The sequence below is a fragment of the Xenopus laevis genome, chromosome 3S, assembly GCF_017654675.1.
Source record: "Xenopus laevis strain J_2021 chromosome 3S, Xenopus_laevis_v10.1, whole genome shotgun sequence".
NCBI lineage: Eukaryota > Metazoa > Chordata > Amphibia > Anura > Pipidae > Xenopus > Xenopus laevis.
The window spans coordinates 22,079,242-22,223,420 of NC_054376.1; the positions used below are offsets into that span (position 1 = coordinate 22,079,242).

General features: G+C 40.7%; 3 protein-coding genes across 11 annotated transcripts; 1 reads left to right on the forward strand and 2 right to left on the reverse strand.

The window, feature by feature from the left end:
* Window positions 1–19,860: 19,860 nt before the first annotated feature.
* On the reverse strand, window positions 19,861–77,686 carry vps41.S (VPS41, HOPS complex subunit S homeolog). Of its 3 annotated transcripts, XM_041588078.1 has the most exons (29): window positions 77,550–77,686; window positions 76,010–76,048; window positions 73,231–73,338; window positions 68,097–68,174; window positions 66,868–66,942; window positions 60,236–60,298; window positions 57,800–57,865; window positions 56,512–56,631; window positions 55,915–56,061; window positions 53,833–53,899; window positions 51,448–51,536; window positions 47,995–48,124; window positions 46,387–46,502; window positions 46,220–46,276; window positions 43,613–43,674; window positions 42,623–42,704; window positions 40,916–41,008; window positions 34,333–34,460; window positions 32,931–33,075; window positions 31,924–31,965; window positions 31,142–31,192; window positions 30,792–30,929; window positions 26,556–26,610; window positions 25,754–25,894; window positions 25,074–25,210; window positions 23,968–24,067; window positions 22,752–22,796; window positions 22,397–22,476; window positions 19,861–20,140 (listed from the first exon to the last, which is right to left on the reverse strand). In XM_041588078.1, exons 1-29 carry the CDS (start codon window positions 77,589–77,591, stop codon window positions 20,060–20,062), a joined length of 2,577 nt encoding a protein of 858 aa, XP_041444012.1. In that variant the 5' UTR covers window positions 77,592–77,686; the 3' UTR covers window positions 19,861–20,059. The 3 variants fall into 3 exon arrangements, with proteins under 3 accessions (XP_041444012.1, XP_041444013.1, XP_018110016.2); XM_041588079.1 differs by lacking the exon at window positions 66,868–66,942; XM_018254527.2 differs by lacking the exon at window positions 60,236–60,298.
* A 5,670-nt stretch (window positions 77,687–83,356) lies between these two features.
* Window positions 83,357–91,151, reverse strand: LOC108712684 (oocyte zinc finger protein XlCOF6-like). 5 transcript variants are annotated; one of them, XM_018255014.2, is made up of 4 exons: window positions 91,057–91,150; window positions 88,333–88,416; window positions 87,746–87,848; window positions 83,357–85,743 (listed from the first exon to the last, which is right to left on the reverse strand). In XM_018255014.2, exons 2-4 carry the CDS (start codon window positions 88,399–88,401, stop codon window positions 84,092–84,094), a joined length of 1,824 nt encoding a protein of 607 aa, XP_018110503.1. In that variant the 5' UTR covers window positions 88,402–88,416; window positions 91,057–91,150; the 3' UTR covers window positions 83,357–84,091. The 5 variants fall into 5 exon arrangements, with proteins under 5 accessions (XP_018110503.1, XP_018110504.1, XP_018110502.2 ...); XM_018255015.2 differs by lacking the exon at window positions 88,333–88,416 and having other exon boundaries at window positions 91,057–91,151; XM_018255013.2 differs by lacking the exon at window positions 91,057–91,150 and having other exon boundaries at window positions 88,333–88,635.
* A 119-nt stretch (window positions 91,152–91,270) lies between these two features.
* On the forward strand, window positions 91,271–103,169 carry LOC108712687 (zinc finger protein 501). Of its 3 annotated transcripts, none has more exons than XM_018255020.2 (6): window positions 91,271–91,552; window positions 92,678–92,799; window positions 93,035–93,112; window positions 93,410–93,536; window positions 100,688–100,765; window positions 101,841–103,169. In XM_018255020.2, exons 3-6 carry the CDS (start codon window positions 93,086–93,088, stop codon window positions 103,094–103,096), a joined length of 1,488 nt encoding a protein of 495 aa, XP_018110509.1. In that variant the 5' UTR covers window positions 91,271–91,552; window positions 92,678–92,799; window positions 93,035–93,085; the 3' UTR covers window positions 103,097–103,169. The 3 variants fall into 3 exon arrangements, with proteins under 3 accessions (XP_018110509.1, XP_041444017.1, XP_018110508.1); XM_041588083.1 differs by having other exon boundaries at window positions 91,271–91,413; window positions 101,838–103,169; XM_018255019.2 differs by having other exon boundaries at window positions 91,272–91,552; window positions 101,838–103,169.
* The last annotated feature ends 41,010 nt before the right edge of the window (window positions 103,170–144,179 follow it).

Below are 144,179 nucleotides of genomic sequence, written 5' to 3' on the forward strand. Positions count from 1 at the left end.
TATTTGAGAAAATGTATTAATAAATAAGGGGAAATAACCCATGCGGATTCTGGATAAGAAATTCCATACCTGCATATTATTTTAAAAAAATTATAATGTTTTTGCAATGTATTTTTTATTTCTCTTTGTAAATGAAGTAGAACTGAAAGCTTGGAGAAAAATCAAAGTAAACAGTCACCCATTAACAATTTCCTTTAAAATAGTAGCCTTTTGCATAGGGAACCCCACCCTTCCACCACTGTGAGTTCAATGTGATGTCATATCTGCATATCTAGTCCAGGGACACAGTACTGGCATGGGGTGTGGGATCTGCAGTTTGTGGGAATGGCCAGTGTTTGGTGCAGTTTTGCCATATGGGGAGTAGCCGGGGCTGATCAGTTGCATGGCATTTATTTTCTAATGGGGCTAGGGTTGTCACCTTTTTTGGAAAAGTTTACCGGCCAGGGTAGGGGGCAGGTTCATGAGGGGGAGGAACGTGATGTAAATGGGTGGGACAGTGATGCCACAGGGACGGGGCCATGACATTGAGGAGGCAGAGCCGAGTCATGGAGTGTGGAATCGGTAAGTATTATAGCTAGAAAGGGGTGGGCTGGGGGTTAATCGTAGGCAGGCTGGGAGCAGTTTCATTGGTGATCACAAATTTACCAGTAGTTAATTTGCCGGTAAATTTGTAATACCGGCCCCGTCCTTGGCTGGTATTTTAAGTGGGGCTCACATTTTACTTGTTGGCAGGTCTAAACAATGCTATTTAAACATTCATTCCTGCATATAACAATTAGAAACAAGGAAAGATGAAGCAAAGAAAAACCTCTAGGATTTAATACAAATGTTAACATAAATTGAATCAGAGAAAGGTAAACAACTTAAAGGGGTTGTTCACCTTTGTAACAAAATGACAAATCTAACAGTTCACTTGAATAGAACAAACTTTTCCATAGAAATAGTTAACAGAAAAAGTACAGTTCAAGAGATATTCACCTCAGAAGTGTCCCTGTACTAATCCTTCAGTTCCACACAGACCCTGTGCTGGGAGGGGGTCACTGACCCCCAAAAACACTACAGTGTTCACTTCCTCTTCCTTATATGACATCACACATTGTACTGGCAGCTAACTTAACTCCTATTGGCTATGTCTGCTGTCAATCTGCCACTGCTTCCTGTGCTGGGCTGTACTGGGGAATTTGAGCAGCATTCAGGTACTGAAGAGAAACTGTTACAAGTTTGTGAGAGGGAGGGGGAGTGTGGGCTGTGTACTGCAGAGACTTCAACTGTGCAGATGGGGGGGATCGAGGTGCTTGGGACCTGGAGTTTTACGGATAATGGATCTTTCCATAATTTGGATCTTCATACCTTAAGTCTACTAGAAAGTCATGTAAACATGAAATAAACCCAATAGGCTGGTTTTGCTTCCAATAAAGATTAATTATATCTTAGTTGGGCTCAAGTACAAGCGACTATTTTATTATTACAGAGAAAAAAGAAATCATTTTTAAAATGGATACTATGGGAGATGACACTTGTACTTTCCAGAAATATATTATTTGGGGGGGGGCATGTATTATTTTGTGTATTTACCTCATAAAAAATCATTATTCAGCAGCTGACTATTTGTATGAGCTTGAGGCTTTCCAAATAAGTTGAATTTTTGTGCATGAAGTAAAATATTTTTCTGGTATAGATCCCTATATCATGAAAAATATAACTTTTTAATTTTTTGGTATTTAGAGCTCTAAATCTTGTTCCAGAAGTGGAACACTTAAACACTTAAAAAAGATATCGTTTTCCTAGGTAAATTTCCGCCCCCCCCCCCCCCCCCGGAGAGCGCACAAAATCACTTAGGGTTTCCACCTCACCCTTTTAAAACCAAACACATATGAAATCCACAGCCTGCATGGCTAATTAGTAATTCATTTAGATGCATGATACATGGCTGCACAGAAATCAGTTCAGTCTGCAGCATCTAAATTAGCCATGCAGGCTGTGGATTTCATATGTGTTTGGTTTTAAAAGGGTGAGGTGGCAGCCCTACTGTCCCTGCTAGATGTGTAAGTTACATACGTTTCTAAGCAAGTCAGTTCTGGTTTTGTTGCAATTTTGTAAATAACTGACATTATGCTTAATGCCAAAGGTATTAAAAGATAAAAATATAGAAAAGCCAGTATTTATTCCCAGAAAAGGTTGCACCCCTTTGGCACTCCATTCAGTTTTAGTCTAGGCAGAAGGAGAGTGCCAGAATTAGGAGAACAATGTTGCTCCTTCCTTTTCTGCAGTATTTGTCTGCATGGCTGTGTGATTGTTTGTTGCAAGGCAGGTTTGTTTATATGCTGCGTCTGTTAACTTCTGCCATTACAATTGAGTGATCAACCAATGATCATTCAAATTATGTGACTAGTTAAAGTTCACAAGCACCCAATAAATTACTAGGAGGAGGGCAGTATCAACATCCAATAGGAAACAAGTAAGGGCAAAGCCTGGGCATGATGATGTCATCATATAGGAAGTTCTTGGTGTGTCAGGTTCAAAATAGGCCACTCCCATCACTTCAGAAAACTGGTCAGAGAGACAGGAGAAGGGCTGAGTTAATAGGTATAGAAATTAGCTTTTACAATGGCATTTTTACTTTTTGTTATGAAAAATGGATTTTCTAACACATTGAGAGCATTGTTAGTGGTTTCATAAGATTTGTACATTGAAGGTGAACAACCCCTTTAATGAGAGCAAGGAAAAAGCAGATATTCTGAGCTGTTATTTTGTCTGTTCACAGGAACTAGCTAATGACAGTTTCCTTTTCAAGAAGCCAATTTTAATGAAATAACTATTGATGGATAAGTGACTCAGGAGAAAATTCAAAAGAAATAAGAACATGTAAAAGTAAACAAAGGTCCGGGATCAGATGGTTATCATTCCAGGGTACTAAACGAGCTTAGCTCTGTGATTGCCAAACCTCTTTACTTCATTTTTCAGAATTTCTAGATGACTGGCATAATGCCAAGAGATTTAGGGCCATGATTCAAAAAGAGATCTTGTTCTCAGTCTAAAATCTATAAGCCTCTTGACATCAGCAGCATGAGGTAGGGGAGGTAAATAAGGGCTAAGATTTTGACTCTTTCCAGCTTTCAAATGAGAGTCACTCCATCTAAAACACAAATGCTCTGTAAGGCTACAAATGTATTGTTATTGCTACTTTTTATTAAAACCAGAGAGTTGCTGAAAAAAAGCTAAATAACTAAAAAAACACAAATTGTCTCAGAATATCACTCTTTACATCATACTAAAAGTTAATTTAAAGGATGTGCATAGATAGTGCATAGACACTTGGGGGCCTATATATCATACTGTTAAAAAGTGGTAAAAGATCATAGAAATGTACTGTGAATAATTTTTACACCAATTCATTTTTTCGGGGGTTTCATTCAGTTACAGCCAGGCCGCTTTTTCTAATTTTCTCAGAGGAAAGCTGGTGTAATTTCAGTATTTAAAAAGGGATTACGGTCTCAGTCTGGCAATTACAGGCCTGCAATTTGACATCTGTGGTGGGAAAATTGTTTGCTAAGGGATCACACGGAAGATTATGTTTTTGGGAATGGTATTATGAGTAATAATCAGCGTGGCTTGATGAATGACAAACTTAATTGCTTTTTATGATGAGGGTAAGTAGGAAGCTTGCAGTCGGGGTGCAGGAGATGAAGGATAGGCTGAAAAAAAAGGACAATTTTAGCTGTGACGAAAGCCATTTCTGGCAGTACGTGTTTACACTGATGAATGGGGTATAATGATCACTGTGTATAAATATAAAAGTGGCATACAATAAACTCTTTATTTGCCAGGGGGATCTTTTGCGATTAAAAGAAGGGATGGACTGAACAGCGCCTCTTAATGGACAATAATATTACTGTGGAAGAAACTTTATTGGCAATTAAATTACTCCCTAATTCTAAAACCCCAGGACCAGATGGCTTTTCAATTATGTACTATAAAAAATTTGCCCCAATATTGGCTCCGCATCTTACAAATTTATTTAATAAATTGATGCAAGGAGGTAAGCTACACTCGGACTCTATATTGGCACAGATTGCTTTGATCCCCAAACCTCATAAGGACTCGTTAGATTGTGGCAATTATCGTCCCATTTCCATATTAAACAATGATGTCAAAATTTTAGGGAAAATACTAGCTACGCGCTTGAACTCATTCTTAGCTACCCTAATCCACCCAGATCAAGTGGGATTTGTCCCTAATAGGGATGACGGGGATAACATTAGACGCTTGTTACAATTGCTATACACCCTTAACACCTCCCGAACCTCAGCTGTATTATTAGCGCTGGATATTCAAAAGGCCTTTGATTCAGTCTCCTGTGAATATTTATATTATATTTTGCGCAAATGGAACTTTGGGTATAATTTTCTTTCATCGATTCAGGCACTATATAACACTCCACAAGCCTTTCTTAAATGGGGTCCTTTTGCTTCTGATAAGATTACCCTCTACAGAGGGACGAGACAGGGATGCCCCCTCTCCCCACTCTTATTTATTCTGGCGATTGAACCCCTAGCAATATTGATTAGGCAAGACTCAAGGATTACTGGTACGACAATAGCCCACCAAACTCACAAACAAATGCTCTTTGCTGATGACTTATTGTTGACGCTAACGAAACCGCTGACATCTCTCCCACATTTGTTTAATACCCTCCATCACTTTGGGCGGGTATCTGGACTGGTGATTAATTCGACTAAATCTGAAGCCCTTCCTTTGAATATTACTTCACCGCAAGAAAAATTGCTTAAGATTAATTTTGATCTGCAGTGGAAAGTTAAACAGTTAAGTTACTTAGGGGTGAAAATTACTCCAACCCTCGAAGGCTTATATCAAGCTAACTATCCTCCACTCTGGATAGATATTACTAAGTCTCTTGTGGCCTGGTCTAAATTACATATATCATGGTTTTGGAGAATAAATGCAATTAAGATGGTTCTTTTACCTAAACTATTATATTTTTTCCGCGTTCTGCCTATTGAAATTGCAAAGTCGCAACTACATAAAATACAACAAAAATTTGCGAATTTTATTTGGGCTGGAAAAAAATCACGTTTGGCCCGAAATTCGTCTTTTTTACCCAGGAACAGGGGTGGCCTGAGTGTCCCTAACATTTTTTTCTATTATCAAGCAGCGCAAATTGCGCCATTAATTCATTTCTATAGACCTATCCTTCCATTATGGGCACAAATAGAAGTCGCGCAACTCAAGCCGATTAATCCTGCAGTGTTACCTTGGATTTCTAAATGTAAGAGGCCCATCGCTTCCACCCCAATATTAAAAATGGCACTAGCTGTATGGGACCAGGTTGTATTAAAAACCCCTTTGAAATCGCCTCATTGTCCGGCTATGCCTATTATTGGCAACCCTGTTTTTCGACCAGGTCTACAGGATACTGATTTTCGTTGGTGGTACTCCCACAACATGTTATATGTAACTCAGTTTTTTGGCTTGCAAGGCCTCAAGAAATGGTCCACTATAGTTGAACAGTGTAATCCTCCAAGAGCGGAATGCTTTCGATATATTCAGATCCAACACTTTCTGACTGAAGTGACTAAAGGGTGTGCTGATATCCTATCCTCTTCCGCTTGGGAACAAATGTGTGTTAAGTAGTAGGAAGTTGTAGTGGGGGTATAATATCTATGTTATACAAGGACATTTTAAATTCAGCGATTACTTCCCCTCCGACATATACTACTCATTGGGAACGGGATTTGGGTAATATATTAGATGACGCTTCCTGGCAACAAACGTGGGTGAATACAGCCAAATCCTCCATAAATACGTTGGCACAGGAAACTCTATACAAGGTGATCTCTAGATGGTACTTGGTTCCTGCCAAGTTGCATAAATATTATCCCGCTGTCAGTCCCCTCTGTTTCCGAAATTGTGGAACGGAAGGTACTATGATACATGTTTGGTGGCAGTGCAGACAGGCGTTCAGATTTTGGTCCAGGATATTCACATTAATAGATTCAATAATGGGAGTTAGACTCCGAAAAGACCCTAAGATAGCTTTACTCAATACCACTATTCCAATTTCGGACAAGTATCATCGCAAATTGATACAGTTTGTTTTTGTAGCAGCGAAACAGACTATTGCCGCCTCATGGAAGAAAACTTCTATTCCTATGGTTATGTTTCGTTTAAAAATGAAAGATTATTGAGTATATCTACTGATACCTATTCTACCTTTACTAAGGTCTGGACTCCCTGGATGCATTACACCAGACTACGCTAAAAATTGTCTGGTGCCGGTTTTACAATCTTCCAATTTCCCTGCACCACTCTGTACCTGGCTTATCCACTGGTTTCTACTGAATTGAAACCTATATGATGGAATTTAAGGTAGTTTCAAAACCTGTATTAAGAGCTAATGGTTGACAATATAATGACCACGGACACGGTTGATTTGGTTTATTGTTCAGTTTTCTTTTTATTTTGTTTTCTTCAATATGTATTCTTTGCTTATGCTACATGATGTTTCCCGATGTGTCACTATGTAGAGTGTCCGGAGCCGCTGCTCTTCCTTCACTCTCAAGACATTTGTATGTTATGCCTATAATCCCCTCTGCGTAGGAGGATACACATTTTCTACATGTACGAATACATAAAAAACTTTGTTATGAGAAAAGTATATGCTGTTTTTCCATCTAATAAAAAGATTTGAAAGAAAAGAAGGGATGGAAAGTGGCTTTTCACAGTGAGAGCAGTGAAGTTGTGCTTGTAATGGCAGAAACATTCGATAGATTTAAAGGGGTGGTTCTCCTTTAAGTTAACTTTTATTATGTTATAGAATCGCCAATTCTAAGCACCTTTTCATTTGGCCTTCATTATTTATTTGTTAAGAGTTTTTTTTTAATTATTTGCTAATTAGTTTTGACTCTTTCCAGTTTTCAAAAGGGGTCACTGACCCCATATAAAAAAACAAAGGCTCTGTATTATGTATTATTACTGTTATTTTGTATTACTCTTCTTTCTATTCAGGCCTCTCAAATTCATATTCAGTCTCTTATTCAAATAACTGCATGGTTGCTAGGGTAATATGGACCCTAGCAACCAGATTGCTGAAACTGCAAACTGGAGAGCTGCTAAATAAAAAGCTACAGTAAATAACTAAAAACAAACAAATAATAAAAAATGGAAGCCAATTGCAAACTGTCTCAGATTACCACCCTCTACATCATACTAAGGGGCATATTTATCAAGGGTCGAATTTCGAATTTGAAAAACTTTGAAATTGTAATTCAAAAAGACCAACCGAAATTAAGTTGAATTTTTTTTTTGACCGAATAGGTCAGTTTTTGATCAAATAGGCTGATTTCGAATCGAAAGTAATAGCTCATTTGATCGAATTCGAATTGAAGTTTTTCCCCATAAAAACTTAGCAATTTGGCAGGTTTTAGATGGTGAATGGTCGAAGTCAAATTTTTAAAGAGACAGTACATGATAAATTTCGATATTCGAATTTTTGAATTTTTTTCAAATCGAATTGGACTATTCCCTAGTCGAAGTACACAAAAAATTGCTTGAAATTCTGCCCCTAAATGTTAATTTAAAGGTGAACAACCCCTTAAAGAAGTGGTTGGATTGCTGTCTTTCAGGAGAGGAAATAAGGGATTAATGAAATGAACTTTAGCATATACCAGATCCAACTGTCCAACTGCCCTTCTGAGATAAATTGCTGAGGCTTCAGATGAGCTAGAGGAAGTGACATTTACAAAGGTTTGAACCTTGTGGGCTTTTTTCCCCCCTCCTCATCTACTCTGTAATATTCCTCTCATTTATAATAACATGTCAGGATCACTTTAAATCTAACCTGAAATCCCTAAATGTTAGTTTATCTCATGTTTTCCCCAAAGGGACTCTATTGTTGCATTACACGTTCAGCAACGGAGTGTGTAACCTTTGTAATTAGAGGCAGTGATCCCCAACCAGTAGCTTGTGAGCAACATGTTGCTCTGCAACCTCTTGGATGTTGCTCTCAGTGGCCTCAAAGCAGGTGCTTATTTTTGAATTCCACGCTTGGAAGCAAATTTTAATTGCATAAAAACTAAGTATAGTGCCAAATAGAGCCTCTTGAGGCTGCCAGTCCACATAAGGGCTACCAAATAGCCAATCACATCCCAAGGGACTTTTTCATGCTAGTGTTGCTCTCCGACTCTTTTTATATTTGAATGTGGATCACAGGAGCAACATTCTGCTTGTAGTACTACACTTCCAATTTTTCCAGATAATTTTATTTAAAAAAGTCTGAGCAAACTAGAATCCACGATTTTGACCTTATTTATTAATTAAAAAAAAATCTCTATTTAATCGGATCTGGGGAAAAACCCGCTAAAATCAAGCGAAAATCCGAATCTTATGATTTTTTTTATTATTATTTTTCCCCCCGAATCACTTGATTTTTTCTTTTTCCCTAAAAGTCCGAAATTTTCCAGCACAGACCATAGAAACTTCCAAAAAGGATAGCGACCACTCCCATTGAGTTTTATACAACTTCGGCAAGACGGAGGTTTTTCGATCTGACTTTTTCCATTCTCTAGGTATAATAAAATCTAGTTTATAGTTTAAAAAAAAACTCGAATTTTTCGAGTACTTTGCATTCGGACTTTAATAAATAACCCCATTAATGATAGAGATTTAGGGGCAGAGTTATCAAAGGTCGCAGTGAATTTTCGATTCAAAAAACGTCGAATTTCGAAGTAATTTTTGGGTACTTCGACCATCGAATAGGCCAAATTCGACTTCCACTCGAATTGAAAAACCTTCGAAAATTCAACCACTCGAAAATCAAAGTACTGTCTCTTTAAGAAACTTCGACACCTTAAACCTGCCGAATTGCTGTTTAGCCTATGGGGGACCTCCTAGAACCCATCTGAGGCTTTTGGGCAAGTTTTGAGAAGTCTAAGTTTTTTTTCCGTTCGATTCGAAGGGTTAAATAATTTGATTGTACGATTTTACTTCAATCGTACTTCGATCGAATACAGCCATGTTCGCTGGAAAAAATACTTCGACTATTCGATGGTTGAATTTCTTAGTTTTTTTACTTTGAAATTCGATCCTTGATAAATCTGCCCCTTAATGCAGCCATGATCTGTTCTATTGCTCCCATTGGATCAGGGTTCTAAATGGGACACTTACCTTTCCCCAGCGAGGACTTACTGCAGCGATACCACCGCCTCCTCCAAGCGCTGACAGAATTCTACTGGTGCGACAGACGGTGCCCTGTAGTAAGTTTCCCTCAGGATGGCACCTCCGCTGCCCAATCACCATTGAGTCGGTGCCAGTGCTGCAGAGTACAGGGCAGTGCGTGAGTCCGTGCCCATTATTATTAAGGAAAGGAGCCCAGTGCTGCGACCGCTGCCCGCAACCTTTTCCCAATCTGAGGAAGCCTGTGCCTTTGTGATGGCAGCAGCAGGAAGGAATCGCGCTGTTCATTGGCTGACGGCTAATCCGGCCCGGGGCATGCTGGGAACTGTAGTGCTGGCATCATCCTCCTCAGCACTGGGAAGCTTTGCCGCCGGGTGGGAAGAGGGAGCACTGTGTCCTGCTGAGATTTCTACTCACACACGAGTTCTCTGTTTTCTCAAAGTTCTGCTTATTGTTAACACTTGCCTCAGTCTAACATATGGGAGTGTCTCTACCCATTCCTGTAAATAAATTACCAAACTGCGACCAAAACATTTGTATTCTTATAAAGAGAAAAAAAAATCTCATGGCTGTCTGTCCCCTCACTCCACAGGGAAAGGAAATCTTGGCAATGTATGAGAATGATTACCAAGAATTTGTTTTTGGGGGGGAAGGGGACAGTAGACAGTGTGACAGTAGAATTGCCACTTTTTGTGGGAAGAAAAATCCGGCTTTTCTGTATATTAATGTTTAAAAACAGTGGCATTAAGCAACATTTACATTGGACTGGTCAGTAAAATACCGGGCAGGTGGCAAGGCCAAGGAACGTAGGCACCCATGTATGAAATTCCATGTATGAAATTATGAAGACACAACATAAACTGCAATGAAAGATTTCAGCAACCCCTCCACAAACTTTTTCCATCTGTTACCCATAGCAACCTATCTCCACTATTATTTTTGTTCACTAACTAAATTTCATCATATAATTCACCAAGAACGAAGCACTGGTCCTTTTGAAAGTTTATTTTATGCTTTCATCGTGCACCCAAGATTGCAGCACCTGAGTGCAGACACTATACTTTACAGCTGGTATGGGATCCTTTATTCAAATTTAAAAACATTATTTACTTTTTCTCTGTAATAATAAAACATTACCTTGTACTAGATCCAAAACTAAGATATAATTAATTCTTATTGGAAGCAAAACCAGCCAATTAAGTTTTTTTGTTTGTTTACTTGATTCTGTAGTAGATTTAGTGTAGGGGCACACTGGGCTATTCGGGGAGATTTAATCACCGGGTGACTAATCGCCTCGTCTTTGCGGCGACCAATCTCCCAGAACGCCTTCCCTCACTCTTGCGCTGGCTAAAATAAAAAACGGTTGATTTTTAACCGACAGACCCGTCGGAGCCCCTTGGCGCATCGTAATTCGATCGTTCGTAATTCGATCGAATTACCCCCGATATAGCCATGCTGTTAGTGGCATATCGGGGAAAGATCTTTGAGTCTATGGCCACCTTAAGGGAAGGCGTTCGGGGAGATTGGTCACCGCAAAGATGAGGCGATAAGTCGCCAGGTGACTAAATCTCCCCAAATCACCCAGTGTGCCCTTACCCTTAAAGCCATTATTCAGAAAGGAATGCTGTGCTAAACCTATTACAAACCCTGTTTGTTTTGTTACCGGAAAGTTTTTGTAGGGTTTAATATGGGTATAGACCTTAGTAAACATTAGCTCGCATGTTGGAGTCCTCTAGTGACCAAATAGAGGTATAACGTCATTCAATACTATGAGTGCCTGCATGGTTTTGTGCCTAATAGATCTTGCTATACTAATTTGCATGTCTTCTATGAGGAGGTAAACAGGAATCTAGATTATATCAAATTAAGGGCATATTAAAGAATCTTACCAAACTGCTATATACATATATATTTAGGTTAACATTGCCCTTTTACATCTCTTGCCTTGAGCTCCCATCTTGTGTTATTTTCTGTGTTGCCTCAGAGATCACCTGACCAAAATGACTGCAACAGTTAGAAGTGTGGGAGCAAAAGACAGAACGTTGTCTGTTAATTGGCTCATGTGACCTAACAAGTATGGTTTGTTTGTGTGCACCATGAATCGGATCCCTTATCTTTTTAAATGACAATTTTCTATTTATGATTACCCAATGAATGAAGCAGAGTTTTACATATGAGCTGTTTTATGCAAAATATTTATATAGAGACCTACATTGTTCTGGGGGTATAGTTTTCCTTTAAGAATGGTTACAGAGAACCATGTATTTGGTTTCTGCTGAAAAAGGCAGAATTCCAAATCAAATTCTGGATTTGGTGCATCCATAAAAGAGAGAGATTAGCAAAACAAAACAAAATACTTGCAAAGAGACTTTGTTTATTTATAATTAGTGCATAAGAACCAATGTTGTGGCTCCACTAGTGGAAAGGTTTCAGTATAACAGACCACTGAGCAATTTGAACCACAAAAATAGTCTTCTGAAATTAGGCACGCCCACCATAACAGAACACCTCCCCTTTGGTGCAAACCGTAATCTCTGGTAATACTGAGTGATGATCAAAGAAACAATTGGTGTGAAAAGAAACCATGTAATTGCATTGGTGCAAACCTTAATCCCTGCTATATGCTGGTATCTTTATTCCACAGGTATTATACTGTTTTATTTACATCTATTGTTACTTTGAATAGCATTTGTGTTTTACTATGAATTAGGGTCTGCACCAGTGTAATTACTTAGTTTCTTTTCACACCTATTGTTTCCATGAACATCACTCTGTATTACCAGGGATTTTGGTTTATACCAAAGGGGAGGTGTTTTTTTTTTACTGTGGCTTGGCCTAATTTTGGTGCCAATTTTAATGTTATATATATATATATGCGATCTGTGGAGTAAAAAAACTTTGTGATTGTGCTTGAAATTGCATTTGCACTTGTAAATAACCCCTAGTGTTTCCTTCTCTTAAGCAGTGACACTGCCTAGAATTACAGTGTGTTAGCCACATAAATCCCCACTTGGATACCCCCAACACACTACCATTTAGTGTATAAGTCACATTTATGGTATTTGCACCAAAGTGCATAACTGAATCTTATTTACCAATTTGCTGCCAACTTTTCTAATTTACAACACTGTTTTCAAATCACTCTGCAAAGGTTTTTAGTTACAGAGTTATGATCAGTTAGGATATAGCCACCATAACACATCAAGGAAACCAATTTTATGATCATAACTTTGTAACTTAAAGCCCCTGTTTTTGTAAATATAGTACATGCACTTGTATAAATACTAAATTACTTATGAGACAGGGGACCAGTGAATGTGCATTGATTAGGCCCCCTCTTTTTTTTGTATGCTTGAATTTATTTGGCCAGATCAGCAGCACTTATATTGTATTTATATATTTTACTTCACTTTGGGGTGTTCCTACAACTGCCGGAAGTTTAGCAGATATGATGCAGGTCAAGCTTTCATGAAATATAGCTTTCAAGAAATGTTGTACATTATGTTTTGGGCTTCTGTACCAGCACGAGGCAACCACAGCCCTTTAGCAGTGAAGATCTGTGTCTCCAAAGATGCCCCACCTTCTTTTCTGCTGATTCACTGCACATGTACTTTGCTGCTGTCACTTACCTGAGTTTAGGGACCCACTCACAATATACAGTACACATAAAAGAGAAATGTCACAATATAACGCTGATTAGTAATTAATACAGATAATTACTACATGGCAGCACATAAATCAGTGCAATTAGCATGAGAATTTAATAATCAGCATCAGCACATATTACAGGCCAACCTCATTTTCTGCTTGATAATTTGAGACGACCCCTAAGCTCAGCTTCTCATCAGCTGCTCAGAGCCCACTGAGCATGTGAGTGTCGCAGACACTTTCCAAGATGGTGACTCACTGTGACAAGTTGGAAGTCCTGGATCATTGCTGCTATTGAGAAGCTTAGACTTTAGGCTAGTGCAATAAATTCAGTATATAAATTATGGCATTTTAACCATATTCATTACTTGGGTTTAGTTCTCCGCAAGTCTTGGCAATTTCTCTCTTCTAAAAGCTAATGGTGGGGGGGGGCTAAGCCCTCTGACTAAAACCAATGACTAGGTCAGGAGACACTTATCCCAAGAAATGCTACCATGCAGGGAGGTGGCAGCCTTTGAATACTATGACCAGAGGTAAATAGTTAGGGACTACCATATGGGGGTTTACCATGACGTGGTATGTTGTCTTACCAATTTTATGATCATAACTTTGTAACTAAAGACCCCTGTTTTTGTAAATACATGCATTTGCATAGATACTAGATTACAGCGTACCAGGGAATGTGCATTGATCAATCTCCCTCTTTTTTGTATGCCTTTAGTTAACCAGTCACACAGTCACACCATTGTATTTATATATTTTACTTAGCCTTGGAGTGCTCCCATAATCCCCCTTTTGCATTTTGTAATCCATCCTTCTGGATTAATACAGTGTGCTACTGTATCACATGCTTTTAGCAAAGTCTAAGTAGAGCTTTAAGTAGATCACATCCACTGCCATCCCAGAGTCTAGATTCCTGCTTACCTCCTCATAGAAGATATGTAAATTAGTATAGCAAGATCTATTATGCACAAAACCATGCAGGCACAAACTCACAGTATTGTGATTGGCAATGTATTCAAATGTCTTATCCCATATAAACCCCTACAAAAACGTTCCCGTAACAAAACAAACAGGCTTATAGTTTTTAATAGGCTCAGCACAGCATTCCTTTCTGAATAATGGCACTACATTAGCAGTTCTCAAGTCTCTCTGCACCACTCCAGACATCAAAGCATCCTGAAATGATTTAGTACAGTGGTTTGGCAATCACAGAACCAAGCTTGTACATCATTTAGACATTCCATCCGGTCCTGGACCTTTGTTTATTTTTACATGTTCTCCTCTCTTTTAAATTTTCTCCAGAGTCACCATCTATCAATAGTTATAATATTAGAATTGGAAGCCTTCCTTAGCCGGTTCCTCACTTGTGTAAACAGGACACAAAAGACTTTAGATCTCTGCTTATTCCCTTCTTTCATAACCAATTACCTCCCTCTTATACTAGGGGGTAATTTTAAAAAAAAGTTTTTTTTCACTAGACAACTCAAATTATTAGAGGAAAAAAATAGAATTTTCGAGATTTATTATACCCCGATGCTGCACATAGCCAGAATCCAAAAATCTGCCATCTCAGACCTGTCAAGGTCCAGTATAAGGAAAAGGCACCTATCCCAAATTTAAGTTATCAGGGTCTTTGGTGGGTTTAGCCTGAAAATCAGACTTTTTGTGGGTTTCCGCTTGATTTTATCAAGTTTTTCCGCAATATCATTAATTTGAATAATTTTATTAATAAATAAATCGAGCATAGGAATTTTTTTTTAAATAAAATATGAGATCAATTTGGATTTTAGTAAACAACCCTTTAGGGTACTGACCACTGCCCTTTTAATGTTGGTTTTTACTGTTAATATATTTAAAAATAATTTAGCCTTTGTTTTACTTTTCTCATTTGTCACTTTACTGATATATATTACAAAGATGCCAAAGTTTGCATTTTAAGATGTAATGTCATAGTTACTCCCTTCCAGAGTTGTCTCTGCAACATACTCTCAAAGGAGACCATGTTATGATCACTATTCCCTAAATACTTGCCCACACTCGTACTGGGGGTTAAATTCTGTATTACTAGTTGTACTGAAATTCTTGAGACCTGAAATCTCTTTAGCTACATTACATTAATAAACACCCCGACATTCAGAGAGTGAGATAATGGTAGATATTCCTTGCTTGAGCTAGAAAGTAAACTGCTAACACAGAACTGTTCCATGGTATAGAGCTGTGCAATATGTTGGCACTCTAAAAATACATAGTTACATAGTTAAATTGGGTTGAAAAAAGACAAAGTCCATCAAGTTCAACCCCTCCAAATGAAAACCCAGCATCCATACACACACCCCTCCCTACTTTTAATTAAATTCTATATACCCATACCTATACTAACTATAGAGCTTAGTATCACAATAGCCTTTGATATTACGTCTGTCCAAAAAATCATCCAAGCCACTCTTAAAGGCATTAACTGAATCAGCCATCACAACATCACCTGGCAGTGCATTATACAACCTCACTGTCCTGACTGTTAAGAACCCCCTACGTTGCTTCAAATGAAAGTTCTTTTCTTCTAGTCTAAAGGGGAGGCCTCTGGTATGGTGATCCACTTTATGGGTAAAAAGGTCCCCTGCAATTTGTCTATAATGTCCTCTAATGTACTTGCAAAGTGTAATCATGTCCCCTCACAAGCGCCTTTTTTCCAGAGAAAACAACCCCAACCTTGACAGTCTACCCTCATAATTGAAGTCTTCCATCCCTCTAACCAATTTGGTTGCACATCTCTGCACTCTCTCCAGCTCATTTATATCCCTCTTAAGGACTGGAGTGCAAAACTGCACTGCATACTCCAGATGAGGTCTTACCAGGGACCTATAAAGAGGCATAATTATGTTTTCATCCCTTCAGTTAATGCCCTTTTTTATGCAAGACAGAACTTTATTTGCTTTAGTAGCCACAGAATGACACTGCCCAGAATTAGACAACTTCTACAAAAAACCCTAGATCTTTCTCATTTAAGGAAACTCCCAACACACTGCCATTTAGTGTATAACTTGCATTTATATTATTTTTGCCAAAGTGCATAACCTTGCATTTATCAACATTGAACCTCATTTTCCAGTTTGCTGCCCAGTTTTCCAACTTAGACAAATCACTCTGCAAAGTGGCTTTAGTATCATCTGCAAAAATAGAAACAGTACTTTCAATGCCCACCTCCAGGTCATTAATAAACAAGTTGAAAAGCAAGGGATCTAGTACAGAGCCCTGCAGTACTCCACTAACTACACTGGTCCAATTAGTAAATGTTCCATTTACCACCACTCTTTGTAGTCTATCTTTTAGCCAGTTCTCTATCCAGGTACAAATACTATGTTCCAGGCCAGCATTCCTTAATTTAACCAGTAACCTTTTGTGTGGCACTGTATCAAATGCTTTAGCAAAGTCTAAGTAAATCACATCCACTGCCATCCCAGAATCGAGGTCTCTACTTACCTTCTCATAAAAAGAAATTAAGTTAGTCTGGCAAGATCTATTACGCATAAAACCATGCTGGCACAAACTCATAGTATTATGATTTACTATGAAGTCCAGTATCTTATCCTTTATTAACCCTTCGAAAAGCTTTCCTACCACTGACGTCAGACTAACTGGCCTATAGTTTTGAGGCTGAGAACGGGATCCTTTTTTGAATAGAGTCACCACATTAGCAATTTGCCAGTTCTTCTGCACTATGCCAGATCTCAATGAATCCTGAAAAATTAAGTAAAGAGGTTTGGCAATCACAGAGCTAAGATCGCTAAGTACCCTGGGATGAATACCATCTGGCCCCGGACCTTTGTTAATCTTAACATGTTCTAATCTCTTTTGAATTTCCCCATGTGTGAACCATGCATCATTAGTTGTATTACTAGAATTGGTACTATTAAGAAGGAAACCTTCACTTACTGGTACCTCATTTGTGTAGACAGATGAAAAATATGAGTTCTTTATCTGCGCTTTTATTTTGTTTTCATCAACCAGCTGACCCCCCTCTGATAGTAAGGGTCCCACCCCTTCCTGCTTCATTTTTTTACTATTAACATATTTAAAAAATAATTTTGGATTTTTTTTTACTGCTTGCTGCAATATCCTTTTCTATAGCAATTTTAGCTTGCCTTATAGCTTCTTTGCATGATTTATTGGCCTCCTTGTACCTTATAAATGATTTGGCTGTCCCAGCTAACTTGAAAGCCTTAAAAGCACGTCTTTTCTTACCCACCTCAACACCAACGCTTCTACTGAACCAAAAAGGTTTTGCTTTGCAACGACGTTCCTTGCTTACAAGTGGAATATACTGACAAGTTTATTTATTAAACAGCATTTTAAAGACTTCCCATTTTTGTTCTGTGTTTAACCCTGTGAAAAGCATTTCCCACTTAATATGTTGCAGAGATGCCCTTATACTGTCAAAGTTTGCACGTCTGAAATTTTGTGTTTTAGTTACTCCCTTATAGAATTGCTTCTGCAACAGAATCTCAAAGGAGACCATGTTCTGATCACTATTCCCTAAATGCTCACCCACACAAATGTTAGAGATGAGTTCAGTATTATTAGTTATTACGAGGTCCAAAAGAAAGTTATTCCTAGTAGGTTCTTGAACGAGCTGGAATAAAAAGTTGTCATTCAGCATATTTACAAACCTACTAGCTTTTTCTGTCTTAGCAACCCCATTACCCCAGTCAATGTCTGGATAATTGAAGTCACCCATAGCAACAACTTGACCCAGCTGTGAAGCCGCTTGTATCTGCAAGAGTAGCTGGGCTTCATACTTGACACTTATACGAGGTGGTTTATAGAATACACAAATGATAATTCTTTTTGTAACCTTTTACCCAGTCAAAATCTCTACCCAGAAGGATTCTACACCCTCACCAGTGCCAGCTATTGTTAATAATAATAATAAGAGGCAGTTTAGGGCAATGGCAAACATGGAGATTTGTTGCCAAGTGAAATTGCCTTGTGCTGGGGTGAACTCCCAAAATATCTGGAAAACAGTGCAAAACATGCGTGTTATTACGCTGGCAGAGGAAACACATTGCATACCATTAGCCTTAGTCTACTGAATGGGTAACAGATTACTGGGCTTTTTTTTTTTTTTTTACTTAATCCTTTCTTTTTCTCTTGCTTTTTCTTTCACTGCATCTCGCCTCCCCCTCTCCAAATTACTTTTGATGGAGGGAGTTTCTATTTTTGTGGGACTATTTAATCCAGCCAGTTAGTAAAATCTGGATTTTGTGGCATTTAAGAGGTCAACATTATAAGAGGAAGAGAATAAAAAGTGGCAGTTAAAGCAGAGGGATTAAAGCAAGGGATTATGTATATAGTATATGTCTTCTTGGAACAGGAGAACCATTGTGGATTCTTTAGGGGAAAATGTACTAATGGGTGAATTGTTGATGTTTATCAAGAATTCACCAAGACATTGCCTATTTACTATATGGTGAAGAGGACAATTTGCTAGTGAAAAACCTCAGTGCTAAAGATCTTTCGCACAGTTTAACCAAATTTTCACTTTGGCCAATGATCATTAATCAGCAAATTTATGAATTTCCAATAAGTTAACCTTTTTGCCAAAATCTATTTCTCCTGGTTCTACATAAAGTTTTCCTTTAATAATAGACCAACAGGCCACCAAACTAGTATAAGGTATGGAAGAATTAAACTTTAAAGCAGAAGTAACTCCTCCTAAAGAGAGTCCCCATTCACTCTTCCTCACTGCATAGTCCACTATGTGTTGAAGAAAGTCTGATAGACCTCCTCATGCAGAGTAGCATAGCAGAGCTCACAGGTTCCATCTTGGGATCCTCTTCTTCCCTTGTAATTCCACGCCCATGGCCCAGCTCCTCTAAATTAATTCCTGGAGGGTTTAACTTTGATTCAGGTGCAAAGACTGGTAGTAGTTAACTGGTAGATGTGTGGCCACAAATGTTTTACTGGTCATTCAAATCACTTCTTTAAAAAAAAAAAAAAAAAAATAACTACAGCTAAAACACTAATCCATGCCCTTAACACATCCCTCTATTACAGCCTCTTACTAAGCAGTACCCCAGACTCCCACTTTTGTCCCCCGCTATTAATCCTAAACTCGGTTGCTAGGATCCTTCTGTTGAAGAGGGAACCTGTTCAGCCCCAGGTAAATCCCAATCATGGCTGCCTATTAAGCAAAGGGTAGTATACAAAAGCTTTCTGCTACAATTCTAAGCCCTTCACTCCTCTGCTCTTCACTACATTTCAGGTCCAGTATGTTTATGGCCATTTCATCCATTCCTCTAAGAACCACCATTGTTTTAATTGTGGTTCTATGAGTTTCTCGGAAATAATTGAAACACACCAGCTATGTATAAGCAAAGGTTTATTACAGACGATCAACCCCTCTCTGCCTCCACGACTGGGAGATCCACAAAACAGTCCGCAGATCGAGACTAAAGTGGCTTCAAAGATCCGATGGCTATACCGCAGGCCCTGTTGTTGCACGCGTAAACCCCACAAGCGAATCTCAACTGACCAAATGGTGACCCCCAGTTTATATATGCTCTAAAACACTAAGCTCATTTAGAGGCTTTAGTCAATAACTCATAAAAAAGCTAATTTAGTGATTTAGTGATTTAGTCAATACATAATGATTTCAATAATAACAGATCTTGCTTGCATTGCGCTCATCAGAAGCTGTTCTCCCCTCCCTTCTGTCACCCTCCCCAGTGTATTTATATGTATTCATTATAATTGTCTTCTCTGGGTGTTCTTTATTAGTATATTGCAATATTGTACAGTACTGTGTACCTTAGTAGCTTTTTATAAATAACGTTATAGATGCTTACAATTGTTGCTTAATAAAGGTGTTAACTATTTCGATTACTGGAGATGAGCTGAGCTCCTTATTGGGCATTCTGTCCCCTGATGATTAGTGTGTTTTTTTTTCATTTCTACTAATTAGATAATGACATCACAATAAAAATACATCACAATAAAAAATGAAGTGCAAAATAAACATCAATTGTAAGTGCTTTATTCTTTTCCCAGCCGAGCAGCTTACATTCCAAGCACCAAGGTCTGTATAAACTGTTGAGGAAGCAGCTTTTAAGGAAAAGTCTTTACAGGCTGTTAAGAGACTGGCATTTGAAGACATTGAGTATTATTCATAGTATACGGTAACCACAAACAAACCGACGATGACATAAAGAACATTTCATTACTTCTTCATCTCATGCATCGCACTCCCAGGTCCTCGTTTTTTCGCAGAGCAAATGTTACAGAAATAAACAGTAGACATCTATAAGAAGAAGACAAAATAATAACTTTGTGATCACAGATTAACAAATGCTCCAGCAGCTTTGTACTATCTAAGCAATAACATACAGTAGAGCTCACACGTAAAAGCAAGCACAAATTGTGTACCTATATACTCTCCATCCAACTAGTAACCAACAACACCAGTCCAGCCTTGTTTAATAAACTGCATTCAAGGTATTCTCTGATGAATGAACATTGAATCACAGTTTACAGAACACAATGATTAAAGGGATACTGTCATGGGAAAAAACATTTTTTTCAAAATGAATCAGTTAATAGTGCTGCTCCAGCAGAATTCTGCACTGAAATCCATTTCTCAAAAGAGCAAACAGATTTTTTTATATTCAATTTTGAAATCTGGCATGGGGCTAGACTTTTTGTCAATTTCCCAGCTGCCCCATGTCATGTGACTTGTGCCTGCACTTCAGGAGAGAAATGCTTTCTGGCAGGCTGCTGTTTTTCCTTCTCAATGTAACTGAATGTGTCCCAGTGGGACATGGGTTTTTACTATTGAGTGTTGTTCTTAGATCTACCAGGCAGCTGTTATCTTGTGTTAGGGAGCTGTTATCTGGTTACCTTCCCATTGTTCTGTTGTTAGGCTGCTGGGGGGAAAAAGGGAGGGGGTGATATCACTCCAACTTGCAGTACAGCAGTAAAGAGTGATTGAAGTTTATCAGAGCACAAGTCACATGACATGGGGCAGCTGGGAAATTGACAAAATGTCTAGCCCATGTCAGATTTCAAATTTGAATATAAAAAAATCTGTTTGCTCTTTTGAGAAATGGATTTCAGTGCAGAATTCTGCTGGAGCAGCACTATTAACTGATTCATTTTGAAAAATGTTTTTTTCCCATGACAGTATCCCTTTAAAGATGGCGATACACATTCAGATCTTTGGCCAAATTGGCACCAACATTCTGGGTCAAATAGGGTTTATATGATTGTTTGGACCCTGGGCCAACAACTGGATCATAATGAGCAACTATGGAGGTTTGTCAGGAGAGTCTGATGGGATTTTTAAACCTGCCTAATAGACATCTGGTAATATCTGTCGATGAGGGCCATTACACAGGCAGATAAGATGGCAACTTCATCTGAAGTGGCCAAATTGCAGCTTAAATTAAATTGGTAAATAATGTGCAATTAGTGACCCCCAGTACTTTTGCAATTAAGCTGGAATTCTGTGGGTGCTTTTAGCACTTTGCATTTGTAAATGAACTGTAATTATCACCATAATTATAAACATTTCCTAAATACCCTAGTCTAGCTGTCCAAATGACGCTAATGGTGTGCAGTTCCTTAGTTGCTTTCTTTTACTGATGATCTCACATAGCTTGTTCACTAAAGTGTCAAACTATTTGGGTACTGAACACGTTTTGAAAATCCATATTTTATTTTGGCGCTCTGTTTGTGCTCCAAAATCATAAAATAACAGAGAGCAAAAAAAATTTGAATTTGTTATCCATAATATGCATCCCCCCTCACTGTAAGTCATAAAAATATAAATCTATCACAGAGAATTTACATCACTATATAAAAGCAACAGGGTCGCAGGGTGCTTTTTTACAGGTTATGTAACTCTAAGGTAACTTTTAATATCTATCTATGTTTCTCTTTATCTCTCTCGATCTATCTTTCTTCTCCCTCTCACTATCTATCTATCTATCTATCTATCTATCTATCTATCTATCTATCTGTCTATCTGTCTATCTGTCTATCTGTCTATCTGTCTTTCTCTTACTATCTATCTTTCTGTCTCTATCTCACAATCTATCTATCCATCCGTCTGTCTATCGATCTACCGCAGCTATCTATCTGTCTCTATCTATCTGTCTCTATCTATCTATCTATCTATCTATCGATCTGTCTTTCTCTATCTATCGATCTGTCTTTCTCTTACTATCTATCTTTCTGTCTCTATCTCACAATCTATCTATCCATTCGTCTATCTATCGATCTACCGCAGCTATCTATCTGTCTCTGTCTATCTGTCTCTGTCTATCTGTCTCTATCTATCTGTCTCTATCTATCTGTCTCTATCTATCTGTCTCTATCTATCTGTCTCTATCTATCTGTCTCTATCTATCTGTCTCTATCTATCTGTCTCTATCTATCTGTCTCTATCTATCTGTCTCTATCTATCTGTCTCTATCTATCTATCTATCTGTCTCTATCTATCTATCTATCTATCTGTCTCCTTTAGATATTCAATATATTTGTAGACGGTTGTCCTTACAGTGCTGGCAACAGGTACGCAGTCTCTGTGAAATGTATGCCGACAGTGGAACGCCACCACACCAAGAGGCTTAGAAACATCTGAAACGCAAAGTAAGTAAGTAATTTATCAGAATAAACAAAGTTGTTATTTTTATTCAGTATTAGACAAAATAGAAGATTAGACATTAGGTGTTTATTGTGTGAGTGACACAATATCGATGTTTGTAAAGTTATAATAAAACATAGCGAATTGCCCTCATCCTATTCTTTTTAATGATAAACTATACAATGGAAAAATCATTATCTGCTTATATCCTGGTACAGGAAGTAATGTAAAATATATAATATAATATACAAAATAAACAACACTTTACCTGAGGAAAGTAAGGGAGAGAGGCAGGCTTCGCAAATACTTTCATCTATGGCAAAATCAATGTTATATTAATAAATATTGCAGGAAGAAAATAAAAACATCAATGCCACTTATGATCCATAAGCACAACAAAAAGTAGTTCCTACACACATGCAGTGCTGTACTGGGTTATTATTTCATTATATAATGTGATATAAACCAGGGATGCACCGAATTCAGGATTCTGCCTTTTTCAACAGAATTTGGATTCAGCCGAATCCTCATGCCTATATATTGAAATTGCAGTGCACTTATGAGACTTTGTATTTTTCTGAGAAAAAAAGAGAACTAGATTGTGTATTACCCCTTAGTTATTGTTAACCGTATTTGTAAAGAAACAACTCACATTCTATTAGGGACAGAATTAGCGTGTAGAGAGCTTACTCCCTTAGGTTATAGAACGGATCCTGTACCTGTCGGCAAAAAGGGCTACTATAGTGAAGTACCACAAATGACCCCTTCCGATGGCCCCAATAATTTTATAATCGCAGGATCGCGGTTGTCACTGGCATATTCAAGCTATTGCGGATGTTCACTCAAGCCGGTCTTAGAGAGCAGATGCTGTTTCTGAGCGGAACTTACCTTCTCAGTATTGACTTTTGAATTCTCATGCCTGGCCAAACCGAATCCGAATTTGCATATGCAAATTAGGGGTGGGAAGAGAAATCATGTAACTTTTTGTCACCAAATGTTTTTCCTCTTTTCTTCTTCCAGTCCTTAATTTGCATATGCAAATTAGGATTAGGTTCGGTATTCAGCCGAATCTTTCAGGAAGGATTTGGGGATCTTCAAATAGTGGATTCTGTCAGGGTCGGACTGGGCCGACGGGACACTGGGAAAAAACCCAGTGAGCCCCCGACTCTTGCGGGCACCGTCGGCCCAGATCCTAACCCAGATTCGTGATTTTCACGTTCCTTCTTGGCCCAAAGAGTGTGTGCGCTCACGCATGCATGCTGTGGCACGGCGCAACAGTGCATCAGGGGGGCAGGGGGGGGGGTCTGGAGGGGGCCCTGAACAGCAGCCCCAGTGGGCCCCGGGCCCCCCAGTCCGACCCTGGATTCGGTGCATTCCTAATATAAACAGCCAGACATTTAATATATCCTGGGCACCTTATGTGTATGTGTGTATTTTTATAAATAAATTCTTCATCAATGTTACAATGTTAGATTATAACCTACCATCCACCAGCATGGCCTTGGCTTGAGTTCTGTGTAGTTTCTTTAGCAATGACAAAGAGTCTGATACTAGGATTTTTTTGCATCCCTCTCTCAATAAGATCTGAAAAAAATGAAAAAAGGTAAGCTATGTGAAGGGTTTTCAAGGTATATGGTAACTGATGTATTTGAAATCAAAACATAAGCATAAAAAACTGCACCCAAATGGATCTCTGTATTATACTTTTTTTTTTTCTTAGACTTTTTATTTTTATTTTTAGGACCAGTGAGGCTTCCCTTAATACTGTTTATTGTTTTTATGTTTTTGTAGAACAGTTATGAGGGGGGTCGAACAAATGCTGAAACCCCGCAAAGGATTCAGGGGTTTGCCTGAATCCAAAATAATGGATTCGGTGCATCCCTAGTTTCAATAGATAATGCTACTATCCCATTTGATAAAAAATGTCTGAAAGGCTTTATGTCAAAAATATATTCCCAGTCAATTCTCAAAGTTAAAAAATCACTTTTTATTCATCATAAATATTAAAAAGTAGGCATACAGACCAATTTATGCTCCGCCTTAAGCGTTTCGCACCCACAGGCACTTATTCATAGGCATTACGGTAATTGATTTTTAACTTTGATTTTTTAATCAAAGTGATTTTTTAACTTTGAGAATTGACTGGGAATATATTTTTGAATTTTTGATTTGAGTGCCCTTTGGAGTTGGGGGCTATATTCCAGCATTTTTGGCCCTTTTCGACAGGCCTGTATAGATTGCAGCAGTTGAGTAGTAAGTTTTTTGAAAGGCTTTATGGTCAGATAATGCAGAAAGCAAGGCAGGGAAGACCAAATATTAGCACTGGCAACACATAGGGGGTTGTTTTTCAAAATTCGAATTTATCTTTTTTTCTGAAATATACTCCGACAAAATCCGCACAGGTTATTTCCCCTTATTTATTAATACGTTTTCCCGAAAAATTTGTGTGGGGGGAACAAAACTCGAAAAAAAGTATGAAAATTCGCAAAACTGGTACTATCCCTCGGTGCTGATGTTTCTCTGATTCTATTATTTTGTCTACTTGTCATCACTGATAATTACCCAATATAATGAATTGCTTTCACTGTACCTGGAGGTTGTAATCCTGCAATATTTTAACAAGCGAGTCTCTTAGATTGGGAATTTCCATCCCTTCTTTTATACGATGAATCAAAAGTATGGGGTCGACATGTGTCCCGATATTGTTCAGTAAACCAGTTATAAATGCTGTTGATAAAACAGATAGGATTTTATGAACCCTAAACAAATCATTAGTTGCAAACATCAACATCTTAAAGAAGGTAAAGATATTCAAATACACCCAATTCAAGGCTTGTATGATAGGATAAATATAGTTACATCGTTAGCCCAATGTGTATGTAGATATACAGATCTATCTATGCTCTCACATAAAATATATATACCAATATTAATACAAATTGTAGGTTATAGTATCACAATAGCCTTTGAAATAATGCTTGTTCAAGAAATCATCCAAGCCCCTCTTAAAGGAACATTTCAGATAAAAGCAAAACTAGGTAAATGAATAGGCTGTGCAAAATACAAAAATATTTCCAATATAGTAATTTAGCCAAAAATGTGATATGTAAATGCTGGAGTGAAAAAATTTGTAACATAATAGCCAAAACACACCTTTATCAAACTTTTACTGCTGTGCTTGTGGCTCAAAATCAGACATGAATAGTAATTTGCAACATTTTGTTAGAGAGACATGAAACGTAAGCCAAATGGCTGGTATACTCCACTTACGTGGTTTATCAATAGAATACAAGATCAGGTCATCCCACAATTCTGCATCATCCTGTTCTTTAGCAAACTCGATGGCTTTGTCCACATCTTTTAATTCCTCCATAATCATTTGCAGAGCCCTCCGGCTGTTGCCCATTCGGCCTGTAGGACACAAGCAAAAAGATGGATTGTAAACAGCAATCACAAGAACAAGCAGTGCACTTTTGTATCTGAAATCCATCAATGTTAATTATAAAAAAAACCCACAATTATGCAGCTAATGATAAAGGTCAAAGTCATAAAAAAAATAAAAAACACATGCAGATGATGTCATAGGCAGTTATGCACCCGTGATAGCTCTAACATGCACAGATTGTCCTTTCTATTTAGACCCATGTCCTGTGGGCTTCCTCCGTTAGATATTAGTTCACATATTAGTTCACAGATTAGTAGTTGTGCTCCATTCCAATGCCTCAGCTATACTTGTGTAAATTGTTATGTTTTGGTAGCCGAGGATGAGTAGAGTATAACAGTGCTTTATTAGCAGGCTCATGCAGCCATTAAACAACAGTAAGCAACTCTAACACCACACGCTGTATAGAAAATATGCACAGTAAAAGTCTTGAGCACAGTGACATCTGTATAAACACCACAAAAATGTTTACCATACTAGAGACAATTACTGCAAATGAAAGCTCAGTATGTGCGTAGGAATTATAAATAAAACCTGAAGAAGGATGGGTTAAATACTACATGAAGGTATTAATAAACTTACTTAGAACCTCAATAAAAAGGTACAAAAAAAAAAAAAAGATATACTTACTGAGAAGAAATACAGTTTCCTCTACAAAATTTCTCTGGTGGCAGATTTCAAGAGCCTATAAAAGAAAATACATTTTCAGCCATTAATACTAGAAAATCTGACTGCAATCAAGAATGCATTAAAAACCATTTTGTGCTGTGTACTGAAAGCTGCTCTGCTATACAAACAAGATTGTTCCCATACATACACTAATATGGTGTAGATAAACAAGCTGGCATGTAGCCATGAAGTCAGCTGAAATAGGGCTCAGGTTAAATATCAGATAACAATAAGCTCTCTAGAACACCATTATATTCTACAGAGCATATCTGGTATTTGCTGTGTAAATTGATTCTTTTATCAGACTGAATGGCTGTCTGTATTGCTACACAGCAGCTTATTTATATAAACTGGTAAATGTGCCCGCACTGTAATGTATTTATGTATATGCCATCTGCCTCTAGTAGAAACAAATCTAAAGCAATGGGACTTTTTGTGTATTCTTTAAGCACTCATCCAAGTAGCATTTTCAGTGGCAGGGAAAAGCCTTAATACAAAAGTAGACAAGTAGACAGTAAGAAAAAAAATGGAAATGTTTTAAAGTAATTCATATATAATTTGCAGTTTCCCTGCACTGGTAAAATTGGCCTACTTTAAAAACACTAATATATTGTAGATAAACAAGCTGCTGTGTAGCAATGAAGGCAGCTGAAAAATGGCTAAATGGCTCAGATTAAATAGCAGATAACATATACACTCTGTTGAACACCGTTTTATTCTACAGAGCATATCTGCTATGTAACCTGATCCTTTTTTTAGACTGAATGGCTGTCCTCATTGCTACACATCTGCTTATTTATATAAACTATTATAGTGATTCTGAAGCAAACACACAACTTTTACCAGTGTGGCCAATGTTATGTTATTTTTTTATACCTTTAAACCCCATTTTATTTTTTTGTGTTACTGATACTTTTATGAAAATACAGCAACCAACATCCAAATACAATGGTTCCATTGAACTTCACTGAAACTCACAGAGGTGTGAAAGTGTGATTCAGTCATGTACAAGCATAAATGGCCTTCTTCACACCTCTTTCAAACCAGCAGTCTTTTCAGTCCAAAATATGGTGTCTTTAAAGCATTCCTTCAAAAGTAGATGGACTACTGAATATTGTCCTGAGAAGTTAGCCTTCCTATGCTGGGACTTAGCTCAATGAGCAGTTGATGGCTGGATGTATTTCCCTTAAAGGAGAACTAAAGCTTATCTAAAGAAGCAGGCTAGAAATGTTGTACATTATGTTTTGGATTTGTGTTCCAGCAACCACAGCCTTTTAGCAGGGAAGATCTGTGTCTCCGAAGATGCCCCAGTAGCTCCCCATCTTCTTTTCTGCTGATTCACTGCACACAGGGGCGCTCGGCCAATGAGGCAGCCTGAGGCGCTAGCCTCTGGCGGCAGCACCAGATACATTTCCAGGGGCGGCAAAAAGCTGTTCCTGTACTTTGAAGAGCCGAATTTCTGGTTTTGAAACTGTAAATTCAGCTTTACTAGTGCGAGAGAGCGCAGTTGCGCTCTCCGCACTAGTGTTCCTGCCTCGGATGCATTCCCTACAGATGGGTAAGCCGGCAAGGGGGGGTGGCATTTTGAGGAGCCGCCTCAGACGGCTACTTCACCGGAATCGCTCCTGACTGCACATGCTCTGTGCTGCTGTCACTTACTGAGTTAGGGGACCAGTAGCGTCACTAGAGAGGGGGCGGGCCCTGGTGCGTGACGCGCAGCCAGGCCCCGCCCCCTCCATACGCCCGCATTTGTCAGTGGCGCGTGAGCTGCCGGGGGGCCCTGAGGGGTTCCGCGCCCTGGCCCACTCGCACCCCCTGCTCCCCCGGTAGTTCCGCCACTGTAAGGGACCCACTGACAATATACAGTACACATAGAATATAAATGTCACAATATAAGGCTGATTAGTAATTAATACAGAAAATTACTACATGTCAGCACAGCAACCAGTGCAACTAGCATGAAAATCGAATAATCAGCCATATCGTCATCTTATATTACAGGCCAACTTCATTATCTGCTTGATAATTTGCAACAACCCCTAAGCTAAGCTTCTCAACAGCTGCTCAAAGCCCACTGAGCATGTGAGTACTTTCCAATATGGTGACCCCCTGTGAAAAGTTTGAAGTCCTGGATCATTGCTGCTTTTGAGAATCTGAAATAAGAACTGTATATAAAATATGGCATTTTAGCCATATTCATTTTTATGGTTTACTTATCCTTTAAAGGTTTAAATGCCAGGAAAATCCCTACCGCTCAGTTGAACTAGCAGCTCAAGTGGTAAAACATTTCAAGAATGCTCAGAATATTAAACTCTAAACTTTCTGTGCTACAATGCTGACATGGGGAATCACACCTTGCTGCTTACACCTGGATTCTTCAGTAAACTGTCATAGAGTCAATCTCGTCCTAAAATATGTGAGACAGGCGATCTGATCCCTTGAGACCTCAAGGGCAGATAGCTGATCAGGTTTATACAGTCATATGAAAAAGTTTGGGAACCTCCCTCAGCCTGCATAATAATTTACTCTACTTTCAACATAAAACATAACAGTGGTATGTCTTTCATTTCCCAGGAACATCTGAGTACTGGGTGTTTTCTGAACAAAGATTTTAAGTGAAAGTATTCGGTTGTATGACATTAAATCAAATGTGAAAAACTGGCTTTGCAAAAATTTGGGTAAACCTGTAATTTTGCTAATTTTAGAATGCATGTAACTGCTCAATACTGATTACTGGCAACATCAAATTGGTTGGATTAGCTTGTTAAGGCTTGAACTTCATAGGCAGGTGTGACCAATCTTGAGAAAAGATATTTAAGATGGCCAATTGCAAGTTGTGCTTCTGTTTGACTCTCCTCTGAATAGTGATAGCATGTGATCCTCAAAGCAACTCTCAAAAGATCTGAAAACAAAGATTGTTTATATCATGGTTTAGGCGGGGAAGGCTACAAAAAGCTATCACAGAGGTTTAAACTGTCAGTTTCAACTGTAAGGAATGGAATCAGGAAATGGAAGGCCACAGACACAGTTGCGGTAAAACCCAGGTCTGGCAGGCCAAGAAAAAATCCAGGAGTAGCATATGCGGAGGGTTATGAAAATGGTTACAGACAACCCAAAGATCACCTCGAAAGACCTGAACATCTTGCTGCAGATGGTGTATCTATACATCGTTCTACTATTCAGCGCAATTTGCACAAAGAACATCTGTATGGCAGGGTGATGAGAAGAAGCCCTTTCTGGACGCTTTTGTTGTATGCAAAGCTCATTTAGACAAGCCACAGTCATTTTGGAACAAAGTGCTTTGGACTGATCAGACAAACATTAAATTATTTGGTCATAACAAAAAGCACTTTGCATGGTGGAAGACAAAAACCGCATTCCAAGAAAAACACCTGCTACCTACTGTCAAATTTGGTGGAAGTTCCATCATGCTGTGAGGCTGTGTGGCTAGTTCAGGGACTGGGGCCCTTGTTAAAGTCGATGGTCTGATGAATTCAACCCAATATCAACAAATTCTTCAGGATAATGTTCAAGCATCAGTCACAAAGTGGAAGTTATGCAGGGGTTGGATATTTCAACAAGACAATGACCATAAAAACACTTCGAAATCTACAAAGGCATTTATGCAGAGGGAGAAGTACAATATTCTGGAATTTCCGCCACAGTCCTCCAACTTGAATATCATGGAAAATCTATGGGATGATTTTAAGCAGGCTGTCCATGCTTGGCAGCCATCAAATTTAACTGAACTGGAGAGATTTTGTATAGAAGAATGGTCAAAACTACAGCCATCCAGAATCCAGACAATCAAAGCTTATAGGAGGCATCTAGAGGCTGTTACATTTGCAAAAGGAGACTCAACTAAGTATTGATGTAATATCTCTGTTGGGGTTATGTCACTGCTGAAATACTACTGTTTCCATAAAGCATTATATATATATATATTAAAAGGAAGTTGCTTCTTTGAAAGTTTAGCCAATGATAAGCAAAACTCCAAAGAATTAAGAGGGGTTCCCAAACTTTTTCATATGACTGCATATAATTGTTTTAAGGTATGTGTTACTCAGAGACAATACAACTATTTATTAATAGTATATAAAGACTACTTTTCCTCTGCCGTGTTTATTGGTATAACCTTTATCTCATCGTATCATATGTATATTCAATAAAATGCAATACATCAGTGAAGCTGCTTACCTTTTCCAGTGGACAATGTGTGCTGTCCCTAAGAAAAGGCAGAAGATTTGGCCGGTCAAATTCTGCATATAGGCTGATTTGCTTCTCGTGGTACTTCTGGCCTTTATGATGGTCTCTTTTGAAAAGTTTGTGCAGGTACTGGAAACAAATGAAAAAGGGTCAGGGCAGGAGTATGCTGTCACACCTTTAATTGCTTGCTGCAGGAATGATAAATATTTTTACAGATTCTATGAAAGAACTATATAGCACCAAATGCAACTATTGTGTTTAAACTCATGTCTGCAAGATTAAATCACTCAGATCAAGAAGAAAAATAATACAGATTTACTGGCAAAAAATAGGAAACTCACCACATGCTGCAGTTCTGGTCTGTCCTTTAACTCATTCACAACTTTATCGATCTACAAAAGATAGAATTTTTTTTTTTTTTTTAAACATAAAAATAAATGTATGTGGATAAAAATATTCATTCCACTATGTATACATATATAATTATATATAACAAAAGTTCAATATCTTTACTGATTATGTTATTACACTACAGGCAGAGACATAACTATAGAGTAAGCAGACCTTACAAATACTTGGGGGGGTCCATTAAGTAAAGAAGGGCCAGTGGGGCACTGACTGATAAGCCTTTTCTTGAAAAACTTCATATACCAATGGAGGGCACTAAAATCATTTTGCTGTGGAGCCTATTACCTGCAGAATATAATTATATATATTATAATCCTGGATTCAGAGCATCCCTACTTAAAAATGTCACTCCTGTACAAAATATTATTTTGGGTGACCTGGAAATGTTTTTTTTGCATCGGGGCCTGGACTCTTTAAATTACACCACTACCCATATCCATCCTTTTTTACCTGAACCTGCAAGTGATATCACAGAGGATGAGGGACCCACAAGAAAACCAAGGAAAATGGTGTCACAGGAAAGGCACTGGTCCCTACAGTGCCAGTTAAACTGCTACCCCCCACAGCAGCACCATTAGCACCCCGTTATCAACGCATCACTGAATATTAAATATTGTATACAGTTCTACTGTAATACAATTATTAATAAAACGGCTTTCTGACATATTCTTTATGTTGTATGTGAAGATACCAAAGAAAGGACCATCCTACTCACAGAAATTTTATCTTCGTTGTCCAGTAGCATGTCAACAGCTTTCTGTAATACAAGAAGAAACAGAGCATTGCTGAAAAAAAGTTTATAAAGGAACAGTAATCTACGCACCTCTGCATGACAGATGTAGTGATATTACCCAAAAATTGAATTCAAATCATGGCTACTCCCCCATCCTGCTTCATTTTATACTGCTTGTTCTTTTTATATATCATGTTACACCATAATGTTTTTAAGGGGTACTTGGGAGAATAGTTTGTACCGGTATGGGACTTGTTATCCAGAAAGCTTGGGACCTGGGGCTTTCCAGATAACAGATCTTTCCGTAATTTGTATCTTCATATCTTTAGCCTACTAGAAAATTATGTAAACGTTAAATAATCCCAATAGTCTGGTTTTGCTTCCAATAAGGATTTATTATATATTGGTTTGGATCAAGTAGAAGGTACTGTTTTATTATGGAGAAAAAGGAAATCATTTTTAAAAATTTGGATTATTTGGATAAAATGAAGTCAATGGGCTATATATTTATCAAAAAGTGAAGTTAGAGATTGGCACAGTCCTCTAGACTGAAATTCCGCCACTCTCCATTCATTTCTATGGCATTTTGAAAGGCGTATTTATCAAAGGATGAACTTTCACTTTCACCCACTGATAAATACTGTTTTAAAAATCCAATAGAAATGTAAGGAGAGTGGCAGAATTTCACTATAGAGGACTGTGACGATATCTAACTTTTTGATAAATATACCCCATGGAAGACAGATGCAGATGCAGAACTTTCTAGATAATGTGTTTCCTAATAACAGATCCCATACCAGTATAAGGAACCCCATGTCCTAGCTGTTATTTAGATGAGACTGAGCTAGAACCACATGACTGGAAGTAGACCCACGTGTAGCAGGAAGTATGCAAGTAGAAATGCCTATAACTTTTTTGAAATGAGGGAAATCCATATTCTCAAGCCAAAAACAAATTCCTGTGATGAACGGTTTGAAGCTCAAACGCACCTCCGTATCAAAGTCCATGAGAAGGACAATCTTATCTTTAATAGAGCTAAATAGGTTGTGCTTGTGTATCAGATCAAATACTTCCTTGTTCCGGAGTTTTAGATAAATATTAAGTGCTTCATCATAGCGCTGATCATAAGTGTGCCTGGAAAACAAAGACATAACACTGGTGGAATATGGACTGTTCATCTACTAAAGCAATATACTGAATATTATTTTTGTGCAATAAATAGAAAGTCTTAGTTCTAAGACAAGCAGAAGTAATACTGGCAAAGAGTACAGATTCAGCCCTTAAAATTTCATGGAATATCTTGTGGGCTTAAGTCCAGCTAAATAAATAATATTTTTTGTTTTTATTTTTCAAAACCAAATGTATAACAAAAACATATTATGGCCTTTAACTGTGAAAGGGCAGATGCATCTTCGGGCTCATTTGGAGATTCCATAGCACAAACACTGTCTATGGAGTTAGTTATCATCTTTAAAGTAAGAAATAAGAATGACATGGGGCTTTCAGAGGGAACCACGAGGTGATAATAAGGAAAGTACAGGTATGGGACCTGTTATCCAGAATGCTCGGGACCTGGGGCTTTCCAGATAATGGATCTTTTCCCAAATTTGGAACTTCATACCTTAAGTCTACTAGAAAATCCTGTAAACATTAAATAAACCCAATAAGTTGGTTCTGCTTCCAATAAGGATTGATTAAGGATTAAGGATATAATCACACAAGCTACTATTTGTTATTACAGTGAAAAAGGGAATAATTTTTAAAAATTTGGATTGTTTGGATAAAATGGAGTTTATGGGAGACTTTCCATAATTTGGAGCTTCCTGGATAACAGGTTTTTGGATAACTGATCCCATACCTGTATTCGGAATTCTGCCAAACTGTCTGATCATGGCCGAGTACTTAGACTTAAGCTTTGGCTTGAACACAGCGCTTTTAACTCTATTCTAGCTCTGATCTGTGCTGACATTTAGTCACTTAAGCTCGCCATAGACACAAAGATAAAGTATAGAAGTTTCGTACGATTTTCGGACCGTGCATGGATCACCCGATATTTTTCGTACCATGGCAATCGATTGTTTCGTCGATCAGACAGGTTAGAAGATGTCGGTTGGCTAAAGATAATTCCTCTGCATGTATTGCCTATCTGATGATATCAATGGGTGACTGAAACTAGTATTTGTTGGACATAACTTTCATACGATTGCTGTGAAAGGCAGAACATCGTCTGATTTGTACTACTTTATTTAATCTGAATGGTTAGTGGCAGGTCGGAAGATTGTGACGTACGATTGTTTGTCGGATACAAGGCTAAAATCTGCACGTTTATGTCCATCTTAAGGAATATGATGTAGTATAGTTATACTATAAAATTACATAGAAATAACGTACAATTCTGCTAGAGCCTTCAATAAAGTCCTGTTCTCTGGATCCTTGTTCAGGTGCCCCTTTAAAGCTTGAACGATTGTTTTGTTGTTGTACAGCTCTCCCGGCCACTCTCTAATTAGCGTTGAGAACCCCTAGAAAGAGATTGACATTATAGTGCCACTGAGCATGTGTACATGTTTTTTAAACAAGAGATTTGTTTGGATATCACTGGGTGAAAAAACCCAAACACCCCACACAAACATTTCTCCACACATTTTCATGGGGATTTTCCAGATAAGTGATCTTTCAGTCATTTGGATCTTCATACCATAAGTCTGCTTAAACTCATTTAAACATTAAAGAGCTCACTTAAATAACTGACTCTAGTACAAACAATATCTAACAAAATAACTGCCTTTTGCAAAAATCCTGCATGTAGAGAGACAGGATTTCTGGTGAGTTTAATAGAGTGAGCTCTAATACATCTTATAGGTAAAATGACCCCCCTTTAAGATATATTGGATCTAACTGTAAATGAATATCTGACATCCAACTGCTGCATGAAGACAGAATAAATAGAAACAGATGTTTAGAGAGGAATAATGCAGATGAACCTGATTATTTCAGAAATGGTACAGAATTTTTAAAAGTATTTAGAAAGTTTTTGATTTCAGTATGCCAATGCTTATATTAATGGGGAACTATCGCAAAAATGAAAATGTAATATAAGCTTCAGCAAACTGAAATAAGAAGCTTTCTAAATACAATTAATTCTGCATTGTTTCTGAAATAATCAAGTTTATCTTCACTATCCCTCTCTCAGCATCTGTTTCTCTTCATTCAATCTTCATGCAGCAGTTGGGCGTCAGATGAATGATCCAATATATCTTATAGGGGGGGGCTTCATTTCCTAGCAGATGAATTAGAGCTCATTCAATTAACTGATTCCAGTACAAATAAAATCTAACAAAATAATTGTCTTTTGCACAAATTATGCATGTAGAGAGACAGGGTTTCTGGTGATTTTAATAGAGTGAGTTCTAATACATCTTCTAGGCAAAAGGAGCCCCCGTATAAGAAATATTGGATCTTTCATCTGACACTCAACTCCTGACTGAAGACAGAATGAGGAGAAACAAATGCTGAAAGAGGGATAGTGAAGATAAAACTTGATTATTTCAGAAACAGTACAGAAATTTGTATTGATTGTATTTACAAAGTTTCTTATTTCAGTATGCTAAAGCCAATACTAAATTTTCATTTTCATGAAAGTCCCCCTTTAAATTTTCATTTTGCAATAGTTCCAATTAACTACACCCAATAGGATTGTTTTGACACCAGCATTGATTCATGCAGCTTAGTTACCAGTATAATGCACAAAGTATAAGTATCAGTATAAGTTACCATCAAGTATAATCTACTGTTTTATTATTACAGAGAACAATGAAATTCATTTCATTCATGAAATTCCCGTAGTTTGGAGCTTTCTGGATAACAAATCTAGGGATAAGGGACCCCATACCTGTACTATTTTTGCGCTGCTGAAGCAGACTGGGCGAGTATGTCTATCCTATAGTTATTGCTTTAGGGCATTATGTTAGGTATTAACCAGATACATTTGCATTTAGATAGGAAGCATGAGCAAATCCCAGTTGGGGCTGACAAAAAAAAACATGTTTTCCTGCATCTTGCCCAATGGTCAATAAGGGGGGTTATTTATTAAAGTCCAATTTTGTACTTTTAAAGGGGAAAAACACAGTGGGAAAAAAAACTCAGATGTTTCGTGATTTATTAACCCCCGATGGTGTTAAAAATCCAAATAAAAAATTTATCTAACTCAGACCTGCCAAGTTCATGTAGTCCATGGCAGATGTCCCAAAGATATACTGATTTGCGCTGGGTTTACTAAAAAGTTGCAGTATTTGGGCATTAAAGGAGAATTCAATTCTAACGTTAAAAAAAAAACCCTACATAGACCCCCCCCCTCCCAGCCTAAGTGTTATGTTTTACATTTTACTTACCCCTCGGTGGAGATCAAGCCTTCGGTGATCACTGGTGCCATCTTCTTCTCTTCAGAAATCTTTGGAATGAGTGCGGCGTGGCGGCGCATGCACAGTTGGAGCGGTTTTCTGTTTCGCGGCAACTGCACATGCGCCGAAACTCACGAAAATTGCCGAAGCGGTCTCATTCCAAAGATTACCAAAACGGCTGAAGATGGCGCCCGTGAACTCCGATGCCTGAATCTGAACCGAGGGGAAAGAAAAACGTTAGGGGCATTTGCCCAGAGTAACACTTAGGCTGTGGGGAGGAGGTCTATGTAGGGTAGGGTTTTTTTAACATTAGGGTTGAATTATCCTTTAAATCCGCAAAAGTTTCGGTATTCGGGCGTCAAATCCGAAAAAGTTGCAGAATTCAGGTGTAAAATCTAAAAACTCTATTTTTTCACAATTTTATGTAGTTTTTACCCGCACAAGAAATTTTTGGGAAAATGTATTAATAAACAGGGGGAACATCTGTGCGGATTTGTTTTTTTTTTTAAAAGGTTTTTTATTTTTGCATTTTAAACACAAAAGAAAATCAAAAAACATAAACAGTAATAATAATCATCGTACTTGACAGTTATAGAGTAGATTGGGTACAAGTGATATCAGAACACAGTGACTGACACATCACAAACACATACTTGCAGTCAGAGTCTAGCAATCTGATAACGAAGCCTGGGGATTGACATCCAACCAAGGGGTCCATATTTTCCCAAATTTGTTAGGAGTTCCCCGAGCATTATAGGTCAGCTTGATTAGGGGAAGGGTGGCATTTATTAAATCAATCCACTGCTGGAGTGTGGGGGCATTAGGACTCATCCATTTCATAATAATTCGTTTTTTTTGCATAAAATACTATGGAGCGTAATAGTGTTCTAGTTTTTTGTAACGGTACCACTTCATCAATTATACCTAGTATACAGACTTCAGGAGTACAGATTCCAGGGAGAGACAGGTGTTCATTGCTATATCGAGTCACCTCCCTCCAATATGTTAGTACTTTGGGACAGTCCCAGATTAAGTGTAGGAAACCAGCCTCTGCTGTACCACATTTAGGACATTTAGCCCCTTCTATTCTACCCATAACCTTAAGTCTCTGGGGCGTGATATATATTTGGTGAAGCATCTTAAATTGGATCATTTTATCCCTTAAGGAGATTAGAAACGAGTAAAGGTTGTCTATAGTCTCCTCCCAATGTTCCTCATCTAGGGAGGGAAGTGTAACCAACCATTTCCTTTTGGCTTTGTCAAACGGCACAGGTTGGGAGGCCTGGATTATACTGTATAGCTGTGATACCAGTTTGGATGGGGCTGGATCCCAAAGTCTGGCCTCCCACGCCTGCTGCGTTGGTGAAATCTGGTACGTTTGGAATTGGGCATAGAAAGCATGTCGCAATTGAAAGTATCGGAATAGTTGTATGTCCTGCCGGTTAAATTTAGTTTTTAGCTGTTCCAGTGAGGGGAAGGAACCACCCACTAACAGGTCTTCCAAGTGTCCGATCCCTATAATTGGCCAATAATGAAAATCCGGCAGTTGTTGTAAGTGTGGCAGATTCGAATTTCTCCACAGTGGGGTTTTCTCTGATAATTTAGAATAAGAGACAGTGCTTTTAGCTTGTACCTTTGTCCACACTTTAATAGGAGTGGCGAGTACTCCCGGCAGTGAAGGTCGGTCCCCCCCCCTTCTATACGGGGCATTACGAATAGCTTCCAGAGAACCCATAATTGTTGCATGCAAGTTTGTTAGTGAGTTGCTGTCTTCTGGGTTAAACCAGTTATGAATATAAGATAGTTGGGACGCATAATAATAATTCTGCAAGTGTGGAAGGGCAAGTCCCCCTTTATCCCTAGATGCAGTAAGTGTGAGCCATGATAGTCTAGGCGCTTTGTTGGCCCAAATAAATGAAAGTAATTCACTGTTAACTTTCTTAAAGAACGGGACAGCTATGTAAACCGGTGCGTTCCAGAGTGGGTAAAGAAACCGAGGGAGATATAGCATTTTAAAGAGATTAACTCTACCCCATAGTGTCAGCGGGAGTTTAACCCAATGTGGAATTGCGTTTTTAAACTTTACTAAAATTGGGTCTAGGTTCTCAGCTATATATGCCGTTGGGTCTGCACTAATTATTATGCCTAGATAGCGGAAACTATTTACCGGGGTGAGAGCAAGGTTCCTTTCTGTCAGCTTGGTCTTTCCTAAAGGAAATAATATTGATTTTGTTTTATTGATCAAAAGGCCGCTAAGCCCCCCAAATCTCTCAAGGATATCTAACGCAGCACAGAGTGACGCACCCGTATTTTCCAAGAAAAGTAAAACATCGTCTGCATACAAGGCTACCTTTTCTTCAATATTGCCTAATGTGATTCCCTTGACTAACGGTGTCTGTCTGAGCTTTGCTGCTAGAGGTTCAATTGCTAAAGCAAATAAAAGGGGCAATAAAGGACAGCCTTGTCTGGTCCCCTTCCCTAGTTCAAAGGCTACCGATAGAGTATTATTAACCCGGATTTGGGCAGTGGGTTTTTTATACAGTAATTTGATCCAGACAATGAAGTTGGGACCACAACCAAATTTCTCCAGAACCTGCCACAGATAGGACCAATTGACCGAGTCAAATGCTTTGGTAATATCCAATGATGCCACTACCCCAGTACTTTGATATTGCCTAGCCAATTGAATGTGGGTGTGCAAACGTCGTAGGTTAATGGCAGTTGTTTTAGTGGGCATAAAGCCTGTTTGGTCCGGATGTATAAGGGACGTAATAACTTTTACTAGTCTGTTAGCCAGTATTTTTGCCAGTATTTTGGCATCGGTATTGATCAGAGATATAGGCCTGTATGATTCACAGGAGTATGGGTCCTTACCCTCCTTAAGTATCAGAGTTATTATTGCCCCGTAACACGAGGGGGGAAGTTCCCCGTTCAGAGTTGCTTGGGTGAATGTATCTAGCAGCCTGGGGGATAATTGATTGTTTAGTAGTCTATACCAAGCCGCCGGTAAGCCATCTGGGCCCGGGGTTTTATTCGCTGGGAGATCTGAGATCGCTGATGTGATATCTGTCTTTGTTAGTGGGTTATCAAGGAATTGTCTTTCATCTGGTGAAAGTTTCGGAAGCTCAATGCCCTCCCAGAACCGGTCAACATTTGTATCCTGGCTACTAGGTTGAGGTGAGTAAATCTGCTTAAAGTAGTCTGCAAACACGTTGGCCATAGCTAATGGTTCCGTAACTAGGTCCCCTCTGTGGTTCCTAATCCCAGGTATAACCGTAATTTGGTCCGTTAGCTTCGCCATATATGCAAGAGTTTTACTGTTTTTATCCGCAAGATCAAACCCCCTTTGTCTGGTATACAATAGTTTTTTCCTTGTGTTGTCTGATACAAGAATGTCTAGTTCCCTTTGAGCCCTGGATAGTGTATCATGATTTTCTTTGGTTTTGGTATGACAATAGGACTGCTCTGCCTCCTGTAATGTTTTTTCTGCTGCTTTGATGTCAGCCTTTTTTGCCTCTCTTGTTGTATGGATGGTAGCAATTAATGTACCCCTAGATACTGCCTTGGCAGCATCCCACAGTACTAAGGGTGAAGCTGAATTTTGATTAGTTTCCCAATACTCTACAAAGTCTTTCACACAGGCCTCCGCTACTGCTTGTTCTGAAAGCCATAACGGGGAGAGGCGCCATAACTTCCTACCAGAGGGTAAACCTAAATGGAGTTCCACCCACACTGGGGAGTGGTCAGAATGTGTCCTAGGGAGATAAGAAATATTGTGGACCAAATGAGCCAAGTCTGCTGAGCCTAACGCCAGGTCTATTCTTGATAAAGTTGCATAACTGGAGGAATAGCAAGAAAATTGCTTTTCCTGGGGGTTTCTCTCTCTCCACATGTCAGAAAGGCCCACTGCCTCCATCCATCTAACTAGCTGTGGGGCTGCTGGATCTACTGCTGAAGTTCTATCCAGTGTAGGATTGGTAGTGGCGTTAAAATCCCCCATCATGCACAATGGATCAGGAGGGAGTGCAGCTATCTTTTGAAAAATGGTGTGTAAAACTTCTATAGAGAATGGAGGTGGAATATACACATTTACCAAAATCAATGCTTGGTTATTGATAAGACAATGCATTATTACATAACGGCCATAAAAGTCAATGTGGACCTGTATCAATTCAAATGCCAGTGATTTTTTGACCAAGACAGATACCCCCCTAGAATAACAGGAGAACGGTGCATGGTATACATGGCCAACCCAGAATTTCTTTAAGGCTAATAGCTTCTGACCTGTTAAATGGGTTTCCTGAAGCAGTACAATATCAGGTTTAAATTTATGGACATGGTTGAGAATTAAAGCTCTCTTAAACTTGGAGTTAAGTCCTCGTACATTCCAGGACAACAATTTAACTATCCCCTTTGTTGATTACCTTATAAAGCATTAGAACAGTCACTGCATATTCATAGTACTGTGCGGATTTGTTTAGAGTAGTTTTCAGAAAATTGTGAGAACTTTTTGATTTGATTTTGATGAATAACCCCCTAAAAATGTGTATGATATTGTTTTAAATTGAAACCAATACCTCATAATCTGTTTTCAAAAACTCATCCAAGATCATTTCATAGATTGCAGGTCTCAGTCGTAAATCTCCCCTGGGAAGATACTTGCTTATTGCCTGCAACACAGAAACAGGTTTCATTAACTCATTTTGTTTTAACACATTCAAGTTTTTTAAAAGAAAGAATACGGGAAATATACACATATGTGGTAGTCTTTAATTAATGGGCAAAATGAGGATTTGGGCAAAGAGGACACCAAAATAAATAAATAAACAATGATGTGTGACTGTGCTCTTGGAACAAAAAATCATCAAGTCAAATATTCCTTTGGAGAAAGTTACATAGTAGTCTCATCCCAGGGAACCCCCAGTTCAAGGGTTACCAATTATTTGAGAAATGTAAAAGGAATGAAATAGGATGAGACCCACTACTAATAAGGCAGTAGCCAAAGTAATTATAAAATTAAGAAATCTTTATTAGGACATGCATTAGCTTAGTGGTGGGTCTCTTCCTATTTAATTACTTTTAAATTTCCGAAAGAGGACACCACCCTGCCTTTTTGTTGCTTATAACATTTGAATCTGTGAGAAATGACAGGGCCTTTATTTTAATCAGTTCAGAGAGAGATACAATAGATCTGCCATACAAAGGCTTTCTTCCAGCATACTGGTGAAATACCATACAAAAGGGAGTGTGAGATCAGAATTGGCCTGGCTAACACTGAACTAAGCTTTCTAAGTACTCAAGGATGTATTCTATCAGGACCTGTGTCAATGTTTACATGAACTTATCTTAAACAAGTACCATATCCTAGGGCAGCCACGGACATATTGTTTGAGCCGGGCTATGTGTCCCTTTTTAAAGGGGAACTATTGTGAAAATGAAAATTTAACATAAGCTTCAGCATACTGAAATAAGAAGTTTTCTAAATACAATCAATTCATTATTCTGTACCATTTCTGAAATAACCAATAATCTACACTATCCCTGTTTCTGTTCATTCTTTCTTCTTGCAGGAGTTAGGCGTCAGATATTCGTTGACAGTTAGATCCAATATATTTTATAGGGGGGCTCCTTTTGCCTAGAAGATGTATTAGAGCTCACTCTATTAAAATCGCTAGACATCATGTCTCTCTACATGCAGGATTTGTGCAAAAGGCAGTTACTTTGTTAGCTTTTGTTTGCACTGGAATGAGTTATTTGCGTTAGCTCTTATTTATCTGCTAGGAAAGGAAGCCCCCTATGAGATATATTGGATCTAACTGTCCATGAATATCTGACACCCAACTTCTGCATACTGACAGAATGAAGAGAAACAGATGCAGAGAGAGGAATAGTGAAAATAAACTTGATCAACTTGCAGAAAAGATGCAGAATATTTAATTGATTTTATTTAGAAAGTTTCTTATTTCAGTATTATGAAGCTTATATTATATTTTCACGTCAGCCCTGTAGAGACCAGTGTATCTATGCCAGGGGGAGAGGCAGATGATAATCCACTTCCTTCTGCCCCAAATTCATTGTGCATTGACAGGCACAGCATTGGCCTGTTAATGTGACCTGTTAAGGGGACCTCTCAAAAAGAATAATTGCAATTCCTAATGAGGATTGCCTAGTAAATAAAGACATGCCAAGTATGAGCTGAAGAACATACTTTGTATATCTTTGTGTTTTATGTGTTGAAAGAGTTGAAAAACAATATCAAATGCAATGTGTTACAACTACATTACCTTGAGTTGCCCTATTTTCTTGAACCGATAGACTTCATCTTCCCAGAGTTTCATATTTTTGCCCAGAATTTTTTGACATTTTCTGAAAGAAGAAAAAAAAAAAATATCCTGTAAAATAATATATGTGTTAGATTTAAGTGTATATCCTCCATCTTGTAGCAAAATATACTGCCTTAAAGGTAAATTTCTTCTACTTTTGTGTTAGTTTAAAAAAATAAATAAAAAGGTGATACAGGGGATTACAGGATCAGGGAAAAAAAATTGCAGAATATTTAAGAAATTAAGGTATCACCGTTACTGAACATGGGAAAGACTTCCAACAAGATTAATGGGATAATGCAGTAAAAAGCACTACGTTTGCCTTGGGGCAGTAACCCATAGCAACCAACCAGCAGATAGAAATTACTAGTCACCTGTTTAAAAGTAAGCATCTTATCGGTTGCCATGTGTTACTGCTCCTGGTCAAACTTAGGGCCTTATATTACATATAGGGATTAGTCTTTTATATTCACGTCTTGTTGTTTCCATTAGCCAAATACAAAAGCTAATTGTGGCCAAAGTCAACTAGCTGAAAAAACAAGCAATAAGGGTTAAACATGGCTTAGCCATGGCCAAGATACTTTTACCGCAACAAAACATTACCTAATTGGTACCAAAAGGAACATTTTCCCATTTATGGGAAATTTGGCCTCAGACTAATCGAGCATGCAGATGCCTAGATAAATAAAATTACATCAGCCAGAGTTCAACAACTGCAAAGGTGCTGGAATCCTGGGAAAAAAAACACTACAATTGCACTTCAAGTTGCACTTTGCTCACTGAACTTGCAGTAAATAAGCCCAACGGACTATCACAATACAAGTGAGTGAGTACAAGTGTTGAACATGTGATAGTGGGCAGTTGGGTCCTCTCTAAGCAATGGTAGTTCATAGTGGGTATTCCCACTTCTAGAAAACAAGCTTCTAGTTAAACCAAGGCAAGTACTGTTACCTCGCAGCCATGTCATAATCTCTTTTTTCCACCAAATGGGTTATGTAAGATAATCCAATATCCTAAAAAAACAAAATACAAACAACCACAAACAGATAATGATAAAAGAGGAATAAAATCATGTATATACATTCTACTAACAGATCTCAGCAAATCCCACAACTCAACTCCTGCTATAGCCAGCATGGCACAACAAGGTAACCATCTCCAGTCTACCATAGACCAAATCATGAGGGTTACAAGTACCATACAGTATTTGCCCCTGATGTTTCCTTCAACATTTTGTCCCTGTTGATTTATCAATCTGTGTGCTGCTGAAACTATTTTGTTTACTCCCTTGCATAATAGAACGCATTTCAGTGAAGGGGTGCTGCGTTGGGCGAAGACGTCATCAGAGCCTTGCTGTGGTCCTCTCTTGTAGAAAAGGCTAGGCCTTGCTATGATCTAGTCATTGGCCTGGAGCTGAATAATCAGATCAGCTCTATTGAGCCAAGCATGCAGATGGCCAAATAAGGCAAAGATCTGCTTGTTTGGTATATTTATGTCAGTGGCCAATTTTATTAGAATTATCCCAGGTTTACTGACCCTTAAAGGGATACTGTCATGGGAAAAACATTTTTTTTCTTCAAAATTAATCAGCTAATAGTGCTGCTCCAGCAGAATTCTGCACTGAAATCCATTTCTCAAAAGAGCAAACAGATTTTTTTATATTCAAATTTGAAATCTGACATGGGGCTAGACATATTGTCAATTTCCCAGCTGCCCCAAGTCATGTGACTTGTGCTCTGATAAACTTCAATCACTCTTTACTGCTGTACTGCAAGTTTGAGTGATATCTCTCCCCTCCCTTTTCCCCCCAAGCAGCCAAACAAAAGAACAATGTGAAGGTAACCAGATAACAGCTCCCTAACACAAGATAACAGCTGCCTGGTAGATCTAAGAACAACACTCAATAGTAAAAACCCATGTCTCACTGAGACACATTCAGTTACATTGAGAAGGAAAAACAGCAGCCTGCCAGAAAGCATTTCTCTCCTAAAGTGCAGGCACAAGTCACATGACATGGGGCAGCTGGGAATTTGACAAAATGTCTAGCCCCATGTCAGATTTCAAAATTGAATATAAAAAAATCTGTTTGCTCTTTTAAAAAATGGATTTCAGTGCAGAATTCTGCTGGAGTAGCACTATTAACTGATGCGTTTTGAAAAAAACATGTTTTCCGGTGACAGGATCCCTTTAACAACCAACTGACATGTAGCATTTAAGATAAATTTTGGTTACAGTGGTAATTACATATGTCAGTGCTGTCCAACTGGCGGCCCATGGCCCCCCCCCTTGTGTGACTCTCCATTGAAGTCTGGCTTTTGTGACTGCTTAGTTTTGTGTAAAATTAAGTACAAATACTGAGGTTAACGGGCCCCTGCATTGTTCACACTCTCAGATTAAGGCTGTAAAAGAACTGCATTGTTCACTCCTGTAATTCCCTTGTATTGTTCACAGTTGTAATTCCCTTTGTATTGTTCACACCTTTAAATACCTGCATTGATCACACCTCAGACTGTCAGTGACCACACTGTCTATCTGTTCACAACTCAGACAGACTGTAGGAGAAGCACTGGCACTTTGTCACTGTACATAGTACAGTATGTACTATTCATCTTAGAGTGGTCCTGGTCAGTTACTTGCATGGTCCTGATCGGTTTCCCTGTCTCCTGCCCTGCTTTGCCCGTGCCCAACCCTAATCTGCAGCAAAAGAAAAGGGGTGCTTCAGAATATCAATATACAAATAAATGTGAATTGCTCACCGAGTAGATCAAGTGGTCCAGGTGCACCAGCCCCAGAGCCTCAGCTTCAGGCAGCGGCAAACCAGTATATGCAAAAACAAAAGCAGGGCTATCCGGCACTCAAAAGAATCCACAGGGCCAAAAAAGTAAAACAAAAACTGTATTTATTAATTAAAGTTAAAAATATCACATCTCCAAAGGCCCTACGCGTTTCATAACCAAAAGGGTACTCAGTCATGGGTCCATGGATTCCTTTGAGTGCCGGATAGCCCTGCTTTTCTTTTTGCATATACCCACCCCTACTCTGCCTGCATTGCCCTACACTGTGTGTGCCCTGCTCTGCCTGTGCTAAGCTGCCTGTGTGTGCCATACGGTGCCTGCCCTATGCTGCAAGTGTGTGTTCTACGCTGCCTGTCCTATGCTGCCTGTCCTATGCTGCCTGTCCCATGCTGCCTGTCCCATGCTGCCTGTTTGTGCCATACTCCGCCTGTGTACACTACTCTGCATGCTCTGTCTCTGTGCGCCATACTCTTCCTATGGGTGTGGTTTAAAACAGGGAGTGGTCAACTGTGGCTTCCATTATCAGCCCTCCACCAAATAGGTCAGAAAAATTTCAGCCCTCTGTACCACAGAAGTTGGTCAGCACTGACAAATGTAATTCCTGACAATTCTAAAACCATTTAATATACAAATTCTCAGTTTGCATGACAAAATATATTTCCTGTGAATTCTGTCCCTGTTGCCTTTCTGTTCTTCTTTATATATGGTATTCTGCATATACAAGATGAGAGCAAAGAGAAATAATGTAATTTGTGTAACTTACCAATACATCATGCCTCTTAATGTTCTTCTGACTAATTTCTGCTGCCATAAGAGCTTCCTAAATGTGAGAAGGAAAAGGAATAATGTAATCTCCTTCTTAAAAAAGGAAAAAACTAAACAAAATGTCAATCTCAAGATGACACAGTAGTTAGGAAATAGGTCTCATACCTCATATTTCTTTCTAGTCAACAGCCAGTCAATATGATCATCTTGGTCTCGTTCTTTTGCCACAACAACATCTCTTGGACTGATAATATAGAATAAAGATTCTCCTTCTGAGTATTCTAAAGATAAATGTAAAAGTATTTTTATCAGGGGACTACGTACAAAACAGAATTCATAATGAGAATCCTGTATTCTCTTTAGTATGTGAATATTCCAGAATGGTTTGGTGACAATGACATGGTCAGTAAGAATTATGGGAAGACATTACAGTTGTGTTCATAAGTTTACATACAGAATCTGTAAAGGTGTGGACAATTTTATAAGTAAACATGAGTGATCAGACAAAATACATTTCTTTTATTTTGATGTGCTTTAAATTAAACTATTAGGCATCAAAGAATAATCACTCATGTCTTCCACAAATGGCTAACATTTTACAAATTTTGCCAGGAGTATGTAAACTTATGAGCCCAATGGCAGGACTAATGGGGCAGAATGCTTGCTTAGTCACAGATTAAATTTGTCAATTACATGTTAAATTAATCAATTAATTAATTAATTAATCAAGAGACTTTTTGGGGCATATTTACTACAGGGTGAAAACTTAAATTTGGAGTATTCTCACCGTAAATTAAAATTCCCCACAATTTCTCTTGGTACTGGAATATGACAAGATGCTAGAACCAAGAGAACCACTTAAAGAGACAGTAACACCAAAAATTAAATTCTTTTAAAGTAATGAAAATATAATGTACTGTTGTGCTGCACTGGTAAAACTGGTGTGATTGCTTCAGAAACTCTACTATAGTTTATATAAGATGCTGTGTCATGGGGGCAGCCATTCAAAGCTGAAAAAGGAGAAAAGGCACAGGGTATAAAGTAGAAAACAGATTAGCTCTGAAGTATACAATGGGATTCTTCAGAATTTATCTGTTACCGACTGCCACTATGTATCCTGTGCTTGAATGGCTGCCCCATGGCTACACAGCAGCTTGTTTATATAACCTCTAGTAGTGTTTCATAAGCAAACACACCGATTTTAAAAGAGCAGGCACTTTTGCATCTTATTATCTATGTCACCTCCTCCATAAATTCTCTAGTGAATTTTCCCCACTACAGTTGTATTGCCTGTACAATATTCACAGAGAATTTATGCCACAAAAAAAGGCAAAAGCAAACTTACAATTTCTAGTAAATATGTGAATATACACCTGACAAACTGAATTTTGGTGGAGTTAGAAGAAGAGAAGGTTCACAATAAAAGGTTGAACTTGATGGACGTGTGTCTTTTTTCAACCTAACTAACTATGTTACAATATAGTAAATGTGTTAATACGATTGAGGTTCTCTGGCCTGTCATAACTGTTGCATAAATAAGACCATGAAAAGAATAGTAGAGAGAGGGCATGAAGAACATGCAAACAGTAGCCAGCATTTTGGCATTTAGACAACTCCCCATATTTTAGATGTATTATGTTTTGGGTAAAAAGTTCTTACATTTTAAAAACATCTTGAACATGAAACAAAAAAAATGGAAATATGTCCATGTGGGAGATACATAAAACAAGAATAACTTGTTGACGGGTATTTCTGGGGCTATATGTTCCTCACCCAAACGATAATCACGACACTCGTTTTCCTGAAAGCCTCTGACTGTTATGGCATCTGAAGAAATCTCCTCACTTGAGTCTGGATGTGCCTGAATAATATCAAGACGTGGTCTCGCACACAACATTGTCTCCTGGGAAATTTTAAAAAGAAATATCAGCAATTAAACAGGACGACTTCCTCATACAATTCAACCAGAATATACATTATAAGCCTTAAATTGAATTAAGTAACATGGTTTTTCTTAGATTCCAAAATGACCCAGAATAGAAGCATATGCTAACCACACATAGAACAAAAACAAACAGAGCATTATTTTAGGTTCATTGTGTTTTGGGTTATATTTCTTGGCTTGGTTGACAAGAACATATGAGTGTTTCAATGAGAAAATCTGCATTTACAACAAAACATTCTTTATATCTGCTTGTTTTGCAAATTTGCAAAATTCAGTCATCCAAATAATGGGTCTAGTTTGGCTGATCTGCATATTTAGCCCGGAGGCATTGGACCTGACAAGGCCAGATGCATAGGGGCAAATTTACTTACCTTCGAAGTTGCGCCAGCATTGGCTTTGCTGCACTTCGCCAGGTGTAGATTCGCCAGGGCTGCACAAATTCACGAAGAGCCGAAGTTGCGCACAAGTTATGATCAGCGAAGTTACGCTAGCGATCAGAAATTTGCATACGGCGTGCAGTTAAAGTACATTGGCCGTATATGCAGCAGAAAACACATTACACTACACAAGGCCAGGGAACCTTAAAGGAATAGTTCAGTGTGAAAAGAAAAAACTGGGTAAATAGATAGGCTGTGCAAAATAAAGAATGTTTCTAATATAGTTAGTTAGCCAAAAATGTAATGTATAAAGGCTGGAGTGACTGGATGTCTAATAAAACAGCCAGAATCCAACTTCCTGCTTTTCAGCTCTATAACTCTGAGTTAGTCAGTGACTTGAAGGGGGGCCACATGGTACATTTCTGTTCAGTGAGTTTGTAATTGATCCTCAGCATTCAGCTCAGATTCAAAAGCAACAGATATGACCCATGTGGCCCCCCCTCAAGTCTCTGATTGGTTACTGCCTGGTAACCAGGGTAACCAGTCAGTGTAAACCAAGAGAGCTGAAAAGCAGGAAGTACTGTTCTGACTGACATAATATACAGCAAATCACTCCAGCCTTTATACATTACATTTTTGGCTAACTAACTATATTAGAAACATTTTTTATTTTGCACAGCCTATCTATTTACCCAGTTTTTATTTTTACACTGAACAATTCCTTTAATAAATGTATTCTAATGCCCTACTCTTGTGCCCACAGTATAGTTTAGGTGCCATATGTTATCAAATGTAGGGGGGGAAGGAGGGTACCCTAAAAAAAAATTTCTTTTTCAGCCTAACACCCTTAAAAAAGTAAAAGACCCAGCGTTTTTTGGGACTTCTTTATTGCACCTCGCCTGGTCTGAGGTGGCGAAGTAAAGTCTGGCGCAACAGGTAATGTTCACAAAAATACGCAACTTAGTGAATTAGCATAGTTACGTCCCTTCGCCAGAGCGCAACTTCGCCTGGCGTAAGGGTGCGAACTAGCACTAGAGTAGGTCCACTTCGCTAGTGAATTTACGCCAGTACCCGTTAGTAAATCGGCGAAGTGGCAAAATGACGTTACGCTGCCGAATTTTCATTAGCCCTTAAGTAAATTTGCCCCAAAGTGTCAAGAGAGCTCAGAACACTGATGTAATTGCGCCGTGCACGTGAAGTCATTGCGCCATGGGCATGATGTCATCTATCTGAAAACGGCGAGGAAATTCAAAATAAAAGGAATGCCAAGATGTGGGTTCAATGCCCAAAATAAGTTGCACTTCTTGAAATTCCTGGGTGCTTTATAATTATAAATGTACTGATTCTCTGACTTTTGACCTTCTACCTTGTACCTGACCACCACCAATTGCTGCCTGCCTTTGGACTTTCTGCCTGAATCTTGACCATGATGCTATGTTAACCCTTTGGATACCATGTATTGGACTTTGGTCTAGACTTCTCCTCTAACTGGCCCATGAGGGGGTTACTTATTAAAGAGCGAACGCCAAAAACTTTTCAATATAAAATAGGATTTTTAGTGAATAAAAAAACCTCAAACTTTTCAGGATTTTAATTATACCCCTAGGATGGAAAAAGTCTGAATCAGAAAATCTGGCATCTCAGACCTGCCTAGGTTGTATAGAAGTCAATGGGAGAAGTCACGAAGATATTCTGATCTGTGCTGGGTTTTGTGCAAAAATCCGAAGATTTCGTGGTTTTTGGGTCGAAAATCCTAACAACTCAGACAATTCAAATTTTGGACAATTTTTCACGATTTTTTTCCCGCACTGGAATTTTTTGCCAAAATGTATTGATAATTAAGGGGAAATAACCAGTGTCGATGTGGTTGTGGTATATTTCAGAAAATGAGGTATTTTCAGATTTTGATACATCACCCCCCCCCCCATAGTTTGATTTTGTACAATGACGGATATCTAAATGCGCCCAGTCAGATATTACTGGGGGTTGGGGACTATTTTTGTCTAATACATTAGCCGACCAGTTTGCAAATCAGTGAAGATAGGCCAAAGCAACATATATTTTTTTAGTTGGACCAATGGAATACTCTCCTTGCACCCACAGAACAAAAAAAGCAATGAGTGACTCTGTCTTTATGAAAAGAGTGCTACATACAACAGGGAAAGGAGGTGGGCGCCTGGGTGGAAGCAAATGTCTCCTGACATGCCCCTACCTAGTGTGTCTTTCGAAAAAACACCAGGCAAGTATGCTGGGGCATGCAAAACATTAAAGAGTCCACAAAATGAGCAAACTCTCTGTGCTGTGGTAAGGGACTCTAAAGGTGTGATTTTGTCGTCCTTTGTACTGGTTTCTAGAACTCGATAAATGCGGCCACTTGTATGGTTGACTCGTAGGCCTGATGTAGTCTCTAAGACCTAACATAAGCAAAAAGGAGTGCTTTATATTTACATCCATATAGTAGAAACTGATTAATCCAAATCTATTGGGTATAATTAACTAAAACTTGATTGTATTTGTCTTGTGTTATGCTGGCACCACACAGGCAGATCATGTTGGTCGACCTGGATAGGCAGGATGTATTTGCTGGTGAAATATACTGGTTAATGTCTTTGGGAAACGATCAGAATGGGGCAGATAATTGAAACAATTGATATAAAACTTTAGTATCTCAGTTTGGCCAATCACACAGATGAATTGATTTGCTTGTTAACAACAAAGCACAGGCTTGGCATACTACTCGTTTTATACAGATGACCGACAAATAGAAAAAACAGAACTTTGAAATAAAATATAAAGATGCTATAAAGTGGATAAGGTGCACATGTTTTCAGTCTCCTTGCATTCTGCATGGAGATTTTCTACAACCACACTGCTGCAACAAAATAAATAGTTGGAAATGGTTACCGACTTATCTTTCACAAAGAAGAGCATGACAAACTGGTCACAGAGAGGGGCTATTCCACTTATGTAGTATTCATTATCAAACTGGGTAACTGGAAGAAACAAAACAATACGATTAACAGCTCATAAAAACAACATAAAACATTTTGAATTCCCACTATAACCCATTAAAAACTATAATGTCCTTCAGTTCAGTGTAAAAATAAAAACTGGGTAAATAGATAGGCTTTGCAAAATAAAAACTGTTTCTAATTTAGTTAGTTAGCCAAAAATGTAATATAATGTAATAGCCAGAACACAACTTCCTGCTTTTCAGTCAGTGACTATAAGGGGGACCCACATGGGACATAACAGTTCAGTGAGTTTGCAATTGATCCTCAGCATTCAACTTATATTAAAAAGCAACAATTATGCCCCATGTGGCCCCCTCAAGTCATTGATTGGTTACTGTCTGGTAACCAATCCGTGGAAACAAAGAGAGCTGCAATCCAGTCACTCCAGCCTTTCAACATTACATTTTGGCTAACTATATTAAAAGCATTTTTTATTTTGCACAGCCTATTTACCCAATTTTTATACTGAACGATTGCTTTGATTATGTTATATCAAGTACCGTATATACTCGAGTATAAGCCGAGTTTTTCAGCACCCAAAATAAGTTGAAAAATTCTACCTCGGCTTATATTCGAGTCAGCTGATCGTCGCGATGTGCCCCTGAAGATAGCTTCTGACCTGCATCTGTGGCTAGAACTTCTTGCTGTCCAGGATGCTTGGCGCGTGAAAACTATGGGGCTTGTGAGCTGTGGGATACTGCAGGGCACTCGGCAGCTTGCGCACTTCCTAATTCGAGTGATTTCCTGATTTCGAGTAGCCAATGAAAATTTGGAAGCGCGCCCCCTAATCCAATCAGATGCTCAGGGTGTGTATTGCCTGAGGATGCTGCCTGCATGTGTGCTGCGGACGCTGTCACGTGCTATTGGCTGCACTCACTGTGCCTGCAGGCTGCACGTTAATTGTACGTTTCAGGCAGGAGGCAGCCAACATAGGTAGACCTGACATGCGCATTCTATTAGGTGCGGCTTCGTTTCTAGCACATTTTGGATCTGGAAGCGATCATGGGTATCTTCTCTTCTTCGCATCAGTTCAGCAGGCACCATCAGCTTAGCAGTGGCACTGGCACTCACTGTCCACTGGCACATGATCCTAACCGAGGACTTTACTGAACCCCTTGTTGCAGCATTAATAGTGTGTCACTGTTAATAGGGTGGGGATTAACAGACAAAAAGTTGCAAGGTGATATTATGCATTTAAGTTAACTTTTATTATGTTATAAAATTGACAGTAGATGCTGCATTTCTCACCATAGACTTATACTTGAGTCAATAAGTTTTCCCAGTTTTTGTAGGTAAAATTAGGTATCTCGGCTTATAGGTAACCATAGAGTTGGAAATGTAAAGGTGTGTTTCCTCTTGCATTTAGCTATATTCTATATTCATTAATTGTGCTCAGGGGCCTAATTTTTAAAGAGTAGACATGGTGAAAAGAGAAAACGTTCAAGTTTTTGCCCAGTAATGCACTTTTTCCAGAATTACAATATTATTGCATTTATTACACTTAGCAGCAATCAGCAGCATCAGCAAGGCATGCAAAGGGAACCTTGACTTTACTCTAATAAGTGCAAAGGTAGTAATGATGCTAGACGCTACAGTTCTAAGGTGCAAGCGCTTTCTGCATATCTCATTAATTGCAGAAGCATATTTTGCTAATTTCACTGCACCCCCCTCCCAATGATGGTCTTCAATATTTTTGGGTTAAATGTTTTTCTAGAATTCAAATAAATATACAAGGTTTATTTATAATATTATAATATATATGTATTCTATTTAATTTAATACAAGAAAAAATATGTACCCCACACACTGTGTATTTAAAGTGGTAGGGAACACTATAAAAGAAAGCAACTTGTATTTACTTTATTACAACTGAAATAATCTTGTCTGTCAAGTTTGTTTGTTTTTTAATGAATATTTAATACCATACAAAGCGGACACGCTCATTACAAGATAAAAGTATAAAAGTGGGTCTGATGATCTCAGGAATCTAATGACAAACATTTGTTATATTGTTAAATAAACAAACCTCTTTCCAAATTTCATTTGGAGAACCTGGGCTAAAACAGATTTCAGAACACAGACATGTAAAAGCCTTGCTGTCTGATGCTGATAAAGTGCTAAAGTATTTTAGAAGTACAGATATATATCATAACACCCAGAGAAAATTGCATGATGCTTTGTGTAAGCAAAGTTTAGATTAATGATCTGTTGTCCTACAGCGGAAGGCAGTGGCAATTTACATTCATCATTACATCAAGTTAGTGTATAATCATACCTATTTCAACATAACGGCTTGGCAAATCCCTTAATTCGCTGGCATGTCTCTCTTTTACAGAACAAACCTAAAAAAGATAACCATAAGGATTATGAACAGCAAGATATTTACAGAATAGAGAGAAAAACATTTAAATATAAACCATAAATGCATATGTAGTTACATAGCAAAGTCTGGACAAATGCAATTTGCCACTCAATTTGCCTGCCATGATAGTTTTTTATTTTTACAATTCTTTTTATTATGCAACAATGTCAAAGAGGCTGTGTTACATACATAAGAGATAACAATCGTTTACATGTTGCTGAAATTGTTTTAGTAAAAACATTTTAAATAAAAGAAAACAAGTGTCTTCATTTCCTATGAACCTTCACAAGAGGGCGGTGTACACTACAAAAAATAAACTATAAATCCAACTTCATTGTTCACATGCATTAGATTGCTACTTCACAATATTTATTAGTACCTTTCAGGTTGTTTTTCAGAGTAGTGGGAGGGTACCCACACAGGGTGAGCCCACATCTGGGTCTACATCTACCCACAGGTCCCATACTTTATTACATTTCTCTGGGCATACCCTTCTCCTGCAAGTAAGTTTGTATAATGGTATAGATTTTGCCTGCCATGATAGGTACATGCTAAGGAAGTAGCTCCCAAACTTTGTGTCTTGCCACACCGTGGGGACTTGGAACACTGGTGCTGGTGGTGTGTGTGTGGGGGGGGGGGCAGTTTGAATGGCAAACAGGGTAAGATTCTGGGAGAATTTTTACTTGTTCCTGAAACACTGGTGTACACCAGTATGGCCACCATAATGTGCCAATAATCTTGCAAAACTTTGTTTTGTATATCATTGGTTCATGTACGGCAAGCTTAAAAGAAAAGGAAAGCTACCAAAGCAATTTATTGCCAATAGATTAGCCATAATAGTGCAAGCTATAACACTATATTTATACTGCAGAATGTTTTACCATACCTGAGTAAACAGCTGTAGAAGCTCTCTCTGTTTGTTTAGGATAGCAGCTGCCATATTAGCTTGGTGTGACATCACTTCCTGCCTACTCATGGCTCTGGGCTCAGATTACAGCAGGGAAGGGAGGATGGAGGGGGGAATAAGGGAGGGAGAGAGGAGCAAACTGAGCATACTCAAGCCCTAGCCCGGAAGATTTATGCTGAAAACAGGAAGTCTGATACAGATGCCCAGGTGTACACGACAGAAGGAAAGAAATGCAGTGTTTCTTTTGACAGAGGACTCTGAGCAGCATTACTTTGAGGGTTTACTAGTATATTTATATATAGACCTTTCTGATAAAGCTTACTTAATTTTAGCCTTTCCATCTCCTTTAAAGGATAAGTAAACCTTAAATATAAGTAAATGTAAAATTGATGAGGGTGATATTCTAAGCACTTTTGTAATTGACATTCATTATTTATTTTCTTTTTATTCCAAGATATTAAGGGATATATGAATGAACCACCTGCTGGTCATTTTCTGACCACCAAGTAGTCAAGTAAGTTGTCAGGAGAAAGAAAGAGGCTTATCTGATGTTCTTCTGCTTGGGGAAAAAAATTAAACACAAAACAAAAACTGTGGTACCGTGTTAGCCAGTAGAAAAAATAACAAATAAAAAAACAAACAAATACAAAAAGTATTGTATAATTGATACCTACATTGGCTAACAATAAAAATACATTGCAAGCTTTCGGAGCACCAAGGCCCCTTCGTCAGGCATTGACTTAAACAGCAATTTGGCAGGTTTTAGTTGGCGAATAGTCGAATTTGCCAGGGCCAGGGTATAATAAATCCCAAAAATCGAATTGGAATTTTTAGAAAGAACTCAAATCAAATTTGAATTCCCTAGTCAAATTTGACAGTTTTGACTATAAAAAAAATGTGAAAATTCTAATTTTCAATTCGACCCTTGATAAATCTACCCCATAGTTTCTAAAGTCCCTGAAAAAGTCTTGAATACAGACAATTCTTTTCCACCCTCCATGGACTCTCAGATGTGTCTAGAACTACATACAGCCATAGAGTCCAGATGTAAACATTGTACTAATGCAGCGACAACTAAAAATGTGTACCTTGACAGATTTGCCCCATCCAATTACAAGGGTTAGGTTATCTTTCCAGAAGAGACTGCAGGGATACATGTCTGGACGAAGGCTTTTGTCATCTCTGGGAATATTGGTAATCCTTTGCTTTGTGGTTATGTCCAATATTTTGACACCCTAAAATGGATATTGAAAGCTGTAAACCTTATTTTGGTCACACACACACAAAATTCAGTGATTAAGCACATAGTAAATAGCGTATATCAAACTTAAACCCCAGTTGGGCAACTCACTATATCTGTGTAGAAGATTGTTTTAGAAATCACTTGCTTTAGTACTCCGTTTTTCTTGCATTAGCCATAGGGGTTACGTTAATTCATGGCCCTCCACATATTGAATTAAACACATACATATTTTGAAATACACCATAACACCAATAAATGATTTCATTGTAGCTACAGGATAAAGAGGGGTAATCTATAAATGTATATAGTTTCAGCTTAGTTGGTGTTTAAAGGGATACTGTCATGGGAAAAAATATTTTTTTCAAAATGAATCAGTTAATAGTGCTGCTCCAGCAGAATTCTGCACTGAACTCCATTTCTCAAAAGAGCAAAAAAATATTACCATATTATTGGCCCAAGCAATGAGATTCCCTCTCCATTTTATATTGGTTATGTTGCCTTCCCCTTCATGTAAAACAGATGTTTTCCATCGATTTAACCAGTTTCTATCATACAACAGCAGCTGTAAGAAAAACAATGACAGGAAATACTTTTTTAAACTAAAAATTTGGTGAATATTCAAATCTGAAAATATTTGAAAGCGCGGGACTTATTTGGACTTTTACCAAAAGGGAATTAAAGGTCTCAATTATGAAGACAGATTGGATGAGTAGGGTTTATGATAGAGGATATGATCACGAAGTATACAGATAAAAGGGGACTATATAATAAGTGTTTCCTTGCTTTAGTCACAAGTAGGTGCTTCTAGAAGATATAAGGGCCTTCCTTCAGATTAGAAGAAATTTTAAGATTTGATAAATGTTTTTACAGTGAGAGCTACGAAGTTGCGGAATTTGTTCCCTGAAGTGATTGTACTGGCAGATACATATAATTGCTTCAAGAAGGGGTTGGATGGCTTTTTAGCAAGAGTCAAGGTCACTGAATATAGCTCTTTATACAAAGTTGATCAAGGGACTGGTCTGATCGCCACGTTGGACAGAAAGAAATATTGACCTCCTTTAAAGCAAACTGAAAAGGCTTCAGATGGGGGTTTTCCTCCTTCCTCTAGATCAACTGGATCCATTGGACAGAAATAAATATTGCCCCCCCATCTAAGGAGAACTAAACCCCCCATTAATCAAAAATCTCCATCCCCTTTCGTCCATTGGCCCCCCCCTCACTGCTTTCTCCCTTCCAGTGGAAAAAGTATCCCCATCATGTACCTATGCAGAGTGGCGCAGTGGAGATCTTCGGCGCCATCTTCTGTATCTTCGGATACTCTTCTTTTCCTTCAGGAATCTTCTGAGCTTTCCACGCATGCACAGTAGGCATGAATACCAGAATGGTCCCAACTGTGCATGCGCGAAAAAGCTCTGTTCGACGCTCACTTCCGCGAGGAACCAGATGAAACAGAAGATGGTGTCAATGGAGGTAAGGGATGGGGATTTTTGATTAACGGGGGGTTTAGTTCTCCTTTAAAGCAAACTAAAGAGGCTTCAGATAGGGATTTCCTCCTTCATCTGGATCAACTGGATCAGTTAGACAGGTTTCATTTCACCAAACGGTTGAACTCGATCGGTTCACATTTCCCACCTCTACATACTGTACAATAGCTCACATGCATATTATCAAATAGGTTTGGGCACTCCAAAGTATGTATCATTTGTTAAAACACATCTCCCATGTTGTACCTTATTTCCACCTGTTACAAACTGCTTACAGTTGGATTTTCCAAACAGAGGGTGAACAGCAACAATCTACAAGTAGAAAAGAAAAAGAAATTATTCAGTGTATAAATATAAAAAGCAACAAACATGTGGATGGAGCTTGAACCCCCCAAAATTCTAATTAGAACCTTAATAAATCTGCCCCATAAAACACATTTTCCCAAGAAGTGATATTTTATCTTTTGTTTGTCACCGAGTCACAAAAATACAGAGGAACAGGAAAGTAACCAGAAAAATATTTAGTTAAAAGTATATGTATATACTAAATATGTAATAATAAAAATAACTAGAGGGTGTCGTTTCTGAAGAAACCACAAGATGTTGGCTTTGAAACGCAAGAGGTGTTGGGGCCAGTCGCCCCTGGTTTAAAAAGAATCTGGTTTAAAACGGTCAAAATTGAAGCAGATCAAATTGTACCATTAAAATCAATCCAAAAAACCTGATTGGCTGTTTTTGGCTCCACCCACTTTTAAAATTTGAACCCCAGTCCCGACTGTGCCAAGTTTGATGTCCCTGCCATTAACTGTGAAAGAATGGCAGCAACTTATATATTGACATTGATTAGCAATAGGTAACATTTGATTGGCTGTTTTAAGCTCCACCCAGTTTTCCGAATTTTAACCCCAGTCACCCAGTCATGGTCTGTACCAAGTTTGGGGCCTCTGGCTTTAAAACTGTGAGAATGGCAGTATTTGAAACTTTTACATTGAAGTCAATAGGTAAAATCTGATTGGCTGTTATTGGCTCCGCCCACTTTTCCTAAATTTTGACCACAGTCACCCAGTGAGTAATTGTGCTGAGTTTGGGACACTTGGCATGGACGCCATAATAATAGCAGCAATTTGGCGTTTTTCATTAAGGTCAATGGCTGAAGTCCGATTGGCTGTTGTTGCCCCGCCCCCTTTTTTTCCTAATTCTGAACCAGAGTCACCAAGTGACTAACACTTTAAGGTTTCGGAATCATGACATTTAACCTGTAAAAATGGCAGCAGTTTTATGTTTTTCTCTTGAAAATCAATGAATGACATTTGATTGGTTGTTGGTGGCTCCACCCACTTTTCCTAACTTTGAAGTGCAAACACCCAGTGAGCACATTTGTGATATTCGAGGTCCATGACATCAATAACGTGCAAATGGCAGCAATTTTAATTTTTCCCATTGAAATCATCAAAGAAATCTGATTGGTTGTTTTTGGCTCCACCCACTTTTCCAGATTTTGATCCCGGTCCTCCAGTGACCAACTGTGCCAAGTTTGAGGACCCTCCCATGAACAATCTAAGAGCGGCGACAGTTTTATCTTTTCCCATTGAAACAAATGGCTAATATTTGATTGGCTGCGGTAGACTCTGCCCACTTTTCCAAATTTTAACCCCAGTGACCCATGGTGCCAAGTTTTGGGTCTCTGGCTTTAACACTGTGGGAATGACAGTGTTTGACATTTTCTCATTGAAGTCAATATGGAAAATCTGATTGGCTGTTTGTTGCTCCGCCCACTTTTTGGAGTCCCCAAAATGTGACAGAACTTTTCAGGTTGACCCCATGACTAAGTGACCCAAGTTTGGTGAGTGTAACTTTAATGCTGTACGAGTGGCAAAAGTTTCAAATTTCCCAATGAAAGTCTATGGGAAAAAATGGGGTCTTTGGGGGGCCGCCACACGGCCACGGAGGGTGGGATTGCTTAACAGAGCACAAGCAATCTATTCGGGTATGAGCCGAACAAGTGTGCAAAGTTTCATAATTGTACTCCTAAAACTCTGGGAGGAGTAGCGTTTAGAAAATTGCTAAAATTTCATTGGCTGTTGGTAGCTCCGCCCACTTTGGGGTGCCCCCCCAAAATAAATATTTTTATTCGGGGTGGCACCAACAAGATGCGGTCCGAGTTTGGGGAGTGTCGCTTCAAAACTGTACGAGCGGCAGCGATTTGAAAATTTTCCCTGTCAAAGTCGATACGAAAAACGGCGTCTTCGGTGGTCCGCCGCACGGGCGCAGTGGGTGGGATTGCTTACTAAAGCACAAGCAACGTACTTTGCTATAAGGCGAATAGGTGTGGAAAGTTTGGCGCTTGTACCCCTAAAACTGTAGGAGGAGTAGCGTTTAGAAAACCGGGGGGCGCTAATAATAATAAGAAGAAGAAGAACGAGCTGAACTAGTAGAACAGTATGTTGGCTTCTTCAAAGCCAACATAATAATAAATAATGGCAAGCAACATTTTATAAATATCACTAGCTATATATTCTGTACATACTGATACACTTATAAACAAAAGTTGCCTGCTTTAGAAGGATAAACACTGCCTAAGTTACTAAGCCTGCCATTTTATTTGTGCATAAGAGTAACACTAAAAATCCAGTTAATGAGCAGGTCAGCTCATCAAAAAATAAAAGTAGGAAGCACACTCACTTTAATCGGGCAGTCAAAAATTTCATGCAGCCCTTCTCTGGAGTAAAGTCCAAACACCTGCACCTGTACGAACAAAACATCACATGCTTTTTAGATTTTTATATGTAAAAACAAACATTTATATCAAATTGTAAAAAATATGTACCATTGCTACTATTTTACTTTTCAGCATTTCAGTGCATAAAACTGCAGCACTTTTTCAATCACTTTGTGTAATGGAAACTTCAACTCTCACCCAAGATGGCGTCCAAGATGGCAACCTTCTGCTCCACCACATGGCTCCTGCCGGGCGCTTTCCTGTGACATCAGCGCCTTCTCCATCTAGGATTGGTCGCCGGCGACGGAACGGACGCCGGCGTCAGAATCGGGCGCCGGCGTCAGGACGTCAGCGTGGGGACGCTGGCGTCAGCGTCTGACGCCACCGCGTCAGCGTCTGACGCCAGCGCGTCAATATTTTGGCGCCAAGACTTGGACTATTTAAACCCCATTTCCCCTGTCTTCATTGCCCAATTATAGGTTCCTTTGACTAGTGTTCCTGGGTGTGACTTCTATTCTGATTATTCGTGTATTGACCTTTGCCTGTTTTTCGTATCTCCATTGTCTGCCGCCTGAATTGATCTTTTGCCTGTACCTTGACTACTCTTCTGGATAAACCCTTTTGTACCTCGAACCCGGTTGTGTCTCCTCTTTGGTCCACTACTATTACTGCTGCGCCTTCGGGCCCATTACAGTATAATTGGGCCATGGACCCTTCGGAGGAGGCCCAAGCACCTCTTGATGTCGGAGGGGCTATTCGTGGGTTGGCTTCTCGTATGAAGACTTATGAAGCTCAACAATCCCATTTTGGCCAGGCCCTCGAGGCGATTCTGGAGAAGTTGACTGCTCTGTCTCCCGTGGTTCCGCCGGTTGTGCCTGCTCCGGCCATACCTATTCCGCTCCAGGTTTCTGAGCCTCGTATTCCTGCTCCACCTCTCTTCAGTGGTGATCCTGAAGCGTGCAGAGGCTTTATTAACCAATGCGAGATTCAGTTTGCCCTGCTTCCTGGTCAGTTCGTTTCTGAACGTGCAAAGGTGGGTTATATAATCACTCGTCTGCAGGGAAAAGCTTTGGAGTGGGCATCACCCTTTTGGGAAAAGGAGGATCCGCTGATTGACAACGCCAGGGCGTTTGTCCAAGAGCTTCGCACCGTGTTTGATGCTCCAGGTCGTGCCACTGCATCCTCCGCTAGGCTTTTTCAACTGCAGCAAGGTGTTCGCTCTGTCTCCGAGTATGCCATTGAATTTCGCACCCTGGTGGCGGAGACTTCTTGGAACAACGACGGTTACCATGCTGCCTTTTACAATGGTCTAGCCATGCGGATTAAGAATGATCTGGTGTCCCGTGAAATTCCCCCCAGATGGGAGGACCTGGTCGCTTTGGCAGTGAAAGTGGATACTCGCCAGCGAGAATTCCAGGTCGAATTAGACCGTGAACGCTCTAAAAGAAGTTCCCGATTTCAGCCTATCCTGGCTCCCCGCTTCCAGAGACCGTTACTCTACGACCCTGCTTACACCTCGTCCTCTCCAACCCCCGCGACGTCTGCTTCTTCCTCTTCATTACCAGCAGAGGAACCGATGCAGATCGGACGGGCCCGTCTTTCCGAACAGGAGAAGAATCGGAGAAGGGCGGCGGGGTTATGTCTCTATTGCGGGGGCAAAGCTCACTTTGCTCTGGAATGCCCAGTGAAGCCGGGAAACGCCAAAGCCTAGGTAAGTTTGGGGAGACTTACCTGGGTGGGATTTGTCGCTCTCCCCATTCTTCTGCTCAACGTTTCCTCCTCCCAGTGCAGATCCAGTTTGGTTCCAAAGAGATCTCTTCTCAGGCCTTTCTTGATTCCGGTGCCGCAGGAAATTTTATGGACCGTGTGTTCGCTGCAACCCACTCCATTCCTCTCCAATCCTTGGCGATTCCGCTTCGAGTCCTGGCAATCGATGATCGGCCCTTATCTTCTGCGACCATCTCACAGTCCACTCAAGAACTCTCTTTCAAGGTGGGCTCTTTGCATCTGGAAAGACTGTCTTTTCTTCTTATTGATTGCCCCTCCACTCCGGTTGTTTTAGGTCTACCTTGGTTATGTCTCCACAATCCTGTTATCGATTGGTCCTCTACTCAAGTTTCCAGGTGGAGTCCATTTTGTGTACGGAACTGTTTACCTGCTGCTCCTGTCGTCAAAATTTCTTCTGTGTCTTCAAATTCTTCTCTTCCCTCCGTATATCAAGCATTTGCCGATGTCTTTAATAAAAATTCTGCCGAAAACCTTCCACCTCATCGTCCATACGACTGTCCAATTGAACTTTTATCCGGCTCCATGCCTCCTCGCGGCCGCACCTATCCACTTTCTCCCTCGGAGACTTCTGCAATGAAATCCTATATCCAGGAGAATCTGCAGAAAGGATTTATTCGTCCTTCCATCTCCCCTGCAGGAGCGGGGTTCTTCTTTGTTGAAAAGAAAGATGGTAGTTTGCGGCCCTGCATTGATTACAGAGGACTTAACAAGATCACCATTAAAAACAGGTACCCTCTTCCTCTCATTTCTGAACTGTTCGATCAACTTAGGGGTGCCAGTCTCTTCACTAAATTGGATCTTCGTGGGGCCTATAACCTCATTCGGATTCGTGAAGGGGACGAATGGAAGACCGCTTTTAATACTCGTGATGGTCATTATGAGTACCTAGTCATGCCTTTTGGTCTCTGCAATGCCCCTGCGGTCTTCCAGGAATTCGTTAATGACATTTTTCGAGATTTATTGGGGCAGTGTGTGGTCGTCTATTTGGATGATATTCTTATTTTTTCTAAAAACCTCCAGGAACATCGCAGCCAAGTACGTGAAGTACTATCCAGACTGAGGAAAAACAACCTTTACGCCAAGTTGGAAAAGTGCACCTTTGAAGTCTCTTCTATTCCTTTTCTTGGGTACATTATTTCTTCCCTAGGCTTCAAGATGGATCCGGCCAAGGTCTCTGCAATCCTGGACTGGCCTCTTCCTACCAGTGTTAAAGCTGTTCAAAGGTTTGTTGGCTTTGCCAATTACTATAGACAGTTCATTAAAAACTTCTCTTCCAGACTTTCTCCAATTCTTGCCCTGATCCGTGGTGGAAACAAACCTCAGCACTGGCCCCCTCAAGCTTTGGAAGCCTTCAAATCTCTCAAAGAAGCATTCTCCTCCGCTCCAGTCCTTAGACACCCCGAACCTCTTCAACCCTTTTTCATCGAAGTGGATGCCTCGGACGTCGGTGCTGGTGCAGTGTTATCCCAGAGATCTTCTTCTGACGGTAAACTTCATCCATGTGCCTTCTTTTCCAAAAAATTTTCTTCCCCCGAACAGAACTATGACGTTGGCAACCGGGAGCTTCTTGCTGTTAAGCTGGCCCTGGAAGAGTGGAGACACTTATTAGAGGGCTCTTCGGTCCCGGTAACGATCTTTACTGACCACAAAAATCTCGAATTTATCCAGTCTCTCAAACGCCTCAATCCCCGGCAAGCCAGGTGGGCACTTTTCTTTTCTCGTTTTAATTTTGTTATTACTTTTCGCCCTGGGTCCAGGAACAGGAAGGCCGACGCATTATCCAGAAGCTTTATTCCTGAAGACTCTTGCTCCAAAGATCCTGAACCTGTTGTTCCTTCCTCCAAGATCATCGCAGCTTTGTTTCCTTCCTGCGCTTCTCAGTTACTCTCCGCTCAAGCTTCTGCTCCTGAAGAGACTCCCCTGGGTTTAGCTTTTGTTCCTCCAGAGTTTCGTCCTGCCATCTTGTCCCACTCCCACAATTCTAAACAGGCTGGTCATCCTGGGATTAAAAAGACTACCGAACTTTTGTCTCGTTTGGTCTGGTGGCCATCTTTAAGGAAAGACGTTAAAGACTTTGTTTCATCATGTTCCACCTGTGCCGTTTCTAAGTCTGGACATTCCCCCCCTAAGGGTTTTTTGTTGCCTCTACCCATTCCTTCTAGACCTTGGACTCATATTTCCATGGACTTTATTGTCGATCTTCCAAATTCTTCCGGCCACACTGTCATCTGGGTGGTGATTGACAGATTTAGTAAGATGGCTCATTTCACTCCCCTCCGCAAACTGCCATCTGCCCCGGAACTTTCTGAACTCTTCATTAAACATATTTTTCGTCTCCATGGTTTTCCTGCTGAAATTGTGTCTGATCGTGGTCCTCAGTTTGTGTCTAAATTTTGGAGGTCTCTGTGTAAAGCTTTGAACATTTCTCTTCAATTTTCTTCCGCTTACCATCCTCAATCCAATGGGGCCGCCGAACGTGTCAACCAAGCATTGGAACAGTTCCTACGTTGTCACGTGTCCCTGTGTCAGGATGACTGGTCAGACCTTCTTCCATGGGCGGAATTTGCCCACAACAATTCCCTGCATTCTTCTTCCCAGAAGTCTCCTTTTTTCTGTGTTTTTGGTTTAAACCCTTTGGCATTTCCTCAGGACCTCCTACTCACCAACGTGCCTGCCGCCAATGATCAAGCAGCTCATATGATGGCCATCTGGCAGGCTACTGCCGCTAATTTGGAAAAGAGTACTTCTTCCCAGAAGAAATTTGCCGATAAAAAGAGGATTGCTTCTCCAACATACTCTCTTGGTGACAAGGTTTTGTTGTCTACTCGTAATATTCGTCTCAAGATTCCCTCTCCTAAACTTGGTCCCAAGTTCATCGGTCCCTTTCCCATCATCGAGGTCATCAATCCTGTGGCTGTCCGTCTTCTTCTTCCACCCGAAATGAGGATCCCTAATGTGTTTCATGTGTCTCTTCTTAAACCTGCAGTCTCCTCTCCCTCTTCTTCTTCCACAGCTCCTGTTGTCGTCAATGATTCTTTGGAGTTCGAAGTCAATCGAATCTTGGATTCCCGCATTTCCAGGGGTACTCTCCAATATCTCATTGAATGGAAGGGTTTCGGTCCTGAGGAGTGCTCCTGGGTAAAGAACTCTGACGTTCATGCTCCCATCCTTGTCCGCAGGTTCCACAAACAGTTTCCTTCTCGTCCTGGTCCCGGTGGTCCTGAGGCCCCCCCTAGGGAAGGGGGTACTGTAATGGAAACTTCAACTCTCACCCAAGATGGCGTCCAAGATGGCAACCTTCTGCTCCACCACATGGCTCCTGCCGGGCGCTTTCCTGTGACATCAGCGCCTTCTCCATCTAGGATTGGTCGCCGGCGACGGAACGGACGCCGGCGTCAGAATCGGGCGCCGGCGTCAGGACGTCAGCGTGGGGACGCTGGCGTCAGCGTCTGACGCCACCGCGTCAGCGTCTGACGCCAGCGCGTCAATATTTTGGCGCCAAGACTTGGACTATTTAAACCCCATTTCCCCTGTCTTCATTGCCCAATTATAGGTTCCTTTGACTAGTGTTCCTGGGTGTGACTTCTATTCTGATTATTCGTGTATTGACCTTTGCCTGTTTTTCGTATCTCCATTGTCTGCCGCCTGAATTGATCTTTTGCCTGTACCTTGACTACTCTTCTGGATAAACCCTTTTGTACCTCGAACCCGGTTGTGTCTCCTCTTTGGTCCACTACTATTACTGCTGCGCCTTCGGGCCCATTACACTTTGTGCTTTAGGGAGATGTATATATACGTATCTATATATTTTTTTAATTCTGTAACCCTTGTTTGTTAAATTATCGTAAGATCCCCATTTGTCATAAATTAATGTAAAGTGCAGTGTAACTTGATGGCACTATAAATAAACAATGACAATGACTGTACATATATTGGTTTTTACATCTATTTAATGTGGCTATTGCAAGATATTTTAATGGGCTGATAAGCTACGATTTCTCATCAAAGTTTCAGTAATTTAAGGAAAACATGAACAAGTGTTCAGAGTCTTAAACATGAAACTGAGAACCTTAAAGGGATTCTGTCATGATTTTTATGGTGTCGTTTTTATTTCTAAATTACACTGTTTACACTGCAAATAATTCACTCTACCATGTATGGGTCATTCTCAAGGTAATTTTGCCTGGCCATGTGCTTTCAGAAAAAGCCAGCACCTCAGAATGGAACTGAATTCAGGCAGGCTATTGTTTCTCCTACTCAATGTAACTGAAGGAGTCACATTGGGACATTGATTTCTATTGAGTGCTGTTCTTATAGCTACCAGGGAGCGGTTATCTGGTTACTTTACCGTTGTTCTGCTGATGGGGAAGGGGGGCAGAAGGTAGGGGTTGATATCACTACAACACGCAGTGCAGCAGTAAAGAGTGACTGAAGTTTATCAGAGTACAAGTCACATAAATGGGGGCACCTGGGAAACTGACAATATGTCTAGCCCCATGTCAAATTTCAAAATTAAATGTAAAACAATTGGTTTGCTCTCTTGAAAGAGGGTTTCAGTTCAGAAGTCTGCTGGAGCAGCACTATTAACTGATGCATTTTGAAAAAAAACTTGTTTTCCTATGACTGTATCAAAGAAATCCAATTTGGTGGATTTATTACAGAGAGTCACACAAGTTACCATGTCCCAAGTCTCCCATTCCTGACTTCACGCATAGTTTCTGTAATTGATTACTTCTGCTTGCTGCCGGTCACTCAACAAAGAGAATTAGAGACAAATCTTTTATTGTCCATGAAGGGAATTACATACCTTACCATCCTCAGAGCAAATCCCCACATATTCACCACTTTCATCCAGGCTTATCTGATTGATTTTTACAGAGCTCTGTGATAAAGTTATAAGAGTGAAGACATAATTATTGGGATGTTTAACATGCTGTTCTTTTTACATATTATTCCCAAATGATCTTTAGCTTAGTAAACATAACTTAAAAGGGTTTTATGTGTGGAAGGCTACACAGCAAAACTCCAGCACCATTTCCCGGGTTGTACTATAATTAATTTATGGGTTCTAACTCCAGCCACATTATTTCTAATAGCCTATGTGCTGCTCATCATTCTTAACTTTTGGTCCGGGTGCTGACCGCCCTGGACCCCACGCTTAAACAAAGGAGTCGGTATATTCACCCTTAAACTCCTCACACAGGAATCAACAGCATATATTAATAGTCGTTATGCTGCGAGTCGTACCCCATTCACCTTGTGACCCGGAAGGCAGCAATTTAATAAAAGGTGCAAAATTACAGCAATGGAAAATAAAGAACGGAATGTATAATATAAAAATGGCTTCTCCCTTCATCCCTGGTTGTGACTGTTCTGTTAGCAGGAGTCCATTATGCAGGGATTACCTATGGAAATCTAATTATCTACCTTGTAAGGACCAAATATGGAGTAGTTTGCATTTCCCTGTTTAACATTTTATGATTAAAACAACAGGCAAAATGTATATTCATTGCATGCATGTTGGACAAGGGAGTCTATGGACCGTTTCAAATCTCTCTCACCTGAACCCCTGGCACAAATTATAATCATAATAAATATTCACATAACTATCCAGGTTTAACACACAAAATCAACTTGAAGAGACCACAGTTCCATTTACAAAATTCTTAGGCACGGCAAACCTTGCTAAATGCCAAAATCTCCTTATTTAGATGAACTGTCCATATTTGGGGCTGGAGTTGTTTCAACATGAACTGGGGATGTTTCAGCAGGTGCAGCTAATCAAATACAGAAATCAGCTTGTCTTTATGTTGTTGAGAGTGATGGTTAGTTTTATCAGGAGCCAATCATCTTGTCCTGCCCAGAAGCAGTGATAAAACCAAAGCTACCCTTCATCCATGTTGATGGCAAACCATTCCTATTTTTTTTAAAGTTTAAAAACAGAATGGCTATTTATAAGAAAATCTTCAGATGCCAAGCATTCTGGATAATGGATCTCACTTGACAAATAATATATACATATATATATATACTTACTATATCAAACTTCTGTGTAACATTTCCTTGAATATCAAGTAAATACATCTTCCCACTATGAGTTCCCAATGCCAGAAACTGCAAGAAACAGAATAAAAATGAAAAAGGAATAATGGAGTGCCGCTTGATGCACAATGAGAAAACATGTTAGTTACCTCTCTGAATGTTACCCAAAGCTGTAGACAGTGCCCTCCCAGAATGCTCTATGAAGCAGCACAGAGGTGACTGAAAATGTCGGCCTAGTTGGGTGTGTTGGCTGATTAGCCTCATGTAGTTACAAGAAGTGTTGTGTAATTGTGTTCAGTATTTAGAGCCCTATATCTTGTCACAGAATGGAATTGGATTAAAGAAGATTTAAAGTGGTTCTGAACCTTATAGTTAAATAGGTGCTTCACCTCTACGTTAACTTTAGTATGTTATAGAATGGCCAATTCTAAGCAACTATTCAATTGGTCTTCATTGTTAATTTTTTATATTTTTTTCTTTATTTGCCTTTTTCTACTGACTCTTTCCAACATTCAAATAGAGGGTCACTGACCCCATGTAAAAAACATATGCTCTGTAAGGCTACACATTTATTGTTATTGCTACATTTTATTACTAGTCTTTCTATTCAGGGCCTCTCCTATTCATATTCTAGTATTTTATTCAATTCAATGCATGGTTGCTAGGGTAATTTGGAGACTAGCAACAAGCTTGCTGAAATTGCAAACTGGAGAGCTGCTAAAAAAAACTGAAATACTGTAACTGTAACTCAAAAACTACAAATAATAAAAAATTAAAACCAACTGAAAATTGTCTCAGAATATCACACTCTAAATCATACTAAATGTTAACTCTATGGTGAACAACCTCTTTAACAATCAGTAGTTGGGTTATTTAGCTTTTTATTCAGAGTTTGCAATTTCAACAATCTGGTTGTCAGGGTCCAACTTACCATAGCAACCATGCATTCATTTGAATGAGAAACTGGAATATGAATAGGAGGGGCAAGAATAGAAAGATGAGTAGTAAAAAGTAGCAATAAAAATACATTTGTAGCCTTTCAAACATTTATTCTTTAGGCGGGATCAGTAACTCCTATTTGAAGGCTTGAAAGAATCAGAAAGAAAGAAGGCAAATAATTTAAAAACTATAAACTTAAAGGTGAACCACCTCTTTCAAAAGCTCAGGTTGTCCTGAATAAAACAATGTTTAGTATGTATACACTTGAGGTCTCCTCCAGGAAATGCCCCTAAGGAGAGCATATTGTTGTTCACCTTCCAAACAATTTAGTTGTTTTCATGTTGTTCACCAGAAATAAAAGCTTTTTTTTCAATTGCTTTCTATCTTTTTTTTACCATTTTCTCCCAAATTGAATTTAGAAGATTAATGTTCTTTCCTCTGGTGTTTCAGTCTGGCAGCTCAGTGATTCAGGTGCAGATTCTGAACAGTTACAATTTGCTGAATTAGTTGATACATTTCTCAGCAGCATCTGTGGAATATTAGCTATTGTATCAATTTTAACAGCTGCATTTAAAGGAGACATAGGATAAGCTAATTTTGTAGGCACTTACTGATAATATAGGGTGTTGGTTTCACATTGTGCTAAAAATTTATATTATCTTTAAAAATGGCCCCTTTATTGGTGCTCCCTATAGATGTTCTTTGGTCCCTGTTTCAAATGAGGGGTCGGCGTGTCCTGACGGTCCCTGCCAGAAGCACAGTAGGAGGGGGACAGCCAATCACAGCCCTGCAGTTACACAAGCAAAGGCAGGCTTTAGTTCACTATCAGGTCCTGCTAGCTGCTGATTGGTTCCTGTCCTACAGTGCAGTGAGCTGTACCTGCACAGCCTGGGAATTCAGGGAGCAGGAAGTGGAAGAGAAGGGAGGGATTATTATGGTTGTTGCAGAAATATTCAATAAATCAGCCTGAATCACTACTTTTTTAAGCACAATTCTTTTATATTTAAAAGTGTATAATGCACTGGTACATTCTAGTTTTTCACATAAAGGGGGTTATTTATTAAAGTCCAAATGCAAAAAAAATACAAAAAAATTCAAGTTTCATTTTAACTATAATATCCGAATTTTTAGTCTGAAAAAAACCTTGAATTTTTCAGGATTTATTAAAGCCCAATGCTGCAAAAAGTCAGAATTTCGAAAATCTGGCATCTCAGACCTGCCAAGGTTGTATATCAGTCAATGGGAGAGGTCCCTATACTATTTGGAAGTTTCTGTGGTCTGCGCTGGAATTAGGCCGAAAATCTGAAAAATTCTGACTTTTTGGTAAAAAGCCCGAAAAAAATCAAGCAATTCTAGAAAAAATCTGAAAAATGCACAATTGGTTTTTCCACTCGATTTTATCAAGTTTTCCCCCGATCCGATTAAATCAAGCTTTTTTAATACATATGGTCAAATCGTGGATTCTAGTTTGGTTGGACTTTTTTTAAATAAAATAATCAGAACAATTTGGATTTTGATAAATAACCCCCAAAATATCTCCTTTAATGAAACCAAGGGATTCTTCTCAGCAGCTAAAGATAACAAATGTATCAACTAAATGTATCAATTTAGCGCAGTTTACATAAGAAGGTGAAAAATTTAACTTTACACTTCAATATTAGAAAAACTGTCACAACTACAAAATAGAAAGTGATTGGAAAAAAAAGTCTTTATTTCTAGCAAACAATCTGAAGCCAACTGAACTGAACTGAAAAAAGTGTTGGAAGATGGACAACCCAACAATAAACTTTTTAAATGCAGGAGTGGGTGCTATCAAGCTGAGTACCAGCATTGCTGTCAGCAATTTCCCAGACTTCATCAATAATCCCAGTTAAACGTTTATTCTTTGGTAAAACAAAAAAACCATAAGAATTGTGGAAAGAATCTCCCTAAGTGGGTAATATAATAAAAGCTCCAAAGTTTGCATATGTCTAATAAAACATAAAATCAATCAGCAGACTGGTAAAAAAAAATAATCTCAGTTATTAGACCTGGTACAAACCATCCCTTTGGGTTTGTTGTATTTAAAGGGATCCTGTCATCAGAAAACATGTTTTTTTCAAAACGCATCAGTTAATAGTGCTACTCCAGCAGAATTCTGCACTGAAATCCATTTCTCAAAAGAGCAAACAGATTTTTTTATATTCAATTTTGAAATCTGACATGGGGCTAGACATTTTGTCAATTTCCCAGCTGCCCCTGGTCATGTGACTTGTGCCTGCACTTTAGGAGAGAAATGCTTTCTGGCAGGCTGCTGTTTTTCCTTCTCAATATAACTGAATGTGTCTCAGTGGGACATGGGTTTTTACTATTGAGTGTTGTTCTTAGATCTACCAGGCAGCTGTTATCTTGTGTTAGGGAGCTATCTGGTTACCTTCCCATTGTTCTTTTGTTTGGCTGCTGGGGGGAAAAGAGAGGGGGTGATATCACTCCAACTTGCAGTACAGCAGTAAAGAGTGATTGAAGTTTATCAGAGCACAAGTCACATGACTTGGGGCAGCTGGGAAATTGACAATATGTCTAGCCCCATGTCGGATTTCAAAATTGAATATAAAAAAATCTGTTTGCTCTTTTGAGAAAAGGATTTCAGTGCAGAATTCTGCTGGAGCAGCACTATTAACGGATTCATTTTGAAAAAATGTTTTTTTCCCATGACAGTATCCCTTTAAAGAGATACAGACACACTTACAAACATCAGCAAGTTACTCCTAGGACGTGATTTCTTAGGGACAACTTTCTTTGATGAAACACCCTACTTTTGGCAGTACAGACAATCCAATTTCTAGACCCGAATACAAAAGAATGCTTGAATTTGGGTTGCTTACTGTCCGATATGGAAACACACAGAAACTTGACTTCCTAAGATCTTGAAAATGGCCAGGGATTTGGTGAATTAAAAAAACGCTTCAATAAAAAAAAAAAAATTAAATTCCGCTGGGGCTACTGGTGCGTCCATATTCCATTCACATATGCACAGACAGGATCGCCATCAGGGGGGTACTAGGGGGACAGTTGTCCCGCTGTACTCACTCTGTAGCCGGGCCCCCACTGCTGTCAGGAAGCTGTAGAATCGGTCGGGAGAGCAGAGCTTCTTCTACACGTCTTTCCCCTCCCCAGATTCTAAACTATTGGTAGTTTCATGAAGTCCCGGTAGAGCCGCATGATGATTGGATAAGCTGGGAGGGCAGGTGAAAATTCACCCTCAAGCCTATCCAATCCCTGTGTAGATCTACCGGGACTTAAGAGAGAACCAATAGCAGAAGCTGGGGAGGAATGTGCAAGCACTACAGCTCCGCCCACCCCACCCAATTCTGCAGCTCCCTGAGAGCAGTGGGGGGGGGACTTTCCTGTTGAAGAAGGGGGGGGAAGTTGTCCCTGGACACAGGAACAAAACAACAATATTTTGCGAGACAAAGAAACAAAGGTACGTTCCACTGAACAACAATGTTTTTGTTTTTTATTTTATTGAACTCCTGAACACCAATGATTTTCTAAAATATTCTGTGGGGCCCCTGACCACCAATGTTTTTGTAAAAACTTTTATAGGGGGCCCTGGCATCACTGTTTTTTTCAATTTATAGGGGGGCCCTGACCACCAAAGATTTTTTAGAAAACTTTTAGGGGGGCCCTGGCACAATTTTATTTAAATTTATAGGGGGGGGCTGGCTACCAATGATTTTTTTAAACCTGTAGGGGGCACTGTTTTTGTAAAAACTTTTATGGGGGGCCCTGACCACCAATGATTTTTTAAAAACTTTTATGGGGGCCCTGGCACCAATAGTTTTTTTTTTAACTTATGGGGAGGAGCCCTGACCACCAATGATTTTTTTTAACTTGTAGGGGTGGCCTGACCACCAATGTTTTTTTTTTTTAACTTTTATGGGTGGCCCTGCTGCCAATGTTTTTTTTTTAATTTATGGGGGGGCTGACCACCAGAGGGGCCTGACCATGAATGTTTTTTTGGAGGGTGGGCAGGATCTGGGGTGGGGACCATGAGGCCCAGAAAATTTTGCTGTACGGGGCCCCGTCATTTCTGATGGCGGCCCTGTGCACAGGTATAGTTTTTCATTAGTTATACCGTGCAAATGCTGCATCTAGTAATTGCTTGGATAGCACAATAGACTATTTTATGTTTCACAACTCTGCTTACCTTCTCATGCACAGTCATACAGCTTGCAGCATCTTCCTGTAGGATTTCACTAACACCATTCAGTAGTCTCTCATATTTTAACTTTGGCTCCTCTTCACTCTCATCCTCCTAGAAAATATAAAATACAATTACTATTCACTGTTAACAAATTTTATAAACATTAAAAGGGAACTATCGCAAAAATGTAAGCTTCATCATACTGAAATTAGGAATCAATTCAATATTCTGAAATAATCAAGTTTATCTTCATAAACTTGATAATTTCAGAAAAGATATAGGATTTTTAATTGATTGTATTTAGAAAGTTTACTTCAGTATGCTGAAGCTTAATTAAATTTTAATTTTCACGATAGTTCCCCTTTAATTACAGACAGGGCCGCACCAAGCTGACCCGGTGCCCTAGGCAACTGGGCCGGCCACCACGCTCCACCTGCAACCCTCCTACCACGTCCCAAGTAAGCAAATCTGCAAGCGAGGATAGGAAGGGACAAGTGACAGAGGGGAGGGAGGGGAGAGTTACAGTGGGCCACAAACATGGACTAGGGGTAGGTAGAAGACCCTTTAAAGGAAAACTATACCCCCCCAAACAATGTAAGTCTCTATAAAAAGATATTGCATAAAACAGCTCAGATGTAAAACCATGCTTCATGTAAATAAACCATTTTCATAATAATTTACTTTTTTTAGTAGTTTGTGCCACTGGGTAATCATAAATAGAAAATTGCCATTTTAAAAAAAAAGTGTCGTCCCCTGGGATCGTACACGCAAACAAACCATACATGTTAGGTCACATGAGCCAATTAACAGACAGAGTTCTTTCTTTTACTCCCACACTTCTTCCTGTTACAGTTAGAGCTGTAGTATTTCTGGTCAGGTGATCTCTGAGGCAGCACACAGACCATCACGAAATGGTGGTTCAAAGCAAGAGATGTAAAAGGGCAATATTTACTTAAATATATATTCCAGTTTACATAGTTACATAGTTAAACTGGGTTGAAAAAAGACAAAGTCAATCAAGTTCAACCCCTCCAAATGAAAACCCAGCATCCATACACACACTCCTCTTCTTTTAATTACATACTATATACCCATACCTATACTAACTATAGAGCTTAGTATAACAATAGCCTTTGATATTATGTCTGTCCAAAAAATCATCCAAGCCATTCTTATAGTCATTAACTGAATCAGCCATCACAACATCACCAGGCAGTGCATTCCACAACCTCACTGTCCTGACTGTGAAGAACCACCTACGTTGCTTCAAATGAAAGTTCTTTTCTTCTAGTCTAAAGGGGTGGCCTCTGGTTTAAAGGAGAAGGAAAGCTACGGAGGCATTTTATTGCCAATAAATTAGCTGCAATAGTGCAAGCTAGAATGCTATATTTATTCTGTAGAATGTTTTACCATACCTGAGTAAAAAGCTCTAGGAACTCTCTGTTTGTTTAGAATAGGAGCTGCAGTATTAATGTGGTGTGACATCACTTCCTGTCTGAGTCTCTCCCTGCTCTGGGCTCAGATTACAGTAGAGAAGGGAGGGGTGGGGGGAGAGGAGCAAACTGAGCATGCTCTTGCCCAGGGCAATGAGGTTTAAGCTGAGGCAGGAAGTCTGATACAGAAGCCCATGTGTACACAATAGAAGGAAAGAAATGCAGTGTTTCTTTTGACAGGGGACTCAGAGCAACATTAATTTGGGGGTTTACTGGTATATTTAGATGGACCTTTCTGATAAGGCTTACTTAGTTTTAACCTTTCCTTCTCCTTTAATATGATTTAATCTATCTGTTGCTTAAGTGTTCATTTTGGGGGTATAGTACCTGCCCAGCATTCCCCCCCCCCCCATCATTGCATTGTAGGCAGGTGCCTATCTTAACCAAACAAAGAGAATTTTATGGCTGTTTACTCGGGTATGGTAAATTTTTTTTACAAAATAAATATAGTGTACTATCTTGCAGTATTGTGGCTAATCTATTGGGAATAAACTGCATCAGTGGTGTTCCTTCTCCTTTAAAAAAAAAGGGCATGCAGATGTATGGTTGCTAGGGTCCACTTTACCATAGTAACCATGCAGTGGTGTAGATGAGAGAGACTGTTGTATGAATGGGACAAGGTCTGAATAGAAAGATAAATACTAACATTTAGAAAAACAATTGTAACCTCACAGAAAAAAATAATTTTCTTTTGTTGATAAAATACATCAGGCATGTCCAAAGTCAGGCCCAGGGGTCAATTGCGGCCCATTTTCAGATTTACACCGGCCCTCAGCCTCCGTCATGAAATTAATAATAATGCGGCCCTCCAGCACAGTGCGATCAGGAATCACGTAGCCGTAGCAATAATATTTGGGCACATTAGTGAAATGATCTGCCACTTGGTCTGTACTGCTGCCTGTGTGCTGAAGGTGTTAGCAATAGACACGTACTGGCACATAATGACGCGCCACATAATGAGCAATGCTTCACTACGTGCCAGTATGTGTCTATTGCTAACACCTTCAGCACACAGGCAGCAGTATAGACCAAGTGGCAGATCATTTCACTAATATGCCCAAATATTACTGCTACACGATTCCTTGTTTAATAATGTTAATGGTTCAAAGAATGTCAGGCAGAATGGTCGGCCCCCACACATTTTCACCTCGCTAAATCTGGCCCTAGTTACAAAAAGTTTGGACACCCCTGTAATACATGATGCTCTGCACCTTGCCCCCCATTAGTAAATCATCTCTTCTGTTTTTCCATACATGCTTATTTATAGTCACCCAACTTTCCAATCTCACCTCAGATTCATCTGTAGATTCTCCGGGAGACATTTCCTCCTGAAAAAAAATAAAAACTCACATAAGCAACAGAAAACCTAGGGAAAGAAGCCCCCCCCCCCAGAATATTATCAAGCCCTTAAAGGGGTTGTTCACCTTCAAATTACCTTTTAGTATGATGTAGAGAGTGATATTCTGAGACAATTTGCAATAGATTTTCATTTTTTATTATTTGTGGTTTTTGGGTTATTTTGCTTTTTATTCAACAGTTTTCAAGAATAGACGAGCACTCTGTTTCCATACGTATAGGTTAAAAGGTCATTTTTATTCCAACTTTGTTAAAAACATCAGATCCCTGACGTGTTTCGTAAACAAAACGAGTCAGGGATCTGATGTTTTTAACAAAGTTGGAATAAAAATGACCTTTTAACCTATACGGATGGAAATGGAGTGCTCGTCTATTCTTGAAAATTGATTGTGACTCACCTACAGCTACGGGCTTGGGGCGATGCACCCGAGGCACCGGTTGGATCTGGCGAGTTCCTTGGATTTACCCTTAATACTTTTTAAGGCAATGCGAACTTAGGAGCAGGACCCGGGGTATATGCACCTGGGTCACTATCACTTACGGATGAGCGAACAGAATAATTGGCCACTAATATATGTGTGTTAATGGGCACTTAGTAGCAATAGTCTTGCACACTGAATCTCAGTACCCATTTAAGCGGTATTTGCCAAGAAATATTCATAGTGTTTGGCACCAAAATTAGTAGATATTTTGTATTTATCCACTTTTATTCAACAGCTCTCCAGTTTGCAATTTCAGCAATCTAGTTGCTAGAGTCCACATTACCCTAGCAATCATGTAGTGATTTAAATAAGAGCCTGGAATATGAATCGGAAAAAGCCTGAATAGAAAGCGGAGTAATAAAAGGTAACAATAACAATATAAGTACATTTGTAGCCTTACAGAGCATTTGATTTTTAAAATGGGTTCAGTGACCCCATTTGAGAGTTGGAAATAGAAAAAGAAGGCAAATAATTCAAAAACTATATAAAAAAAAAATAATGAAGACCAATGTCAAAGTTGCTTAGAATTAGCCTTTTCATAACACCCCAATGTTTAACTTAAAGGTGAACCACCCCTTTAAGGGCAAACCCCCAAAATGTTTCCTCTACACATGATGAGGCGTGTCCATCCTAGTTAAACCGCAACTCTCAGTATTTCCCTGCTCGGTTTAAAATCAGCTGGAGGGTATAGGTGGTAGACATCACCAAGCTCCAATACATTTATTCTCATTCATTCCTGTATTATGATGCCTATGACCCGTTTAACGCTAACTTGGTCCCAGCAAATGTTTTTTATTCTGTCAGGAGTGAGAGGAAGCAACAGCACCATCAGCTGACTGACATGACAACAAAAAGCTTTCTTGCCTGCCTGCAGTCTCTACTTCCGGGAAAGAGCTGGGCTTGAAACAGGGGGTTGGGTTTCAGTCACAGTTAGCTAGTGCTTCAACGCGACAATAAAGACACGATTGGGAGAAGAGAATACTACGATCACCTGGTCTGCAGCTTCCAGATTCCCCTGCTTCTCAGCCTTCATTCCTAGGAGGAATAGTGTCCGTATGCCCAGAAGGAGCCGAAAACTACACTTCCCAGCGTACCGTGCGCCACGTGAACACGCATTCAAAACGTCATAACTTTATGCGCAATGTACAGTTCTGCATAGAACATTCATAGCGTCACAGACAGACTGTCAAACACTGTTTATGTCCTATTATCTCCCGTTCGGGTGTCAAGTTGCAAGTACTCACTATACCCTTTCACTGCCAGAAGAGTTTTACACTTTAGTTATGCTGACAGACAAATTCTTAACGTTCTGTGTGCTTACACGTTAGAATACCATATTTAGGTTTCAAAATACAGGTATGGGACCTGTTAACCAGAATGCTCTGGACTTGGGGTTTTCCAGATAACAGATCTTTCAGTAATTTTCATCTTCATTCCTAAAAGGGGTTGTTCACCTTTAAATTAACTGTTAGTATGACGTAGAGAGTGATATGCTGAGGCAATTTGCAAGTGTTTTTTTTATTGGTGGTTTTTGAGTTATTTAGCTTTTTATTCAGCAGCTCTCCAGTTTTCAGTTTCAGCAGTCAGGTAGCTAGGGTCCAAATTATCCTAGCAACCATGCACTGATTTGAATAAGACTAAAATATGAATAGGAGAGGCCTGAATAAAAAGACAATTAACAAAAAGTAGCAATAACAATACATTTGTAGCTTTAGGGTAGAACTACATGGGCGTTTCCGGTGGATCCGACACGCTGCGGCAAAACGCAGGTGTCAAATCGGATGTGATGGAGAATAAGGTAAGCAATAGCAATGTCGGATGGTGTTGCAGCATTCATCTGACACGACTGTCGTATGCAGACCCTGCATGCTGCGTCTGCATCCGACAGTCGTGTCGGATGAACGATGTGACAAGATCCGAGATTTGTATTTCTTACCTTGTTTTCCGTAGCATCCGATTTGATGCCTGCATTCTGGTGCAGGATCCGCCGGAAACGCTCCAAAGTCGCCTATGTAGTTCTACCCTTATAGAGCATTTGTTTTTAGATGGGTCAGTGAACCCCATTTGAAAGCTGGAAAGAATCAGAAGAAAAAGGCAAATAATTTAAAAACTATAAAAAATTGAGAAAAAGGAAATCATTTTTGAAAAACTGGATTATTTTGTTATAATGGGGTCTATGGGAGATACTTTCTGTAATTTGGAACTTTCTGGATAACAGGTTTCCAGATAATGGATACCATACCTGTATATATATATATATATATATATATATATATATATATATATATATATATATATATATATATATTTTTTTTTTTTATTTTTTTTTTAAAGGGGGTGGGACAGTGGTGTAACTAGATGTTACTAGGCCCCACAGTAAATTAATTTTAGGGCCCCCAACATATCCTGAATGTTTCATGTTTTACAAATATATGTTAACATTGCTCACGTGGACCCCCCTGCAGCTGGAGGGTCTGCTTCCTCTTCCCCTGGATGGGAATTATTTTTCATAATATGGAGACATATATCAGAAGCAAATTTCATTTTATAATATGCAGTAAGTCCCATGTCCCTTGAAAGCGCCAGTAACAGATAACAGATATACAGTTAGGTCCATAAGTATTTGGACAACTTTATTTCTAATTTTGGTTCTGTACATTACCACAATGAATTTTAAATAAAACAACTCAGATGCAGTTCAACTGCAGCCTTTCAGCTTTAATTCAGTGGGTTGAACAAAAAGATTGCATAAAAACGTGAGGAACTAAAGCCTTTTTTTTTAACACAATCACTTAATTTCAGGGGCGCAAAAGTAAATGGACAAATTAAAAAACTGAAAATAAAATGTTCATTTCTAATACTTGGTTGAAAACCCTTTGCTGGCAATGACAGCCTGAAGTCTTGAACTCACCTTCTGGGTTCCCTCCTTATTAATGCTCTGCCAGACCTTTACTGCAGCGGCTTTTAGTTGCTGTTTGTTTGTGGGCATTTCTGTCTGAAGTTTAGTCTTCAGCAAGTAAAATGCAGCTCAATTGGTTTCAGATCAGGTGACTGACTTGGACATTCAAGAAAATTCCACTTCTTTGCTTTAATAAACTCCTGCGTTGCTTTGGCTGTATGTTTTTGGTCATTATGAAACACCTCCGAATCAATTTGACTGCATTTAGCTGGATTTGAGTAGACAGTGTCTGAACACCTCAGAATTCATTTGGCTGCTTCTGTCCTGTGTCACATCATGGATAAACACAAGTGTCCCAGTGCCACTGGCAGCCATGCACGCTCAAGCCATCACACTGCCTCCGCCGTTATTCAGATGATGTGGTATGCTTTGGATCATGAGCTGTTCCACGCCTTCTCCATACTTTTTTTCTTGCCATCATTCTGGTAGAGGTTGATCTTTATTTCATCTGTCCAAAGAATGTTTTTCCAAAACTGTGCTGGCTTTTTTTAGATGCTTTTTATCAAAGACTAATCTAGCCTTTCTATTCTTGATGCTTATGAACGGCTTGCCCCTTGCAGTGCACCCTCTGTATTTACTTTCATGCAGTCTTCTCTTTATGGTAGACTTGAATATCGATACGCCTACCTCCTGGAGAGTTTTGTTCACTTATTTGGCTGTTGTAAAGGGGTTTCTCTTCACCATAGAAATGATTCTGCGATCATCCACCACTGTTGTCTTCCGTGGAAATCCAGGTCTTTTTACGTTTGCTGAGTTCACCAGTGTCTTTTTCCGGATGTACCAAACTGTAGATTTTGCCACTCCTAATATTGTAGCAATTTCTCCGATTTTTTTTAATGTTTTTGCAGCTTAAGGGCTTGTTTCACCTGCATGGAGAGCTCCTTTGACCGCATGTTGCCTGTTCACAGCAAAATCATCCACATACAAGCACCCAGGGCCGCCGTCAGAAATCACAGGGCCCCATATGAAAATATTTCCTGGGCCCCCTGGGCTGCGTCCACCACAAGCCCCACCTACAGGTCCACCCCCCACCACACGGAAAGAAAAAAAAACATTGGTGGCTATGGTTCCCACATGTTAATAAAAAAATATTGGTGGTCAGTGCCCCCCCCCCATTTAAAAAAAACATTTGTGGTCAGGGCCTCCCATTAAAAAATTTTGGTGGCTAGGACACCACATGGGGAAAAAATGGTGGCCAGGGCCCCCCCCACGTTATAAGAAAATTGGTGGTCAGGGCCCCCCTTTAAAAGTCCATGAAAAAAACTTGCCCTCCTAGTAGTTTAAAAAAAATTGGTGCCCAGGGCCCCACCACAGGGACCACAAAGGGTTACCTTTAGGGGGGCCCTGCCATGTTACACTTACTTCATTAGTGGAGTCCACCTGCTGTCAGTGAGCTGCCAACTACAGAAGGGAGGAGGGGAGCACAGATGGCTGCATCTTCTTCCAGTGACAGCATTTTCTTCCAGAATTTCAAGTTCTGGTAAAGCTGCATGGTGATTGGATGAGCTGGAGAAGTTCAAACCTCAGCTATCCAATCCCTGAGCAGCTCAACTGGGAATTAAACTCAGTGACCAATAAGGGGAAGTAATGGACAGAAGATACCGCCCCTTGTGCTCCCACCCTGCCTTCCCAAAGTCAGCAGCTCTCAGAAAGCAGGAGGGCCAGGCTAATCAAGAAAGTGCAGCTTGGCAGGGCCCCCTACAACTCTCCCCCCTGTCGGCTGCCCTGCAAGCACCCCCCCTCTCAAATCAACTCCAGGGCTTTTATCTGCTTCATTGATAGACATAACAAAGGAATTGCTCACACCTGCCCATGAAATAAACTTTGAGTCAATTGTCCAATTACTTTTGAACCCCTGGTCCAATTACTTTGAGCCCCTGAAATGAAGTGATTGTGTCAGGATCAGCCGGGACTCAAACTCTTGTTTTCTGTGTCCAGGACTCTTGTACTTTCCATGTGAGCCACTGGAGGCTCTTGGGGCTGGTCCTGATCTTGTCTTTGATGCTCATGTATCACCGTATGCCTGTTCACCGTATGTCTCCTCCCTGTTTTCCACCCAACTCATTTACCCTCATGTGTCTCCCATTCCTAATCACCTTCAGGGCTGAGTCATTGAATGTAATTTGTTTGTTCCTGACCTGCTGACCTGAAAACCTTGATTCTTGGAAACCTTGTCTTTGTATATCTTGTTCCTGAATACCTTTTACTTTGTTCCTGAGTGAGTACCTTTAGTTCCTGTGTTCCCCATTTTTTCCTTACTTTGTAGATACCCTGATTATCCTTTTTGCCTGTTCCTGCCTTTTGTTTTCTGTGTTCTGGCTGCCATTAAATATCCAATCTTCTGTAGGGACCTATAGGAACTACATTCTCTATAAGAACCAACCAAGGAAAGAGTCAGGAGAAGAAGGCAAATTATTAAAAAAACTATAAAAAAATAAATAATGAAGACCAATTGAAAAGTTGTATAGAAAAGGCGATTTTATAACACACTAAATGATTAATTAACAATGACCCAACCCTTTCAAGGAATGACAATATAATATAGTGTTTTTCTGCACTGGTAAAACCGGTGTATTTGCTTCAGAAACTCTCCTATAGTTTATATAAACATGCTGCTTCATGGGGGCAGCCATTCAAGCAAAGGAAACACAATAGATAACAGATAAGTTCTGAAGAATCCCATTGTATACTACAGAGCTTATCTGTTATTTACAGATGCTATTTACTTTGAATGGCTGCCCCCATGGCTACACAGCAGCTTGTTTATATAAACTATAGTAGAGTTACAGAAGCAAACACAGCAGTTTTACCAGTGTAGTAAAACTGTACATTATATTTCATTTACTTTAAAACACTAATTTTTAGGTGTTATTGTAACTTAAGACAACGGAATGGAAACATATGGTTCATTTCTAACGTGTGCTAACTTTGTCTGGGGTAGGCACCAATGGCAACCATTCAGATCTTTTCTTTCAGCTACAAACTTGCAGTAGATCAATTAAAATCAATTACTGACTGTTAACAGTAACTGTGCAATTAAACATCTATGTAAGTAACTTAATCCCTTTGATATCACACATATCTGATATTACATATTAACACAACTTAAAGGCCCCCATACATGGGCCGATAAAAGCTGCCGACAGACCGCGTCGGGCAGATGCCGATCGGGTAGGGTAAAAAATCCAGTTGGATTGCAGCCGCATCTGTTCGTTGATGCAGTCACCTCAATGTGGGCATATCGGGGATAGATCCACTCGTTTGGCGATCTCCCTGTGTATGGCCACCTTTAAGGAAAGTAATACTTTGCTTTACTCGTTATACAAACATTTTTCTTTGACTTTGCTATTATACTCCTCTTTAAATCCTCCTTTAAAGGAGAACTAAACCCTAAAAATAAATGGCAAAAAATACCACATTTTATATAGTGAACTTATTTCACCAGCCTACAGTTTGAGCTTCTCAATAGCAACAATGATCCAGGACTTCAAACTTGTCACAGGGGTCAACATCTTGGAAAGTGTCTGTGACTCTGAGCAGCTGTTGAGAAGGTAAACTGAGGGATCATTGCAAATTGAAAATGAGGTTGGCCTGAAATACAAACTGATGCTACAAGGCTGATTATTAAATTCTAATGCTAATTGCACTGGTTTCTGTGCAGCCATGTAGTAATTATCTGTATTAATTACTAATCAGCCTTATATTGTGATATTTATATTCTATGTGTACTGTATATGGTGGGTCGGTCCCTAAACTCAGTAAGTGACAGCAGCAAAGAGCATGTGCAGTGAATCAGAAGAAAAGAAGATGGGGAGCTACTGGGGCATCTTCCCTGCTAAAGGGCTGTGGTTGCCTTGGGCTTGTATAGAAGCCCAACACATTATGCACAACATTTCTACCTTACTTCTTTAGTTAGGCTTTAGTTCTCCTTTAACTCTTAGCATTTTCTAATAACATCTGTTTCCATGCATTTGCAATAAAACGTATGTAAACTCTCTGATCATCTTCAATGTCACATTGCTTCATCGTATCTCATTGCCTCCTTGAAGTTTTGGCTTTGACTTCTCATTATGCTCTCTGTATGTAGTCTCTACCTCATGTTAAACCAAATGACAAACCAAATGCAGAACATGTCCTGAAGAATACATTTGCACATAATGTAACAGAGATATTGTCCATAAATACACTATTACAACCTTTTTTAGATTATGTAACATTTTGGATTTGAAGACTCACCAAAGTGCATTTTCCATCCTGTTGAAGCTGGACTTCACAGGAAAGTCTCAAAATTATTTATGCAAGGGAAAGTTTCCCTTGAAAATATAAAATAAATTTGAACATTGCTATTAGGGCACCATGTGGAGCCATATAAGATAGAGAGAAGAACAAAGGCTTATCAGCAGAGCTGTCTCCATAAACGTTCCCTTGGATACATAGGTCTGATAGGTGTTAGAATACTTAAAAGTAACCATGTCTACCCAGTACGGAGCTCTGCTTTCCAACACTTGTACTCAGCTCTTACTTTAATACTCCTTCTCACATATTAACACTGCTTTTGTCAATATTTCCCAGTTTTATTGCGTCAACTCTGTACCAATAACCTGATCTAAATTTCCAGGGCCAGTATTCTCAGTGATGTTGTTGGCTAATGAATCTCCTCTTCTATGAATTTTCTGGTGTTTGAGAAGTGTGGAGCAATCAGTAAAACTCCGGCCACAGTCGTTACACGTATAAGGTTTCTCTCCCGTATGGATCCGCTGGTGTTTCACCAGGGTTGAACTATCGGTGAAGCATTTTCCACAAACTTTACACAAATATGGCCTCTCGCCTGTATGAATTCTTTGGTGTTTGATGAGTGTTGAGTTATCTATAAAGTTTTTTCCACAGTAGTTGCACACAAAAGGTCTCTCTCCTGTATGTATTCTCTGGTGCCTGACCAAGGTTGAACTATCTGTAAAGCTTTTACCGCATTCAGTGCATGGAAACGGTTTCTCGCCAGTATGGAATCGCTGGTGAACGACAAGGTGTGAGTTGCAAGAGAAAGATTTTCCGCAGTCTGTACACGTGTATGGTTTCTCCCTAGTGTGGGTCAGCTCATGCTTGACAAGAGTAGAACGGGCAGCAAAGTGTCTATCACAAAGTATACAACAGAATGGTTTCTCTCCTGTATGTGTCCTTTGATGTTTAGCAAGCAATGAACTGTTGCTGAAACTTTTCCCGCACTGGGAACAACCAAATGGCTTTTCACCTGTATGGGTTCTCTGGTGTTTAACCATAGCTGACACCTTGCTGAATCTATTGCCACATGTCATGCACACAAATGGATTCTCTCTTGTGTGCACTCGCTGATGTATAACAAGTGTCGAACTGTCTGTAAAACTCTTCCCGCATTCTTGGCAGACAAAAGGCTGTTTCCCCATGTGAGTTCTCTGGTGCACAATAAGATGTGAATTACATGAATATTTTTTTCCGCACTCCTTGCATGCATATGGTTTCTGCCCAGTGTGGCTTCTCCTATGGACCACAAGCATTGAGTTCTTGGTGAACCTTTTCCCACATTCTCTGCATTCGAAAAACTTCTCTCCCATGTGGATCCTCTGGTGTTTGACAAGGTTTGACCGGTCGGTGAAACTCTTCCCGCATTCTATACACGTGAGCGACTTTTCTCGGGTGTGGATCCTGTGATGCTTTACCAGATTAGACCTATCAGTGAAGCATTTGCCACATACAGTGCATGCAAATGGTTTTTCTCCTGTGTGGATACGTTCATGTTTTACAAGAGACGGACGGTCGGTGAAACTCTTACCACAATAGGAACATGAATACGGTCTTTCCCCTGCGTGGATCCTCTGATGAATAACAAGGTGTGAGTTGTAGGAAAATGTCTTGCCACATACATTACATGTGTGCGGCTTCTCCAAGGTGTGATATTTCTGATGCCTGAAAAAAACTGTCCTGTCGGTAAAACTTTTTCCGCACTCGGTGCATACATAGGTGGTCACCTCTATAACCTGCCCGGTTTTGGGATCTATGGAGTTGTAAATGCTGAAGCTCTCAGCATCCATTCTTCCAAATGGTCCCTCTGCAGGTTCTTGTTGGGTGTAAATGTACTGTCCTGATACAGTCTTTTCATGTGCATCAGGCTTGATATTCTCTTCTTCTGCTGTCAATCTGAGGGAGCGTGGTGGACTGCAAGTCTCTCCATTCTCATTTATTGAGATAAAATCTGTAATAAAGAAGACATTCACCTGAAGTCCTATAAAAAGCTTGTCTGAAAGTCTCACAATGGATGTGAACCTGAATGGCTCCAGTATAACATAAATCATGATATATATTGTACAGGTAACCCCCTTTTTTTGACATCTTCTGCATTCCAGTGTGGATAAGTGGCAAGTTCCTAATCATATATGGTTAAAAAGTCTTATACAAAGGGCTATTATAGTAGTTAAATTGTAAAGAGGCATTCTGCCAGTCAACCATGTAATTTCACCTTGTCTTACCCCCTGCAATGGGCATCAATGGCATACAAGAGTATGCCAATGAGTTAAAAATGGAAGATGTATTATGATTCTTACAAGTTCTACCATACTCTGGGCTCTTACAGTAAGCCCTATGCATCATATCTTGCCTAATTCCTTTTCAGGTTTTAGTTGTCCCTTAAAGGAACAGTTCAGTGTGAAAATAAAAACTGTGTAAATAGATAAGCTGTGCAAAATAAAAAATGTTTTGAATATAGTTAGTTAGCCAAAAATGTAATGTATAAAGGCTGGAGTGACTGAATGTCTAACATAATAGCCAGAACACTACTTCCTACTTTTTGGCTCTATAACTCTGAGCTAGTCAGCGACTTGAAAGGGGGCCACATGGTACATCTGTTAAGTGAGCTTGTGATCCTCAGCATTCAGCTTAGATTCAAAAGCAACAGATATGACCCATGTGGCCTGATTGGTTACTGCCTGGTAACCAGGGTAACGAGTCAGTGTAAACCAAGAGAGAGTTCTGGCTATTATGTTAGACATCTAGTCACTCCAGCCTTTATACATTACATTTTTGCCTAACTAACTATATTAGAATTTTATTTTGCACAGCCAGTTTTTATTTTTACACTGAACAATTCCTTTAAAACAGTATGAGAACTCTTCTATCATCTCGTTAAAGGGATACTGTCATGGGAAAACATGTTTTTTTCAACGCATGATATTTCTGTTTCAACAGACTTGTGACTGAAATCTGTTTTTCAAAAGAGCAAACAGATTTTTTTATATTTCATTTTGCAATCTGACATGGGGCTAGATATATTGTCAGTTTCCCAAAGAGCCAGCAGTCATGTGACTTGCACTCTGATAAACTTCAGTCACTCTTTACTGCTGTTCTGCAAATTTCAGAGATATTACCCCCATCCCTTTCCCCCTCAGCAGCCTAACAACAGAACAATGGGGAGGTAACCAGATAGCAGCTTCCCAAGATAACAGGCTCCTTGGTAGATATAAGAATAGCACTCAATAGAAAAAATTCAGGTCACAATGCAATATGGTAGAGCTAATTATTTGCAGTGTAAACTCTGTAATTCAAAAATAAAAACAACACCATAACAATCAAAAGAGTCCCTTTAAGCCAGGGGTCCCCAACCTTTTTTACCCGTGAGTCACATTCGAATGTAAAAAGAGTTGGGGAGCAACACAATCATGAAAAAGTCCCTTGGGGTGCCAAGTAAGGGTTGTGATTGGCTATTTGGTAGCCCCTGTGTGGATTGGCAGCCTACAGGAAGCTCTGCTTGGCACTATACTTCGTTTTTATGCAATTAAAACTTTCTTCCAAGCCTGGAATTAAAAAATAAGCACTTGCTTTGAGGACACTGAGAGCAACATCCAAGGGGTTAGAGAGCAACATGTTGCTCACGAGCTACTGGTTGGGGATCACTGCTTTAAGCCATAAAAGACGGCATCAATAAAGCAAGGTTCTTACAGAGCCAAAGCTCTAGTATAAGCTCTAGTATAAACTCTAGTATGAGCAGATGTCGAGTGACTTGTGGTGCTTACTAGCCAAGTATACAAGTAGGGTAAAGCTCATCATGCCACAGTCCTTATATTACAGATACATTTTTGGCTTTATTCCCCTGTATGGTTCTCCTTGCCCACATACTAGAAGCAGAGACCATAACCAGGTCATTCATTGCCACCCGGACTGTACAAACCCCAGAAGAGCTAAAGAAAAGGGGATATTTTTACCTCCAGTGCAATCATTATTCATCACTGATAGCTTTGTCTGTTCTACTGATGATCGGTCTTCATCTTCCAATGAATCTTCGTCTTCATAATACATGACAGGAATCTAACATTTCAGAAAATTAAATCAGCCTTAGTTTTCACTAGCTCTTTGGTTATTACACAACTAAATGAAACAATAAGGTGGTGGTGAATAAGGGAATGGCTATGGCACAGTTTGAGGTATCTCTCTGGCAAAGCTATAAGCTAACATAGGAAATATCTGCTGTGGCTATGGCTGTATAATTCTAATACCCACCTTTTCAGCTGACCATATTCCCTTGTTATCAGATTATACCTGTTTGTAAGCTAATTCATTGTCCCTGTCTTCTTTTAAGGATACTTTAAAACTTCATGGGGTCTGTGGAAGGTTGTCGCCAATGAATCCCAGAACTATGATTTTTTATGAAAGTCTAAAAATGCAAATAGATGCACTAATACCTTCACAGAAGATAGGAAAAATATTAAAATGATAAACAAATACAAAGGAAACAGTGTAAGTAAAGAGAGGATCTTCTCACTTAGTATATCACGTAGAAACATCTACCCACCTCTTCTGCAGGCGCCTGCTCATTTTCAGACTTACGTTCTTCAGGAAGACTTGAGTCACATTCCGACATCTTGGGAGGGTGTAACTGGAGCAAGTGGATTAAATATATAAACCAGGGGTCCCCAACCTTTATTACCCATGAGCAATGAGCCACATTCAAAAAGTTGGAGAGCAACATGAGCATGCCAAACATTCCTGGGAGTGACAAGTAAGGGATATGATTGGCTATTGGTAGCACCAATGTGGACTGGCAGCCTATAGGAGGTTCTGTTTTGGCAGAACTCATGCTTTTTATGCAACCAAACTTGCCTCCAAGCCAGTAATTCAAAAATAAGCCCCTGATTTGAGGCCACTGGGAGCAACATCCAATGGATTGGTGAGCAATATGTTGCTCACGAGCCACTGGTCAGGGATCACTGATATAAACCATTATTGCACTGGATGGAAAAAGTATAGTTTATAAGGAATACAATTCAAACTTATATTTTATCTAATATTGTGGGAGTGGTCTTTTAAAGAAGCAGGAGGTGGAGCTCTTTACTTGGGGGTACCAAAAGTTAGGCACCCCAAATGATTATATTTACTTAACTCACACCCCGGCCTGTGCTACTATCAGGAGAAAACTGCACCGGTTCGGGGGTTCTTCCAGTGAGCACCACGGGGCGATCGGCTTCCTTCTTCTTCAAATTTCCCAGGGCAGATCCATGCACATTAGAACGAAATAGGCCACTTTTTTGTTAAAGTTCAACTTTTCATGCTACTGCGTATGCACACCCGCGCAAAGAAAGTAGAAGCCTGAAGCCAATCGATCTGTGGTGCTCACTGGAAAAACCCCAGTCTGGTGCAGTTTTCTGCTGATAGGAACAACGGCCCGGGGTAAGTAAATGCAATCGATTGGGGTGCCTAACTTTTGGCACCCCCAAGTAAAGTGCACCTAAAGCCCATAAAAATTGTGTATACATTTGTTTTGCAGTATAGGGCTGCTCTTCCACTTCCCTTGAATAGCACCCCAATGTAACTAAAGTTACAGCCCACACACCATGAGTAAGCGTAGCCCTGTGCAATGTGACAGATATTATTATTATTAGTATTATTATTATTATTAATAAAGTATAAATAAATCTTTAAAATAAGTGAATGTAAAATTGATGAAAGTGCTATTCTAAGCACTTTTGCAATTTACATTCATTGGTTTTTTTTCAATTCCAAGATATTGAGGGATACATGTACTGTTGAATGAATTTTTGACCTGCTGGTCATTTTCCAACCAGTCTGACCACAAAGTAGTCAAAGAAGTTGTCAGGAGAAAGAAAGAGGCTGCTCTGATGTCCTTCTGCTTAGGAAAACAATTAGAAACCTTTTTCAAATCTTTCCTAAGCAGAAGAACATCAGAGCATCCTCTTTCTTTCTCTTGACAACTTCCTTGACTACTTGGTGGTCAGACTGGTCAAAAAATCTACAGCAGGTGGCGCTGTTGTAAAAAACCATTCATATTAACAGTACATGTATTCTTGGAATTAAAAATACATAAATACTGAATGTACATTGCAAACGTGCTTACAATAGCACCTTCGTCAATTTTATATTTACTTATTTTTAAGGTTTACTTATCCTTTAACAAGTATTTATGAAGTACCAAAAAGTACACTAGAAAAGAGAAAGTACAATACATTGGGGTATGAAAAGAGGATGACAGCTTGGTACCTCTAGATGCCCCTGGGGTAGTATATGGCATATGTCAGACATTACTTATAAAATTCTATTTGTAGCACTGGCCTTTCAACAGCAGTGCAGTTTATAAGCTCAGCATCGTCATAGGAGATAAATTTCCCAGCAAAATTCACAAGAATTGGCCATCGCTGCTCCCATAAAAGATCCTGAACATCTTTTCTACCCAAGAATGTCACCCAAACCAAACTTTAGTCATAACCAGGACGGCCTCAGTCGTAGGGTTGCCACCTTTTCTGAAAAAAAATACCAGCCTTCCTATATATTTAGCTTTTTTTCCCTATTAATAACATTGGGATCAACCATCATTTTAAAATACCGGCCAGGTGGCAACCCTACTCAGTCGCTAGAAGCCACAGGGTTGCCCCAGGTTATAACCTATACAATTAGGTATAGTGGAATTACACATATGGAATTTTAATGTCACTGATCCAGCAGTTCGATCAGAGCAGACCAGTTAACTAAATACATTGCAGCCTTGTGTTATTCTGGGGATCCGTTGACCCCCCATATATGTGCTAAGAAGCATCATCAGATAACCTAGTTTTTTTTTTGGAAAGCAGCTTCGATGCAAACATTCAGCTGAAATACGCCTGTGCAGCTGGTCACTTTTACAAAGCCGTACCCTTAAAGAATGGTCAATTATTCCTTGGTTATTATCATTATCCTCTATAAAATATTGAATATAGCAGGAGGCCTGGGATTATATATCAGACACTGGTGGCAGCCATCGTGCGCTGGACCATCTCAGGAACAGGGAGGAATGTACAAAGGGGAATAAAGAGAACAGAATGCACTTGCTCACAGAGCTTGCAATCATTCTAATGTTACACTGTTGGTTTCATATTATGGCTGGATGTGTTGGTGTCACATGACTGGGTCCAATAGAAATGTAGGGCTACAAGCACCAATAAGAGCAGCTCCCACAGCCTGGGGAGCACAGGAGACTCTATCCCACCCCACACTACACAACCCGCTACATTCCATTGTCTCTTACCTGGCACAGCCTAGACCCTTTGTGTGTAAAGGAGAAGGAGGTGTGGCTACATTCCAGCTCCTTGGTTGGCTGATACGCGGTACACGTGAGGCTGCCGCGCTGGATCTAGGAGATTGTAGTCTTACGACTCTCTGTTGGCTGAGCGCATTGGCTCATGCCTGACAAGTCCCAACTGCAGGACTACACTTCCCAGCATGCAATTAAGCATAAACAGCGTTAGGGAAGTTATTTCGTCACATCCCTTGACGTGTTATCTCTTGGTAGTTGTAGTTTTATTTGTCTACAGCTTTGAGGGAAAAGGCGACCGAGGCTCTATGTGTATATGCGAATTCTGTATCTTCTTCGCTGCAGAGTATGGTAGGAGCTTGGCTGCTGGTAGAAGGCACTATTTGGTAGCTCATGGCAATACCAGGCGAGATGGAAGCGGTCCCTCCTCTTATTGGTGCCCCCTGATCCCAGCCAGTGGCAGCCAGGAGGAAGCTAAAGGAGCGGACTGGTAACTGGATACTCACTGATTTATATCCTGACAACTATAATGAAACTTTAGAGGTCTCCCTGTCTGCGACTGACAGGATAGATATTTAACTGGTCTGAACTACAATTCCCAGGGAGGGAGCAAGAGGCTAAACAGTGCTTAAAGGGTATATAGATATATAAACATCCAGGGATTTCCAGCCTGCAGCCCTCCTGCTGCTCTTTCTATTCTCACCTGTATAGCTTTCTGGAGATGTTGCCCATAGTAACCAATCAGATCTTTGCTTTTGTTTTCTAACTACTTGTAGGTGGCTTTTTAAATCTAATTGCTGATTGATTGCCATGGGCAACATCTCCAGAAATCTCTCCAGATATTTCTCTCCAATGTTAATAAACATGCCCCTAAGGGATATACAATAAAATATGCAATAATGTCATGAGAGATGGGAAGGGCTTTAAGGGGTTGTTTGCCTTTAAATTAACTTTTAGTATGACCTAGAGGGTGATATTCTGAGACCATTTGCAACTGGTTTTCATTTTCTATTACTGTAAGCTCTGTGGGGCAGGGACCTCCTTCCGCGATCTCTCTTACCACATAGCAGTTGAGCTTATTGTCCTGATATGAATTCTGTGTATATTTATTGTGTGATTTGTCTTCCCCGTCTATACTTGTGCATACTGCTACTGAAAAATGCCTTACCCTTTAAACAAACAGGCCAACTACGTCATATATATATATTTTGTACTTTTATGCATTGTACAGCAATGCGGCTCCTTAACAGTACTTTACAAATAAAGTTATACATACATACATACTTGTGGTTTTTTGAGTTATTTAGCTTTTGATTCAGCAGCTCTCCAGTTTGCAATTTCAGCCATCTGGTTGCTAAGGTCCAAATTAACCTAGCAACCATACACTGATAGGAATAAGAGCTGAACTATAAATAGAAGAGGCCTGTAATAAAAAGTAGCAATAACAATACATTTGTAGCCTTACAGAGTACTTGGTTTTAGTTGGGGTCAGTGACCTCCATTTGAAAGCTGGAAAGGGTTAGAAGAAAAAGGCAAATAAGTCAAAAAACTATTGAAAAAAGGCTATACTGCCCATGAAAATTTCTCTTTGAACTACCTTTTTTTTACTTATTAGGGCCCTTGGATTCAGGCAGTGAATATGCACCTTCTGCAGATCAGCAGATGGATCCAACATTTTGTTGCGTTTGTTCAAACAACAGAATTGTCTGGAAATAACAGAACACTCTATAAATAAGTGTAAGTATTGTATATAAATAAGTGGTATGCCTGCCTACAGTACAAGTACTGTATAGAAATACCTGGTATAGCTGACAACAATGCAAGTACTATATAGAATTAACTGGTACATTGTATATAATCTGCAAGTTTGATGTATACACCTGTATATTATACAGCACTACAGTATATGTTGGTGTCTTATAAATATAAGATATTAATAACAACTGATAATGTGCACTTTATTTGCCTTCAGACGTTCGACTGGATTGGAGATTCATGACTGAGGCACTGAAAAGACTTAAAGATGCAGAAAAACCATTTGGGCGCAAAGGTAATGAATGTGGTTTAGACAACCTGGAGCCTTTGGGAGAGTGGGACAAGATATAAGCGGACCATATTATGAGCAAGTAGGGATGCATTAAAACCACTATTTTGGATTCTGCCAAATACAGAATCAAATCCGAATCCTAATTTGTATATGCATATGCAAATTAGGGACGTGAAAGGAAACACAAATTGGAGTCAGTGTGTATAGAGTGAGTAGTGTAGCCGTACAGTAGATCCTCTGAGTTTGTTCCAATCCCTGTCCATAGAATAAATCACTAACAGCATCTAATATTTGTTTCAGGCTCAAGTTAAGTTTGATGAAGTGGCAGTGTATTTCTCTAAGCAGGAGTGGGGGTATCTGACAGAAAGACAGAAAATGCTTTATGCCAATGTGATGCTGGACAACTACGAGACTCTGTGCTATCTTGGTAAGCGTGGTTCTTTCATTAAATTGACACTGATTTCTCTAAACCCCCTGGTTTCCTGGGAGTTTGCTGGACCACAAGTAACAGCATTGCAGACATACTGTATAATCAAGATTTGGGTTAATTTCTCTTGCCTAAATTGGGGGACACAGGCACCATGGGGATGAAGATCCTGCAGCTGGAGACTGGACACTAAACAGTTAAACTCTTGACTCCTCCTCCTGCTCTGGGCTTCATCCCCTGCCTCCTCCTACTATCTCCAGTTTCTTTAGTGTCCTCAGAAGGAGAAGACACAGATTTTGGTGGCTGGAGCAACTGATCAAGACTCCAGGTTATGATCACGCCACACTATGGGGCCATTGATTCTTTCAGGAGCCTCTCCAGCTTTTAACTTTTACCTATGCCCTACAGCCTTCCCGCTCTACGGAGGTCTGCAGGCTTGCTCCTATCTCCCTGCGCTGCTTCCCGCTCTTCGGAGGTCTGCAGCAGCGCCATACACCCACCCTGGGTGTACACTCTAGTACAAATACTGATATATGTGTTCTCATATATATTTTTATTTGTGTTTGTATAGGGAGATCGTCAGACGGGCTTGGAATAGCTGGCACCAATTGTGAGTATTTCTACTTATCCCCCCCTTCTTTCAGATAGACCCCTTGCCCCTCTTTCCCTCCGGTCCCTGGTCCCCTCTGTTCAGTTCCCACTGCCAGGCCCACCCTAGCCCTCCGTCGCGTTCTGCGCAGGCCCTTTCGTCCCCTTACTTGGCGCCGTTTTCATGCGTCTCACGCTGAGATGCACTTCCGCTTCCGCCCTGCTCTCACGCGGAGCGGTCTTCGTTTCCCCGCGCCTTCCCTGGGAGTCACCGCTTGTCTCCTGCCTCCCTTCTCAGCTCCTCGCTCTTGTCCCCGGCGCAAGTACTGGCAACACGCTCTCTTCAGGGACTGCAACCTCTGCCTCCTTAACGGCGACAGCTGCTCAGGCAAGTTATATATTTCTTCTGCTCACACGCATTAGACCAGATGCAGGGCCACTCTCACCCATGTGCCCCTTCTCTGTCTCTACAGGTTTCCACACCAGGAAACAAGTCTGCCGGTTTACCCTGTTTAGGCTGGGTTCCCCTGCCTCCATTTTTTTTTTAAATAAATAATTAAAAAAAAAAAAAAAAAAAAAAATTTTATTATTCAGGACCGCAAGGAGCATTATGGCAGACAAAACAGAAGAGCCCAGGACCTCCAAGTCCTCAGCTCATACACACCCCCATACACAGATTTCCTTCCTGGCTTGCACACAATGTAAGACCAAATTCAGCTCTGCTTCGACTGACTCTGTGTGTGTGGCCTGCAGACCATCAGAACCCTCGCCACCTCCACTGGCTAGCACTTCTGAATCCGAACTGATCAAGGCCCTATCCCTCTCACTTGCAGGCATCCAAAACTTAGCCCGCATTCCCGAGACCTTAGACAAGGTACTAGAACGCCTGTCCCAACCCACTAGGGCAGACGATCGTCCTGCAGGCGCTAAAAGGCTTGCACCTTGGCCTCCGGATTCCCCAAGGGATAACTTCTCTCCCTCGGACGAGGAGGGTCAAGTTCCTTCTGAAGAAGACTCTGACCAAGAGCATCTTGATCCAGATTTAGACACTCCCCGAACCCAAAGGGAGGTGGAAGGTCTGATACAAGCAGTTCTCAATACGCTAAATATCGAAGACTCTCTGCCTGTGGTCGAACCCGCCAAAAATATCTTTAAGAGACAAAATAAATCTTCCTACATGTTCCCTGCTTATGAACAGCTAGACGAACTTATCAAGGCACAATGGAAACATCCAGACCATAGAGTACAGATTTCCAGGCGCTTCTCACAGACCTATCCCTTCCCACAAGAGTGCACTGATCTGTGGGCGTCCCCCCCGGCGGTTGACCCCCCAGTCTCCAGGCTATCCAGGAACACTACTATACCAGTGGCTGATGCGGCAGCATTCAAAGACCCTATAGACAAACGATTAGAAGGGTTCTGCAAGTCAGCATTTACAGCGTCGGGTTCAACCTTTAGACCTATCTTCGCCATCGCCTGGGTGGCAAAAGCCATGGAGGTGTGGGTGGAACAGACAGCTCAGCTCATAGGCTCTGAGGATCCCAATACTGACAATCTCTTGTCCCAAATTGCCGACGCTACCTCTTACATAGGCGATGCAGCTATTGATGCAGCGAAGATGGTGGCCCAGGCCTCGGCACAATCAGTGGCCGCTCGTAGGTTCCTGTGGTTGAAAACGTGGTCTGCCGACCTGACGTCCAAGAGGTCCCTGGTTAGCCTACCCTTTCAGGGCAAACTACTCTTTGGCGCTGAACTTGATAAAATCATCTCTCAGGCAACTGGTGGCAAGAGCACCCTTCTCCCACAGACAAGAACCAAGAGACCACCGTTCAAAAGACGCCCCTTTTTTCGTCCCTTTCGGCAGAGCCAAAGGTCAAAGACGCAAACCGATAAAACCAGCTCTAACTTCCGCTACCAGAACAAACCGAGATCTTCTTGGTCCTCCAACAAGGCACCAACAAAGCCTTCTCAAGACAAGACCAATTCAGCATGAAGGGGTGCCCACCCCCGAAGAGACTCCTCTAGGAGGCCGACTAAAATCCTTTCGGGAGGTGTGGGAACGAAAAGTACGGGACCTTTGGGTCCTTCGAGTTGTCTCACAAGGACTGTTGATCGAATTTTCCCAACCCCCACCCCACCGCTTCTTCATCTCACGTCTCACTTCTCACAACCACAGAGCCATGTTCCTCAAGGTCATCCAGGATCTTGCCAAGGCTGGTACTATCCAACCAGTACCACGAACAGACAGAGGCAGAGGATACTATTCCAACCTCTTTATGGTGCCCAAAAAGGACGGGTCCCTCAGGCCAGTCCTGGACCTAAAAGATCTCAATCCCTTCGTGACAAAGTGCCATTTCAAGATGGAATCAATTCAGTCTGTTTTGGCCTCCATGGAAGACGGCGAGTTCATGTCCGTCATCGACATCAAAGACGCCTACCTCCACATACCCATTCACCCAGCGCACCACCGGTTCCTTCGATTCTTTGTCAACGGTCAACACTGGCAGTTTGTAGCGCTCCCCTTCGGGCTGTCATCAGCCCCACGCACATTCACCAAGGTGATGGCGGCAGCATTGGAGGAGTTACGGCTCCAGGGAATTCCCGTCATACCTTATTTGGACGATCTTCTCGTCAAAGGCCCATCGAAGGCCGTTGCACAACTTCATACAACATTGGTCCTTCAGACCCTGACCGACTTGGGGTGGATGATCAACTTCAAGAAGTCCAACCTATCCCCAATGCAGACCATGGACTACCTGGGACTCACACTGGATTCCAGAGCAGGGAAGGCCTTCCTCCCACAGGACAAATCCAGCACCCTACAACACAGGGTGAGAACCCTAATGAATACTCCTACTGTGACCCTTCGGACGGCTATGCAAACCCTAGGGACGATGGTGGCATCCTTCCCAGCAATTCCCTATGCTCAGTTTCACACCAGACCTCTGCAACATGCCATACTGCTTCACCAACGCAAGGATCGGCACGATCTAGATCGACCGATAGTCCTTCAACAACAAGTGAAGCTCTCCCTAGACTGGTGGCTGCAACCTCTTCGCACCACCACGGGACGCCTCTTCCCTCCCCACCACTGGCTGGTTCTCACAACAGATGCCAGTCTCAGGGGGTGGGGTGGTGTGCTAGGACAAACCACGATCCAAGGTCTCTGGGATCAGGAGGAGACAAGGCTGCCCATCAATCTCCTAGAACTGAGGGCGATTCGTTACTCTCTCGAGCACCTGACGTCCCTGCTCCAGGGCCAAGCAGTTCGGATCCAGTCCGACAACGTTACAGCAGTAGCGTACATCAACCACCAGGGTGGCACCAGGAGCCCGGCGGCTCTCCGGGAAACAAACGGCATCTTCCAGTGGGCAGAGACCTATGTGCCAGCCATATCGGCGGTCCACATACCAGGAGTCGAAAACTGGATGGCGGACTACCTGAGCAGGGAAACTCTAGATCAGGGAGAGTGGAGCCTTCACCAGGAAGTCTTTCAACTTCTCGTGGACAGATGGGGCATGCCAGACATCGATCTGATGGCATCACGGAACAACAGAAAGGTTCAAAGCTTCGTGGCAAGAAGCCTAGATCCACTCGCACACGCGGTGGACGCTCTGGTGATTCCGTGGCGGTTCTCCATGGCCTACATATTTCCTCCGCTAGCGCTTCTGCCAAAGGTTGTCAAGAAGGTCAAAAGAGAGGGCATTCCAACGATTCTGGTGGCACCATACTGGCCCCGGAGGGCCTGGTTTGCGGACCTAGTGGCGTTGGCAGCAGACGCTCCTTTCCACCTTCCCCTACGAGAGGATCTGCTCACTCAAGGTCCTATTCCTCACCCGAATTCTCATCAGTGGGTTTTAACGGCGTGGCTCTTGAAGCCCTAGTCCTACGCAGAGCGGGTGCCCCTTCGTCAGCCTTACCCACCATGCTCAGGGCACGTAAACCCGTTTCAGCCAGAATATACCACAGGGTTTGGAAGACATTCATCACTTGGTGCGAAGTTCGGACTCTGGATCCACAGAGGGCAAAGGAGCGTGATGTTTTATCCTTCTTACAGGATGGCCTGTCCAAGGGTTTGGCTGTTAGCTCCCTGAAGGTTCAGATTTCAGCGTTGTCCATTCTACTACAGGGGAAGCTGGCCCTGAGGAATAACATCAAGACATTCATTCAGGGAGCGACTCGTTTGAATCCACCTTACCGTTATCCTGTCCCACCATGGGACCTCAACCTAGTTCTTTCTGCCCTACAGGAGGACCCGTACGAGCCTCTCGACAACATTCCTCTGTCCACCCTTACTGAGAAGGTGGTCTTCCTTTTGGCCATCACTTCTGCCCGGAGGGTTTCCGAACTTGCTGCATTGTCGTGCAGGTCGCCATTCACCATCATACACGCTGATAAGGTTGTCCTCAGGCCTACTCCGTACTTTCTACCAAAGGTTGTTTCCGAGTTTCACCTTAACCAAGACTTGGTGGTGCCTTCCTTCTGTCCGAATCCTAAGAACCCCGCTGAGTGTAAACTGCACAACCTCGACGTGGTTCGAGCTATCAAGTCGTACCTGGAAGCTACCAAGGATGTAAGGAAGACGGATGCATTGTTCATCATCCCACAAGGGCCAAAATGTGGCACAAAGGCGGCCAAGGCCACGTTGGCTAAGTGGATTCGTGCCACCATCATTAGAGCATATGCGGGTAAAGGTAAACCGCCTCCGCTACATGTGAAAGCACATTCTACTCGTTCCCTCAGCACGTCTTGGGCAATTCGACACCAGGCTTCGGCAGAACAAGTTTGCAGAGCGGCAACCTGGGCATCCCTTCACACTTTCACGCGCTTCTACAGGCTTCACACACGGGCCTCAGCCGAAGCGTTTTTTGGGAGGAAGGTGTTGCGTACTGTACTTGGTTGAACACCTAAGGGGATCATCAGTGTCCCACCCTCATGGTTGCTTTCGGACGTCCCCATGGTGCCTGTGTCCCCCAATTTAGGCAAGAGAAAGAGAGATTTTTGTACTTACCGTTAAATCTTTTTCTCTTGTCCTATATTGGGGGACACAGGCCTTCCCTCCCTGATCGACACTGTTTTTACTGATTGTTATCAGCTCCGGTTGGAGTGTTGTGTTTACTACGGTTCATGTTCTTATAGATGTTCAAATTATTATCATACATTTTTGGGGGTTGTGGTACTCCTCTTCTGTTTTTTGGGTCATTCTGCTCCTTCTTCGGTCGAAACTGGAGATAGTAGGAGGAGGCAGGGGATGAAGCCCAGAGCAGGAGGAGGAGTCAAGAGTTTAACTGTTTAGTGTCCAGTCTCCAGCTGCAGGATCTTCATCCCCATGGTGCCTGTGTCCCCCAATATAGGACAAGAGAAAAAGATTTAACGGTAAGTACAAAAATCTCTCTTTTTAGTATGAAGAGAGCATTATATTCAGAGCCAATTTTCAATTGTTTTTCTTTTTGTAGTTTTTGAGTTATTTAGCTTTTTATTCAGTGGCTCTCCAGTTTCAGCAATCTTGTTGATCCAACTTACCCTAGCAACCATGCATTGATATGAAAGTCTACAGTGTGAATAGAAAGGTAAATAATAAAAAGTAGCAATAACAATAAATGTGTAGCCTTTCAGAGCATTTGTTTTTAGATGGGGTCAGTGACCCCCATTTGAAAACTGGAAAGAGTCCGAAGAAGAAGGCAAATAATTAAAAAAAAAATGCAAAATAAAAAATTAAAACCAATTTAGAAGTTGCTTAGAGTTAGCCATTCTATAACATACTACAAGTTAACTTGAAGGTGAACCACCCTTTTAAAGCATTCTGAAAATGGCAGTCCAACAATACCTGGGCACCCAAGGTCAAGAATCCGGGTTCTTAACTAATGGCAATGGTGGATTCCTAGCATAAAGATGATCCATGGGTAGGTCTTGAACTAGATGTAGGAAGCTGAAGTACTTGCCTCAGGAGCAGTTGAGGGGAAGCAACATGTGAGGGACCAAGTGTCTGAAAGCAGTAGAGGCTCAAACACTCCGTGGTAGGGGTGCAGTCCATTAAAAGCCCAAATAATTATTTCTTTTTTATATAGTAACACACAGGGCTGCTTAGATTTGAGCCCCTATATAGGGATCTCCAGTTCAGCCAGCCGCCTCCTTTTCACCCAGTGTATTACAAATGCAGCTCAGGGTGCAGAGTACATACGTGCAAAAGTCTTTAGATCAAGCTTATCAAATATCTGCACTTCTAAATGGTATGTGTGTGTGTATGTATGTATGTATGTATGTATGTATGTATATATATATATATATATATATATGTATGTATGTATGTATGTATATATATATATATATATATATATATATATATATATATATATATATATATATATATATATATATATATATATATATATATATACACAACATTTAGATGTGTACTTCCCAGAACCCTGAACAATCCAGTCGCCCTCTGGGCATGCTTTGGGCTCTTGCCAGACAATTCACAACATTTAAATAACCAGTCATTATGCATTAAATGCACTAGCATTATGATATCTGTTGAAATGTTTCATTTCCACACACAGGTTTAATTCATGAGATCCCAGACATCATAACCAGGATTTGGCAAGGCCAGGACCATAATGATCTCCCTTTAAATATAGGTGAGCATTGCAAAGTGACCTACAAACGTGTGCTCATTGGCTTACAGGGTCAGAGACATTTGGTCATCTAACCCAGTAGTCCCCAACCTTTTTTTCAAGCAAGACAATTTTACAAGGACCGGGGTAGGGGGGGTGTAGATGTGTAGTTGCATTTCAGGCTTAACAAAGACACTGTCCAAACAGTATTTTGGTCCTTATCACGATCAGTAGAAAGCTTCCTGGGCTTCGCACAGCTGTTGTCATGGCAATGGCGCATCAGGGAGCTGGAATTGCAGGTAATTAGGACATTTTTCATTGTTTTTGCATCTGGGACCAGAGGCAGCACAGATTGGCATAGCCCGCGGCCCGCCACTGATCCTCAGCCCGGTGGTTGGGGACCCCTGATCTAACCCAATTAGATGCATGCTCTCAGCACATCAGTATGGTGCCTGCTGATTGGTTGCTATATGTTACTAGACCTAATGCAGAACTGCACCTGTTACTGCATTCCTATCATCGTAGGCAATCATTTTAAAGGACAAGGAAAGCCATATAATACCCCCACAGAGGCTCTCCGTCTGCTCCTGAACCACATTACTCCACACTCCCCATTATAGCTCAATTTGTCTGTACCTGTTCATAAAAGTCAGCGTAGCAAAGCAGGGATAGTAGCTGCCATGTCTGTGGCAGCAAGGAGCATGCTCAGTTGAATCTGATCTGGTCCTGAACTGCACATTCTCCTGGTCAGTGATAGCTGTCGGAGAGCTGGGAAAAGGACATCAAGTGGGCACTAACCCCACTGCACTCTGCCTTTTATTATCAGGAATGCGCTAGTGGGGGCCATATAAGGGTAGTTAACTTTGGGAGGGGACATCTCTAGATAGAATGTGTGATGATATATACATAGCTTCCCGTGGCCTTTGAGCAATTAGCCCCCTTTTCCCTCATGGCTCATAGAGGTTGTGTTGAAGAACAACTAACCTACTGCTAATTATAGTCTCAATTGCTGCCATTGCCAATGGTTTTTTAAAAGGTGATTATAATGGGGCACATTAGTCTGATTCTAATAAATTGAAATTACCTCTCTAATTAGTAGGTTGGGGATCCATCAGGATTAAGGAAGAAGAACCGTGCACTCCTTTCTACCTGGAAGATTTGGCCAATCAGCAGAGGAGTATTCGCACAGAATACTGGCAAAGAGATGGAGGGACCTGTAGGAAACTCTACTGTTCACATGAGCAACTGGCTACATTTTCAAGAGAAGACAGAGTGCAGCTTGCATCTTTGTGCAATGATAGTTGTGTAACAGCCATTCATGTATATGGTAATAATGGATCAGACCAGGAGCCATGTAATGAAGGAGTCACTAAAAGGGCTGAATGCATGGCTGGGTTAAACTCCCAAACAGCAGAAAAATACTACACATGTACGGAATGTGGAAAGGGCTTTAACCGTAGCTCCCATCTTTTAAGGCACAAGAGAATCCACATAGGAGAGAGACCTTACTTCTGTGGTAAATGTGGAAAAAGTTTCATTGACAATTCTCAGCTTGTCATACACAAGAGAACCCACACTGGGGAGAAACCTTATGCTTGCAATGGCTGTGAGAAAAGCTTTATCTGTAAGTTGCACCTTGTTAGGCACCAGCGGTCCCATACTGGGGAGAGGCCATACATCTGCAGTAAATGTGGGAAAGGCTTTGCGCAGAGTTCCAATCTTTTAACTCACCTAAGAACTCATACAGGGGAGAAGCCTTATTCCTGTGCTCAGTGTGGGAAATGCTTTATGCGCAGGTCACATTTGATACGGCATCAGCGCATACACACTGGGGTGGGTCCTTATGGCTGCACTGAATGTGGGAAGAGCTTCACAGAAAGTTCAGCTCTCCTTAAACATCAGAGAACCCATACAGGGGAGAAACCATATGCATGCACTCAGTGTCCAAAGAGCTTTATGGACAAGTACGCCCTCGCAAATCACCAGAGAACACACACTGGGGAGAGGCCTTATCCGTGTAGGGACTGTGGGAAAAGTTTCTCTCACTGTTCTGCCCTTGTGAAGCATCAGAGAATCCACACTGGGGAAAAACCATACGCCTGCGGCAAATGCGAAAAAAGCTTTTCCCAGAAGACGGCTCTTGTGAACCATCTGAGAACCCATACTGGTGAGAAACCGTTTGCTTGCACCGACTGTGGCAAGTGTTTTACTCAGAGTTCTTCTCTTGTGAAACACCAGAGAACTCACACTGGAGAGAGACCATATACCTGCAATGAGTGTGGGAAAAGCTTCACTTACAGCTCAGTACTTGTCAAGCACCAGAGAACCCACAAAAAAGAGTGGTTAGGTACATAGGGCTGTCAAATCTATAGTATAACTTAAGCTCAACTTCATTATTCTTTCCATTAAATGTAGCCATTTTATATTATATAAGTGTGTGCCTTTTCTGAGTGAACTTCCTAATGCAAACATGGGGATACTACATTCATAATGGCAATTTTTAGTCTTTTAAGTCTGACAGTGGCCTTTTAAAGGATAAGTAAACCTTGAAAATAAGTGAATGTAAAATTGAGTGTTATTCTTAGCACACTTGCAATGTACATTCATTATTATTTTTTTTTTAATTCCAAGATATTAAGGGATACATGTACAAATTTTTGTTACACCAGCTACACCTGCTGGTCATTTTCCGACCAGTCTGACCACCAAGTAGTCAAGGAAATTGTCAGGAGAAAGAAAGAGGCTTCTCTGATGTTCTTCTGGTTAGGAAAAAAATTAGAAACCTTTTTAAAATCTTTCCTAAGCAGAAGAAAATCAGAGCAGCCTCTTTCTTTTTTTCATGTTAACAGTGCATGTATCCTTTAATATCTTTGAATTAAAATCATAAATAATGAATGTACATGTGCAAAAGACTTAGAATATCACTCTCATCAATTTTACATTCACTTATTTTTAAGGTTTACGTATCCTTTCAGATGGTACTATAATTACGGATGATTTCTTTATGATGTCCATGCAGAGCCTGCCCAAGAAGTATTGGTGCCGAAGGCCCTTACTGCCACCCCCAACAACATGCCAACATCTACAATTTGATCTACATGACCCCACTGCTGCTCACTCCAGTCTACTCACTTGTTCTGTCACCAATTGCCCCACCCCTAGCTGCATCCAAGACATGTGCCTTGCCTTCCTACTAGTGATGTGCGAGCGAGCCAGTGCAGGACCCGTGGGTCAGGCAGGTTCAGGCTGACCTCGGCACATTATTTGCGGGTCATGGATGGGTTTGGGTTAAGCTTTTCTCCCTGCTCTCCATGCCAGGTTCCGGCCTTATATGTGTTCCCACCGTATGCCTATTTTGTGCACTGGTATATAAACAGAGGGGAGAAAAACTCAACCCGCACATCACTACTGCTTACTTATAGTAACAGCTTTGAGTCCACAGAATTTCCTTGGTTGCCTCAGTTGCAAAAGGTAATATGTTTTACCATGCACTCTGTAACCGATATAAAGCAAAATCCCTTCCTGGAGGACATTATTACATAAATAAACCATCTGAGGTATATGCTGTTGCCTGGGAAATTACTGTCACGCTCGGCCTCCCAAAAACTAGAACAAGAGCGAAGGTTGCAGTCATGGCTCAAGCTTCTGCCTTTAACAGCCACCTTTCTCTTAGGGAGGAGCCTTCCGCTACATGGATGTCACCAGCCTAAAGTGAGAGAACCAGGACTCAGGTTATTGGCAAGCATGGGAACCAGAACGTAAAACAGATGAACAGGGATCAGTCAGAATGTAGTCAGGAATCAGGGCAAGGTCAAAACTGTGAGTGCAGCAAAGTACCAAATAGTAATCCAAAAATTTGTAGACAAGTACAGGCAGCAATTATCAGAGTCAGAATCAGGCACAGGTCAAACTTCTGGAATCATATCAGAAATTGCACCCAAGACCTATTAACAAACAGAACCTACGATGGGCAATAATTGTTTTAATACTAAAGAGAAGCTAGACTGGTGTCCTGTAGTAGAAAGTGTGCACAACTCTTGCAAATAACACGAGTCAAGCGTGAAAAGGGCACAGATTGGGAAAAACATAGTAAGGGATAGTAGTGTTTAAGGGTCAAAGGCAGCTATGGAGACTGGAAAAAGATGAGAATAGTCCTAGAGGTTTAAGTACAGAGAGATAGGAACAAGGTACAAAGTTTATAGCACCAGTCTTCAGGGTAGCCTTGGGCTCCTGGATACCTTGTAAACTGTTCATGTGCAAGCTCAAACTGGATCCTACATTGCACCAAAAATCCACAACGGGAGTCGGGATTGTCACTGTAACGAATAGACCATGGAAATTTGGGGATGGTGGGTTGAGCAGCAAAAAACACATTCAAGTGAAGAGATGGGGATCCCCTGAGCAACTTGAATAGTCTCCAGATGAGCTGAGAGACACTTTCTGAGCTTCCTGATTCTTTAAGCATTTAACCAGGGCTTTAAGTATTTCTTTCCAGAGAGCTAAAAACAGCTGCCCATATCCATATCGGGCCCAAGCTAACTGTAATAACTCATTAGATAGGGACCCTGGAAGCAACTGTATGTACCACATACCTCCAAACTGTCCTGTTTTTCATGGGACAGTCCCGATTTTGACAGATCAGCCCTCAGTCGCGGATTGTTACTGAAATGTCCTGACTTTCTCTTTGATCACCAGCACTGAACAGCCCAGAAAAAGATACAATGTTTCTAACTTAATTGGCTTTTGGCAGAGAGCCTAGAATATGTGACAGGCGCACTTAGATACTTTTGTGGTGACCCCCTGTAAAAAGTTTGATGTCCTGAAATCATTGCTGCGATTGACAAGCTGAAACTTTAGGCTGGTGCAATTAAGGTCAATATATAAAATGTGGCATTTTTACTTTCGTATGTAAGCTCTCCCATAAATTACACAGTTAGAATATGTGTTTTATGTGAAAGTAGACCGATAAACATGGTTTAATGTTAAACAACCCAATCATTAGACCTGATTTCTAGTCATGCAGATGAACTGATGTTTTTTTCTGTAATTTTGATAATAAGAGAATGCTATGCATATTATTTTAAAAATAATCTGGACTTCGTCTATGGCAATAGGAAAATTACTTCACCATGCAGTCTGTGGGAGCATCAGTTGATCATCATGTTGATCATTTTTTTCTGATAGTTCTGCTGTTGTAATTAATTATTACTTGAGGTTTCTAAACCTGAGTGTTTTGCCAACCTGACTGTACCATCTCAGTCTGTCAGTTAGAGTTTCTATTGCTAACCAACTACTGCTGCACAAATATGCCACCTAGAGGAATATGGGGGTAAGAAAGGTAATGTAAAAGCATCAGGCAAATACTTTTATGGCAAGATTATAAATAGCATTCAAAGATAATGTTATGATAAATATAAAAAAATATATATTTTCAGTATCTCTATAAGTTAGCCCATGTATGGGACAGATTCTGTATTGTAGGGAATTTTTAGACAAAAATCCACCCTGTGTGCTCAGACAGGTGAATTACAACTTTTGCCAATGTTTATGATTTGGGGGGGACCTGCTGGGTCAGCTTCTTCTGTAGCATTAAAATCCCCACTGCCCAGTCACTCTTCTTCTTTAAATATTCACGCATGACAGCGCGTGAAAGCTGCAGGGGTTGCGCTGGGAGCTGCTGTGCTCGACTGACCCCTCCAAAAAAAATTTGTGGAGGGCCCAGCAACCTTTTCTTATACCACTGCCTTAGGCTATAATTGAATTAGCATTCTAAGTATATCCCCAGCAGCCTGCCTTAATAGTGGACCAGATGTGGATAACATCTGATGACAATGTATTAAAGGTATGGGACTCCTTATCCAGAAACCCATTATGCAGAACGCCCTGAGTTACGGAAAGTCCATCTCCCATAGAATCTATTATAATCACATAATCCACAAGTGATTTTCTTTTTTTTGTAATAAAACAGTACCTTGTACTTGATTCAAACTAAGATTAGTCCTTATTGGAAGTAAGACCAGCCTATTGGGTTTATTTAATGTTTACACGATTTTCTAGTAGACTTTAGGTATGAAGATCCAAATTATGGAAAGATTCATTATCTGGAAAACCCTAGGTCCCGAGCATGGGTCCTATGCCTGTATATCTTTCTCATAATCACTCTCTGATTGTGTAAATGCATACCCACCCCAGTGAAAGCTGTAAGCTTTAGTACACATATCCTCATGCGCTGCAGTTATACACAATGTAAGGTTTCCCCCCTAATTACGCCATTATTTTGTCATTTGCAAAATTCTGTGCCTGCTGAGTAAGAGATGCACCGATTCAGAAGCATTCTAAAGGTTTTATCAACATGGCACACACTAAGGGTTGCCACCTGCCAGTATTTTACTGACCTGACCAGTAAAAATGATGCTTCACCCCAATGTTATTAATAGGGAAAAAAATCTAAATATATAGGAAGGCTGGTATTTTTTTTCAAAAAAAGATGGCAACCCTACACACATTGGAAGTAATGGATCTCCCACTCTGCATATATTTGCTGTGATTTGCAATATATATATACATAAAGAATAATAATCATTACTATGTCATCAATTTATATTGCATATCTCTCAGGCACAACTGCAAACTGTATATCTTGAGGATAGCACACCAGTAAACTAGCACACCTTCTTTTCCAGTGTCTGTCCAATCGCGTGACCTGGCTCCGCCCCCTTTGCCGACATCACAACACGCCCCCTTTCTTCCTGCCCCCACCACGGCTGGTGGAAATCTTTTTGAAAGGTGGCAACCCTATCCCTAGCCAAGGTGTATCACCGCTCAGACCCTCTCCTGTAACCACCTCCCCACAGGGTGGGATCCAGGAAGAAAGCCCTGAGCACATGTGTGCACTGCTCTCCATTTATACTTTTTTTTTTATTAGCAATTTTTGCAGTTTTACATTTAGTATAATAAATATAAAAAAGAGTAAAGGAAAGGAAGGTAATAGGGCGGTGATATGCCTCGGCACATAATGCTTTAATTCTTAAACAACAATTAACTACATTGGTTAAGTCAGACCCTTTAACTTATCAAAGTCCTGTTTTATCTCTTGAAGTTGCTCAGTTACAATGGACCCAAGATAAGAGACATAGCTGCCTGGGTGAATCAAAGGATCACTTAGGGTGTCCAAATACAGGGTTAATTCCCTGAGTAAAATGTCTAACCCACAGGGTCCTTATACATGTCATACATCTCTCTCTCTCTCTCTCTCTCTCTCTCTCTCTATAAATAAAGGGTAAACCCACGGATCCCACGGGCTTCATACTATTTCATACCTCCCAACTGTCCCATTTTATGTGGTACAGTACCAATTTGGATAGCTCAGCCTGACGTTCTGGGGTTCTTACTGAAATGTCCCAAGTTTCTCTTTGATCTCCTGCACTGACGTCAGAAAATGATAGAACGTTTCTGAAACTGCATTAAAATACGAGGCTTTTTGCCAGAGAGCCCAGAATAATGTCACTGCTCTTCGATACATTTGTAACAATTTAAGATAAGCAAAGAAACAATTGGAACTAATTAAGATAAGCAGGTTTCTTGGAGAAACAGAGACTCACAGCTTAAAGGGCAATTTCACCTTCATTAGCAAAATTGTTATAACACATAAAACATGGCCCCAAAACTCCCAGAAATTTTGTAAAATGGACATGGTAATTAGGGGGTGTGGCCATAAAATGGGCATGGTCAAAGATGATGTTTTTGTCCCTCTTTTTCAAATGTTGGTAGTAATGTTTTTCAATAGCATATGTTGACAAAAATAGCTGTTCCCCCACCCCCCTCCGTACGCCAGAATCAGTGGCGTGCGAGCTGCCGCCCTGAGGGGTGCGAGTCCTGGCCCAATCCACATTGCATTGTACTGTGATGTTCAATTCCTTATTGAAATCACATGTGCAGGGAATTGTGGGGTTTGTAGGATACAGACTAAGGACATATACCTGATTATACAAAGTAACAGTAGTCAGCCAGCTCAGCAAAGTAGTCAGACAGATCAGCAGGAGAGCAGGGGGCTAGGCTTAGGGAACTGTTCCAAACCATTAAAAATCATGAAAAGTCTGCATATTTTTAATTGATGCATATTGCAAAGTTGCTTGGAATTATGTTTAGTTTTCAAAAAGCGTAAATTATGTTTTTGTGGAGTTCCCCTTTAAAGGAACAGTAACACCAAAAACTGAAAGGGTATCAAAGTAATTATAATATAATGTAGTGTTGCTCCGCACTGGTAAAACTGTTGTGTTTGCTTCAGGAAGACTACTATAGTTTTTATAAATGAGCTGCTATTTAGCCATGGGGGTGGCCATTCAAGATGGAAAAAAAGGCACAGGTTACATAACAGACAACAGATAAAACACCATTGTATTCTACAGGGCTTATCTGTTATCTGCTGTTTAACTGCCCCCATGGCTACACAGCTTGTTTATATAAACTTTAGTAGTCTTTCTGAAGCAACACACACAACTTTTACCAGTGCATGCTAACCCTATATTATATAAAAATTACTTTGAAATGCTATTATTTTTTGGTGTTACTGTTTCTTGTAATAATTTATAATTCCACTTTGTCATTCTACATGTAAGATCACTTACAATATCTGTAGATAACCCTGCATTTAATCCTTGAATCAGGCAGATTAGACAGATGGGTGAAGAAGGTTGGCGGGCCAGTGTTGTGAGAAGCAGGTACAGCAGAAGATATGTTCACAGGCCATAGTTTTTAAATCAACAGCCTCCTCCAAGCAGAGCACTTCAGCTGGAGATTATGTTCTTCATGCAACTGCTGCATATCACTGTGGGGATTATACAAATATCATCAGGGTCGGACTGGGCTGGCAGGACACTGGGAAAAAAACCCTGTGGTCCCTGGCCTTCCTGGGCCCTGCTGGCTTAGACCACCTCCCTGCACAATGCCACTGCTTCTGACCTCCCTACCTGGCTCCTGCTGCAGCCACAAGAAAGAAAAGACCTTGGTGGGCCGGTGGGGGATGCAACTTGGGCAGGGCGGCCAGAGGGGGCTTTGTGGCTGTGGGGTGGGGGGCCTGAGGTAGCAGCTCCTAGCTCCACTGTTGTTCATCTCCCCCCATCTCACTGCTGCCTTTCCCACTCTATTTGATTACCTGCACCCTTCCTAACATTGCAATCTCCACTCACCCCCTCTTCTCACTCTAACGCCCAAGAGCAGACTGCCAGTCACGCACTTGGCTGATAGCAGGGACCGGGGATCGGGCAGTGCCAAGCAATTCACACAATTCTAGAACATATTAGAGGTTGCATTAGCTGTCCTGCGCGGGTCCATTTTTTGGAACCTGTACCCGACCCGTACCCGCAACCTGGACCCGCCACCCGCATTCTTACCCGTTTGGACCTGCTACCCGACCCACAAGTACCTTATCCACAACCCGGACTGTCAGTGCTGTCATTGTAAACCGGAAGTTACATCATCGGAAGTAGGCGTGATCAGAAAAAAGGAAAAAAAATCGCTATTGAGAAGACCCGCGGCCCGACCCGCAAAACCGCCGACCCGCATCTATACCCGCACCTGGAACTTCTACCCGCAACCCGCAGGGTACCCAACCCCCTGCAGGACTCTAGTGTAAAGCTTTCTGAAAATAGAAGGTATCTACTTGCCTTGTTCCATATACATAGCACTGCCTAAATACAGAAATGTCAACCAGCCCCATGTCATGAGGGAGCTAATGCAGCTGTTCTTTTTTTAGAACTCTACCCAGCAAGAGAAACATTTTTATTAGTTTTAGTGGTAATTAATTCATATAAAATACATGTATTAATCTACTAGCATAGCACTATAAATTCACTGGTAATTAATGCTACTCTTGGGGACGTGGGATTTGGATCTCTATACCTTATTTCTTATTTCTACTTGGCCAATTCAAATTGTTTTGCTACCATTATTTATGCATGAGCTTAGTTCTTGTTTTATTATTACAGAGAAAAATAAAACGACATTTAGAAATTGGAATCTGAAAAACTGAAGGTTACTGTATGAATAATTGTTAATGCAGGAACTAGTCCCATTGTGGATTGTAATTCCCATTAACATAGAACACATGCTTAGATGATATTAACTGTGATGTACTAGAATACTGAAAGCTTTGTTATAAATGGATGCACAGAATTTGCTGGGTAACAGATTAGTGTTTGAATGAGCAAAAACAACCCACGGTTCCTAATCTATATTTACAGCCATCGACCAAGAAATCGGCCTGCAATTAAAGCAGTCACATACTGACCATATGAGATGGCCGTGGGTAGGAACCCTGTAGTTGTTGCTGCTACTGCCGCCTCTCCAGCAAACATCATTCCTCCTACTGGCCCACTCGCAAGGAGTAAAGCAGAGCAGGCATATTTTATCCCCTGCCATTGGTAGTTTGAGTAGAATGTATCCCCTTCCTTCTGCAGGGTGGTCCTCAGTTGTCCCACTAGGTCTCTGCGCATATCAGCATTGTTGCCTCTGACCGACTTCTCAAAATTCTTCACAAGTTCCAAGGACTTTCCAGAAATACATTCCCGCATAGCTCCCGGCAGCTTTATGGATGACTTTAAATATGAGGATACATGAGAGGACGAAGTTAGAGGATTGGTGTACAATAAACATGAAATAAGGTACCTGTAGCTGACAGTGGTATGACTACTTTGGGTTGCAGGGAGTGACTGCACCCAGCCCCCCTCCTCCCCAATGAGCCTGCCCCCCCTCCCCCCCATGGGCCCACCACCTTCCCACCATGGCCCTCACCAGGGATACCATGGAAGAAGGATGATAGGTACAGTGTAAGAGCAGGTGCAAGAGGCAGACCTTTTTGGCTAAAGCTTGTATCTGATATAGGAATAGAAAGGGAAGGCTACAGTGAAGCACATCCCTATAATACAGGTATGGGACCTGTTATCCAGAATACTCAGGACCTGGGATTTTACAGATAACAGATCTTTCTGTAATTTGGATATTTGTACCTTTTGGCTACTAGAAAATCATGTAAACATTAAACAAACCAAATAGGGTGGTTTTTGCTTTCAATAAGCATTAGTTATATCTTGGTTTGTATCAAGTACATGGAGCTATTGGATTATTACAGAATAAAAGGAAATCATTTTTAAAATGTTGGATTATTTGGATAAAATGGAGACTATGGGAGACAACCTTTCTGAGCTTTTTGGATAATGGGTTTCCAGATAAGGGATCCCATCAGAGCCGGAACTAGGGGTAGGCAGAAGAAGCAGCTGCCTAGGGTGCAATGATAGGGGGCGCTGGGCAGCTACCTCTAAAATTGTCTTCTGCCTACCCCTAGCCCGGTTCGCACCGCTCAGTCTTACTCCCCTTCCTTCCCTCTATCACCCACCCCTTCTTTTAACCTCCTCTCTCTTGCTCTTCCCTCCATCGCTCACCCCTCCCTCCTGTCACCCTCCCCTTCATTGCTCTCCCCTCCCTCCTGTCATCTTTCCCTCCGACACACTCCCCTCCCTCCTGTCACCCTCCTCTCTGTTGCTCCCCCTCCCTCCTGTCCCCCTCCGTCACTCTCCCCTCCCTACTGTCACCCTCCCCTCCGTCAGTCTTCCCTCCCATCCATCAATCTCCACTCCCTCCTGTCACCATCCCCTCCGTCGATCTCCCCTTCCTCCTGTCACCCTCCCCTATGTTGCTCTCCCCTTCCCTCTGTTGTTCTCCCCTCCCTCCTGTCACCACCCCTCCATCATTCTCCCCTCCCTCCCTCCTGTAAACCTCCTCTCTGTCGTTCTCCCCTCCCTCCTGTCAACCGACTCTCTGTTGCTCTCCCCTCCATCGCTCACCCCTCCCTCCTGTCACCCTCCCCTTCATCGCTCTCCCCTCCCTCCTGTCACCCTCCCCTCTGTTACTCTCCGCTCCCTCCTGTCACCTACCTCTCCGTCGCTCTCCCTCCCCTCTGTTGTTCTCCCCTCCCTTCTGTCACCATTCCCTCCATCACTCTCCCTGTCCTCCGCTCTGTAGTTCTCCCCCCTCCTGTCTCCATCCCATCGGTAGCTCTCCCCTCCCTCCTGTCACCCTCCCCTCCATCGTTCTCCCCTCCCTCCTGTCACCCTCCCCTCCGTCGCTCCCCTCCCTCCTGTCACCCTCCCCTTCATTGCTCTCCCCTCCCTCATGTCATCTTTCCCACCGTCGCTCTCCCCTTCCTCCTGTCACCCTCCCCTATGTTGCTCTCCCCTTCCCTCCCCTCTGTCGTTCTCCCCTCCCTCCTGTCACCACCCCTCCATCATTCTCCCCTCCCTCCTGTCACCCTTCACTACGTTGCTCCCCTCCCTCCTGTCAACCTCCTCTCTGTCATTCTCCCCTTCCTCCTGTCAACCGCCTCTCTATTGCTCTCCCCTCCATCGCTCACCCCTCCTGTCACCCTCCCCTTCATCGCTCTCCCCTCCCTCCTGTCATCCTCCCCTCTGTTGCTCTCCGCTCCCTCCTGTCACCTAGCTCTCCGTCGCTCTCTCTCCCCTCTGTTGTTCTCCCCTCCCCTTTTTCACCATTCCCTCCATCGCTCTCCCTGTCCTCCGCTCTGTAGTTCTCCCCCCTCCTGTCTCCATCCCATCAGTAGCTCTCCCCTCCCTCATGTCACCCTCCCCTCCATCGTTCTCCCCTCCCTCCTGTCACCCTCCCCTCCGTCACTCTCCCCTCCGTCGCTCCCCTCCCTCCTGTCACCCTCCCTCCTATCACCCTCCCCTCCGTCGCACTTACCTCCCTCCTGTCACCCTCCCCTCCGTTGCTCTCCCCTACCACCTGTCACCCTACTGTCCATCGCTCTCCTCTCCCTCCTGTCACCCACCTATCTGTCGCTCTTTCCTCCCTTCCCTCTGTCATTATCCCCTCCCTCCTGTCACCCTCCCCTCAGTCGTTCTCCCCTCCCTCCTGTCACCCTCCCCTCCATCGTTCTCCCCTCCCTCCTGTCACCCTCCCCTCCGTCGCTCCCCTCCCTCCTGTCACCCTCCCCTTCATTGCTCTCCCCTCCCTCATGTCATCTTTCCCTCCGTCGCTCTCCACTTCCTCCTGTCACCCTCCCCTATGTTGCTCTCCCCTTCCCTCCCCTCTGTAGTTCTCCCCTCCCTCCTGTCACCACCCCTCCATCATTCTCCCCTCCCTCCTGTCACCCTTCACTACGTTGCTCCCCTCCCTCCTGTCAACCTCCTCTCTGTCATTCTCCCCTTCCTCCTGTCAACCGCCTCTCTATTGCTCTCCCCTCCATCGCTCACCCCTCCTGTCACCCTCCCCTTCATCGCTCTCCCCTCCCTCCTGTCATCCTCCCCTCTGTTGCTCTCCGCTCCCTCCTGTCACCTAGCTCTCCGTCGCTCTCTCTCCCCTCTGTTGTTCTCCCCTCCCTTTTGTCACCATTCCCTCCATCGCTCTCCCTGTCCTCCGCTCTGTAGTTCTCCCCCCTCCTGTCTCCATCCCATCAGTAGCTCTCCCCTCCCTCATGTCACCCTCCCCTCCATCGTTCTCCCCTCCCTCCTGTCACCCTCCCCTCCGTCGCTCCCCTCCCTCCTGTCACCCTCCCTCCTATCACCCTCCCCTCCGTCGCACTTACCTCCCTCCTGTCACCCTCCCCTCCGTTGCTCTCCCCTACCACCTGTCACCCTACTGTCCATCGCTCTCCTCTCCCTCCTGTCACCCACCTATCTGTCGCTCTTTCCTCCCTTCCCTCTGTCATTATCCCCTCCCTCCTGTCACCCTCCCCTCAGTCGTTCCCCTCCCTCCTGTCACCCTCCCTCCTATCACCCTCCCCTCCGTCGCACTTACCTCCCTCCTGTCACCCTCCCCTCCGTTGCTCTCCCCTACCACCTGTCCACCCTACTGTCCATCGCTCTCCTCTCTCCCTCCTGTCACCCACCTATCTGTCGCTCTTTCCTCCCTTCCCTCTGTCATTATCCCCTCCCTCCTGTCACCCTCCCCTCAGTCGTTCTCCCCTCCCTCCTGTCACCCTCCCCTCCGTTGCTCTCCCCTACCTCCTGTCACCCTCCTCTCCTTCATTCTCCCCTCCCTCCTGTCACTCTCCCCTCCATCACTCTCCCCTCCCTCCTGTCACCCACCTATCTGTCGCTCTCCCCTCCCTTCCCTCTGTCATTCTCCCCTCCCTCCTGTCACCCTCCCCTCAGTCGTTCTCCCCTCCCTCCTGTCACCCTCTGCTTCCATTGTTCTCCCCTCCCTCCTGTCACCCTCCCCTCTATCGCACTACCCTCCCTCCTGTCACCCACCTCTCCGTCGCTCTCCCATCCCTCCCCTCCTGTCACCATCCCTCTCCCCTTCCCCTCCCTCAATTCAATCACAACCAAAATTTCAGATTTTAATATTATCATATTTTGGCCAAGTCTTTGGTATGCCCAGGCACACCCACAGACTCCAAACCCTTTTTGTGGTGAGCTCCTGTCCACATCAGCTCGATATGTTTACACTGTCACCCCTCCCCTAAATTGTGCCACTTACCAATTGCAGGAGAAACTGCTGAAACTCCTCCAGTGTGGTTCGCATCTCTTTACTGTTTAAATATTTATCAGACATCTGTGGTCAAGGAATTGTGAAGTCAAAAGTAACCAAATTGATTTAAAAAATCCAGATTGTAATTTATACTGTTATCTGATTGCTAGGACAATTGCTAAATAATATAATCTTTCAAGTGCAGCAGTCACCTGTTTCATTTATAATATACGGATTTCACTTTGCGCTAATAACATTGTTGAACTAGAACTCACGTAGGAGTGCTAGTGCTTGAGAACTTGCAGCCCTAGATACTGCAAAAAGATAACCTAGGCAGGTCTAGTTTGAGCTCTCTTTGATGATATTTTTTAATTTGTGTTAAAACAGATAGAAATTGGAGCTGCCCTCTACATTTCTTGTAGATGCATTTAAAATCCTTACCTCTTGTGGGCTAGAGAATTCAAAATCAAGACCCTGAAGATCTCCTATTATCCCCTGTGAAACAAGACAACAGTGCTGTATGTTTGATTCAGTGCTTCCTCCCTACCCACAAACCACCTTGAGCACAAACCTTCAGCATTTCGGCCAGTTCAGCACCAGTCTTTGAAGGATTTTTGGGCCTTTTTATAACACTTTCTAGATAACCTTTCAAACTCTTCTGAAAATCTTCATCCATATCTATAAAGTAAGAAGAGGGTAGGATATTTAGAAGTGTATATATCAATGGAGCTCATCATTTCATAAATATACTTCTAAAAATCCCAGCAGGGACAGTGTTGGACTGGGCTGGTGGGACATCGGGAAAAAACTTGGTGGACATGTTAAAGGGGTGCTTCAACTTTAAGTTAACCTTTAGGGGGTTATGCCAAAATTTTTCGAAAATCCAATTTTTTAGTGAAAAAAAACCCTCTAATGTTTCGAGATTTATTTTACACCGAGGATGGAAAAAGTTTGAGTTCATAAATCCGGCATCTCAGACCTGCCGAGGTTGTATATAAGTCAATGGGAGAGGTCCCTTTCTGATTTGAAAGTTTCTATAATCTGCACTGAAATTAGCCTAACTATATCAGACTGTTTGGGAGTCTATTTAATAGATTAAATTGTGTTTTTTTAAAATAATTAATAATAAATAAGGTCCAATCGAGGATTCTAGTTTGGACTTTTTTCATTAAAATAATCAAAAAAATTCAGATAAATAAGCTCCCCCCGTATGTTATAGAATGGCCAATTCTAAGCAACTTTTCAATTGGTCTTCATTATTTATTTGTCACCTTTTTTTTAATTATTTGCCTTTGTCTTCTAACCTTTCCAGCTCTCAAATAGGGGGTCACTGACCCCATATAATAACAAATGATCTGTAAAGCTACAATTTATTGTTATTGCAACTTTTTATCACTCCTCTTTCTATTTAGGCATCCCTGATTCATATTCAGTCTATTATTCAAATCAATGTATGGTTGCTAGGGTAACTTGGACCCTAGCAACCAGTTTGCTGAAAATGAATAGTACGTTTTTCTGTTTTCTGTTCTTTAATAAATGTACCTCCAAGTGTAAAAAAAAAAAAAACACAAATGCAAAACTTCCCCATCTAAAAGCTTCTGAGGTCATGTAGAAGTCAATTGGAGTTAAACTACACAAATACAAATTTTCAAAAAAAAGCCCTCAAATCATTGCTGAAGATAATGCAAGGAAAAAATGGGGATCAAACATTACCTTTAACTATTCCAGTATTACTTTTAGCAATTTTTTTTCCAGGATATGGCATCAGGAAACACTTGGTATTGGGATTTTCCAGGGCTTCTAGAACTGCAGGGCTTATGCTGCTCTTCTTCCTCAGTATCTAGCAAGGGATGCAAAGAGATACTTACATAGTTAAATTGGGTTGAAAATACTTTCACATAAATTATTAATAACCAAGTTGAAAAGCAAGGGACCTAGTACATAGCCTACAGATAATACAATATGTATTGCCAACCCAAGAGACTCACAAATCTAGAGTAACAAAACATATTTGTCAACTGAGATTGCTCTATGGAAATCCATGTTTTGTACAGAAAAAAAAAACTGCCCCTTCTTTCCTAATATTACTGACTAGTGATGCAGGTAGAGCATTTTTATTTCCCAGTGTTTCTTAACCATTAGACCCATTGCACTGGTGCACAACGTCCACATCATGGAAGTCAAATCCATATATTCTACAGTAATTTTGTAGGGGACAGGTAATAAATAGGAATAGATTTTTATCTACTGATGTAAACCTAATGTTGTACAGGCGATGCACAAAGCTGTTTATATCACTCAGATCAGTTGATAGCGGTATTACCTCTACTTGTTCTTTCAAGTAAGAATTGGCAGCTTTACTTCCACAGTTTTCACAATCATGCCAGTCCCGGACCACAATATCTAGATACTGGAACATAAAATTAAGTCTGAACCATACGGGTGTGTTGTACAAAATATTATTTGCAGCCCTGAATAGCAAGAGAAGCACTGGAAGATCATAGACTGTGTGAATATGCTACACAAAAGGGCTAATTTATATTAGGTACTAAATTGTGCCTAGAACTAGGTATGTGGTGTGAAGCACCATGTAATTAGTCACTGACAATATTTCTGAGTACATCTTGATCAGCAATTTGCTCCCCAACTCCTCCACCCCAAACAATATAATTTTATGAACAGTTGGCCAAATGGAGCCGAAATGGTCATTGGAAGGGGGCATAGCAGGATCAATAACAAGGAAATATAATAAAAGTTGCAAAGTTTGCACCAGGTTTTCTGTTCCAAAGCTATCAGCAGGTAGCCTGTATGCCAACATCTGGCACATAGAGAGCACAGTAAGAAAAGATTGTAATAACTAAGATCAGGAATAAAAATGCCAACCAAAGAGGCAATGGCAGTATATTTGCAGCGTATGTGGCCAACAACCATTGAAGCAGAAAAATGACAAAATTAGAATACCACTATAAAATAAAATAAATGTCCTTACAGAAGAGCTCTTCCAGCAATGAAGGGTCTGCTTTCGTTAGCAGTGAGATGAAAAGTCTTGTGGTGGGTCCCTGTCCTGGTGGGCCCTGATCAAGTTCCCCTTTTACCCATTTATTTTAACAGCCAGATTGTAACCCACAAAGGGGCAGTGTTTATTGGGAAGGTCTGAGGTCTGAGATTTGAGCTCTGACAGCTAACTACTGGGGGTGCAGGAGGTGCCAATACAACCAGCCCCACCCTCCTGGACCCACTGAAGAAGCAGAATTAAAGCAGCTTTCCTCACGAGTGGAGGCTTCCAGTAAGAAAATTTGCCTCTGGAGGGAGTTGCACATCCTGCACCTGGGCAAGGCCAGTGTTAGTTACGTTACTGAGATCTGACCTAACTTGTAGTAAAGTGACCAAAATCTAGAATGCAGGGAGGTATGCTACAGGGTTTGTCTAAAAATCAAAAAGTACATTTCTGATGTATTATTATAGGGGAACTATTGTGAAAATGAAAATTTAATATAAGCTTCAGCTATAAGCTTCAGCAAACTGAAACTTTTCTAAATACAACCAATTAAATATTCTGTACCGTTTCTGAAATAATTAAGTTTATATTCAATATTCCTCTCTCTGTTTCTCTTCATTCTCTCTTCATGCAGCAGTTGGGTGTCAGATGAATGATCCATTATATCCAGGCCAGGATTTGTGGCGAGGCCACAAAGGCCCGGGCCTAGGATGGCAGAATAATAGGGATGGCATGCCGCCCAGCTCTCTGGTGCAGGCGCGCATGCAGGGGCGCTTCTATAATGAGGCCGTCTGAGAATCTCGCCTCAGGTGGCAAAATGTGGGTCAGTCCAAGGGGCGTCATTTGGACTGTTGCGGTAAGAAAAAAACTTGCTTTGCAAATTTTAATATGCGCTGCGCGTAATGTGCCTGCGCCTTCACCTTCAGTCAGTTCCCTCCTGCTGGCTGCCGCCCCTGACTTGTCCTGTGATGTGCGGAGTTCGGTGCCAGTCAGTGTGTCACGTGACGTGTGTGTAACATGCTGTGATGCGCTCTGCAGCACCCTGCTTACGTGACGCCGGTGACGTCAGTGGCTCCGTGCATATCTCCAGGGCTGGGTCTGCGACTTTGCATGTGTTGGCTTTTGGAGACTGGAGTTTGGACTGCAGTGCCTGCACCCGGTGGTGCCGTGGTTGCTGGCTGCTGCGTCTGTCTAGGGCAGCAGCCACTGTGTGAGGCAGAGTTTATTCACAAGAACCAGGTACTTTACTGTACTTACAGAACGAATATTTAGAATAAATAATATAATAGTTGTACTGCCTGTCTGTTATTTGAATTCTCCACTACCATTCCACTGTGTGTGTCATCAAAAAGCCAGTATTTATAATAAGTCACTTGCCCAGGTGCTCTCAATGCCTGTTACTGTATGTACAAATTACCAAAATATAATTGTTGACAATTAATTAATTAATTAATAAATAATAGTGGCTTAAGTTATAAAAAAGTTTAAAAAAATTTAAAAAAAAGTTTTAAAAAAAAAGTCGAAAAAAGATGTATGTTCCCTGGTTAATGCATAAAGACGAAATTCTAAGTTTTTTTGGAAATCAAGGGGGAAATTTACTAAAGGGGAAAAGTGGCTAACGCTAGTGAAAATTCGCCAGTGTGACGTCATTTTGGCACTTTGCCGATTTACTAAATTTGCGTCAATTCGCTAGAGAAGTAGACATACTCTAGCGCTACTTCACACCCTAACACCAGGAGGAGGGACGTAACTACGCAAATACACTTTTACTGAATGTTACCTCTTGCGCCAGACTTGACTTCGCCAGCTTCAACTTAGAGCTCACTCTAATAACTGGATCCAGTACAAACAAAATCTAACAAATTCTGCATGTAGAGAGACATGATGTCTGGTGATTAATAGAGTGAGCGCTAATACATATTCTAGGCAAAAGGAGCTCCCTAAAAGATATATTGGATCATTCATCTGACACCTAACTCCTGAATGAAGACAGAATGAGGAGAAACAGATTCTGAGAGAGGAATAGTGAAGATAAAATTGATTATTTCAAAAATAGTACAGAATATTTAATTATTTGTATTAAGAAAGTTTCTTACTTCAGTATGCTGAAGCTTCTATTCAATTTTAATTTTCACTTTAAGCTTTTCCATATGCTTCCTATACTAGAGTTGCTGCTTTGCAGACCCACACTAATGACATTTTTAATATTGATATTTAAATAGCATTCACAGCTGGTGGGTCACGAGGACAGGTTTAAGAGCAATTGAAAAAACCCATTACCTGTTTATTTTTTTCTGCCCGTTGTGCAGCTTGATGCAAGTATATCTAGAAACATAAAGAGTATGTTAGCCGATTCATTTACTTGTACACTGGCATAATTGTGATATTTAGCAAACATGCTTTGTTGGGGTTAGGGATGCATTCAATCTATAATTTTGTGATTCAGCAGAATCCAGAGCCAAATATGCAAATTAGGGCAAATAATTGTTAGAAAGAAAAAAAACTATTTACTTTGTTGTGTGATTAAAAGTCACATGATTTTAATGATTCAGATTTGGTTCAGCCAGGCACTTAAGAATTGGCAGAATCTAAATCCTGCTAAAGAAGGGCAAATACTGGCCGATTCCTGAGCTAAATCCTTGATTCAGTGCATACCTAGCTGGGGAAGATAGTGAATTCTAGTCTCCAGAAAGCACCTTTAGTCAATTAAATGCAAAACAAGTAACATCTTTACATTTTTGGAACCCTTAAAATTATTCACACGTGGGAATTGTGATCCAGAATGCTCATGACTTGGGGGTTTTCTGGTTAAGGGGTCTTTCCATAATTTGGATCTCCATACCTTACCTCTACTAGAAAATCATTTAGACATTAAATAAACCCAAAAGGATTTTTTTTTTACCATCGGAACCATAAGGATCAGTTATATCTTAGTTGGGATCAAGTACAAGGTACTGGTTTGTTATTAAAGAGAAAAAGAAAATATGTTTTAAAATGTTAAATGGTTTACATAAAAGAGTTTTAAACAGTATTTGGGGGATGACCTTCCTGTAATTCTGAGCTTTCTGAATTCAACAAAAAAGGATTCAGGATTGTGGTTTCTAAACCTGCATTATTTTACATTTGTTAAACAATTAGTAATGTGTAAGTCTGTGGTTAATAACTTTTGCAAAATAAGTTGCCAAACAGTATGTACTTACTTGGGCCTTGCTGTGCTTTAAATAACCTATTCTAATTTTAATGTATGAGGGACTGGCCTAATGCAGATTGGACCAATTAGGCCCTGCGCCCATGAGTGCCCACACTACAACAGCTTGGCTAAGGAGCCTGGAGATTTTACTTCCAACCACCCTGCCCAGTTCACCCCCAATATCTCAGTGGCCCATTCTGCCATCAACCTAATTATCACAGGCTGGCAACCCTGATTGGTGCTGAATTCATGGAGAAAATATTTTGTCTTAATTCAAATTCAAATGTCCCCATAAGTTTCACTAAAGGTTTCATGAACTAGGAAATAGTCAGTGTTAACTTCTTATGTTCTGCAATTGGTGCCTGTCCCCATCTATAACTTTGGAAGAAGTTCACATGTATGATATCACTCTGGGACAGCAGTTTCTGTAGCCCATGTGTGATCCCGGCATTGGTTATGACATCATTATAAAAAGGGGCTTTAGAAGAAGAAAGGCCATTACTTTTGGGGGGGGGGGGGTGTGTTCTATATGGGGGGTCAATAAAATAGCCTTATGCATTAGTAGTAACATAAGTGGCATTATTTACAAAGCATTGCAAAGTACTCTGGACTGTACATTTATTTAAAAAGAAAAAACCCTATGTCCATACATGTGCTATATACAAATATTTTTTGATATTTCTTTCCAATCCATTAGACTTGACACCTACCTGATTTCTAATTTAAGATTGCCATGCACAGCCAGATTTAAGATGCTGATTTGGCCACTTCAGACTGAGTTGATATCCATGTATGTGCCTCCCCCTGGATGCCATTCAACAGATATCAGGTACATTTAAAAATTCTGCCTGGTGAGGAGCACATCAGCATGCATTGATGTAGTCCTCTCCCAACTGACCTACATAGGCTTTTGCATTACAGGATTGTTGAGCCAGTGCCCAAACAATCAAATCAACCTGATATAGAGCTGCACATAAGTGGCCAAATCAGCCAAAGATTCACTTACTTGCCAACCTCACCAAATGAGCGGATCTTTATGTGTATGACCAGCTTTAAATACAGCCAGTTACACTGCAATTCTAAAAGAAATTATTGCACAGTTGTCTCCAGCCTGGCTGGATTGATACTGATAGGTACAGAAAAAAAGTAATTCGTCTGTACTACTTTATTCAAAAATAACACAAGGTCTCAGTTTTGATTAAATATTACAGCAGTATCTTGTAAACAAATTCTTACCTCCAGGTAGTCCATTTCTTTCTCGTCTATCCCATTTTTTACATTATAGATCTAAGAAAATTCAAAATGAACATATAAAACCAATGTTAATAGCATTCAAGGAAAGGCTGGACATAACTTTTAGTGTTTTGCAGGTGTCATCAAAGAGCAATTTTGAGCATAAGCTCCATGTTTTTTCCCCTTAATGCAGCATTTTCCCCTAGAATTCCAGCACCTTGCAGCCACAAAGGGACATTGCTCCTGACACAATTGCAGCCAATGTCTCAAAATGAATGCAATTGCACTTTACTGTAAACTGAATGAAATTACACTGAAAATGTGTGTGCCGATCCTTTCTATGTAAGTGTAGGGACCCTGAGATTTAGGCACAGTCTACTCAGTCAGTCTCCCTTGTATTTGGCCACCTAAAGTGGTCCTGGTGGTTCATTAATTAACCCAGGCAGCTATGTCCCTTTTCCTGGGTCCATATTAGTTCAAGGTTTGCCCACTAGATGGCAGCATTTAAAAGTATAAAGGGGTATAGCCCCATGTGCTCAGGGTCTTTCCTGGGACCTCACCTCTCTGAGAGGTTGTTACAGACTCTGGATTACAGTGTTGAAGACTTAAAAAGGTTAAGTGGTAGGACGTTTTATCATAGTTGCTCTAGGAGCAAAATGGCAGGCTCAGGGAAGTTAACAAACAGCTTCTGCTCTAATGAGGAGAAATAGTGGGGTTAAGACCCCATGGTATTTGAACAACTAGTTCAGGGATATCAGTGGGTGAGTTGAGGACCAGTTAGGGTGCCAAGACACAAGACCCCAGGCTGAGGATCCCTATGAGCAGCACTTTAATCTCAGGAAGGAATTGCCCAGGAGTGTGGTCATTTATACACTGTTTATTTTACCCCTAAGAGGGATTGTGATTTCTGCATTTGACTTTAACTTGCCTAAAGCGATTGTGAATATTCCTACTACCTTGTTAATTAACAAGTTATATTGCTGCAAGAAAAACTCACTGTTACTGGATCCTTTGCTACATGGAACAACACAAGGTAACGGGAGTTGCTAGGAGTTGCAATGGCACTTTTACAAGTAGTGTAGCCCTGTTCTCATATCACACATCACACAGTAAAAGTGCACTCAAGGGTGTGCTACACATGTGCGGGAGGGAGCCCTGGAGCTATTGCCTGGACCAAGTACAACTATTTGGAAGTGCGAAAATGAGCTCTTATAAATAATACTGCCCATAAAGGATGTGTTTTGAGTGAGACACATCTGGGCAGTATCGAATCCCCTTCCCAATAGGCCTCACATCACTGCTCCTAAATAATTCTTGTCTTAGCCATTCTTGACATAAGGACTGCTGGCAACTTAATGGACTCTGCCCAAGAGCATGGTTATCCACTACGATCATTATCTGCACTCTTCAGCTTTGTATGTGCTATAGGGGGCTGAAAAAAACCCCACCAGTTATGACTTGTCTGATAATTTTCCCTGGGCATAATTTGCTTCTCATGCATTCATGTGAAAAGTTAGTCTTCAGTAGCCTCCATTTCCCCCTAGAACTTTCTCCTTTCTGGTGTTCCTGTTGCAAGTGACATTCTTCTCAATCCTTTCCCTATCTTGGAGATCATGAACCCTGATGAGACGTGCATCCCTAATATATCTTATTAAACCTGCACACATAATCTGTTTTCCTCTGAGCTGTAAAAATCTGCTTTGGTTATCGTGGATGTTCAGCAACAAATTAAAGAAACACGTATATAGTATGAAAATATTCCTTCCTGGCTTCAAGATGGCAATTGGACCAGTCCCTGGATCAACTAAAAGCTATTTTCAATAATCCTGGATCTTGTCACTTGCTAAAAAGTAATCTAACCCCTTCTTGAAGTTATCTAATGTATCTGTCAGTACAACTGATTCAGGAATCAGGAGAGAATTGCACAACTTCACAGCTCTCACTGTAGAAAATCCTTTCTGAAAATTTAGATGGGGACCTCCTTTCTTCTAGCTGGAATGGGTGCCATTTTGTCTGATAGAAGGATCTGCTAGTGAAGATTAACTTTCCTAATCCCCCCAGGTTTAATGATGAGCCATATAATCTTAATATTTATATCTCTTTTCTTATAGAGAACTGTTACGAATTGGACCCATCCATTGTGATTGCAAACAATTTGGTACCAAAAAGTCTAGTTTTCTTCCAGTTTTTTGGTAGGACACGTATCACAGAACTTCAGAACTTACCAGGTGAGTACTGAGTAGCATGACTAATGAGAACAACTTAGTACTGATGTTTCTGTTGTTTTCAATGTCCATTAATCCCTCAGAATCCAAGAGAAACAATGCCACCTAGAAGGAAAGCAGTGTTAATAGAGCAGCCTAGGGTCATCGATAAACATACTAGCAGTAGCCTACACTTGAAGATGTGGTTCACCTTAAAGTTAACTTTTAGTATGTTAGAATGGCTAATTCTAAGCAACATTTTAATTGGTCTTAATTTATTCTTTATAGTTTTTACATTATTTGCTTCTGACTGTAAAGATACACATTTATTGGTACTTTTATTACTCATCTTTGTATTCAGGGGCTATCCTATTCATATTCCAGTCTCTTATTCAAATCATTGTATGGTTGATAGGGTAATTTGAACCCTAGCAACCAGATTGCTAAAATTGCAAACTGGTGAGCTGCTGAATAAAAAGCTAAATAACTAAAAAAACATAAATAATAAAAAAATGAAAACCAATTGCAAATTGTCTCAGAATATCACTCTCTACATCATACTAAAAGTTAATTTAAATGTGAACAACCCCTTTAAGGGAAATATCATGAAACTGAAAATGAAATATAAGTTTCAGTTCATGGAAATAAGAAATGTTCTAAATATAATCAATTAAAAATGATATCCCGATTCTGATACAATCAAATTACTCATTACTAATCATACCAGATGTGCCTTCCTCAAAACACATAGACACTGGAGTTTCCCATATGGGCAGTATTTAACAACTTATTATTTTCTGCTTCAGTTCAGCTGAATGCTTGAAGAGCTTGTTTTGCTCAGTGAGCTGTGATTTCAATGGGCTTCTCTGGTGGAGTATAAGTATAAGGCTGACTATGGACGTTGCTCACTGAACAAGGTTACTGGCCCCATCTACCACAGCTATGAAGAGGGGCTATAACGACCCTTAGTGAAATGAGGAAAATGGCACATGTACAGAGTAGAGGGTACCCAGAATTATATTTATCGTCACATAACTTTGCCTCTTTATAGGTCCCTGGTAAGGCCTCACCTGGAGTATGCGGTGGAGTTTTGGGCTCCAGTCCTTAAGAGGGATATAAATGAGCTGGAGAGGGTGCAGCTCATTCCCAACCAGTTAAGTGCAACTTAACTGGTTGGGATCCACCCCTATAGTCTACTTTTCAGGAATGCCCTACCGGATGTTGTTGTGATGGCTGATTCTGTTAATGCCTTTAAGAGTGGTTTGGATGATTTCTTGGACAAGCATACTATCCAAGGCTATTGTGATACTAAACTCTATAGTTAGTATAGATGTGGGTATATATAGTGAGTTTATGTGAGTGTATGGAGGGGTCAGTGTGTGTATGTATGGATGCTGGGTTTCATTTGGAGGGGTTGAACTTGATGAACTGGTCTTTTTTTTAACCCAACTAAAAGGGATACTGTCATGTGAAACATGTTTTTTTCAAAACACACCAGTTACTAGTGCTGCTCCAGCAGACTTCTGCACTGAAATCTGTTATTTTTTATATTTCATTTTGAAATCTGACATGGGGCTAGACATATTGTCAGTTTGCCAGGTGCCCCCAGTCATGTGACTTGTGCTCTGATAAACATCAGTCACTCTTTACTGTTGCACTGCAAGTTGGAGTGATATCACCCCCTCCCTCCCTCCCCCCACCAGCAGCCTAACAACAGAACAATAGAAAGGTAACCAGATAACAGCTCCCTGGTAGATATAAGAATGGCACTCAACAGTAAAAACCCATGTCCCACTGTGACTCCCTCAGTTACACTGAGTAGGAGAAACAGCAGCCTGCCTGAAAGCAGTTCCATAGGGCAGCACTGGCTTTTTCTGAAAGCACTTGACCAGGCAACATGACCTGAGATGGCTGCCTACATACCAATATTACAACTACAAAATACACTTTATTTGCAGTGTAAACTGTGTAATCTAGAAATAAAAACTACACCATAAAAATAATGATACATATTTAGATATGTAGTGATCAGGGCTGGCCTTAGGCCTATTGGACCAATTGGGCCCAATTGGGCCCAATAGGGCCCCGCGCCTCTGAGGGCCCCACACCACAGGGCAGCACAGATAATATTTCCCTCAGCACATGATGCTGCCTGGCCTGCCCCCAACTTTGAGAGTCCAGCCCATCCCCAAATCCATAGGTCCAGCCCACCCCCAACTCTGATAAGCCAGCCTATCGACCCAAATCCATAGGTCTATCGAGCCCCCAACTCTCATAGGCCCAGCTTTCTTCCAACCTTGATAGGCCCTCCCTGCCCCCAATCCAACCAAGCCTGCTACCAAGCTGAATTGGCCCAGCCTGCCCCAAACTAATTGGCCCAAGCCACTCTCCTATTTCCTCCCTCTCTCTCTTACCCTGTGTGCCCCTATTTCATCCCTCTCATTCTCTTACCTTGTCTGCCCCTTTCCTTTCTATTTTCTGCCTGTATGCCCTTATTTTCCTAAATACTTGGTGTGTCAGTAGCCAGCAACAATTTGTCTAGGGGCCCCGCCAACATGGTCCCAATTGGGCCCCACATTTGATAGGATCAGCCCTGGTAGTGATGGTTAAACTCATACCTTCTTTCCATTACTTTCCATAATGAAAGGCTCACTCCAAATCCATACACCTTTTGTGGTACCCAAAGTTCCAGATTTCCATTCGAATCCTTTAAGGGTCTCATCATCTCCCCCAAGATTGAATTCTTTCACCTATACCAAATAAAACAGCTTCTTAGTAGGAAATCTCTGTCCACTTCATTCTTTGACAAACTGCATGTTAATGCTTTTGGTCTCCTTAAAGGAATTGTAAAGGAACTGAATACAGTGTAAAAATAAAAACGAGGTAAATAGATAGGCTGTGCAAAATAAAAAATGTTTCTAATATAGTTAGTTAGGCAAAAACGTAATCGAGAAAGGCTGGAGTGACTGGGCGTCTAATATAATAGCCAGAACACTACTTCCTGCTTTGCAGCTCTCTTGGTTTCCATTGATTGGTTACCAGGCAGTAACCAATCAGTAACTTGAGTGTGGGCCACATGGGTCATGATAGTTACTACTAAGATACCAGGACCCTCCCTCTATGGGGTCGCACTTATTAGCCCACCCATCAACTGGGTCCCCTAGGCAAAGTAAAACGGGGCCCAAAAGAAAATAAAGCATGTATTGTGCACAGTAATGCCCCATATACACTCCAGCTACTTGCCAGTTAAACAAAACCCAATGTTGTTGATACCCAAAACGTACCAACCCTCTCCCCAAAAACCTTGCAACCATGTGACCCGCCAAACATGTTTTTCCATGGGTCTCATGCCTGCAGTACCCCCTGATGGCAGCCTTGGATATAGGCTACATCAAGGCTTGAGCATCTGAATTATGCAAATCAAAATGCAGTCCTATTGTAAAATTCCTTGTAGAATTGAAAAATTTTGAGGCAGACAAATTAATGACTTTTCTTGCGGGGGGTGCATATCTACCTCTGTTACTGGATCTCGATAAATTAAAAGTTTGCTAGTATAACCTTAGATTATTTAAGTCAGGGGCACAATGGAGCACCTAGGTCTACTTCATCTGAAAATTAAAGCAGTTATATTCTCCAGTGCTCTCCCCTGTTCTCAAACATAGCTGACCAATGTTGAAAAAAAAATCAATCATGAAAATGCTGCTGAACGAAAAGTCAATTACTTTGCCAAGGCTGCCTGAAGTATGTGGCCCAGTAAAGCCTGGATATGTAATGTTGTTAATGTGTAACACAGCACTGGCTTACCTGGCATTTTAAGGCACGAATCATGTAGTTCATCAGGAAAGACTTGCCTGTGCGCTTTTCGCCAGCCACACTCAGCAGATAGACTGGAATATCTCTGATGGTGTCCCTCATGAAATAATTCTCCACCGCAGCCATATTTAACTTGATGTTACCAGTGTGATCCACAAAGATCAGCGGTAAGGCCCTTTTGTGTTCCAGGGGAAATGAACTCTCCTGTGAGGAAAAGGATAATCTAATATCATTGCCTGGGATATCTAGTATAGGTCAATCTAAAAACAACTGGATTTGCTGAGTAATCAATGAAGACGTTTCACTACTCATCCGAGCAGCTTCTTCAGTTCAACTGACTGGTGTGGGAAATTCTCGGCATATAAACTCTTCCACTAATCCATTTACAATGGCACATTGTAACTCTTCAAAGAGGTGACATCTGAAGAAACTCACAGAGGTGTTGATTCTGTGTAGTTGTGATAGGATTATCATGCAACTCCTAGATACAGGTGTTACTTGTGAGAGTTGCATGAATGGATGTGTGAAGTGTTCTGAATCCGCCGGGGTACAGATGTTAGAACAGCATTGTATGTAGCAGACAGGTGGTGTCGAAGGCCCCGACCTCTGTTCAGAGATGGTCTCTCCACCTTGACATGAATCGCCTCTTTCACGCCTCGTTCAAACCAACGGTCTTCTTTATCCAAGATTTGGACCTTGCTGTCTTCAAGCTGCTCGGATGAGTAGTGAAACGTCTTCATTGATTACTCAGCAAGTCCAGTTGTTTTTAGATTGACCTTTACTAGATATACTATTACCTGGATCAATGAAAATCTTCATAGTCATATTGCCTGGGATGTTTATAAACACTCATTTCAATTGGGCATCTTATATTATACATTTTATCATATTGAAATGTATTCAGGGTCTGTAGTATAAGGGTAGTAGTATAAGGGTGGCCTTGAGTCCTTAGCACTGAAGGGGCCCAATAATTAAGTTCTTAGGTGTCCAAAGTGTGGCCCTCTCAGCTCCAGTTCCCAGAATCCCACCAGTAGCCAACTTATTTTCATGGGGGACCAGATGTAGCCAAGTATTGGTCATATAACAAAATATATCTCCCAAAATCACTGCCTCATTCATGTTCAATTCAACAACCACATATAAGCTGACCCAAGCTGCTCACGTGTGTATAACTTCACGGGCTCTACATTTTGTTGTGCTGTGTAGCAATGGGTTTAAGTTATTGGGACTAATATTCATTGTGTAAATGTAATAAATATTATATATGCCCCTCCTGAAATATCGCATTGTTATTTTGTCAGTTGCAAAGGTTTGCACCTGCTGCTTGGAGCAAGAGATATGCCAATGTGGGCATCTCATGGTTATGAGCAATGGAATCAAGGTTCCCTCAAAGACTTAAGTGCATTAGCTACTCCCATAAAGACACTAAATAATGCAAGTATGAGGGTTCCTTGTATAGTTAGGGCTAGTGTAAAGTGCCAGTGGAACCAGGGCAAAAATATTATTGACGGGCAACCTGCAGCCACCCCAATATATGTGTGATGCTACTACTCTAAAATTGGTGAATATGAATATAATAAGGCAGGCATTAAAGAAATGGTCTATGTTTACTATACTAGAAGCGGAGTACAGGTGTACTGCCCTGGACCAAAAGTCCTAACTGTAAAATCTGAAATGAAAAATAAAAGTGAAGAATTCATTCTTTTACAATAACTTAAAACTGTTGTGTTGTATCCATCACAATGGATTAAAGAGGTTTAATGTATAAGAGGTTTGCTATTTAAGGGGGATGCTTCAGTCAAAAGTTATAGTATACGAAAGGGCTTTTTTGCCCCATTTCTTAAAATGGCCCTGTGCAAGGCCGTATTGATATATTAGGCATGTAAGGGCCTGTGCCTAGGACAGCAGCTTTAAGGGGGTGGCCCTCAGGTACCTATGCAACCATTATATATATACATTTTTTTTATAAAAGAAAAAAAAACTCCCCAGCCACTGCCAGAGAGTACCTGAATAAATCCAGCAGTGGAGCTGGGGGGTGGGGGTAGCATTGTTGCCTTGAAGCACCGGGGTATAGGTTTAATGGCAGGGCACTGTGAAGGAATTTGTGGGAGATATTTATCAAAATCCAAATTTTTACGATTTTTTTTAAATAAAAAAGTCAGACCAAACTAGAATGTATTATTAAAAAAAAGGGTTTTCCTGTATTGCTCGATTTTTTCAGGCATTTTCTCAAAAAGCCAGAATTTTTCGGATTTTTGTCTAAAGTAGTCCGATTTCAGTGCTAATTCCAGCGAGGTTTTAGCATTCAGACTTTAATAAATAAGCCCCTGTATGTTCTCTCTGTGCATCTGTGGGTTTCCTCTTGGTACTCTAGTTTTCTCACATCTTGTCTGGATTGAGAATCAAAATAGGCCCTGTCATTTCAGGTATACCGAGGCCCAAGTAGCCCTCCACCATCCCACTAAATAGTCACTTTCTATGGCAACATACAGCAGCCCCTCTGGTATTTCCCAGAACCCACAGATCGCCATTCCAGGCCTACCTCCCATACTTCACTCCACTGGGGCAAGACTGGTGTATATTCTCTGTATAGGACTGTAGAATAAATTGGTGATAAATAAATAAAGGATAATAATACTTATTTTGTCATTGTTTTTCAAAAGTTCTCCTACACTATTTTTAACCTTATTTTTGCTGGTCTCTTTTATTCATTGTTTCAGTTCTTTAATCTTCTAGAACCTTCCTCTCTCTTTCTGGTTGCTGAGGTTAGTGACATCTGGCAACCACAAAGCAGATTCATTTTAAAGGCTTTTCATTATTGTTTACATTGTCTTAAACATGGTATACACACATTTCTATATATAAAGCCATAGGCAATGGGGAACACTAACTAAATGGAATGTGACTATATGGTTTTAATTACAAAATATATACGAAAATATATAAGCAATACTTTTTTGCCTATTGTTTTAATTGGAAAAAAAAAGTGGAAAAAAAGATAAGGACCGCACTGCTCACCGTTCCCCCCTCGATTCAGGTGCACAGTCCAACAGTGTCCCCACTGTGAATTCAATGAAAAACTCAGGAAAAAAGACGGCACTTCTGAAAGTTGGGATTTATTGGGGTTCCTGCAAGTAAACCTTACGCGTTTCGGGAGTTATCCCTTAGTCATAGGTCAAAAGTTCACTTGTTACAGCTGGGTTTTTTATACACAAGGTGATGATGCCCTCTAGTGGGCTATCAATAAAATTACAACTTTATTTAAATCACTTAAAATCTGAAACAAAGTGAAACATAAAAACATTTTTAAAAGGAATTTCCTGAGAACAGTGTTCATTAGGTGATTAAAAACCAAACAAACTGTCGAGACAGCTTCTGTAGCTGGGATAATGCAGATATTCTGCCTCTCTAGTGAATATCACTAGCCACGAGAGGTCTGGAGATCCTTACTACTTAAATGCGGTTTATCAGATGTATTCGATAGGGGCCCCTATATTGAGCTCATTAGTACAGATAGCTAATATCATGTCTATGATTTAGACCATTCGGGATCCTTGTATCCAATTTAAGGATCCAGAAAGCCTCTCTGAGGTTAAGTTTATGAATGATGTCCCCGCCTCTAATAGGGACCCATACTTTTTCAATAACTTTCACTTTTAGGTCTTTTAGACCATTGGGTGAGCATATCTTAAAATGTCTACCTACCGGAGTGTTCTCCTCTCCATTATTAATACTTCTGATATGTTCCCTTACCCTTTCCTTCAGCATGCGGGATGTACGACCCACATACTGCTTGTTACAATAGCTACATTCCAATAAATATATCACGTTCCTCGTATTACAATTGTAGAACCCAGTGTTTTTGAAAGCCTGTCCTGATACATTAGATTTAAAATCCGGCCCAACCGAGATCACTTGGCATGTCTTACAGACATTCGCCCCACATTTATAAGTACCCTTTACTTTTAACCAGTTCCCTACCTCTTTAGATGGAGCTGATGAAACTAGGCTCGGTGCCAACATGTTACCTAGAGTTGGGGCTTTTCTTGGGACACATTTCACCTCGGTTTGAGCCAAGATTTCAGACATTTTAGCGTCACCATTTAGTATAGGTAAATATTTTTTGATGATCTTGCAGATATGGCCATACTCCTCACTATATTCAGTGACGAAAAACATTTTCTGTTTGTCAGGCCTAATTAGATCGACACAATCCTGAGTCGACCGTCTTGCATCTTTTTTCCCCTTGCCCAATACTGGCTTGGCTTTAGCCTTCTCATATGCACTTTTTATGAGATGTTTGGGGTATCCTCTATCCTGTAGTCTATGGCCCAACTGTTGTGATTGAAGATCAAAAGTGGCATTTTGACTACAATTTCTCCGGAATCTGACAAATTGACTGTAAGGGATACTGTTTAAAGTATGTTTAGGATGACAGCTATTATATTTTAAAATTGTGTTGCCTGCCGTTGGTTTCCTAAAGACTTCAGTGTCTATGCGGTTAGTGCTTGTGTTCCCTTTAAGAGTTAAGTCCAAAAAAGTAATAGTTTCCTTGTGATGTATCAGTGATAGTTGAAGGTTATAGTGGTTTGCATTCAAATATTGATGAAACTCATCAATTAAGTTAGAAGGGCCGTCCCATATGAATAGCAGGTCATCAATGTACCGACCATACCAAATAATGTGATCTCGAAAGGGGTTAGCACATCCAAAGACGTGGCACTGTTCCCACCGGCCCATATACAAATTGGCATATGAGGGAGCAAAGGATGCCCCCATCGCAGTGCCCCGTCTTTGGAGGTAGTAACCCCCATCGAAGTGAAAAAAATTGTGAGTAAGTAAAAATTCAAGAACCAATAAATTAAAGTGAATGAAATCTGGTGTATAGGTATGTGATTCCATCAAAGTGTCAGAAATGGCTGGTATCCCCATATCGTGAGGGATCATGGAGTATAAGGATTTAACATCCATGGAAATCCAATGGTATGTGTTCAACCAGGTGAGCGTGGATAATTTTTCAGTGAGGTGTCCCGTGTCCCTTATGTATGAACCCAAGAGTGGAACTAGAGGTTTCAGGTTCCAATCAAGCCAGTCTGAGAGCCCCTCATTAGCCGAACCAATACTGGCGACTATGGGCCTACCCTCTGGTGTGTGAATAGATTTGTGTATCTTTGGGAGGTGGTGGAAAATGGGGACGATAGGGGTACGTCTAACCAAATAATCTCTGTCACGTGTGTCCACCACTCCCAAAGATATACCATAAGACACCAATTCTTCTATGGCCGTCATGGCCGGTGGGAACAGTGCCACGTCTTTGGATGTGCTAACCCCTTTCGAGATCACATTATTTGGTATGGTCGGTACATTGATGACCTGCTATTCATATGGGACGGCCCTTCTAACTTAATTGATGAGTTTCATCAATATTTGAATGCAAACCACTATAACCTTCAACTATCACTGATACATCACAAGGAAACTATTACTTTTTTGGACTTAACTCTTAAAGGGAACACAAGCACTAACCGCATAGACACTGAAGTCTTTAGGAAACCAACGGCAGGCAACACAATTTTAAAATATAATAGCTGTCATCCTAAACATACTTTAAACAGTATCCCTTACAGTCAATTTGTCAGATTCCGGAGAAATTGTAGTCAAAATGCCACTTTTGATCTTCAATCACAACAGTTGGGCCATAGACTACAGGATAGAGGATACCCCAAACATCTCATAAAAAGTGCATATGAGAAGGCTAAAGCCAAGCCAGTATTGGGCAAGGGGAAAAAAGATGCAAGACGGTCGACTCAGGATTGTGTCGATCTAATTAGGCCTGACAAACAGAAAATGTTTTTCGTCACTGAATATAGTGAGGAGTATGGCCATATCTGCAAGATCATCAAAAAATATTTACCTATACTAAATGGTGACGCTAAAATGTCTGAAATCTTGGCTCAAACCGAGGTGAAATGTGTCCCAAGAAAAGCCCCAACTCTAGGTAACATGTTGGCACCGAGCCTAGTTTCATCAGCTCCATCTAAAGAGGTAGGGAACTGGTTAAAAGTAAAGGGTACTTATAAATGTGGGGCGAATGTCTGTAAGACATGCCAAGTGATCTCGGTTGGGCCGGATTTTAAATCTAATGTATCAGGACAGGCTTTCAAAAACACTGGGTTCTACAATTGTAATACGAGGAACGTGATATATTTATTGGAATGTAGCTATTGTAACAAGCAGTATGTGGGTCGTACATCCCGCATGCTGAAGGAAAGGGTAAGGGAACATATCAGAAGTATTAATAATGGAGAGGAGAACACTCCGGTAGGTAGACATTTTAAGATATGCTCACCCAATGGTCTAAAAGACCTAAAAGTGAAAGTTATTGAAAAAGTATGGGTCCCTATTAGAGGCGGGGACATCATTCATAAACATAACCTCAGAGAGGCTTTCTGGATCCTTAAATTGGATACAAGGATCCCGAATGGTCTAAATCATAGACATGATATTAGCTATCTGTACTAATGAGCTCAATATAGGGGCCCCTATCGAATACATCTGATAAACCGCATTTAAGTAGTAAGGATCTCCAGACCTCTCGTGGCTAGTGATATTCACTAGAGAGGCAGAATATCTGCATTATCCCAGCTACAGAAGCTGTCTCGACAGTTTGTTTGGTTTTTAATCACCTAATGAACACTGTTCTCAGGAAATTCCTTTTAAAAATGTTTTTATGTTTCACTTTGTTTCAGATTTTAAGTGATTTAAATAAAGTTGTAATTTTATTGATAGCCCACTAGAGGGCATCATCACCTTGTGTATAAAAAACCCAGCTGTAACAAGTGAACTTTTGACCTATGACTAAGGGATAACTCCCGAAACGCGTAAGGTTTACTTGCAGGAACCCCAATAAATCCCAACTTTCAGAAGTGCCGTCTTTTTTTTTGTTTTTATTGTTTTAATTGCTTGCAAAGCAGGGCAAAATCAGAAACTAAAAATGCATCTGGGAAAAGGCATGGTTTGTTTATACGGAGGGCTGGTAATTTGTCCTGATTGCATATGGTTGAACCATGAAATATAATGTGACTTTACTTTCACATTCATACCAGTAAGAACAAAAAAAGGCAAGTACAAATACTTATTTATAAAAACATAGGTATAGCCCTGTAAATGTACCCTAACATTTTAGATTGTAAACTCTAACATGCAGGACCCTCTAATCCTATTCTTAAGGTGGCCATAGACAATTACAATCTTTCCAGGAAAAGATCTTTCCAAGAAAGATTGTTTGTTTCAATACACGTGTAGAGCTGAATGGTCAGGAAGAAACAATAAGAGTTGCACATATATTTGGACGGGGCGTGGAAAGGTGGCCTTGCTGAAAGGTAATTGTTGGGTATGAAATAGTTATTGTTAATAGAATTCTACCTGTATCTGACGATTCAACACTAACAGTGGCCAATGTTTGGGTGTATTCAAAGTCGCCTGATCAAAATTTTCCGTTCTGCCCTATCAATGAGCCGACCAATATCCAAGCCTTTTGCTGATATTGGTCGACTCGTCTCCCACCACAAGCACCAAATATAATACAAAAGTTTGTTTCGTACAATATTATCGGTGCATCTATGGCCACCTTCTCTCTTTCTTTGTTCAGTTGTTGTAAGATCCTTGTTTGTTATAAATTAATGTAAAGTGCCATGTAATTTGCTGGCACTATATAAATACATGATGATAATGAGAGATAATGAACATCAGTGTAACATTAAATGGTGGCAGATGTTGTAATGCAAGACTAGAAATACTTAATTAAGCTGCCAATTTGCTCATTTAAGCATGTTTTGAAAAAGGTAGCAACGAAGTGTGTGGTTATAAATAAGAAACTACAACAGACAACATTTTATTGGCTTTGGAAAGTACTTCAGTATTCAAGAAATTACATGAAGAAGATATCAGATATACTTATTTTGTAATTAATGTGTACTGGTCAAAGCTCTGTGTACAGAACAGGGCTGTCCAACTGGCGACCCACGGGTCACACGTGGCCCATGACCCCCCTCTCCTTGTATGGCCCCCCACATGAAAGTCAGCCTGCTGTGTCTGCTTTCCATGTGTAAGATTTAAAAGGTATCACTACCGAGATTAAATGGCTCCTGCGTTGTTTAAACTTCAAATTCAGATAGTAATCCCCTGTGTTGGTCACACCTTTAATACCTGTACTGTTCACACCTCTGTCCCAGGCTAAAATTGCCCATATTGTTCACCTGTTCAAACCTTATATGAAGGGGCACCAGCACTGTGTCACTGTATGTAGTACATCTTAGAGTGGTCCTGATAGGTTTCCCTGTCTCCTGCTCTGTTCTAACATAATAATATAGTAACATAGTCATTTAGGTTGACAAAAACATACCCCATCATGTTCAACCTTTGAACTCTATTTTAACCTGCCTAACTGCTAGTTCATCCAGAGGCAGGCAAAAATGCCATCTGAAGCCTCACCAATTTCCCTATGTTCCCTGTGTGTGCCATACTCTGCCTGCCCTATGCTCCCTGTGTGTGCCATACTCTGCTTGCCCTATGCTCCTTGTGTGTGCCATACTCTGCCTGCCCTATGCTCCCTGTGTTTGCCATACTCTGCCTTCCTCATGCTCCCTGTGTGTGCCATACTCTACTTGCCCTATGCTCCTTGTGTGTGCCATACTCTGCCTGCCCTATGCTCCCTGTGTGTGCCATACTCTGCCTTCCCCATGCTCCCTGTGTGTGTGTAATACTCTTTATAAATTGTCAACACGTTTGCTGTTGTGCCCAGAGCTTTTGTCAGAACTCTACCCTACAGACAGAAAAGAGTGCCTAAGGGGCATGTTTACTAACATTGGAGATAAATATCTGGAGAGATATCTGGAGATGTTGCCCATGGCAACCAATCAGCAATTAAATTTAAAAAGCCATTTATAAGTTAGAAAACAAAAGCAAAGATCTGATTGGTTGCTATGGCCAACATCTCCAGAAATATCTCCAGATATTTATCTCCAATGTTAGTAAACATGCCCCTTAGTGTTTCACTATTTAAGAGGTCAAACACTATTCCAACCAGGTACACACTCTTTATCTAACAGTAAAACCCTGGATCTCTCTCCCATCTTACCAATGAACTGGGGTCGATTTCTCATACCTGAAGGATTCTCCCATCTGCTTCCCATGTTGAGATGTGCTTGCATTTGTTGGTCCGCTGTGTTGGAAATTCTCCTGGTGCCTCCTAGATGGGAATCTCGCTCTCACTGGATTCATGCTCGGCTGTGCCGGTGGATTAGGCTCATCTGTGTTTTGTTCTCTTGCTGTTGAATTTAGGCGATACATTTATTCTGTGGTATTTGTCACCTTTTTAAAATCTCCCTCCTACTACTTCTTTCACTCTCACAAATGGTCTGCTACTCTCCTATGCTTCTTCTGTCTTTAGCTCTTGCTAAATGTTACCTGTCCTTATATTGTATGCTTTGTACACGCCTCCCAACTTCTTTTCAAGGAATTGAAACTGAAAGTATTAGCATTCAACATTGCAATGATAATGATGATGATTATCGAGGTGTATTTCTTTTTAACTTTTTATTTCTGAATCATTCTCAACAAGGCAGCAAAAATTATTTATTAACATGTATTTTAAAAGTGCCAACATATTTTGCAATAAAATAAGGGGTGTTGTAAAAGAGTGACCAAAGGAATATGGTAAAACGTTTGTGTTGCTTTAAATTTTTTCGCTAAAGGCAGATGTAAGCTCCACTGAAGGTGTTGCTAAAGAGAGAGTGTTTCTCTGTTTAAAGGAGAAATAACCCCCCCAACATGGAAAGTCCCATCTACTACCCTAGATAGTCCCCTCCTACCCTCATAGTACATTATTACAGAAAGTGTCCCTGGCAGCATGCTCACTTATTTATGCAGAGTAGTGCATGGGCAGTAATGTAACTAAGTGGTGTTTTGGGTCTTCAGTCTTCTTCTGAAAGGGAATGTTGTATCTGGCGCATGTGCAGATGGAGCAGTCTGGTATTTGTACAAAATGCGCACATGCCGAAAAGTTTGGTGCAGTGGCGTAACTTGGGATGCCAGGGCCCCCCTGCAAAAAAATTATCAGGGCCCCCTCTGCACATATATAATAGTGGGAGAATTTCATGTATAATACCCCCAGAACTCATAGAAGGCTGGTACAGTGACAATTCCGTGAATAATACCCTCTGAACTCCTAGAAGGATGGTACAGTGGCAATTTCACATATAAATACCCCAGAACTATCGAAGAATGGCATAGAGGCAATTATATATATATATATATATATATAAATTGCCTCTATGCCATTCTTCGATAGCATACCCAGGGGTGTATGCCATCAGGCCCTGGAGCCTTGTTTACATTCATTTTTAATAAAGCTATATGGATCATATCCTGCCAGCCACTGACTAGATTGAGCTGAGCCATCAGTGCAGCTATGAAGTGAGCCTGGGAACTCAAGACTCCTTTATTGTATACACTGAAGAAAATAACTGATTTAGCACATTTGCCTTTTCTGTATCTGTTACAATCATACTGGTACCATTATTTAATGAAGCAACATTCCATTATTCTTCGCCTCTGCCACAATGCAGTCTTTATTTCCTTTCTTTGCCTTCCTCATTTCTCATTTACAACATTTGTTATAGTGTGTATATTCATTAAATGCAGCGTCTGTCCCAACAGACTTGTCGTTTTTAAATGCCTTTCTCTTCTTTCCTGTTAACTTCTTTACTTCTATATTAAGCCACACAGGATGATTCTTAGAGCTTCTACATTTACTTCTTAAGGGAATAAATTGATAACAGTAATGATTTAATATAATTTTAAATGACAACCATTTCTGTTCTGTGTTTTTAGCTGAAAACGTAATGCCCCAATCAATTCTCTGAAGGGCAGCCCTCAAGGCACTAAAATTAGCTTTTCTGAAATTCATGGTTTTTGTTGTGTATATTGGTTTTTTGCACCAGACATATATGATATAACATTATGGTCACTATTACCCTGGGGTTCAATGACTTGCACATTTGCTATAAGTTCTGGGTCATTTTAGATCACTAGATCCAGAATATAATTTTTTTCTGGTTGGCTCCTCAACAACCTGTGCCATAAAATTGCCATGCAACAAGTTTAGAAACTTGTTCCCATTAAGTGATCTGGCAGTACTGTTGCTCCAGTCAATATCTGAGTAATCAAATCCCTGATTATCATTACTTTACCCAAACTAGCAGCCTTTTCTATTTGCATCAGGAGCTTAGCTTCCTCCTCCTCACTTACATTAGGAAGGCTTTTGACATAGGGGCAAATTCACTAACCTCCGAAAATTCGCCAGCGACGGCTTCGCTCACATTGCAACACTTCGCCAGGCGTAGATTCGTCAGGACAACGCTAATTCACTAAAATCAAAATTTGCGTCCAGTTGCACTAGCGTTGGCTAATTTGCATACGCCGGGAAGCTAAAGTTGAATGGAGGTATATGTTGCAGCAAATACATCACACTACACAAGCCCAGGGAAGCTTAATAAAATAAAAGTTGTTATATTGCCCTACACATGAGCCCAGTGTATAGTTTTTGTGCCATATGTTAGGAAATGTAGGGGGAAACCGGGTACCCCAGAAAAATTTGACGATCTTTTGCAGCCTATCACCCTGAAAAATGACAATTTGGCAGCGTTTTTTGGGACTTTCAACTATTTTTTAAAGAAAGTCCTATCTACTCTATTGCACTTCGCCTGGTCTGAAGTGGCGAAGGCAAGTCTGGCACAAGAGGTAACGTTCAGTAAAATCCACATCTTAGTGAATTTGCGAAGTAATGCTCTTTCAACAGAGCGAAACTTAGCCTGGCATAAGTGTGAAGTAGTGCTAGAGTCTATCTCCTTCGTTAGCGAAGTTACACCAGCGACCATTAGTAAATCGGCGAAGTTCTGAAATGACGTCACACTGGTGAATTTTTGCCAGCATAGTCACTTCGCCATTTAGTAAATTTGCCCCATAGAGACCGAGCATCTGAGGAATTGAGAGTGAAGCCAAGGGCAGTCCCCTCAAAGAAATATTGTAAGTACAGGGGTGTGTTTTAACTGGCAGTCCACAAGGGACCCAGTTTAGTGGGGGAGCTTACTAAATTTGTCCAGAGGGCAGCAATTATTTTTATGATTTGTTTATTAACTGCTAAAATGTGAATGAAGTGTTTGTTGTAAATTCCTGCAAGATTACGGTGTGTGTGTCTTGAATACACAGATTTCTAAACAAAAAACAATAAGCAATACAAAAGATAGAGAGGTCCCTGCCCAAAGATGATTAGCATACTCCAATTTACTGTATAGTTATTTACATTGCTCTACATAAAATTCTAGTGATTTAATTACTGGCACCTCATGAAATGATTGTACTACCAGTCTCTCACTCTTTTTCTAAAACCATTGTGCTGGTAATGGCTCATAGGGAGAGTTAGTTTTTTTTTTATTCACCCACACATGGCTTCAAACACAAAATTCCCTTACATCCCAAAGGGCAGCATCATGAAATCTATTTTAGCCTTCCTGCCGTGTAGGACAAGTAAATAAAGAGCTAAAATTTTTAATAGCCTTGAACCCCTCCTATAAGTAGGAGTAATGTGCTATGCACACTAGTATGTTTTATTGTCCTACCTGCTGTAGGCAAGTGGATGCTCTATTGACATTTTTTTCTTTCTTTTTTCCAGGTCCTGTTCGGGTTCCTAGGGAGCTTGATGATCGCAATACTAACTACCCCAGGGCTAGATCATTCAGGGGGACCAAAGTTATCTCCTTTAGGTAATTTTTTCCTTTTGATCTAGGTGTAAGCCCAGGGTTTAGCCTTATCCAAGATGGCAGAGTCTTGGGGTTCTGGGGAGTGACTATAGTAGCTGTGGGCAGTGTGCAGATGCGTTAACCCCTGGACCGCCATTGGACATACGGGCCCGTGGATGACGTCACGTGCTACGTGGGAAATTTTGCGGTGTAAGATAACTTACTTATTCTGATGACACATATGAGGTGCATCTATTGCGATGGACCTGGAAAAATGTAAACGTGGTCTAAAAAGTTGGGGGTACTAGGTACCAATTCTCTGCCTTGGTTGCAGCCTCCTGAGTAGGTTTATAGGTATCATGGGTACCTCACCTCTTGTTTTGTTCCTGCTTAGGCAGGCTGCCTATCATACTAAATATACTGTACTTGATTTTCAGAATGTTCACTTCTATTCCTGAGGCTCCACCTGCTAAGACGCAGAGGAAATCGAAAAAAACATCTAGTTTGCAACGCTTGTGAGGAGCTGCTTATAGATAATTATGACAAAAGATTCTGCAATTCTTGCCTGGAATATTTGGCACAAAAAGACACTGATCATCCTCCAGCAACTACAGGCTGGGTTAAGGAATTTATAAAGGCTTCCACGCAAGAGATGCTTGCACAACTTTAGTCTAGTCCTATGCATCAGGTGTCTGAGGATGCCAATTACCAAAATTTGTCTGGTAGCATAGCATTGGAGTATTCAGGGGAAGATTCTTCTTCTTCTAAAGGAAGAGACCCTGATGCTCTAGAACCTTTCCTGTACATTCCATCATGAAGGATCTTATGGTTAGAGAATGGAAGTGTCCAGAAAAAGCACTGTCTGTCTCAAAACTGCATAAATTACTGTTTCTCATCCAGGAAGAGGAATTAAAGTATTGGGAAGCTCTGCCTTAGTTGGATGTTGCAATAGTAAGGCTATCCAAGAGAACTCTCATACCAGCAGAAGATGGTTCATGGTTGAGGGACCTCATGGATAGGAAAGCTGAGAGCACTTAAGACAACCCATTCTACTGTAGTAGCCTTGTGTAAGCCAGCTTTGGCTGCTTCAGGGGTTGCACGTTCCAGCAGACACTGGTTGAAAAAAATTTCTGAGGATATTGATAATAAAGTTCCTAGAGAGGACTTGTTGGAATCTTTAACCAAGATCAATATGGCGGTTGATTTCTTATGTGACGCTACCACTGAAGCAGTAAAGTTATCTGCCAAGTCTATGAATTTTTCCACAGCAGTCAGGAGAGCTTTGTGGTTGAGGAAATGGTCTGCTTACTCTGCTTCAAAGAATAGTCTTTGTGGCATGTCTTTTGAACCTGGACATCTCTTTGGATCTGAATTAGATTAGCTGCTTAAGTTCCTGTCTAGATCTAAAGTGAAGAGACTGCCTCGGGAAAATTCTTATAGATGGACCAAGAATTAATTTTTTTGGTCCAGGAGGTCATCTTCCAGGAGAGAAGGGTTTTGTTAATTTACGTAAGAAAGCCTCTACCTCCATAACTGAGAAATGAGATAATAAGCCTTTCCAGAGAAAGAAGCAATCTTCTTGACACCAGAAGTCTTCTTCATGTGGAAGAAAGACTAAGTTTTTTGTCAGAATTGGAGAATAGTATTTCAGAACCTTGGGTCCTTCAACTTATGAAGGACAGTTACTGTGTGTAATTTCATCATCTTCCTCCACAAAGAATCTTAATCACACCCTCTGAATTCTCCACTAAAACAGGAAGCTGTAGAACAAGCTATTTTAGATTTTGTCCATTCAAATGTTATCAAACCAGTTACGGGAGGAGAACTGTATCAGGGAACCTAGTCAAAGCTTTTTCTCAAACGGGACATTCAGATTGATCATCTTGCGGTTTGACAACCAGTTTATCAAGAAGAAGACCTTTCGCATGGAAACTATCATGTCCGTCATAAACATAGTAGACAAAGGCGACTTTGGACCTCAAAGATGCCTATTTGCACATGCCGATATTGCCATCTGTTAGACTTAAGGTGGGGTCTTTTTTATAACCAGAATCAGGAGTTGGTTCATCTGTTTTTTCCAGGAGTCACAAGAGACTTTTACATGTCTACAGCTTTAAGATGTGGGAAGAGTTCTAAAAATATACATCAGTCGCACTGAGGAATTCAGGAAACAGGAAAAGATTTTTGTTTCCTTTGCCCGGAAAAAACAGGTCTTAAAGCTTCCAAATCTTCACTGGCAAGATGGATTAAAGATACAATTCAGATGGCATACATAAAAGGAAACATTGTTCCTCCCCTAGAGATTAAAGCTCATTCAACAATGAAATTGTTGACTTCATGGGCTGAAGCAGCGGATGTTTTCATGGACCACATCTGTAGAACTGCTACATGGAGTAATCCAGATACCTTTATTTAGCACTATATAGTGGACATTCTAGCCTCTCAGGAAGCTTCCTTTGGCAGAAAGATTCTCCAGAAGGCGGTGCGACCTTATACTCACCATATATTACTTGCTATGTCTCATTGTGATATTGTATGGGACGTAAGGGTATGAGTAAAGTTATACTTACCAAAATTTACTTTTCCCTTAGTTATTTCAGCAGCAATACTCCCTCCCTATTAAAGTTTGAAGCGTGAATTTGTGTGGTTATTTTATAATAAAAACACTAGGGATTCAAGGCTATTTAAATATTTAACTCTTTATCCACTTGTCCTA

Bases quoted from the DNA above. Each gene is read 5' to 3' on its own strand.
- vps41.S (XM_041588078.1), bottom strand. From the start codon at position 77,591: ATGAAGGCTGAGAAGCAGGGGAATCTGGAAGCTGCAGACCAG. The intron at 33,076-34,332 runs GTACGTTATTTC...TTTGTTTTCCAG, and splicing joins TTGAAGGCTCTAGCAGAATT to GCACACTTATGATCAGCGCT. The intron at 20,141-22,396 runs GTAAGGACAACC...TTCTTCTTATAG, and splicing joins GCGTACCTGTTGCCAGCACT to ATGTCTACTGTTTATTTCTG.
- LOC108712684 (XM_018255013.2), bottom strand. From the start codon at position 88,617: ATGAGTTCTGCCAAAACAGAACCTCCTATAGGCTGCCAGTCCACATTG. The intron at 87,849-88,332 runs GTGGGTAGATGT...CTGAAATGTTAG, and splicing joins AGCAGGCGCCTGCAGAAGAG to ATTCCTGTCATGTATTATGA. The intron at 85,744-87,745 runs GTAAAAATATCC...TCTTTATTACAG, and splicing joins GAATAATGATTGCACTGGAG to ATTTTATCTCAATAAATGAG.
- LOC108712687 (XM_041588083.1), top strand. From the start codon at position 93,086: ATGCAGAAAAACCATTTGGGCGCAAAG. The intron at 93,537-100,687 runs GTAAGCGTGGTT...TTCCACACACAG, and splicing joins CGAGACTCTGTGCTATCTTG to GTTTAATTCATGAGATCCCA. The intron at 100,766-101,837 runs GTGAGCATTGCA...CTCTCTAATTAG, and splicing joins TGATCTCCCTTTAAATATAG to TAGGTTGGGGATCCATCAGG.